Below are 121,896 nucleotides of genomic sequence, written 5' to 3' on the forward strand. Positions count from 1 at the left end.
AGATGGCTTAAGGGACAGGTCACTTGCACCCAGGTCCCCAGTCTTACCCCTTTCCATTCCCTCAGGCTCCTCACTGCTCTTTGCTGGCCTATGGCTGGGTCCAGGGGGCCTACTGTCGCCTGTCTGGTTCTCACAAGCCTGAAACATAAAAAATCTTGATGATCACCTTTCTCAGAACATCACGGAGGGTTAGGCAGGTATTCAGAGGTTTACATACCTCTCCCTTGGGCATAGTAAAATTTGCCTAACCTCCTAATTTGCCTGGCTTCCTCCAGGGCCGTTTTTAATTGGACAGCTATCTTTTTCTATCTGTGCTCCGACACCCTGGCTATAAGCTTCCTAGAGGACAGGGATTATATGGCTGCCTCTTGCCAGGATTCAGCACACTGCCTCGTACACAGCAGGTGGGTTCCTGAACACCTCAATAGCACAGAAGTACCTTTATGCACCAACCAAAAAATCTGACTTGAGTCAAGGGACTTGTTCTAGGCCTAGCCCTGCAGTTAACTTGCTGTGCGGCTTTGAGCAAGTCTGTTGCCTTTTCTGGGCCTCACTCTCCCCATCGGTGACGTAAATTGGACTTGTGATCACTAAAGTCTCCACTCTCTCTGTCTCAGGGAGAAATCCACAAAGCTCTCGTAGGGGAAATTGGATCAAAATCAAGATAAATTAAGGAAGAGAAAAAGTCATGAAATGGCAGCTACAGACTGTAATGTCACAACTGAAAAGGGCTCGGAGAATAGACAATGCAGTCTATGCAGATTAAATACCATCCAGGAGGTGAGCTCTGGAAAGCTGAGTACCTGCCCCACGCATAGTACCCCTGAGGAAGGTGTCCTGAGGAGTTCTCTCTGCATAAGGTTGTAGTGGATTATGATTAAAACCAATTCTGCTTGAACCAAGGATGGGATGACCTGATGTATGCCGGGCCCGAGTATGGAAACCAACTCGTACCACGGTGGCTGGGCTCAAAACTCTGCCTGATGGGTCGTTACATCGGTCAGAAGCAAACCAATACAACTGGACCCTCTGTCTCTCAGGAACCACCAACCACCAACACGAGGTGCTCATGGAGAGGGTGGGACCCTGGAGCTCAGGTTGTAATCTGAATAGCTCAGCACTGACTTGGAAGGTTAGGGATCCAGAGCATGTCCAGCTAGTAGCTGAGATTGTTTCCTAAAAATCTCCCCTCTCCCCGTGGAATCTCATGACGAAGTTCCGTCACTGAATTTTATTTACGTGGGCTTCTTCCTGCAGCCAATACACACAGACATACACACCTAAGAGAACCCCAGGGTGATCGCTAGGCTCCATCCCAACAATGAGAAACAGCCACCACACTTCCCTCCGATACCCTGTGCTCCAGCTACACTAAACTATACTCCCCCATGCCATGTGCACATGGTTTCCTCTGCCCTTCCCCCTCCATCCCCACCCCTAGAACCCTCCTTCTCATTCTCCTTATGTGGAACCTTCTCTGGCTCTAATTGTTGCTCACGGTACCACTCTCTAAACTTCATAGCACCTCTGGACACCTCAGTAAAAGGTCTCCCCAGTTGTGGACATCTTTTTAAAAGCCCTCACGTCTATGTGCCAATTATTTGTTTAGATCTGTGTCTCCTCCCTTTGAATTCCTCATAGCCTGGGGATTTTCTTGGGTCCCCAGTACTTAACACAGTATCTAACACAGGGGAAGTATTCAATAAACACTTTTCCAGCATTGAGTGAATGAATGAAAGAAACAATCTGAGGGCCGCCAGCCCTCATTTTTGTGTGAAGATGTTCAGAATCATGCCTTGCACTTGCTAGCATGTTTTTAAGACTCTCAAAGCACTTCTGACATTGTTTGTTACTTTGTTTCTCATCATACCCAAGAGGTAGGCAGGGAGAGGAATATGACTCCCTTTGGTAGACAAGGACTCCAAGATGCTGAGAGGTACAGTGACCTGCTCAAGGTCACAGGAGAGATGGCACAGAGTCATAGGAGAGTTCTGACCTCCTGACTCTGGAGCTGGGGCTCATTCCACTGCCACCACTGGCTTCCTCGTGTCCCACATGAAAAGGGGTGTCAGGAAAGGGAAGAGAGCTTGAGGCTAAGGATCCTTTGGTCCTTTGCGGGGAACCTTTCCTTCTTAGCAAAAGCCCAAATCCATAGCCCAAGGAAGAAGTCATCTGAAACTGTGGAAGCACTGGGCCCAGAGCCAGCAGAGCTGGGCTCCAGTCTTGGGGTTTCCACTTTCTAGCTATTGGATCTTGGGTATGTCATTTACTTTCTCTGAGCCTCAGTTCCTAAGAAGTGGCACGTGTCTTCTTCACAGGGCGATTATAGAATCTGTGGCCATCCAGGGCGTAAAAGAATTTATTCTCTGTTTCATACGCATATGAGGGGAAAGACGAAAGTGACATGGCAAATACAAGGCAAGGTGGACAAGGCCTCAAGTTCAGACCTGTGCCAGGACATGGCCTCGGAGCTCTATGTTTAAGCAGAAGTCACCGGCACAAGCTGCCCTCTGTCATATCATTCCTGCCTTTCCTGTCACTGCCCTATAGCCAGCTGGGGAAAGGGCAGGGTAAAGGGTTTCACTTCAATCTAAACCTGCAAAAAGGCATTTTCCTAAATTCCTTGACCTCGTAAAAATGATCTACTTACTGGTAGGTAACAGATTCACCAGATTCCGGCCAGCAGCCTCTTCCCAGATTACCCTTTGGCCATTTTGCTACTTATTTTCCCCTCTAAGAGGTGGGTGGGAGGTCTGTAACATACCAGTCCCGACGCTGCTGGTCTTCATTGGGGTAGGGGTTGGTAGGCACAGGGCCTTAGGGACAATTACTTTTATTAAGGCTCCAGAAAAGCCACCCTCACCTCTTCAGTTATTCAAATATTATAAGGCCTTGCAGAGCATAAAATGAAATGGCTGACTACCGCGACATTTTATACCCTCTCCCTGGAAATAGCCAGTTGCTACCTGCTATTTTTTTTTTTTTTTATGTTCCCATTATTAAGGTCATGAGTTCAGGCTTTGTTCCCACACAATTAACTTCACCTAGAGACAGGGAGATCTATTCCAAAGCTATAGACAGTGCCGTTCCTATTGTACTGTTTGGTAAATATTTACTTGCCTGTCCTATCCACAAAATAAACTCCTCAGAGGTGAGAAATCTGCTTTATTCAAGTATTTCCAGTAACTGGCACAGTGCCTAGCACATGGTAGACATTTAATAATTATAGCTACCGTTTATTGTATACTGTGCTAGGCACCTTCTTATGTATCATCTCACGTATTCCTTACAACAGCTCTACAAGGTAGAAATATTATCATTCCCATTTTACAGATGTGGAAACTGAGGCTCAGAAAGGCAAAGTAACTTGTCTAGGACAACACAGCTAGGAAATCGCAGAATCAGGATTGCATAGAGGATGACTAGCTTCAGAGTCTGTTTTCCTGCCATTTTTGTAGTTGGCTCAATGCCATCCACCTCCACTGCTGGAACCCTTTCCTGCATAGAGCCACTTCTCCAGCTGAGAGGCAGAGGCTGCCTCTGATCCTCTCTCCTGTATTCCTGACTCTCTCTGGGGCCCTTACCCTTGGCTTTCCCAGTTACCTTCAGTTCTCTCAAAGCAGAATGGGCCACTTACCCTTTTTCCTTTCCTTATACCTGATGTCTGCAATGGTGGGGCAAGGATTTCTTAATACAAGTGCATGGAGCCTGACTGAAAAGGAAAAATTCACACTGATTAAAATGATGAGGCAGTCAAGGGACACTTCAGGATCCTGTCGGTCCTCAGGGAAGCCTCACATCCTAATCTGGACCAAGTCACTGACTCCCTCCCCAGTGGGGCTGATGTGATTGTCTGTTCAAATGATGACAATAATGCTGACCCTTTTCATGGGAAGGAGGAGGAGAGGAAGTATGTGGGAAGAGTTAAAGCTCGGAAGAGAGAAGATCAGAGATGAAAAAACATGAGTTTCAGGCTGAATTTAGAGTATGACATCATTCTTTTTAGAAGTCGTGTCTCTTTTAATTCATGTTTATGAAACTGCTTTTTGGAGTTCCTTGAATTCCTCATTTTGCTAATTTTCTATCTCCTATAACAAGAGTCAAAAAAAGGGGCGGCTTGAGTCCAGCGGGTGCTTAGATTCAAGCCTTTGCAGGAGAAACTAAAGACTCACAAAGCCCTCTTACCCTCACCAAGGAATGAAAGATGGTGACAGCAGGAGGAACTGGTGACAGCTTGGAAGGTGGCTTTGGCTAGCTGCAGGTATAGGAGGATTTTCGGTGGGAGACAAACAGGTCTTAGGAGGGGGTCTCACTCTGAGCTAGGGAGGGGTCCTTCAACACCCGTGTATTCCCTCAGGCCCACGTGTGGGCCGCTAAAGCAGACACTGTCGTCTCAGGGCTTGTGGGCTCAGCACAGATGAAAATGGTATTTAACAGACGAGAGAAAAATGTATTCAACACCCAACCTAGTTATGATTTAGATGCAGCCCGTGGGCAGAATAGCAATGAGCGCTTATTTTAAGCAAGTGGTAGAGAGATGAAAGGAGATCAAGTGTGTTGAATCAACCCAGGTTTTTGCAATCAGTGAACTAGATTGGAGACCACACCCTTCTCAGAGAGAGAGAGAAGAGAGAAATATGAGGAGTCTTTCTTACAAATGAAGAGCTTCTCTTTTCAGAGAGGAGTGTTCATATTGCTGCAGAGTGACTTTCATCTAAATCATCCCTGGAGAAAATTTATACCCCATCTTGGTGCAGAACTCAGGAAGGGAAGGAGACTCCAGCCCCACTCCTTGGTCCTTCAGACCCAAGAGAGACCCTCCAAAAGTAAGAGAACCCTGGACTGAATGGACTCTCGTCATCTAGCAAATGCTATGACAGTGGTTCCCACGTATAGTTTTGGTGCCAGATCCTTTGTATATATTATTTCATTCCAACATCGTGATAAAGTAGGTACTTTTACTTGCATTGCTGTAAATGGACAAACTAAAGCTCAGGGTAAGTGTATAGCCCAAGGTCACACAATAAAAAGGACAGAGCCAAGATCTGAACTTAGGCCTGTCTGACCCCCTAAACCCACATTTTCTCTGCTACACCACAGAGATCTTTGCTCAATTGCCACTTCTCAGTGAGGCCTTCTCTGACCACCCAGAGTAAACCACACACTGCCTCCTTCCTGGGGCTCTCTATGCCCCATCCCTATTTTCTTTCTTTCTTTCAAGGTTTTTTTTGATGTGGACCTTTTTTTTTTTTAAGTCTTTATTGAACCTGTTACAATATTGCTTCTGCTTTATGTTTTCTTGGGTTTTTTGGCCACAAGGCATGTGGGATCTTAGCTCCCCGAGCAGGATTGAACCCGCACGCCCTGCATTGGGAGGTGAAGTCTTAACCACTGGACCACCAGGGAAGTCCCCCTATTTTCTTTCTCTTCTCAGCACTTAAAAGCATCTGGCCTACTGTATCTTTACTTGTTTATTTGCTTACTGTCTGTTTCCTTCCCGTACAACCTCCACTCTGGGAAGGCAAAGATCTTTATCCATATCCCTAGCGCCTTGGAACAGGGTCTGGAAAATGAGTGAATCATTCAGTGAATAAGTGAATGTTGAATAACCTCTTGCCTGACTTTCTGTTGGAAAGTGGGCAGAAATACATTCCACTTTTGATAAAAAGCAACCCAATGGTCCTTTAGAAAACCTGAAGGTTCTAGACTCCGACAGAATAAACAGACAGCGGGCCTGCTTTTTGGAAGAAGGGGCATTTATAGGAGAAATTGGCATCCAAGCTGTCAAAGTGGGTGAGATGCAGATACGAGGTGCTGGTTCACAAGCTAATTTGAGTGCACACAGGGATCTGTGTATAAGAAAATAAAACAGGTAACTAGAGATGCTGGGCGGACAACAGAGCTCAGTCTCTAGGAAGAACCAACAAAGCCATTCCACAGCTTTGGTATGGATCGTGTGTGTGCTTGTTGCCAATAACTTTTTCTTCATTTAGGAAGATAAGGGGGGGGTGGGGTGTGCAGATAAGACTTCCCTGCAGCACAGACACTGACTGTACCAGAGAAGAGATTTATGAAGTCACTTTTATTTATTTATTTTTTTGGCCATGCCACCAGGCTTGCGGGACCTTAGTTCCCCAACCAGGAATCCAACCCAGGCCCCAGCAGTGAAAGCGCCGAGTCCTAACCACCAGACTGTCAGGGAATTCCCACAAAGTCACTTTAAAGCAGTAGTTCTTTAACTTGCCCCAACTGATAACTTGGGGAAGTTTCTTAACCTCAGGGGGGATTAAATGAGATAATGTATGTAAAACCCTCACTACCAGGCCTGGAACCTGGGGACCACATGACATTCACTATTAAATTAATATCCTTTTCTGAAAATCCGATAAACACAACAAACTCTCCAGAAAAATGCACATTTGACCATACACTCAAAATTTTGCATACAATTTCGGAGGGGATCGGAGCCTTCCAGAGGGCCACTGAGCCAGGGGTTAAGGACAAGTGCCTTAAAGAAACAGATGGTTTCCCAGGCCAACAAGATTTGACTATAACTCGCTAGAATATATTCACACAACTAAAGAGACAATGTAGTGTATAGAACAGGGCTTAGTAAACCTTGGGAGCACAGAAGTGGAGAGTTACAGAGGCAAACATAGGATGTCCCCACTCGAGCACTACATACTAAGTGGTTTAGGGCTACTATAGAGACGTGTGTAGCAGGCCTTGGCCTGATATCTTGAACATTTTGATCATGTCACCTAATTCCCCTGGCTCTGACTGCACCCATATCACCAATCGATCTTCTGATTATAACATGGCTCTGCCAGTGGAGGGTCTACGGGGAGAGAAGGGAGAGTCTAGTCCCCTCCACTTACATTTCTCATTGTAAATTAGTACACGGGCATTCAGGGTTTGTAGAACAGTCTGTGAGTATGGCTGATCCCTCCTCCTCTGCTGACATACAGATCAGTTTTCCATGCCCATGAAGCTTCTTGGGTGATAGCCAGTAAACTCAATGTGCTGTGATTGAGAGCTCTTATTTCTACTCAATTTTCTTTTGAGTAATTTCTCTCTTAGGAATCTACCCTAAGGAAATAATTAGGAGTTGAGATGTACACATGTACATACAAAAGATGTCGACCACAGTGGATTTTCAAAAACTTTTTGAGTTAATTTTTAGATTAACATTCAGTTTTACAGAATAATATTGAGAGATTCCATATACCCTTCCCCAGTTTAACCCAGTGGTAACTGTCTTAGTCTGTTTGGGCCACTAGAACAAGAATACCACAGACTTGGTGGTTTAAAAAACAAACCCTTATTTCTCAGAGTTCTGGAGACTGGGAAGTCTAAGACCAAGGCACCAGCAGATTACATGTCTAATGAGAGCCCCTTTCCTGGTTCATAGATGGCTGTCTTCTCACTGTGTCCTCACATAGTAGAAGGGGAGGAGGAACTCTCTGGTGTCCTTTTTATAAGGGCACTAATCCCATTCATGAGGACTCTTCCCTCCTGAATATCCTCCTAATCATCTCCAGAAGGCCCCACCTCCAAACACCATCACAACGGGGATTAGGTTCAACATATGAATTCTGAGGAGACAAAAACATTCAGTCTACGGCAATAATATCTTGTATAATCATAATCAAGGAATTACCATTCAAACAATCGACAGATTTCACTATTTTGTGTGCACTCATTTGTGTTTATTTAGTTCTATGCAATTTTATCACATGTAGATTTGTGGGATCACCACCATAGTCAAGACATAGAATAGTTCCATCACAAGAAATGACGTTAATTTTTACAGTAAAAAAGTAAAAACAACTTCAGCATCCAGCATTAGGAGATTGCTTACATAAATTATAGTATAGTTACAGAGTAAAATATTATTCACTCATTTAAAATGGTGAATACATAAATATTATAAAATGTAAAGATTGTTTAGTATGGGAAAATGTTTATAAGACACAAAGTTTTATGTATAATATATATATTTTAAAGTAAGTGTTGGGACTTCCCTGGTGGTCTAGTGCAGGGGTCCCCAACCCCCAGGCCTCGGACTGGTACAGGTCCGAGGCCTGTTAGGAACCGGGCCGCACAGCAGGAGGTGAGCAGGGGTCAAGCTAGAGAAGCTTCATCTGCCGCTCCCCATCACTCCCCATCGCTCCCCATTGCTCCCCGTCGCTCCCCATCACTCCCCGTCACTCCCTATTGCTCGCATTACCGCCTGAACCACCCCACCCCACCATGCATCCATGGAAAAATTGTCTTCCACAGAACTGGTCCCTGGTGCCAAAAAGGTTGGGGACTGCTGGTCTAGTGAGTAAGAGTCTGCACTCCCAATACAGGGGGCCCAGTTTCGATCCCTAGTCAGGGAACTAGATCCCACATGCATGCCGCAATTAAGAAGTCCACATGCCACAGCTAAGAAGTCCACATGCCACAACTAAAAGATCTTGTGTGCCTCAACTAAAGATCCAGCATGCCACAACTAAGACCCAGCACAGCCAAAATAAATACATAAAATAAATTAAATAAATATTTTTTAAATATAAATTTATTTTTTATTTTATATATTTATTTTTGGTTGTGTTGGGTATTCATTGCTGCATGCGGGCGTTCTCTAGTTGCAGCGAGTGGGGGCTACTCTTCGTTGCGGTGCATGTGCTTCTCATTGCAGTGGCTTCTCATTGCGGAGCACAGGCTCTAGGTGCACGAGCTTCAGTAGTTGTGGCACGCAGGCTCAGTAGTTGTGGTGCACAGGCTTAGTTGCTCCGCAGCATGTGAGATCTTCCCAGACCAGGGCTCAAACCCATGTCCCCTGCATCAGCAGGCGGACTCTTAACCACTGCGCCACGAAGGAAGCCAATAAATAGTTTTAAAAAATAAAAAATAGGGCTTCCCTGGTGGCGCAGTGGTTGAGAGTCCGCCTGCCGATGCAAGGGACACGGGTTCGTGCCCCGGTCCAGGAAGATCCCACATGCCGCGGAGTGGCTGGGCCCATGAGCCATGGCCGCTGAGCCTGCGCATACGGAGCCTGTGCTCCACAACGGGAGAGGCCACAACAGTGAGAGGCCCGCATACCGCAAATAAATAAATAAATAAATAAAATAAAAAATAATGTAAGTGTTGAGGAATACTTGAAGGAAATATGCTAGAAGTTTCTAACACTATCTTTTGATGGTAGAGTATGTTGTGCCTTTCCTCTGTTTTATTTTTGTATATTTTTCAAAATTTTCTATAATAAGCATCTATTATGGACTGAGTGTTTGTATCTTCCCCCCAAATGTTGAAGCCCTAACTCCCAATGTGATAGTATTTGGAAGTGGTGCCTTTGGGAGGGTTATCAGGTATAGACAGGATCATGAGTGTGGAGTCCTCACGGTAGAATTAATGATTTTATAGGAAGAGAGAGAGAGATTGCTCTCTCTCTCTGCCATGTGAGGACACAGAGAGAAGGCAGCTGTCTGCAAGCCAGGAAGGGCCTCACCCAGAAGCAAATCAGCTGGCACCTTCATCTTGGACTTCCAGCCTCCACAACTGTGAGAAATAAATGTCTGTTATTTAAGCCTCTCACCCTACAGTACTTTGTTATGGCAGCCTGAACTGACTAAGACAGCATCTTTTAATCAAGAATGGGGTTGCTGGGCAGGGGGAGGTGTGGGAAAATACATGGGTGGGGGGGAAAGGGGAAATCAAAACAAAAAACATAACTAAATAAAAATAGCGATTCAAGGCTAAAACCCTAAAGTGAAGAGGGACTGCTCTCTGGGCAGGCAATTGTTCTGTTTACACCTGGGCTCCAGCCCCGGGATCCAGGGGCTGTGGCCTCTTTTCCCAGCCACCCAAAGAAGTTTAGAGGAAGTCTTACCGGCTCTGCAGCTCCCAAGCTTAAACTGGGTGCAGCAGGAAAGTGAGGGCATCCTCTGGGCCTCAGCTTTATTTATCAAAAACAAGGAGGCTAGAGAGACTGAGTGGCAGGGTCTGGGGCTGGGGGCTGGGAGTGGAAGCAGCCAGGTAGCTCACCCTTGCCTGTTCCACACTCACCTTCCAGATCTGCAACCCAGGAGGGAGAGGAAGGGGGTGTGGGGAGTGAGACAAAGGATGGGTGGAGCGTCTGCTCAGGCCAACTGCTCAGGCAGTGACCTGTGGGAGACAAATGAGGGCAGAGTCTGGGCCTGGAATCTGTCCTGCCCCGGCATAAGCCTAATCTGCCAGGAGACCGTGCCCTATCTGATAAGAGTATTGGCCTGAGAGTCAGGCATCTGAGTTTCAGTCTAACTGTGCTTCAAAGCAGGGCAGTGTGGCTAAGCCAACTGATATGGTGGACATTTTGACATGGGAGACATTTTGATAGAATTGAGTCAAAATATAAAATTACCATTTAAATACTATCAAGTCGTATCCAACCCTTACTTTCCATCTGATGCTCACCCTACCCCTGACTTTCATTCCATCATTAACCTTGACTCCATTCCTGACTTCTACCATGTCTCTGAGCCCCTCTCCGTCCTTGATTTCCAAAGGTGAGAGCTGGCATTGCCTGGGGCTCAGAGTGCAATTGAGGATGTCTGCTTAACATGTGTCACTTGACAGTAAAAAATATATACAAATTTAATGATTTGGTTTTTAGGGTAAATTTCCTCAGATGAATAGTGCTACTTCCATGCATCCATGGTTGAATGGCTGCTTTAAAATCTGCTAAAGGTATTGGAAGTACTTTCTAAACAAAGTGAGAGATCTTAGGGAGGATTCCCAAGTGAAAAAGCCAGAGGTCCCAGAAGAGAAAGAAACAACTCCATCTGGGAATGAAATACCCTAGAATCCCTATGAGGATATGGGTGTCCATCTGCCTGGAATTCTGCCCTTTGGGAGGTTGCCTGCCCTTTTGCCATCCCATGGTTCTGTGAACAGTCAGTCACAGTGCCATGCCTGCCCCAGGCATCAGAGGTGGGCCACGGCTCAGGCCTGGCCAATTTCAGTACCTAACTCCTGTCCACAGTGACTGGTCCAAGAGGAGGGTACAGAATCCAAGCAGAGTCAGCCTCCTTCCGTGGCGTCTAACAATATGGTCCCTGGAGAGAACATCTTCAGGATCTTCCTCCAGTATCATGGATCGTAAGGATGAAGGGAATCTGGGGCTGCTGGCAGCCATGTTGCCACCATGCAGTCAGCAACCCCACTTCAAACTTCCTAAGCCGATAAATTCTTTTTGCTTAAACTGGATCAAGTCTGTTTTCTGTCAGTTGCAACGAACAGACCCCTAACACATTATTCCACTCTTTATTTTGGCACTTACGGAGATCCCAAGACTGCCTAAAGAGAAGCCTCTTACTGACAGGCCCTGCCCGCTTGTCAGAGCCCACGGTCAGACCTCCCACTCAGGAAAGAGATCCTCTGTGAAAGGAAAACTTACATGCTTCAGAGGAAACCTAAACCGGCTATCTGTGTATACCAATCAACCAAGTCCTTTATTCATAAATGTCTTTCGATCAAAAAGAGATGCATAACTAGGCACATACTGGTGAAGTTTCTGACCTTTGAGGATAAAGGTCAGCCTCCAAAGTTTCTGGAAATAAAGGACCAAGACTTAGATTGGCATCAGACCTCTTACCTACAATACTGTATGCTGGAAGACAAAAAAGTGAGGTCTTCAAAGTTCTGAGGGAAACAATGAATTTGAACCTAGAATTCTTTCCCCAGCCAAATGAGCATACACAAGATTGAGGTCCTACAAGTTTCCCTCTCATGCTTCATTTCAAAAAAGTACACATAGTCTGGCAAAATGGAAAAGGAATCCCAGCACGAAATGGACCTGAATGGGAGACAGGAACGAGAGAAACTCACCTTAGAGACTTATGAAGGTGGCATTTCATAAACTGAAGAAGAATGAGAACAGCCTCCGTATTATTAAATCCAGGTGGTGGATTTAAAGGTGTTCCTTGTATTTTTATTTTAGCTTTTCTCTGTTTGAATTTTTTCATAATTTAAAGTTGGAAAAAATAGAAGCATAGAATCAGAGAGAAAAAAAATAACAACACGTATCTATTATGTCAACAGGAAAAAAGAGGCAGTTAAATGCTAAGGTGAATGAAAATATTGGCCATTTAATGTTTTGTTAATAACGTAGGTATTTCCTAATTTACTAGGTTCTACCATCTAGATATTTAAACATATGCACATTAAAAAACGTGATTTGGGGTTGCACAACAACCTGAATGTACTTAATACCACAAAACTGTACACTTAAAAATGGTTAAAATGGTAAATTTTATGTTATATCTATTTTACCACAATAAAACATTTAATGAAGTGTGATTTTTAAAAATTCAGTATTTTCATTATTTGTAAAAACTCTAGCTGGAGCTTTCTGGGAAGCAATAACTTTTGTTATGAAGAAACATTTATATGCTGCAAGAACCATTTTTGTATGTGTTTCCTTGTACACGGGTATGTGTGAGCAAGAATTTCTTTAGACATATACCACTTGCTGATTGGAGGATATGAGCATCTTCGACTCTATATTTCCAGGGTGGTTGTCCCACCAGAAGGGTAGGCGTGGTCCAATGCTCCACATTTTTGCCAGCACTCATGTTTTCAGACTTGCACGTTTTGGGTGTGAAATCTGAGTCTCGCTTTTGTGGAGCAGGGGTGAGCAGTATATGATTTGTCAGCCTGGCTTCAAGGGTCAGGACAGCACCCAGCACCTGGTCCAGCAGTGACACAAGCAAGTATGATGTTGGTTGCATTGCATTGGCCAGGGACGTTTGTCCCGTGGGAAGTGCTTTGTGTTAAGGGGGAACCAGAGTGCACCACGAGGACCTGGATAGGAGATACATACAAAGAAAAATAAAACTAACAAACCTGAGGAATAGATCCACAGCTGACAGCAGACAGGAGAGAGAAGATGCTGGGGCAGCTGGTATGAGGCTTACAGAGTAGGATTCTTAGAGGAGGAGAGTTAGCAGCAATGCTGGAAAGAGTAGAGGAAAAGAACTCGGTGAAGAGAAGGGGGTGACATTTAAGAGACTATAGCCTGAGGACTTCCTTGGAGGCACAGTGGTTACAAATCTGCCTGCCAAGCAGGCAACACGGGTTTGATCCCTGGTCTGGGAAGATCCCACATGCCAGGGAGCGACTAAGCCCGTGTGCCACAACTACTGAAGCCCGTGCGCCCTAGAGCCCACGTGCCGCAACTACCGAGCTGCGTGCTGCAACTACTGAAGCCCACGTGCCTAGAGCCTTGCTCCACAACAATGTGAAGCCTGCACGCCGCAACGAAGAGTAGCCTCCACTTGCCGCAACTAGAGCAACGAAGACCCAACGCAGCTTAAAGTAAATAAAATTTAAAAAAGAGAGAGAGAAAGAGAGAGAGAGAGAGAGACTATAGCCTGTTCCAAAGCTCAAAGGCAGGAGAAAATTCTTAGGCACTGAGGGAGAGAAGAGGGGTGTGTTTGGCAGAAAAGAATTCAAACTAGAGATTAATCAGAAAATAAATTGATTCATGCCTCAGTATCTTCATTCATAAAATCAGAATATTGATGTTACCTATCTCAAAAAATTGTTGGGAAAGTTACATGAGATAATATCTCTAAGGCACTTGGCATAATGCCTGGAAAAAGGAAACTCAGTAAGTACTAGCTCTTGTTAACGCAAGATCTCCTTAAACCAAGTTGTCCAAGACCACGTAGCTGATAAGTGGGTGTCTAGGATTTGAATAGTTTCTCTGATTCCAAAGCCCAAGCTCTAAATCCTAATACCTAATAACTACTGTGCTGTACCTAATAACTACCATTTGCTGAACACAGTGCTCCATTCTCTACATTCATTATCTCATTTAACCCTTGTAACATCCTCAAGCTGGGTATCGCCATTTTACAGAAAAGGAACTTGAGCATTGTTTTAACTCACTTGCCCAAGTTCACACAGTTGGGACTCACACTCCGGCCTGCCTGGCTCCAGTGCCCTCTCCCCAACACCACACTGGAAGTCAGGAGGCTCGGGTTCCAGTCCCAGATCTGCTACTGATCAACCTGTATCGCTGAGCCTCAGTTTCTTCACTTTTTAAAATAACAGGGGCTGGGATAGAGAATGGTCTCTCTGGTCCCTTTAAACTCTACTGTTCTGAGAAGGTGGGTTTGGTGAAGTCAGACAGCAGTCCAGGTAGGAGGGAGGGGTATGTCTGAATCAGACAGGATCCCCATCCCCATCTGACGGCACAACATCAACCAACAGAGATCCAGAAGGGCCGAGAGATGAGTCCGGGTCTCCAAAGCATTAGTCATCGTCTGCTCCCACTCCCCAGGGGATGAGCAGAGACGCTGCTCCAATTATACTGGGATGATGAGGGACCTCTAAGATGATGAAAGGGTGGGAGAGGAGGTGTCAGAGGATACAATGGGACATCTGACTCATTCAGCCTGGAGAAGAGAAGTCAAGAAGGGCCAGGCTTCAAGTCTCCAGTGAGTATGGGGGCTGGGTGGCAGGGTAGAAAGAACAAACAGTTAAGACTCAGGGTGTCTGGGACCTGGTCCCTAGTCCTAGCTCTGCCACTAAAAAGCAGTATGACCTTTGTTTGACAAGTTACTTTACCTCTCCAATCTTCAGATTCCACACCTAATAAGTTAGGGAAATAACTTTAAAAAAAAACACCCCACCAACTTCTACAAAGAAATGTATAATATTATAGCTAAAAACAACTAGAAATGGCTCAAATACCCTGGCAACGGAGAGAACTGCTAAGCAGACTCGGGGAGGGGGAGGGGAGGCGGGGGAGAGTTGATGCAACAGAGTGTTAAGACGCCATTTGGAATGCTGAATAATAACAAACATTTATTAAACACTAACTACATGCCAGGCACGAGGCAGAGGTCTTGACACACATGATCTCATTTAACATCCTCAAGTATCTTTTGAGGTAGGCGTTATCACCATCTTTCAGATGCGTTAACTGAAGCCTGGAGAGGCTAAGTCACCCAACAAGTGGATAAGTGATGTCCTCAGGACTCAAACCCAGAGGTCCATCCGACTCGGAGGGCCGTGCCCCTAACCTTTACACGCTACTGCCTCAGACTGTTGGATGTGAGGACCACGCAGAAATGCATATATGACACAATGTTAAGTGGGGAGAAAAAAAACCCCTCTAGAGTGCTTATGTTAATCTAAGAACATTGGCATCAACATTAGGTTTGGAAGTTTATAAATAACAGGCAATTTAGGATGCCGAGAACTTACTCGGGGCTGCTAAAGTTTAGATATTTCTGCTTACTTGTTGGTAGAGATGATGAAACGTACAATACCTGAGTGAGGGGGTGAGTACTGATGACAGGGCCTTTCTAGTTCTTTCTAGTTCTTTCTAGTTTCTTTTCCTAGGTGAGCAGAGGTTGCACTGCTTCTCAACCTTGGCTGCATATTGGAATCAAGTGAGAAACTTTAAAAACTGCTGGTGTCCAGGTCCACTCCCAGAGATTCTTATTTAATTGATACGGGTGCAGCTTTGGCATTGGAAGTTTTAAAATTTCCTCACGTGATTCCAATATGCAGAAACATTTGAAAACCACTGGTCTACCTGATAAAGGCCTAACTCCTTCACTTGGCATAGAAGGCCTTCTTTGATTTCTTCAGTAAGCGCCCCTATATCCCTATTTCTCACCTGTTTTCTCCAAGCCAATTACAATGTCCTGACCATGCTCTGCTCTAATGTTTACATTTCTGTGCCTTTACATGTTATTTCCTCTGCCTGGAAGGCCTTTCTTCTCCCTCATCTATCTGGAAAACTCCATTCGTCTTCAACAACAAGGCAGCCAGCCTCCAAGATGGCCCCCAATAATCCCCACCTGGTTGTATTCATGCCCTTGTGTGGTCCCCTCCCACACTGAATAGGCCTGACCTGTGTGGATATGATGGAGTATGACTTCCAAGGATAGGTCATAAAAGACATTGCAGCTTCCACCTTATCCTCTCTTGGATCACTTGCTCTGGGAGAAGCCAGCTGCCATGTCTTCGGCGGCCCTATGGAGAGCTTCACGTGGTAAGGAACTGAGGCCTCCTGCCAACAGCCATGTGAGTGAGCCAGCTTGGAAGTGGATCCTCCAATCCTAGTCAAGCCTTCAGACGACAGAAATCCCAGCTGACATCTTGACTGCAACCTCATGAGAGATCTTAAGCCAGAACCACTCAGCTAAGCCATTCTAGAATTCCTGAGCCATAAAGTGTGAGATAATGTTTGCTGTTCTAAGCTGCTAAATTTGGGGGTAATTTATTATACAGCAATAGATAACTAATACAAATGACAAGTTCAAGTATATGATACTCTGTGAAGACTTTTTAGCCTCTCCTCTGCTGAAGTTGAATCGAACACCGTGTGCCACTTCTGAGCCTGATACACTCCCTATTATAGCACTCATCACATGGGGCCCTCCTATGACTTGCCTTTCTTGCCCTCTAGATCCAGTTCCAGGAGGACAGGGCCAGCCATAATGCAGGCTTCAGTAAGCACTTATAGAATGAATGAACACATATGAGAACGGCCATTTGAGTCTAGTCCAGGCTCCTTCCCTACAAAAACTCCAAGGTTTGGTGGCTGGAAATCATGGATGCCATGGTGAATGGGTCCTGAGGATTTTCTTAATAATTCGACAAAACCCTGTTACCCATGGATGTATCTAAAGCACTAGACAGGAGTCAAAAGATCTGGATTTTAAAGTCTGGCAACTACCTGATGAATTTTTCTGAGATTTGGTTTCCTCTTGGACCAAAAGATGTAAGGGTTCTTCCAATTCTAAAATTTAATGATTCTATATTTCCAGCTAGCGATTACTCCTGATCCATAAATGAAGGTAAAATAGGCTAATAGTGTTCAACCATAGCAAGGGTTTTCAAAACCCTTGCGTATCAGAAATACCCCTGGAGTTTATCTCACACACACACACACACACACACACACACACACACACACCCCTGGTCCCCACATTATTCCTTCTGAATGAGCTTCTCTGAGTCTCTGGAGACATGGCCAGGGCATCTGTACTTTTATATAGTTCCAAAGTGATTCTGATGTGCATCTAGAGCTGAAAATCATGAATCTACAATATGTGGGTTAGAGACTTAAAATTTTTTTTCTGCCAGCTGTTGGCTCCATTGTTTATAGAGTACAGTACTAATAGATATGTTACCTGAACTGTTAACTTTATATGAGTAGATGGATGGATGGATGGAACCAGGCTACCTCTACTGCTAGAAAAGCAACTCAAGGTATACTGTTAGGACTCAGTCAGGTCTTCAACAGGAATGACTCTTTGCATGACCCAACTGCTTAGGACATTTACTGGAGATCAAACTGTGGGGTAATTTAGCTTCCATAGGGTAAAGAACTGCTTTCTTTTTGTTAGATAGGAATGAACAGGAATTAAGAGCACTGCTTTTGGAACCCAAAAGTTTAGGTTCCTGGCTCCAGCACTTACATACATGCCCAGTGACTATGGCTGGACTAGCAAATCTTTGCGAACCTCACTCTCCTGATCTGTTGTATGGGCAACATGCACTTCTTTCCAGGAATGTTGTTAGGGTTAAATGCCACAAGGTAGGTAAAACACTTAGCACAGTATCTGGCACAGAACAAGTGCTTATTAAGTAGTAGCACGCTATGGCAAAAACAAAATATGGCCCTTTTATTATGAACAGCAACATATACTTGTCTAGTGCTTTGTCAATTACAAAGCGCTCTTACATTTTATATTGAAACCCTTTCCCCCCAAAAAATCCCAAGGTGGGCAAGGCAGACCCTAGTGACCCCATTTTACAGAAAAAGAAAGAAAGGCTCAGAAGGGTTCACTGGCTCTAGATCAAATGGCAAAAGAAAGTGTCAGTGTCTGAATTCAGACCTGGGTGTGATTCCATGAAAATGAATAATTATACATGCACACTTGGCAGGCTGAGCATCTAGGGACCATCTGGTTTAGCAGGCTGAGGACTGTATTTCTGAGCAGCTTCTTTTTTTAGATGAAAGCAAGATGGGAAAAATAAGCTGGCAAACTACTTTCCTTCGTTCAACACTGGTGGGATTTGTGCTCAGTTTTGCCCTCTTTTTAACTCTCAAATGCTACATGTCCATGGATCTCAGTTTACTCCACCTGCCCTTGGCCGCTCTGTCACGGGCTCTGCCCTGGGCCCCACAGCTGGGATCTGGGAAAACCAAAAAAAAAAAAAGGAAGCAGGAGCAGCTGGAGACATCTGAGGGCTGGACGAACACCAGCTGCTCCCAAGTCTGGCTGGGGAACAAGAAGCCTGCTGATGGGGGCATGTGGGGAGGGGACAGCAATCTCTGCTCCCCATGTCAGTCAACAAGAGGATGCTTTTCCCATCCAACAGATGGGTCCTGCTCCTGGAATAATGTAATAAAGTGAAATACTAAATATGGCACAGAATCTATGTCTCTTGGGGAGCAGGAGGCCAAGAGATCAAATGTTAGCTGAATCCAATCAAGAAGGCTCTCGTAGATGAGGTGGAACTCGAAATGGGCCTAAACGAATCGTGGTGTTTGGATGCACAGAAACAAGGCTGGGAGGCCCCGCAAGCATAAAAACATCACGAGAAAGGGCATGCATGTTTGTTTGGGGGATGGGTGGGCATATTAAGGGGAAAAAGAAAAATGCATGGTAAAGAAGCAGAGGACAGGAGAGGTGAGGCGAGAACAGACAGCAAGGGGCACAGATGCAATTCTACAGAGGAAAGGGAATCTTGTAGATTCTTGACAACTCGGTGACGGAGACTCGACCACCACCCCATATCCCAGCTGGCAGATAGGGAAGCTGAAGTCATGAGACGAAAGCATACACACACGTCACAGAGTGAGGGACAGGGAGAGAGTCAAGACAAGAACCCGGGGTGCCAGACAACTAGTTTGGTCATCTTTCTGTTAGACCACACTTCCAGCCCGGTATTTTGTTATAAAAATGGTGTGTCGGGCTTCCCTGGTGGTGCAGTGGTTGAGAGTCCGCCTGCCGATGCAGGGGACGTGGGTTCGTGCCCTGGTCCGGGAAGATCCTACATGCCGCAGAGCGGCTGGGCCCGTGAGCCATGGCCGCTGAGCCTGCATGTCCGGAGCCTGTGCTCCGCAACGTGAGAGGGCACAACAGTGAGAGGCCCACGTACCGCAAAAAAAAAAAAAAAAAAAAAAATGGTGTGTCAAGCAGATCTGGCGGCGGAATGCAAGGGAAAAGAGAGGTTCGAGTCCAGGAGGCTGTAAAAATTATTCCAGGGTGAGTTGATGGAGGGACTAAACTCAAGTGAAATGGAAAGGATGGCTGGGCGTGAGCACCATGGCGAGGGAAGAAACAAGAGGACTTCACAGGAATCGGATATGGCAGCGAGGGAGAGAGCTGTGCAGAGGTCATTCACAGGCCATTCTCAGGCCTGGGAGTTTCTCCTGAGGAGGTCACGGGGCACTTTAACCCCCTGACCTCAGACTCAAAGGCAGCAGACAAAAGTTCATAAACTAGCCTCTACAACAAACTCCCTATCCCCAGGTCCTCGTCCCTTTGGCCAACTTCTACACAGACCTTCTCTGAGTCTCCCACTCAACATTTCAGGACCTTCGGTTTACATCTGGTGCTTAGGTGTGTGTGTTCGGATGATAGGGTGTGAAATTAAAACCCAAACCAGAACCTAGGAGTGTAGCCTCTCCCTGGTGGTGAAGAGAACTTGCACAGCTAGAACTGTGGTGTGGATTTTGATTTTTTGATGTGAGGAGCAGGGAGATCAGAGCGAAAAGAATGGAAAAACGGTCTCTCTCCATCTAGCTCCACCTTCCCACGACAGTAGTAGCTGAGTGGCAGTTAGCAAGCTTCATGTGAGGAAGCTCACTGAAACTGGAGAAGCTGGAATAGGAATTAGACCGAGACCATTTGGGGCCATTCAGCACAAGGGCAGATTATACCTAACCTTATGGGTATGTAAGGAGGACCAAATAAAACAATACTAGTGGGGCTTCCCTGGTGGCGCAGTGGTTGAGAGTCCGCCTGCCGATGCAGGGGACACGGGTTCGTGCCCCGGTCCGGGAAGATCCCACATGCCGTGGAGCAGCTGGGCCCGTGAGGAAAAAAAAAAAAAAAAAAAACAATACTAGTGATGGCTAATTATTAAGCCCTTAATATAGACACTGTGCTAAGCGCTTAACATGAATTATTTCATTCAATTATTACAACAACCCTAAGAGGTAAATACTACCAGAATTCCCATTTTACACATGAGGAAGTTGAAGCTCATAAAAATGAACAAATTAGCATAGAGTCACAGGGCTAATAGCGGTGGAGTTGTCTGATTTCTGACCATGTTCTTCATCCCTGAACTGTTTTCCTCATCTGGCAAATCAGCAGAGCACCTGGCCCACAGTCCTCGGCAAAGCTCAGTTCTCTCCCCCAAACCCACCTCTCAGTAGCACTAAGGATATTGCTGAATCTCAATACAAGTCATACAGAAATTGCTGGAGAGTTTGACCTTCTTGATTCAATCTCATGAAATTACACTCCTCAGAACTTAACAGTTTATTTTTTCTGTAAATTTATTTATTTATCTATATTTAATTTTGGTTGCATTGGGTCTTCGTTGCTGCATGCAGGCTTTCTCTAGTTGCGGCGAGCGGGGGCTACTCTTCGTTGTGGTGCGTGGACTTCTCATTGCGATGGCTTCTTTTGTTGCGGAACATGGGCTCTAGGTGTGCGGGCTTCAGTAGTGGTGGCATGCAGGCTCAGTAGTTGTGGCTTGCCGGCTCTAAAGTGCAGGCTCAGTAATTGTGGCACACGGGTTTAGTTGCTCCGCGGCATGTGGGATCTTCCCAGACCAGGGCTCCAACCCGTGTCCCTTGCATTGGCAGGCAGATTCTTAACCACTGCACCAACAGGGAAGTCCAGAACCTGACAGTTTAAAGAGATGGGGAAGGTGCAAAACCAAGTGTATCTATTAGGCCATATGGCCCAGTGATTAAGAGCTTGGATTTTGATGCCTAAATTCCAGTTTTGCCAAATTCCTTCTGGTGAGAGCTTGATCAAATCACTTCTCTATGGCTCTGTTTCCTCATACATAAAATGAGGCTAATACCACCTGACCTCATGGGCTTACTGTGAACAGCAAATGAGATGATGCATGTAAAGCTCTGAGCACAGTCTGGGACACACAGTAAGGGCCCAATAAATGTTGGCTATTACGATGATGATAACACCGTTTTCCATGCAGCTATGGCCAGGGACATTTCGCCTCTGCATCTGGCTGTGATGGGACAGAAGTGAGCTTCCTACTGACTTCCTACATCCCATGTACAGAGTATGGGCCTCTCCTGTCCCTCTGTCACTTTGCAGGCCCAGGGGTAAGTGGTGACCCAGAAGAAAAAGGGGGCAGACGAAGGTTCCCCACAAGGCCAAGACATAGAGTTGGAATCCATCAATTGACATTTCAAGAGCCCAGTAGTCTTCTTGAAGAAGGGCAAGCAGGGGAGCTGTATCAGGACACATGCTGGCAAGGGGCTTGGGGAGTGCTGAGAGCATAAGAAGAACCCAATCAGTCTTAGCCTGACACGTCCAGGAAGTGGGAGGGATGAGGAATTTCATCCCGTCCTGTATTTACTTACCATCCTTCCTAACTGACACACCACTCTGTGCACAGAAACTTCACAATATACCTATACAATTAGGATGCCTCCACAGGTACGGTCCTATAACAGGATGGGGAACAAGAAGATGCAAAAGAAACCCAAGACATCTTCTTTGCTTTCGGAAAGGATTCACTAGAATGCAATTTATCAGCACATGTCAATTAATATGCAGGATTACCTTGCTTATTTAAAAGGCCATTTAACTGGTGCCCTTTGATTCCCTGGAAGCTAACAAAAAACTGGACAAAAGACCAAAGGCCTGTGATACCCCCTCTGAGCAGTCAAAGGAAGGATTACAAAGTCTAAGCACTAAAGGCAGTGCATTCTAGTTGCAGGAACATCCCTAAAGCCCTCTCTCAGTGACTATTTAGTTTTACTTGAGACAGTTGTAAATAACATGGCTGATCAGAAGTATAAATTTGAAGTGAACAGGGAGAGCTGCTGGGGGGTGGCACAGTCAAGGCAGTGAAGAGTAATGGCTGGCAGGCTGACCACAAGGGAGACAACACAAACTATGAAAAGCAATGAGAAGAACTAAGAGGCCAGCAGCTGGGAGCCACGCAGCGTAGGTGCAAACAGCTCTCCATATCTTCACAGATCACAGGGCGCCACTGCGCTGGCATGAGACCTGGTCACAGGTGTTTTTGTTCTCTGGGGATGGTATGGAATGTTAGGTACGGCCAGATGATTAGCTCTGGCCAATGAAATGTGAATGGAAATAATGAGGGTCACTTCTGGGCAGGAGCTTTAAGGGCTAAGTGGGTGCTTCACCATGTTCTCTTCCCGTTCCACCATGACCAATGGCAACATTTCCAGATAATGGCAGCTCTGCCAGCCTGGTTCCCCAAGTGAGGATAAAAATGATGCAGAGGATGGGCTTCCCTGGTGGCGCGGTGGTTGAGAGTCCGCCTGCCTTTGCGGGGGACGCGGGTTCGTGCCCCAATCCAGGAGGATCCCACATGCCGCGGAGTGGCTGGGCCCGTGGGCCGTGGCCGCTGGGCCTGCGCGTCTGGAGCCTGTGCTCCGCAGCGGGTGAGGCCACAGCAGTGAGAGGCCCGCGTACCGCAAAAAAAAAAAAAAAAAATGATGCAGAGGAGAGTCTCGAGCTGACCCACAGAGGACAAGAAGCACAGGCAAGAAATAAACTTTTATTGCTTTTGGGGATTGTTTGTTACTACTGTATAATTGAACCTATCCTGATTGAAACAGTCTAAAAAGTTAAATGAGGTCAGATCACATTAAGAAGTGTGTGCATTATCTTTTTGGTAAATTACCCTTCAATATTATAGTCAATATAATATTGTGTGACTTAAAGGATAATTTTCAGTGAGGAAAATTCACCTACTCCAATGACATCAGATAAATGAGTCATTACCAGAACATGAACTGAATAGAGGAGATGGATCCAGTTTCCGAACAACTTCTTTCTCTAGGAAGGGTCCAGGTCTTCACAAAATATACCTGCATTATTTATGGGTCTAAGGTAGAAGTTGGGTCTCACGCTCTAATGCTGTCAGAACTGACTTCTCAGCGTCTGCAGAACCAGCCCCAGGCACAAGGGATGGCTTCTACTGGTTCTGTGATTGCTGAGGGGCTCTGGTCCCTGTCTAGGGGTTAAAAGGCCCTCCAATATATCTGTATGTGCTCTCATAGATGGAAATCCATAAGGTGTTCTTGAGTAAAAACAGCGAGGCAACAACTTGAGAATGTACAGCCTTATGAAGTATACATGGAACATTTACAAAATTGACCTCACACTGAGGCAACAAGCAAGTCTCAGGATGAAAACCACGTGGGTCATTTTCTCTGACCAAAAGCAGTTAAGCTAGAAAACAACAGCCATAGGGTAACTAGGAAGATCTCACATGTTTGGAAAGTAGGAATCATACTTTTAAATAATCCATGGGTTATACATCTTTTCACTTAATCCTCCTAACTATTCAGAATGCAGATCCTCATTTTAGAAATGCAGGAACTGAGACTAAAAAGAGAACATAATTTGCTCAAATTTACCCAGCTAGCAGTGGTGAAGCCTGGACTCAAAACCACGCCATAGAACTCTAGAGCCAGGGCTTTAACGATATTCTCCTTATGCTATGTCTCACTGGAACCCACAGATCCTCCCCAGGTAGGTCCACAGCCTCAATGGATCTGGTGTTTCACCTCTGAGAAAGAATAGCTGTTGAGAGACGGGAGACAGTCCCAGCTTGCTTTGGTGACACTGACCTTGGCCCTGTTGCATAGAGACACATTTCCTCTTGCTCTTGCTTCCTCTGGGGTGCCCTACTTGGGCCAAGGTGAGAGGTCTAGAGTAGTGGAGAGGGGTGTTTCAGGTTGATGTTCCCAGACAGCTTTGAACTAGATCACTAGGAAGACTTCCTTTCCTTTCGAAGTTTTTTTCCGCATGGGTACAAGTGGTAAGCAATCAAAGAAAGACAGAAGGAAAAGTTACTTCCAGATGGCTCCCCATCTTGCTGCAATGCAGTTTAAATACAGAAAATATTCTAGGCAAACATATCATTAGGCAAACATGAGTATTAATATCATTCATATTAAAAATGGAACAGAATGGAAACTCAACCTATATCTTGACTTAAATTTGAGACTAAGGCCTCAGAGCCAGAAGACAACTACAGCACCCTGATTCTGAGCAAGTTGGAGGCTCACGATACCTGAGGTAAGAGGCAAGACCAAAGTGTTCCTAAGACTTCTCTCTAGGGAAGGCTTCCTGAATTCGAACCGACCAAACTCCCTCACTTTTGTGGTGAAGGCCCGATCAAATGGCTACTTAACAACGTTATTCTCCCTTCTCCACCCCAACCTACGTCTGTTGTTTCCTGTCAAGCTACATTTTCAGCAAAACTCTAAGACATTCAGAGCTTCTGAGGTACCCGTTGTCCCTCAGCCTCTCTCCTTATGCTATCAGGACAATGCTGTCTGCCCCTTCCACGGGCTCACAAGTATAACTTCATCCTGACTAAATGCCTGAGACTATGTTTCATGCAGTGAGAAGGCTTGAAAATAAACAGAAAATCTGATGGTGGTCCATATCCTAGAAAGCTACCTAAAGTGTTTAGAACTCACCAAGCAACACTGGGGAGGGAGAAGGGGGAGGGGGAGGAAGAAATAGCAGCAGGTTGGGCTAGAGGTCCAGACAGTGGGAATTTTCCCTCCATCCTTTGGCTCCATTTCTTCCACTGCAGAAGCCACACTGGCCCAAGATGAGGGAGTCAGCTGGCTGGGTTAACAGCGTTCACAGTGCTCAGCCTGGGGCTTGGGTCCTCCCTTGCCCCGTCCCACTGCTTGTTCCCCACACCATCAGGGCTCAGTCCCCAGAAAGTCAGTTTGCCAATCAGTGAGTGACCCAAGTCCCAACATGAGTTTACGATCAACAAGTCCAAGATCCAAGTACCCAGTTATCCAATCAGCAGTGTGATTACATCCTCTCAATCTGTGCAGAAGGGTCATGATGACCACCTCCTGGTAGGAGGACACGGGTGTCCCTGGGCAGGCCCCCAATGGGAACTCAGCTCAGTGACCTTTCACAAATGACCCGTTGTGCCTACAGGCTGGACAGATGCTGTGGGGCCCCTGGGGTTAGTGATGGTCCAATGCCTTCAATGAGGTTGTTCCATTGGTCATAGTCCTCGTTCAGGTCTGAATGAGAAAAAATCCAGGTTAGGTAAACGGTTGTAAGGTTAGATCAAAGAGTAGCTAGCATGGGTTTAGTGGGTCATACTAGAGAGAGGAGCACCTGGGATACTAAAAGGACTGGTTACGGTGGCTGTGATGGTGGAAGAAATAATGACAACTACTATTCATACAGGTGCTTCATAAATGACTTGCTTAACCCATAATAACTCAGTAACGATAATAATAACAGAAGGTAGCATTTATTGAAGGATAACTCATTCCAGGAACTTTGCTAAACATGCATTGTTTCATTTAATTTTCATAATATCCCTATGTGTTAAGTACCATATTGGCCCTATTTCACAGTTGAGGAAACTGAGCCTCGGTGAAGCTACCTGATTTGTCCAAAGCCATTACAGATGGTGAGTGGTAGAGACAGAATTCAAACCCCGGTCAGAAAGGGTGAGAAAGTGGAAAGCCCACTTCCAAGCCCATGGATATTGCTGAGCAAGAACAGATCCTTCACGCGCCAACCAGTGAATGTGGAAGCGGGGCCATGTCAGTGAAGGGCATAGGACAGCAACATCATGAAGCAGCATAACACCGGGTACAATTCAAGAGAGGGCCCTGGGACCACGGGCAGATGGATCTAATGACTTGGCGAGAACAGTCAGAAAGGGTCCAAGGCCGCAGGCTGAGGGAGTAGGACACAGCTGAGCAGGCAAATGGTGTTTTTGTTCAAAACAAACAAAAAACCTGGGACAGAAGGCAGCGACCACTCTCCTTCAGCTTCAGATCCCCAGGGCCCTGCCAAGAACCTGGCATGGAACAGGTCCTCGGCAAACAGAGCGACATATTCATTAATACAAAAATTACCGAGCACACCACTATGTGCCACGGTTTGTTCTTGGTGCCAAAAATACAGCCACAGACAAATAGAAACGCTCATCCTCTCAGAGCTCACAGTCTAGGAGGCAGAGATAACAACAAACAAAACAACCTACACAGGATATGAAAAGGTGAGCTGCGCTGTGGCAAAAATGAGAGCCAGACAGAAGCAGTGCTGGTGGCTGGGAGATGGGGCTGACAGGAGGAAGGGACAGTACAATGGTTTTTTGGGTTGTTTTTTGTGTTTTTTAATAAATTTATTTATTTATTTATTTTTGGCTGTGTTGGGTCTTCATTGCTGCGCGTGGGCTTTCTCTAGTTGCGGCGAGCGGGGGCTACTCTTCATTGTGGTGTGTGGGCTTCTCATTGAAGTGGCTTCTCTTGTTGCAGAGCATGGGCTCTAGGTGTGTGGGCTTCAGTAGTTGCGGCACGTGGGCTCAGTGGTTGTGGCACACGGGTTTGGTTGCTCCGCGGCATGTGGGATCTTCCCGGACCAGGGCTCAAACCCGTGTCCCTTTCATTGGCAGGCAGATTCTTAACCACTGTGCCACCAGGGAAGTCCCAGTACAATATTTTAAAGAGGGATGTCAACATGAGTCTCACTAGGAAGGTGAGATTTGAGCAAAAATGGGGAGGTGGGAGTGAGCCATGAGACTACACGGGAAGAACATTTGAGGCAGCAGGAACAGCAGTGCAAAGGTGTGAAGCGGGAGTGTGCCTGGGGTGTGGAGGCTTGTGCAGCGACAGTGAAGTAGGCCCGGGGAGCAGCCGCAGGAGGGACGCTGGGTGTTGGCTTTGTCTCTCAGAGAAATGGGAGCCACTGGAGGATCCTGAACAGCGGAGTGACAAGATGTGGCTTCCTTTCTGAAATGATCACTCTGGCTGCTTCATTGAGAAAGGACTGTGTAGGGTGGCGGTAGGGAGATCAGTTAGGAAACTCTTAGAGTGATTTAAGTGAGAGAAGAGTTGGACAGGATGGTAATTGGGGTGGTGACCAGTGATTACTTTCTTTTTTTAAAATAAATTTATTTATTCATTTTTGGCTGCATTGGGTCTTCATTGCTGCGCGTGGGCTTTCTCTAGCTGTGGCGAGTGGGGGCTACTCTTCATTGTGGTGCGCGGGCTTCTCATTGCGGTGGCTTCTCTTGTTGCGGAGCACGGGCTCTAGGCACGCAGGCTTCAGTAGTTGTGGCACGTGGGCTCAGTAGTTGTGGCTCGCGGGTGCTAGAGCACAGGCTCAGTAGTTGTGGCTCACAGGCTCTAGATCACAGGTTCAGTAGTTGCGGCGTGCAGGCTTAGTTGCTCTGCGGCATGTGGGATCTTCCCGGACCGGGGCTCAAACCCGTGTCCCCTGCATTGACAGGCAGATTCTTAACCACTGCGCCACCAGGGAAGTCCCAAGTGATTACTTTCCGTTTGTATTTTGAAGGTAGAGCCAATAGGATTCTCTGAGGGATTAGATGGGAGGTGTAAGAGAAAAGAATGGGGACTTTGGTTTGAGTAACTAGAAGGATGGAGTTACTATTAACTGAGGAGGGAAAGACTGCAGTTGAAAGCTGTTCTTGTGTGTGATGTCCCTAAGAAGTCGAGATGTTGAGTAGTGGGTTATATAAATCTGATGTTCATGGGCGAGATCAAACTGGAGACATAAACTGGAGAGTTGTCAGCACAGACATGGCATTTAAAGCCATGAGACTAGATGACATGAGGAGATACAGAGAAGCGGTCCAAGCCCTGAGTCCTAGAAGCAGCAAAGCAGATGGAGGAGGAGCAGACACTGAGAGGGGAGGAAATCACAGGGGGACGTCTTGGAAGTAAAGACAGGGCTTCACAGAGGAGGGCGTCACCAACTCTGTCAGCAGCTGCTGAGGTTCCAGTGAGGTGAGGAATGAGAAGTGACCGCTGGATTTAGTGCTGTGAAGGTCACCGGTGACCTTGACAAAGGCAGTTTTCATGGAGGACTGGGAATGCAAAAGGCTGACTGGAGTAGGTTCGAGAGAGAATGGGGGGCTTCCCTGGTGGTGCAGTGGTTGGGAATCTGCCTGCTAATGCAGGGGACACAGGTTCGAGCCCTGGTCTGGGAAGATTCCACATGCCGCAGAGCAATTAGGCCCATAAGCCACAACCACTGAGCCTGCGCGTCTGGAGCCTGTGCTCCGCAACAAGAGAGGCTGCGACAGTGAGAGGCCCGCGCACCGCGATGAAGAGTGGCCCCCGCTTGCCACAACTAGAGAAAGCCCTCGTGCAGAAACGAAGACCCAACACAGCAAAAATAAATTAATTAATTAATAAACTCCTACCCCAAACATCTTCTTAAAAAAAAAAGTCTCCAAGCCAAAATTTATTTTAAAAAAAGGGAACGGGAGGAGAAGAATCAGAGAAAGTGAAGACATTCTTGTGAGGAGTTTGCTTTCATGAGGAACAGGGAAACAGAGTGGTAACTGGGGGGCAAAGTGTGGGTCAAGACAGATTCTTTTCAAGAGAAATTTCAGCATGAAATAAACCAGCAGAGGCGAAAAATTGATGATCTAAGGTAAAGAGGAAAAAATTGCTGGCACAATCATCCTGAGCAGACCAAAGAGGGTGGCATCCACCGTGCAGGTGGAGGGGGTGGCCCAGTTAGACAACTTGAGTAGGAACCTCTAGGAACCAGACGGAAAGCTGAGTATGTGCAAGAAGAAGGTAGGTAGATGCAGCGTTGGGATTTGAGGAGGTACTGACTGCCTCCATTTTCTTAGTGAAGTGGGAGCCAAAGTTAAGCAGCTGAGAGACGGGATGGGGGGAGAAGGTGTTAGAGCTTTGAAGAGAAAGAAGAAGGTGTGAAATGGTCTTCCAGGAGAGTGGGAGGGAGGATGAGTAGCTGGAGACAGGAGCTGCATGTAGTTCATATGAAAGAAACACCAATCTTCTTAACAGAAGGTAACAATCCCTGTGTCAGCGGAACATGTGCTCTCAGAGGTATTTTTTAGAAGTGGTGAGAAGTTCACCTGAGCCACCTACAATCTATTTTAGTTTCCCACGTGACAATGTACTCTGGGAAATGGTCACCAAAAAGCTTTTCTCTCTTTGCAAAACTAATTACCCCAAGCTGAGAGCCTTTGCCTTTTTTCACTGTCTTATCTCTTAATCACTTGGATACTGCAAGAGCCTCCTAGCTGGGCTCTTTGCTGGGCAGCTCTCAACCTGCCCCATTTCACCCATCCTCCATGATGCACCCGGACTACAAACACAAGTCTAATCATGACAATCCCTTGCTTATAACCCACCAAGGACACTCACAGCCCAATTCAAACTTAGGGGACTTCCCTGGTGGTGCAGTGGTTAAGAATCCGCCTGCCAATGTAGGGGACATGGGTTCGATCCCTGGTCCGGGAAGATCCCACATGCCATGGAGCAACTAAGCCTGTGCACCACAACTACTGAGCCTGCACTCTAGAGCCCGCGAGCCACAACTATTGAAGCCCATGCACCTAGAGCCCGTGCTCCACAACAAGAAAAGCCACTGCAATGAGAAGCACGTGCACCGCAACGAAGAGTAGCTCCCCCTCGTCACAACTAGAGGAAGCCCGCACGCAACAACGAAGACCCAATGCAGCCAAAAATAAATAAAAAATAAATTAAATAAATTTTTTAAAAATTCAAACTTATTTCAGCAAATACATGGGCTTCTAGATCTGGTTTCTGCCCACTTCCCTACCTTTATCTTCCAACAATTCACTATCCTGAACTCCAGATACACTAAACACAGCTTCTCAAAACTGACCAAGCCCACACCAGTCTTTGTGCCTCTGTCTAGAAGAGCCTTGGCCCCTCCCTGCCTAGTGAGCGTTACTCATCTCTAACATTAAAGACAAGCATCGTTTTGTCTAGGGAGCCTCCTTTCCTAGCTGTCCTTTCCCTTCCATCTGAGTTAGGGCCTGTCCTCTGTGTCTCCCGAAGACTCAGTGCATCCCTGGGTCAGCAGAGCCACTGCCAGAACAGTGCAGCAATGAAGCACCTGGGCTTTCGAATCAGACAGCCTAGGGGGCATTCGGGTTTTGCCACTTACTCAGCAGATAACCTTGGATGAATTACTTAAATTTTCTAAGCTTTAGTATCCTCGTCTGTAGAATGGAGTTAATAATAAAAGCACCCATCAGGAAGGGCCATCTGCAGGATTATACATGCTAACGTAACCAAAGTACTTAGCAGAAGGCCTGGCATAAAGCACGTCCTCAACAATCTTCCTACAATCTAAGACTCTCCTAATCTTCTGTTGGTCTCCAATAGTGAGTACCTTAGCTCGATGGACATTGCTACTCAAGGGAGAGCAATCATGCCATGGTGGGCTCCCCTGTCATCTTTAGCTCTTCCCTAATGATATGATGCCTAAGAGGAAACAGGGAAAGTGGGCTGAGCACCGTGTAATCAGGACCCGTTAAAGTCTTGAGACATGGATCCATTCCTCTCCTACCAAGTGCTAAGAATGATGCTCTAGGGCTTCCCTGGTGGCGCAGTGGTTGAGAGTCCGCCTGCCGGTGCAGGGGACACGGGTTCGTGCCCCGGTCCAGGAATATCCCACATGCTGCGGAGCGGCTGGGCCCGTGAGCCATGGCCGCTGAGCCTGCACGTCCGGAGCCTGTGCTCCGCAACGGGAGAGACCACAACAGTGAGAGGCCCACGTACCGCAAAAAAAAAAAAAAAAAAAAAGAATGATGCTCTAAGGTCTCTATTAACCCTAAAGGCTCTAAACCCATGCTGGCACAATGGCTCATGATGAGCAAGATGAAATGAACAGGCATAAATATTAAAATGTAAATTTAGGTTCAAAAAGTCAATATATTCGAAATAGGACAGATACATTTTAAAAGCAAAGTCAATCCAAATCAGATTTGTTGGCACTTGGTGGAAAGGTTAATATACTCAGGCCATCCAACGAGAAGTCTAGGGTCCAGAGCTCAGAGGTGACAGTCCTGCTGTACCAGGCACTGGCCACACCACATCTGGCATGTCGTGTTCAAGTCAGGGCAGCACATGTTAAAAGGCACACCAACAAACAGCACATCCAAAGGGGGAAATAAATGGCCCCATGGGAAACTGCACAGGGAACAGGTAGAGGTACCAGGCACATTTAGCTTAATGAACAGAAAACTCAGAGAGGACACCACAGGTGACTTCAAATATCTAAAGAGCTGCCATGTACAGGGGTCTGAGGCTTCTCGGGGTAGCTCTTGAGGGCATACCCAGGGCAAGTGGGGAGGAGTTACAAAGACTCAGATCTTGGTCTTAGGTTAGAGTTAGGTCAAACCTAACTTCCCTTCTGAAGGAAGCTGCCTTACCGCCCAGCACCTGCTGAGGGATCAGCCTTGCACAGATAATGGTAGCCTACTCCATTCTGACTGGATCAGAAAGGGACCTCTGATCAAGAGAGCTCTGGGCCCGTGTTGGGCAGTGGCCTACAATGTGTTTTGGCCCGTAAAGATGAGCTGGTACCACCCAGTTGTTTCTCTTGGCAATCTGGTCTAAGAAATCCCAGAAGTATGGCGGTGAACAGAGGGAGCGGAAGACGAGAGGATGCCACGAGGGGAGAGGACAAGCCACAAGGGGTTCAAGCCAACCGAAGTGATAAGGAAGCAGAAACAGTGAATATGCGGATGCTCTCAGCAAGAGTAAAAGTACAGAGCAGAAAGAGGAAAAATGCAGACCGGAGCAAAGAGAAACGAGATGTCAGGAGAGGAAGAGACAGAGAGACTGAGCCCAAGAGAGAGACAGAGAGGAGTCAGTCCTACAAGCTACCTCGGTTCCTGTTAACTTTTCCCTTCCCTGCCTGGCCAGGTGTACTCTCATAAACAAACTCTCCTTCCTTCTTGAGGTAAATTAGTGGATCTCTAGTCCTTGTAACCAAAAAAAGCCTAACTAGAATATCAATTCTTAAAACTACTGAAGTTTCCTGTGACGGAGAGGGCTGACCCTCAGAGCAGCGCACTCCCCATGCTGCGTGACCTCACAGCAGGGAAGAGATGAGAGGATGTCTTCTCTGGGTGGGAGGCTGGACCAAAGACCTCTACAGGTCTGGCCATTTGCTGGCCTGTACCTTATGACATTAGTCATCATCCTTCTATGCTTTTTCTTTTTTTAAATAGCACTTCCACAATTTAGCCCATCTTCTATCGTCATAACCTCCTCCATAACACAGATAAGGTGAGTGCTAATGAGTTAGAACAGAGGTAGTGGAGTAGAGAGAGGTGAATGTTCCATTTACAATGAGGAAACCAAGGCTCAGAAAAGTTAAATGACTAGGCCAAGGTCATTCAGGTGGTAGAGACAGAATCAGGATCTCCAAACTTTCAGCTATGTGTTCTTTCTAGAATTCTATGTAACTCTCTCCTTCATTCACATTTTGCCATAAATCTCACTGATCCAAGACATGTCAGTATAGACCACTGTGCAGGGAAATCTAAGAGACCCCCCCCCCACCAGCTGCCCCATGAGCCCCAGTTCTCTCCTTACCAAGGTGCTTCTGCAGGAAGGCCAACATGGCCTGCACCACCGTCTCCTGACATTTATAGGGGTCCAAGCTCCCATGGGTTTGAGTGGAGAAGAATTTAGCAATCCAGTTACCAGCCATAAAAGCAAAGTCAGTTTGACTCCAATGAACAGAACCACTAAAAGAAAAGAAAAACAAGTATCTGGTAGGGCTCTGGAGGCTAGGGCACATAAATATTTAAGCACCTACAATGTGCAAGGTGCTTTACATGCATTATCTCACTTAATTTTCACAACAATCTTGCAAGGGAAGTATTTTCCTCTTTGACAGACCAGAGGAGAGAAATGATCTGCCCAAGTTCACACAGCTAGTAAGGGATGGAGCTAGGATTTGAAAGGAGGTATACCTGGCTTCAAAGCTGCTTCAACTCCTAGACCATAAGGCCGGACTATGCAGGGAAAAGGCAGAGTCAGCTGGACAGCGGATGGGGCATTGAGGCGAGGTCTGCAGCACCTGCCATTCCCACGTTATTATAAACTGTCACCCCATGGTTTTTACCCAGTGACTTCTGAACATTCACAAAACTTATCAGCTCCATCTTTAGCTCAGAACTGTACACAAAGTAAACAGGAAAAAGAAATAACTTGCCTTTAAGTAATCAGAAAAGTTAGGGCAAGTGCTTGTAAAAGAGTGTTTCTGGATCAGAATTTAAGTCCTTTGACATCAAATGCACTTAATTTGAAGGTGAAATTCTCACTAGGTTCATTTCTAGCTAAATTACTCATAACTAAATTTACTAGTCAATTCAATGAGGGAAGGAAGATTTAAATGTTAAACTCTATTTGATACCATGCAGAAAAACTGACTTTAAAAGGGATTATCTAAGGTACATGAGAAAGTATAAAGAAAAATATAATGGATACTTGCGTATCCAGCACTCAGTTTAAGAAATAATATATCGTCATGAGTTAAATCCAGGGACTTCCCTGGTGGCGCAGTGGTTAAGAATCCACCTGCCAATGCGGGGGACATGGGTTCGATCCCTGGTCTCGGAAGATCCCACATGCCACGGAGCAACTAAGCCCATGAGCCACAACTACTGACCCTGCGCTACAGAGCCTGTGAGCCATAACTACTGAGCCCACGTGCCACAACTACTGAAGTCCGCATGCCTAGAGCCTGTACTCCACAACAAGAGAAGCCACCGCAACGTGAAGCACGTGCACTGCAGCGAAGAATAGTCCCCACTCTCCACAACTAGAGAAAGCCTGTGTGCAGCAACAAAGACCCAATGCAGCCAAAAATAAATAAATAAAATAAATTTATTAAAATTAAAAAAACAGAGCTAAATCCGCAGTTTTTGTGTACCCCTTCCCAAATGCTCTCCCTCCTCTCCAGAGGTCACAGTTATCCTGGATCTGAATGGCTTAGGGAAACTGTCAAGCAGTCCTCTGCTGCCAAGAAATCAAAATGAAAGGAGAGGGGCTGGCCCCAAGGAAGACAGCCTGGGCCAAGATGGGCAAGGGAAGAAGCCATGGCCTACTGAGCAGACCCCTAGCGGTCCGGGCTTTGGATCTGGCATTTCAACCACCTGAATGAGTCCATAGGGCCATGACATGTAGTTACTTGTCATTTCGCTGAAATAGGACCTGGGATCCTTGAATCATGTGGGCTATTTGGCTCAAGTACAGGGCAGGACCAAGTCAGAGACTTGTCAGTGAGACTTTAGTCCTGCACCTGTAGCTCTAAGCCACTTCCTATGTAAAGTTCATTCTTTCTTTAAATAAATTTATTTATTTTATTTTATTTATTTTATTTTTGGCTGTATTGGGTCTTCGTTGCTGCATGTGGGCTTTTCTCTGGTTGTGGCGAACAGGGGCTACTCTTTGTTGCAGTGTGCAGGCTTCTCACTGCGGTGGCTTCTTTTGTTGTGGAGCACGGGCTCTAGGCGTGTGGGCTTCAGTAGTTGTGGCACATGGGCTCAGTAGTTGTGGCCCACAGGCTCTAGGTGCAGGCTCAGTAGGTGTGGTGCACGGGCTTAGTCGCTCCACGGCATGTGGGATCTTCCTGGACCAGGGCTTGAACCCGTGTCCCCTGCATTGGCAGGTGGATTCTTAACCACTGCACCACCAGCGAAGCCCTAAAGTTCATTTCTTAAAGTCACTCAAAATCTTCTCTCTGTGAAAAATGCCTCCTAAAATCAAACCATCTGACAGTGTTGATGATGGAAGTGAAGAGAATATGGTTTCTCTCAGGCAGAGAATAGATGGTTCATGGAAGATACCTGAATTTAGGTATTCATGAAGGTCTCTAAAAATCCATCCTGTGAGTGTCAAAGGTCTACTATATCCATACTCTTCAAAAGACTCAGTAAAATTCCCAAATGAGATTAGAGATTCCTGGAGTCCACCCAGACCCACAACTCTTCCTCTCTAACACATAATCCCATAACACCCTGTCATAAAGTCATATAAGCTAGTGAATAAATCACTGTAGGTAGAGCTAAGTGTTAAATTAAAGAAGGACAGATATGAAATTCCAAAGGAATTAAGATTTTGAAATTCAGGAGGTATTTATGTATTCTATCCATGGGTAGAACTTCTGGATAATTTAGAGGAAATTACGGGAGCCACAGCTGAGCAGAAAATGGAGAGGCCACTGGGGATCGTGATCTTGGAGTTTACTCACAGGACAGTTATGATCCTGGATTGATCATGCTGGGCACAAATCTTCTTCATCAGGTTGACACTCTCCATTGTCTGGAATTTCTCAGCATTGATGAAAAATATAGGGCCTCGGGCCGTGGGGTAAAAGTCACGTTCCAGAGGAAACATCCAAGCATCCAGAGCCACAGCACACCTGCAATAGGACCAGACACGTGGAACTGCACGTAGAAACTCAAGCAAGAACAATCAGGGTAGTTCTCCCTTTGGTGGGGTAAAAAGCTCAGAAAGCCAGGAAGGGGAACCAGGGCCCATACCCTTCAGTTAGGATTTTGGATAGAGATCACTTTTACCTGTCACCAAAAATCCTTCTAGATTTTTAAACTCTCTGAAAACAAGGATCAGACCTCCTCCTTCTCTTGGATCTACTCTCAGGCAGCTGACCTGAGTCACACAGAATGGCACTTCATTCATTTACTCACTCATTCATTCACCTCATCAAGTACCTACTATGCGCTTAGCCTTGGGCTGTGGATCTAGAGATAAATGACACAGTTGTTGCTCTCCTGGAGCTCCCAGAATAGCAGTGGAGATAGAACCACACAAGGTAGCAAAATACAATTTAGTGTCCTGATTGCACAAGCTGCTAAGTAAGCCCAGAGCATACGTGGCAGGAACGTCAGGGAAAGCCTCCTTGTTGCCACAACTCAAAGTCATGGCCAGTTTGTCCAGCAGAAATCTCTGTCACCAAGGGCAAAACTAAGGCCCTAAGATTAGCATCCTACTATCCCCCACCCCCAATGCTCCTCCAGTCTCCTCCATCTCAATAAAGGACAATCATCTTCCACTCAAATGATGCGCACACAGATGAAAAACCTTGATTCCTCTCTTTCCTTCACCTAAGTCCTGAAAATTCTAAAACCCATCCTGACTCCCTTCACTTCTCTCCATCCCACTACCTCCATCCTAAAGCAAATCCCTCATCTCTCACCTTGACTCTGAAATAGCCTCCTTCTACTTAGCCTCCTTGTTTCCAGTCTTATCCTGCTACAACCCACTCTTTTTAAATGTAAATAAGATTTTTCTATACTTAAAATCTTTCAGTGGTTTCCTGTCATACTCAGAATAAAATCTAACTTCCTTACTCTGGCCAGAAGGCCCCATGAGCGGGCCGCTGTTTATCTCCCTGATTACACCTTGAATCGCTTCCCCCTCGCTCACTATGGTCCTCCCACACTGAAACAGCAAGCTTCTTTCCACCTCAGGGCCTTTAGCTGTTCCCTCTGCCTAGAATGATCTTCTCCTAGACCTTTATGTGGTTGGCTTCTTTGCCTTTGAGTCTAGCTTATGTCACTTTCTCCAGGAAGCGTCCACATACGCCAGCTTATTAGCCTATTTTACTTTCTTTGTTGCACTTGGGTGCCAGGGATTTGATTACTTGTTTGCTAGTCTCCTCCCACAGCAACATAATTCCATGAAATCAGAGACCTTGCTTTCTTCTTCACCACTGAATCCCCACCTCCCAAAACAGTACCTAGCACAAAATACATGCTGAATGAATGCATGGTGTGTGGAGCTAACAGCAGCATCACTGGGAAACTCACCGAAATCGGGTCTCCTTGGCCAAAGCCAGAATAGCTGTGGCCCCTCCAAATGAATGTCCCATTACAGCCACGCGGCTCACGTCAATGCTGCCCTGAGAAAGGTCAGAAACACAGGGGTGCATTTTTAGGAACTCTTCAAGGGCAAGAGGAAGAAACAGTGAGACAATGATGCAGAAACACAATACAGTGGGCGAGACCTCCAAAACCACGGTATTAAGCGTCTCTTGCCCACTGGAGAGCAACGGGTCAGGCCATCCCTGGACTGAACAGCCTTCTGTAGGCACGAATTCTGAAAACCACATTTCTCATCTTTATTTTAATAATCTTGCCACCTATAATATCTGGACGAGGTAGATATTCAAATATCTATGAATAAACAGAAATTATATGACCTATCAGTATAAGAGCACGTTAAGAATAAGAACTCTCAGGAATTCCCTGGAGGTTCAGTGATCAGGACTCAGCGCTTTCACTGTGGTGGCCAGGGCTTGATTCCTGGTCAGGAAACTAAAATCCCGCAAGCCGCATGGTGCGGCCAAAAAAAAAAAAGAATAAGAATTCACTTTATTTAGATCCTTGCCTTATAACCAATCCAACCAGAGGGATGGATGACACGTGCTCCAAGTCAAGTACAGAATGGGGGCGCTCCTACTGCCCCTCCACTTTGCTCTGAAGCAAGGACTGCTTGTACCAAAACCAATTCAGGTTCTACTTCCTCTGACATCTGTCCTGACTTTTATCTAGCAAAGTGAGCCTGCTCGCTCTAACGTGCTCTGCAAGCATCTATTTCTGGTTGTCCCCAGAAGCCTTCAGGACATGGTTATATAAAAAACCACTGCAGCTGCCTCCTAAGGGGCTCAAAAAATCTCTCCAGGATTTGCTGCCCAGCCTCTGCCCTGAACCCATGTTGTCCTTTGCTCTTCCCAACTTCTATCCCAAGTTTTTGTATCTAAATTCTCCCCTCTTTGCTCAGTACCTTTGGATTGGTCAAGGTTTCTTCAGCTTTTTTAATAAGTTAATATACCTACATAACTCTAAAATCAGGAGTATATAGAGAAGTCTCCTACCTACCCTATTCCCTGTCCACACAGGTGCCCACTCCCTACCCAGACAGGTAAGTTGCTTGCGTCTTTGCAGAGCTTACTTATGCCTACACAGGTAAACATGAATATATACTTCCCCCCTTTTACACGAGTGATATTGTAACTTACTTTTTTTACATAATAATATTAGTACATAAAGAGCTTCCTTATTCTTTTTTACAGCTACATTTGATTTCACCACGGTACAGACAGCTAGTGATCACCAAAACTGTTCTTCTTCCTGGACACACAGCTAGACTCTATTTCCCAGCAGTTAGATGTGGCCTTGTGACTTGATGTGAGCGATAGTGGTCTTGTGATAGAATATGAAAGTGATTATCTCCATTTACAGGCATGGTCTATAAAAACTCTTCCATGCAAACCTCCATGCTCTTTCCCACTCCTGGCTTAACGTACATGGTGAAGTTGGGTTTCACAGGTGGAAGAGGGTGGAGCGATTAGAAGAAGGGAGCCTGGATCATATGGGAGAGAAATAAATTTCTCTTTGTTAAGCCACTGAGATTTGGGGCTTACGTGTTATAGCAATTAGTATTATCCAAAATAATACATCCATTGTTCCATAATCTATTAAACCAGCTGTGGTCACTTATGGGTGAACATTTAGGATACTATCAATCTTTCGTTATTACAAACAACACTGGGACGAATAACCTTGTACATACATCATGTTACATGTGTGCAGGGATGTGTAAAATAAATTCCCAGAATTGGACATTGCCGGGTCAAACACTAAGTGCATTCGTGCTGTTGAGAGCTATTGCCAAACTGCCCTGCATGGGGCAACCTGCACTCACACGGGCAACGGAGCAGAGGCTACTTCCCCACAGCTTTGCCGACAGGGTGAGTAATCAATTTCTGGATCTTGCTCAATCTGATAGATGAAAATTCACTTAGCTGTTTTCATTCTGTGTTTCTCCAAAAGGCTGCCTCTTAACTAATCCAACTACACATAGCCCGCCATCCCCCGATGTCTGTCTCAGGCCCACAGGACCACAGGCCTGAACTGTGGTGCCTGGCCCTGTTTATCCGGTGGGGACCGATGACATACACCATATAGCGGGCAAAGCTCTCTAGATTTCAGGTCCTGCCTTACCTCTTGGCCATTCAGGCTGATGCTTCTTCCTGGAAGACTTTTCCAGAGCCTTTAAAAGATATTTTCTAAAGAGGCTTTGGGGCACACTGCATAGGCAAAAAGCCCCAAATTAAAGTTTCACTCTACCACTTGCTTAGCTGTGTAACCTTGGGCAGATACTTACCCTCTTAGATCCTTGGTTTCTTTCTATGTAAAGAGATAACAATGCATATGTTTGTGAAAAGAGCTCTTATCATAGGAAGTCCTCATAAAGGAGTAATTATTATATATTTATATATATATGTATATACCATTCTCACTCATACAATGGAATAGTACATGGCTATTAAAAATCATGCCATAGGGGCTTCCCTGGTGGCACAGTGGTTGAGAATCTGCCTGCTAATGCAGGGGACACGGGTTCGAGCCCTGGTCTGGGAGGATCCCACATGCCGCAGAGCAACTAGGCCCATGAGCCACAACTACTGAGCCTGCGCGTCTGGAGCCTGTGCTCCACAACAAGAGAGGCCGCGATAGTGAGAGGTCCGCGCACCACGATGAAGAGTGGCCCCCGCTTGCCACAACTAGAGAAAGCCCTCGCACAGAAACGAAGACCCAACACAGCAAAAATTAATTAATTAATAAACTCCTAAAAAAAAAATCATGCCATAGAAAAATATTAACTGGAATAAGAAGACATGTGACATTCATACTGGTTTTTGTTTGTTTGTTTTGTTTTTGTTTATTTGGCTGCGTCAGGTCTTAGTTGTGTCGTGCAGGCTTAGTTGCTCTGCGGCATGTGGGATCCTAAGTTCCCTGACCAGGGCTCGAACCCACGTGCCCTGCATTGGAAGGCGGATTGCCAACCACTGGACCACCAGGGAAGGCCCCCATACTGTTTTGCTAAATGAAGAATAGGGCCACAAAACAGCTTGTATTAAATAGTAACATTATTGTTCTTTTGCTTTTTTTGCGGTACGCGGGCCTCTCACTGTTGTGGCCTCTCCCGTTGCGGAGCACAGGCTCCGGACGCGCAGGCTCAGCGGCCATGGCTCACGGGCCCAGCCGCTCCGCGGCATGTGGGATCTTCCCAGACTGGGGCACGAACCCGTGTCCCCTGCATCGGCAGGTGGACTCTCAACCACTGCGCCACCAGGGAAGCCCAACATTATTGTTTTTTAAAAAATGCATCTTAAAAGAACTGGAAGTACAAACATCAAAATATCCAAAAATTCCGTTTCTTTTTCCTTCATGCTTTTGTGTGATTTCTTGGTCCTCTAAATAAAGCCTGAGCTACTTTTGAAATTACAGAGGAAAGGACTGGATAGGGGAGGAAAATGTGCCTTCATAGGCACCAAATTCCATGTGGGGGACAGTTTCTCTCCTCCTGGGGGATTCTTGGGATTCCTTTAAAGGCAGGAATGAGCCTGCAGTAGACAACACACGTTGTATGCGGCTCCATAGCTCTTCCTTTGCGGAACAAACCATCACTCCCTCACCCATGCGGCCCCATGGGGCTGTCAGTCCTGGTGCTCAAGTTCCCCTGACCCGGAAGTGGGTGTATAACGTAGGCAGGCCAACCAGAATACCCTATCCCTCTGGCACAGTGACTGGCCCAGAAGGGGCATGTGACCCAAGCAGGCCATGGCCTTTCCAGATTGCTGAAAGCTACCAGAGTTTCTTTTCCTTTTAGGTCTGGAGCTGAGTTGAGATGCAGGCTTGGAATATGCCAGCAACCACCTTTCTTGCCTAATGGAGAGAGTCTGGTGAGAATGAAGCCCATATACACAGAGTGCAGTTGAGCCAGGAGAAGGGAGAGAATGCCAGAACTTTGATGACAATGTTTGAGACCCTGGATCTAGCCATACTGGCCTGAAGCCAATCTGCTTTTGGTCTTCCTACTTAGTTGGGCCAATAAATTCTCTTTTGGTTTAAGCTAGTGAGTTAGGCTTCTGTTATTTGCAAGCAAGAAAGTCTTGATGAATAAAATGTGCTCCAGGTCATACCAACTGCTGCCATACCTTCAAGGTCATCAGATCCAACCCGCCAGGCACGGTGTTGAGGACAGTCTGCCCAGCAGCGGCCTCTTGCAGGACAGTTAACACCCTCAGGCACTCGCTTACCCTCTGATGCACCTGCAAGAGACAGTGCCAGTGGGAGCTGGAATACTGCACAACCATCCAGCGGGGATCTCGCTCCCCTACAGTGCCGAGGAAGAACGCAGAGATGACGTGCCCACGCACATCTCATCCAGCACTGTGGTCCCCACACCCTGAGAAAGGCTTAGCTCCCTCACAGCCACACATGTAAGCACCACCTAAGAGCACAACGAAGTCAGCCCTGCTGTTCAGACTCTACCTACCTACCCGTGGTACACAGGGCTATAATATGGGTATACAGTGTGCCAGATGAAAGCACTCTGACAACAAAAGGACACAAAAGCGTTCCTATCATCAACCCAGTACTGGATTCCACTTGCCCACTTATAGCACATGTCTATTGTTTTTGTCTGCCTAGCACTCACCTGCCCTTACTTCTCCTGTTAACCCTGACTTTTGAGGATTGCCCCTCTCCCCAAAAATTTAGCAATGTATTTCGGATGGGAACTTTGCATTTTGGTACTTCTCCCCAGCCTCGGAGTCTCTATCCAGGATTTTTCATCTTGCACCTTGGGGTAGAAGCTGGGGACACCCCCAAAACAGCCCTATTCCCTCAGATGGTGAGGGCAAACATGTGCAACCTCATAAGGTAAGCCAGTTAGCAGATGAGACCAACCAGCAGAGGGACAGAGATAAGAGTGAAAAACAAGTCCCAATGGCATTTGGGACTAGCAGTCTTGCCCTTCCCTTGTCTGCTTATATAAGCCAACCAATTCTCTTTTTTGCCTAACAAGCTTAAGTTGGGTTTCTGTCACTTGCAATTGTAAGAGTCTTGATTAATACCTCATTTCTCTGATGTGACAAGCTCAGAACCACTATGACCAAGATTTCAAGAGAGGTTAGTTCAAAGTCTTCTTAGTGAGTGTTTTATAGGGAGGACAGGCTTAGTTACTCTCCCTCCCCACTGGCATAAGCCTACCTGGCAATTCCGAACATGGAATTCCTTCTCCCCTTCCTCAATTTGACGGTGGGGGATCCATTCCTCCTCCAGTGACTCGCTGTTGGGCTGGTTCGCCTCTGGGGGCTGCTTGCAGAAACAGGTTGCTGCAGCTGACCCATCCCTGCAATACATGTGCCACCAGAGAGAAACCAGAAGACACTTGGACTTATTTCTCCCCTTTACCAAATCCTCCTTTTCAGCCAAGACATTCTAGTTTATCCTTTAGCTAATAGGGAAAAAGATCGGGGGCACACATAGGAGTAGAAAAAAATGTGGACTTTGGAGACTGACCTGGGTTTGAACCCCAATTCAGCTATGTCACTTTCAGCAAGTTATTCAACATCTTTGAACCTTGGTTTCCTCACCTTTAAAATGAATATAACCCCTACCTTGCATAGTGTTGTGAGGACTAGAAATAATATATCTATAGGGAACTAGCCTGTACCCTAGCCCACTGCAGGCACCCAACCCATGATGGTTCACTGTGACTGTCATCCCTCACCTGTGCTCTGGTACAGCAACCACAAAGCCATGGGAGGCCAGCTCCATGCAGAAGGCTGAATACAGTGTCCTAAAGATCCAGGAAGGAACCGAGAGAAGTGATCAAAAGAATGGCCTACCCTTAGCCCCTAGTCCAACCATGCTCTGCTAGTAGCCATCTCAACAAATGGAATGGAGGAAGTTTCATTTGCAGCAGCCCTGGCCCAGCAGCTTTTTCCAGCCAGCATACCCCTGCTCTCACCAAGGCTCCAGTGTCCTCCTCCAGGGAGCATGTGCAAGTCAATCCACCGTGGTTTTCAACCCCATACACTGACGCATCTCCTCCACCCCCAAGCCCAATAGTTTGGCTACTTCAAACAATTGCATTCTTATTGTCTATATATTGTATGTCTCCCAACTTAGTTGGTAAGCTCCTTGAGGACAGGGACTCTGGCTATTTCTTTAATATGCAAATATGCATCTGAGATTTAACATGTGGGTTTTTTTGGTCTGTCCTCCAACTTTCCAGAAAAAATATGGCAGACACTGCTAATTGCCTACTCCAAACACCTATTTTTCCCTTCCTCCTTAATAATAGAATCTAATTTTCAGCTGAAGACATTGTCATGCAAAAAAATATGACATTTCCCAGCCTCTCTGCAGCCAGGTTTGTCTGTGTGATTAAGTTCTAGCCCAGTAATAGAAATATAATGCTATCCTCCCAAGTAATTTAAAACTTTCTAGTAGATATATTTTAAAAAGTAAAAAGAAAGAGGTAGAATTAATTTTAATAATATATATTATTTAACCCAATATAGCCAAAACATCATTTGAACATATAATCAAAATTTTTAAATTAATGAAATATTTTATTACATTCTCTTTTTTTTTTCATATGAAGTCTTTGCAATCCAATGTGTGTTTTATACTTATAGCACATCTCAGTTTGGACCAGCCATATTTCAAATGTTCAATATACACATGTGGTTAGAAGCTACCAATAACGGACAGAGCAGCTCTAGTCAATGGGATGTAAGCAGTTGTGTTACATAGAACTTTCAGAAGAGTTCTCCCTTCCTATTGAATAGACTGCGGATGTAATGGTTAGACCTAAAGCAGCCTGGGTCATGAGATACCCTTAGAAATAGAAGCTACACGTCTAGTTTTCTGACAGCTTTGTAGAACTATCATATCAGCTCTGTCTACCTCTAGCTTTCTTTTTATCTCAGCAAAAAATAAATTTTATGTTATTTAGGTCACTACTGCTTGGGGTTTTTCTGTGAAATACAACTTACTCAGATCCTACCTGATGCGGAAAGTCAGTGTCTTAAGTTTCTTTTCACCTTCTCACTTCTCTCAGGGAGGCAAAGAACTGGACTTGAGAGCCAGAGATTTCTGATCCCTTCCCAGTTTAAACTGTAACTTTGGACAAGTCTGCCTTTCAGAGCCTATTTGCTCATCTGTAATATGCATCCCCCTCCCCACGTACCTCACAGGACTGTGTGGGAACCAAAGGAGACAGAGGCACATTAAAAATGGCGAGGTAGTGTTTAAATATATATACTCCTCCCTGGGATGGGAAGCCAGAGGTCTGTGACTCACGCGAAGGATTTCAGATCCTGAATTAACCACAGATGCAACAAGAGGAAACCATGTCCCTTTACCTCCCTGCCCCTTTTCTTGGAATTTCCCTATGGTTAATGAAGAGTATTTATAACTGATTCACCCCAGTTTATTGAGATCTGAGGCCTCAATACAGACTCTTAGTCCAAAAAGACCACTCTAAAGTCATGTGTTCACCTGCTCTCTCTATAAAATACCTGTCAGCTTAGGAAATAATATTTCTTAGCTTCTTTTCCCCACTAGACTACAATCTGAAAGCAGGGTCTCTATTTTGTTCACTCCTGCATACCCAACCCCAGCATAGCACATAGCAGGTACTAAATTTACTGAATAAGAAAACTTCTTGGACTTCCCTGGTGGTGCAGTCGTTAAGAATCTGCCTGCCAAGGCAGGGGTCATGGGTTCAAGCCCTGGTCTGGGAAGATCCCACATGCCGCGTAGCAACTAAGTCCATGTGCCACAACTACTGAGCCTGCGCTCTAGAGCCTGCAAGCCACAACTGCTGAGCCCATGTGCCACAACTACTGAAGCCCATGCACCTAGAGCCCGTGCTCCGCAACAAGAGAAGCCACCGCAATGAGAAGCCCGCTCGCCGCGATTAGAAAAAGCCCACGTGCAGCCATGAAGACCCAACGCAGCCAAAAATAAAAAGTAATTAATAAAAAAATGAAAACCATCTTGCTGCCTTTCTAGCCTCATCTCCACACCTGCTCTCCACTTCCTGCCATGTGCTACAGTTATGTGAATCCATATTCAGTCTCCTCTAGTGGATGCAAATTCCTTGATTTGTTTATCTTTATATGTCCCACCTTCTTTTCATGCCAAGGAGCTGGCACAGAGCAGGTGCTCAACAGATACCTGCTGAATGTACGGAACCTAGCAAAACATAAATATTCATTGGGAAACTACTATTTTCCAGGTAATGCCCTAGGCACTGGGAAAGATAGAAGACAGACATTGTCTCTGCCTTTGTGGAGCTTACAATCTAGTTAAAAAGACAAACATTAAAGAATAATCACATAAGTAATTAATTCATTACAAGTATGTTAAGTATTGAGAGGTACTTATGAAAGCACACCACGGGAAAACTTAACCTAATATAATATAGGGGTCAGGACAGGTGTCCCTAAGAAAGTGACACCCAAACTAAGACGCTGAAGGTAATTTGGAATTAGCCAGGCAAAAGATGAAGAGGAGGAAGAGGAAGAGAGGAGAACAGCAAGTATTCCAGGCAAAGGGAACAGCCACAAAGCACAGCACAAATGAAATCCCTGAGGCAGAAAGTAACATAGTGCCTTTAGGGCTGTTTGTCTGGAGAGCTGGAGTAGGGCAAGTAGCAAGCAACAAGGCTGGAAGCTTTGTCCTGGACCTGCATTCAGGTAAGCCAATGACAACAGCTGAATTAAGTTCAAAGGGCCATTAAAAAGATCTAGATAGGGTCTTCCCTGGTGACGCAGTGGTTGAGAGTCCGCCTTCCGATGCAGGGGACACTGGTTCATGCCCCGGTCCAGGAAGATCCCACATGCTGCAGAGCGGCTGGGCCCGTGAGCCATGGCTGCTGAGCCTGCACGTCCGGAGCCTGTGCTCCACAACGGGAGAGGCCAGAACAGTGAGAGGTCCGTGTAATGCAAAACAAACAAACAAAAAAATCTAGATAGCGGACTTCCCTGGTGGCAGAAGTGGTTAAGAATCTGCCTGCCAATGCAGGGGACACGGGTTCAAGCCCTGGTCCGGGAAGATCCCACATGCCGCGGAGCAACTAAGCCCGTGCGCCACAACTACAGAGCCTGTGCTCTAGAGCCTGCGAGCCACAACTATTGAGCCTGCGTGCCACAACTACTGAAGCCCGTGTGCCTAGAGCCCGTGCTGTGCAACAAGAGAAGCCACTGCAACGAGAAGCCCATGCACCACAACGAAGAGTAGCCCCCGCTCACCACAACTAGAGAAAGCCCGCGCGCAGCAACGAAGACCCAATGCAGCCAAAAATAAATAAATTTATTTTTTTAAAAAAAAAAAAGATCTAGATAGGGAAGTGACATTCATTCATTCATTCAACAAATATTTATCGCGCATCTACAATATGCCAGGCACTGTTCTAGGTGCTGGAATGACAAGATCATATCTGGTTTTAAAATAGATCTGCCTGGCTACAGTGTGGACAATGGTTTGGGTGGGGGTGGGAGGTGTGAAAAGGCAAAAATAGATGCCTTTGTGTAACACTCTGGGACATAAACTAGACTCATACGTTGATGAATGAACATACAGAGAGAATATTCACAAGCTTAAATAAGAACGCATGTACCACAGTTATTAAGCTATGTATATAACACACCAAGGTGTAAAAACCAGAATTCATGGGGAGAATTCTGAATGGATACTGACTTGTAAAACTTGGATCAGTGTTTCCCGAAATCTGGAGAAAGAGATCTTACAGTTCATCACCCCACGATCCTCCACGTAGAGAGACAGAGAGGAAAACTGGCAGGCGTGTGCACCTACTAGGTGCCTGTCTGAGTCCTCATAACCCACACTGTGGGAGCAGCATTCCATTTGACAGATGAGGAAATGTAGGCTCAGAGAGTTCTACCACAGCCCCGAGCTCACAGAGTGCAGTGGTATGGCTGAGATTTACAGCTGAGGCTGCAAGCTCCACGGGAGCGGGAACGAGTCTGTCTTCCTCGTCACTATGCCAGTGCCCCAGGCTGAGGTGCCCTCAGTGTAGGAATAAATGACTCTCTGACCACAAAGCTCAAGCCCCTTCTAGTACTTCTCGGCTGTTATAGAGGAAGAAAGCTAAAAGCAAGTATTTATATAAATGCTGGAACATGAGAAGCCAAGGATATAAAAGGCTCCACCGGGTGAAAGGGGCCTGGGGGAAGGCCTTCTAGAGAAGGGGGACCCAGTGCCTTGAGATGAAGCACATGGTAGATAAGAAAACTGACAAATGGAAACACGCGTTTCCCTGCCCTTTGAGAATAAGCTGAGACTCAGCAGCTGCAACCAGGCAAGGAATATGACAAGGTCTGGGGCAGAGCAGCTCTTACCTGAAGGCTCCCAGGCCATGGGAGAAGATGATCAAGGGGTATCCAGAGTCCTTTGTCTTAAAGGGGCCATTCCAGCTAACAGGCAGGCGACAAGATCCTAGCAGAGACAAGGGCTATAGAATCTCCGGCTGAATGCGAAGGGCAGCCTGGGCACAGGTGTGATGAGGACATGTGGCCCTCCTCTCAGGAGAACCACCTTTTGCCCAAGCAGCCCAGGACAATCAATCACCTACTCTTTCCCCTTTTCTCCCCTAGGGAGCATAAACACAACAGAAAATGGGCAGATAAATCCAAAGGGGAGGTACTGAACAACTTACAGACTAAGTCCCTGAGATGCCAAGGCAGTGGGTAGAGTTCCTAACAGTGGGGCCTTTGGGGAAAGGGGATGATTCAATGTCATCTGACCCAGAAGAGGGAGGAGCTAGAGAGGCAACTGCAGGAGACAGTATGCTCCTTGGCAGTTAAGAATGTTTCTTTGATCTACACTATAGCTGGCACAGAGTGAAATTAATACGTGCTGGATAAATGAGTAATAGCCACCATCCATGGAACACATTCTATATCCCAAGCACTGCACTAGAGTACATGTTTTACATACGTCCCACACTATAACCCTGCAAAAGTATCAGATATTCAGACACAATTTAAGTAACTTGCCCAAGCCCCACAGTAAATGATAAAGTCTGGATTCGAATCCAAGACAGTCTAATTCTATAACCAAAGCTCTTATGTACATAATTCTCTCCACCTCTCCATACCACACTGGCTAATGGATGCCCCATTACAAAGGGGCTGGATAATGCAAACTGTAATGTACTGTGTCTGCCTTGGGATCTCCTAGGAACATAATCAAGCAGCTGGGAGAGGATCTTACCCACAACCATGTTGAACAGCAAACCTCCCCAGCGCTTATTAAACTTCAGGTAATCAGCCAGGCCAGTGCAGTACTCATAGCGGGGAATCCACAGGGGCTGCTCTGTGGTCTCTTCTGCCTCTTGGCAGGGGTAGAAGAGTCGAAAGAAGCTCCCCTGGAAGGAAGGAAAGAGAGCAGCAGCTCAGAGCAAGAAGCCCAAGCATGGCTAGATGTCCCAACAGACACATTTAGCAGGTGTTTGGGGCACCAGCAAAGCACCAAAACAGGGAAACTTTACCTTCAATTCATACACCTGAATTTTGTATTCAGAAAATCCAGAAAGAAGCGATTTTATGTTTAGCATACATGTAAGGCTTATGTCATTTCAAACAGCCAACTGTATTTTGAATTACATCTGAGGGGTACTACAATATTCCCAATGCTTGAGATATCAAAAGATTTAAATCTGGCCCTGAGCCCAGGCCTGGAGGAGTCCCAGGAGCGAGGGATTAGCCCTCATGCTGAATGGGGTGGCATTGGTGTGTCACCCAGGACAATCCTCCAGGCTGACCCCTGGGAAGCAACAGCAGCACACTCATTTTACATGGGAGTAGGTGAGAGGTTACCAGGAAGTATGTGCCTCTCACAAGGGAGGGGGGAGTTCAAGGGCCAGCAGAGAATAACCTAGGAACCGATGGAGGGAAAGTCCCGAACCAAAGTACCAGAGGGAAATAGACGAAGGCAGGTGAGGAGAAAAAGGAGACTATCTTCCTACCCGGGTCAGGGAGTCAAAGGTCAATGGCACATGGTCCACTGCTCTTCCTCTCATACACTCAGATTAAGATGAGATCCAAAACCTTTCCAGGATCAGGCATCTGCTCTCAAGACATCTGAGAGCTACCTTTGAAGCTAGAGGCCCCATTTCCTCTGAGCCAGAAAAAGAACCCATTATCTCTTGTCTATTGAGATGCTTCTAATTGGAAAGAGGAAGAAAAAGGTCAGGGAAAAGAGACCTAGGGGCTCTACACCCAAATCCAGACCAGCTCTAACTCAGCTTCCCCCCACCTGGAATTGCAGCATCAGACTCACTATCGATAAGTCCCGTGCAGACAGAAGCAGCGGAGACGTGCTGGAGACACTTACCTGGAGACTCTGACCCTCCATCACATCCCCACAGCCTACGAGGTGGGATCCCGTGACAGGTGGAAAGCCCACGGATTGGTTGACCCCCATTTCACCACCAGTTGAACTGAACAACGACTTGGGCCGTGGCTGAACTTGATGGCTGGAGGGTGGAACACAGAACAGCCTCTTGCTGGTTTCCTCTCAGCTTCCTGTTGCTTATTCATGTCATCTGCCACCCCTATCCACCCCTCCTTCCTGCCGGTGACTCAGTCCATCTTCCACATCATCCACTTTGCTACACTGCCTTTACTAAGGTTTAGGGGCTGCTTTTTCTGTTGTTGGTGGTAGAGAGGTAAGGAGATGGTCATGAAAAGGAAAGAGAACCTCCATACTCTTCAAAACCCACTAACAAGTGTTTATCTGATTATGTGCCCAGCACAGCAGTTACTGCTGCATGGACTATAACACAGACCTTGTCCTCATGAAGCTAAGAATAACAATTACTACCATCAATTATTTACTCTGTGTCAGCACTGAACTAAGCTTTTTACATACATTGCGTCATTTCATTCTCTCAATAACTGAGGGTTAGACCCTGTTTTACAGATGAGGAAACTAAGGCATGAAGAGGTTGAATAACTTCCCCAAGTCACACTGCTTCTAGGTGGCAAACTCGGGTCTGTCTAATCCAGACCTGAGCTCCTAACCCTCACTGATCCTGTTCATGGGGAGACTCAGTTACATATATACAAAATCACTGACCGAAACTATTAACTATAAAAGCACTTATGCTGGGCCTTGAAATATAAGGAAGATTTTAGAGGCAGGGGAGAAGGAAAGCATTTCTAGAAAGGACATAATGTAAGAGCAGAAAGGGGTAGAGATACAGAAGAGTATAATGTGGGCAGAAAATCAAACAGGAGCCTTCAACATGGCAGGTGTGCATGCTCTGACTAGAAAACATTCCTGTAACTTGGCTGCTTCTTAAATTGGGGTTAATGCCACTGCTCTCCGTCCCTCTTCAATCACATCATCACAGCAGCATCACGCTTACTCTGTGCCAGGAACTACACCAAGTGCTTTACATACATATATTATTTAATTAAATCCTTACAACAATCCTCTGGGATATGTATTGTTATCCCATCTTACAGATAAGGAAACTGATGCTTAATAAAGTTAGGTAATTTACCCAAGAACATATAGCTAGCAAAGCCAGAATTTGATCACGGGCAGTGTGGCTGTGACAGTGGAGAATGCGATCAAACTTCCTGATATCCACTCTACCCTGCCCTCCTACACAGAAGCCTACACAGAAGTGATTTGGGTGGGGCTGATACCTCACTAACTTCTAGAGTTGGGCCAATCATCCCTTGGCATCCCCATCAGTATCCGGATGAAGAGTGGGCTCATGACATAAGTTGGTCCAACCAGAGTAAAGCCCAGGACTTTGGTTTGATGGTTGAGGGTGGAAAAGTTCTTTCTTGTTTTGAGCTAGAGTGATGTGTGGATATGAAGCCTTGAACTGTTGCAGCCACTCTGCTACCTTGTGGATGAAGCTACTTGTGGAGGATGGCAGAGCTGAGAGAATCATAAAGAAATACAGTCATATTTGTGAAGACTGTAAGAATCTCTGGATTAGATTGTACCTGAAACCTGACCCAGTCCTAGACCTTCTAGTTACAAGAGCCAATAAATCCCCTTTTTTATTTAAACCAACTGGGTTTAGATTCTATTGCTTGAACCAAAAGCACCTAAACAGATACACTGAGTCCTGAGCCACATGTTCAGTCATTACATTATTCTGCTTTCTTTAAGATGCTCTGGGATGGATCAGAAAGTTCAGGTCAAAGCATGCCTGGGCAAGAAGAGAACTTAGAGATCATTTCTCCTCACAGTCATCCTCTGCACCACCACCCCCTCAGCCCAGTATATAAATGAGCTTTACTGATGAAGAAATCAAGGTTAAGAGGTTAAGCGAGCTGCTCAAGGTCACCAGAACTATTATAACACATAGATCTCCTCACTGCCAACTTCCAATTGTCTGATCTAATGGAAAACCCCTGACAAGCAATAATACTAATGTCATTCTATTTAACTTTGGAAGATAATAAGTGATATTCTTTCTACTACAGACTTCTTCATTTTGTTTCTCTGAAGCAAATTTAAAAATAAACCTAATTCATTTTAAAAAGAAGCTAAGCCCCTGAGGCAGTCAGTGGACTATCCAGCCAAAAGGAAGCTGAACGTGTGCTGCTTAGTCTCAGACCCTGACCTTTTCCCCTTGAAGGCAAATGTACAGAGGACCCACGGCGGGTTGGGAGGGGGCACAGGACACGACACCCACGTGACAATGAAGCAGCGGCAAGTTCTCACTGCCATAAAAGTGGGTCAGACAAAATACTGTGGGAGTTCCAAGAAGAAAGAGAGCTCCTTTAGCTTGGAAGTGGAGGGCAGGGGAAGATGGGAAGATTGACTTTCGAGTAGAAGAATGTGTGAGCAAAGGCACAGAGGTGAGAAAGCACACTTGAGAAACCTCGAGAAGTCTGTGATGGATGCAAGGTGAGAAAGGACGATGTGACCAGATTTGGAGGGTAGCAGTCCCTCAAGTGCTAGGCTAAGGAGTTGGAATCTACTCTGGAAATGAGGTCGTGGACATGGGAGATATAAAGTCTGAAAGACCCAAGTTTGAGGCCCAGCTCCTTCGCTGCCTAGCATTCTTACCTTGGGCAAGTTACCTGATCACTCTAAGCCTGATTCCCCATCTGTACAATGGGGATGCTACCCATCCTCATAAGGTTGCTATGGAGATAAAATGAAATAATGCATTTAAAGCACCTAGTGTAGTACCTGGCTCTTAGGAAGTATCCAGGAAATATTTGTTGATTGTGTGAAAAGTAGAAACAATAGGATCTGGCAACTAAGTGGATCTGGGGAGTTATGGGAGAGGGAAGAGCCAAAGATGAGTCAGGTTTCAACACTGCGTGACCAGAATGATAGTAGCTTCTTACAGGAAGAGATGTTGGTCTTAATCAGAACAGAGAACACTACGTGAGATAGGAATCAGGATGAGAGCACTTGAGAACAACCAAACAGAAGGGAAGCACAACTCTCTGGCAGTCCTGGAAAGTTTCTGGGAAGGTCATCAACTAAATTAAAGTTGGAAATAAATAAAAACTAAAGAAGCTAATTGGCCAGAGTGAGGCTAACATGAAAATGAATCTGCATTCCCTGGGCTCATACTGACTGATGCACAAGTAGAATGGGAAGATGGGAAAATCCAATCTGACTTGCAAATTTTGCCTAAGAAACATCCACACCGAGCATCCAGAGTTATTTCTAATAAATGCCATGGAATTCTCCAAGGAAATCAGCCCAGGTGTCTCTACCTTCTTTGGCTCACCTTATCTAAACAATTTGCGGTGGTGCCTGCCTAAAGGCCTCTCTACCCATCCAAACCTGTCCCAACCATCAAAGCCCAGTGAAATCTCTGGTCCTCTGTGAAGCTTTCCAAGTCCTTCCAACCTTCCCTCCTCTCAACTCTGAGTACTGTCTGCCTCCCTCACCTGATAACCGATCACAGGCTGCCTCAGGACAGCTCTTGAATTAGTACGTATTCTAGCAGTTTTCAATCAGTAACTTGCCTCCAATAAGTGGTCCACATAGAATCTAGATCAGAAGTTCCTGAAACTATTATCACAATCAACTGGAAAACTTTTCAAAACTATAGGTTTTAGGGCCCCCATTGCCAGAGGTCAATTAGTTTATAAAGCTTCCCAAGCTTTCTGATCCCCAAGGGTCAAGTACCTCTGGTCCAGATGGTACCCAGGATTTTTCTTTTATTCAGACGTGTGCATGCAGCAAGTATTTACTGAGTGTATATGGTATTCCAGCCCACCATTTTCATATTAATGAAATGATAATGACTGTGATACCACTTGGTTTAACCCCCATGGCCACCTAGAAGCATGTTCCTGCCAGTTACTAGGCTTAATGCAGTGCCCTCCATATAACTGGTCTCAACAGTCAGTTTATCCAATGAATGCTACTTAATTTTTTACACATGTATGCCTTATCTCTTCAGATATACTACAGAGGTAGACTGTGTTTTACATTTCTTTGGAGTCCAAACCATCTATCCTCATGCTTTCTCCACATAGTAGGGACCCCAAAAATGCTTGCTTTATTTGGCTTTGATTTAAACCCTCTCAATTCTTTAATCTCTGTCTTTTTGATCTAAAAATTAGGCTATATGGTATAGTGGGGGAAAAAAAGGCTTTGGTGACAGTCTGAACTCCACCTCCATCACTTAACTGGCTGTGTGACCTTGAGCAAGGGCCTTCAATTCTAAGCCTCTGATAACTTCTCCACATGGTAGAAATAATAAATCACTCATGAAGCTGCTGATGAGGATTGAATGAATGTATGTAAAGCACCTGACATATAGAAGGTACTATAACCATAACAAACTACATGACCTCTCTCAGCCTAAGTTCCCTATAAGTAAAATGAGGACATTTCATAAGTGAAAATTAATAAGAAAAGTGATATTGCCTAGGGCCTGGTACATTTTAAGTGCTCATAAAATGCTAGGAGTTAATTAACAATGCTATGTCTCTCTCTCCTCATACCCAGGTAAGCTTTTTTTTTTTCCGGGATTTTTGTGGTTTTCTGGATTAAACCCTTTGACAAAATGGTTTCTTTCCTCCTGGCCTTTTCGAGTCTGAGACATCCCTCCCAAAACCAGCGTCTACTAAACAGGCCCAGAAGAGCCCAGAGGGAACGGATAGGGCTTACACTGCAGCTGTCCATCTCCTGCTGGGGCCCCGTTTCCAGTGTTCAGGGACCACCCTTCGGCCAGCTGTGTGGACTTTTCATCACTGGCTATTTCAGGACAGAGTCCAAGACAAGCACTTCTCTGGGGCTTCCTTCCAGACAAAGCTCTCTGGAGTCTTAGAGCTCATTAGTCTGTGGTCTCTGGGGAAGTGAGGAACTAACACCCTGCTCTCAGAGAATGGAGACACCAAGTGCTCAGGGGCAGGTTTGAGCAACAAGGGGACAGAGCTATAAAAGGAGCCAAGATAAGAGTTTTTCAGAGCATTAATAATTATAGTAAAAATAATCTCTCGCTTGTGGAGGCTTTACAGTTTATAAAACACTTTCACACGTATTAGCTTATTGGCTCCACAACACTGCCTCAAGCTAAGACGGAGAGAGCAACTGTCATCTCCATTTCGTATTATGGGTTGACTTCCAGTCCTGGGCACTTGCGTGGATTGTGAAAGAAGGAATGGCGACCCTTCTTTCACTAGTATGAAAACCAGGAAACTGAGGGTAAGAGTGAAGCACATAAAAAGTGTGGAGCACAAAGAAGGCCACGTTTCAGAGAGGTGATGCCGTGGGCTCGAGGTGGGGCTGTGGGCTCCGAACGAGAGAGCTCACCGTGGGATTCCAGGGGCGCCGGGAGTGAAAGAGCAAGATGATAGTGGGAGAATAAAGGGTGAGGGCGGATATTGGAGGTGTTTCAGTAGGAAACTGAAAAGATAAAGGACTAATGTGGATTAGTCTGGGATTAAGACGAGAAAGCCCCCCAAACCGACCTGGAATATGAGCAAGTCTTTAAACCCCTCAGTCCAGAATAGAACCTTTCTCCAATCAAACTTACCCAGTCAAGTTGACCTCTCAGAAGCAACCCAAACGGTCAACTCGACGGAAACGAGAAACTGCCCAGGAGCCAGTGGCCCTTTGGTAGTTGTAGTTTCTAGACTCGAAATTAGCGCTTAAAACCATTTCCCGCCTCTCTGTCCGGAACTATAACTTCCGAGGTGCACCGCGCAAGGTTGCACATTACGACCCGCCCCCCAGGACTACGATTCCCAGAGGTCTACACGGCCCCTCGTCTTGGTGTGAAACCGCCCAAGGGCCGGAATGCGGTGTGATTCCTCCCCCTGGTGGTCGAGGAGCCGCCACCACGATTACAAAGCCCGAGCGGAGGGTTACTGCTTATAGTCCCGGTTAGTAACCCTCCGCCTCACCGTTCCTCAAATAATTCCTGGGCGTGCCTGGAGATAACCTGGGCTTTGCTTTATTCTCAGGGCCGTGAGGAGGAGGTCTGGGCTTGTTTGGGTTTTTTTTTTGTTTGGGGTTTTTTTTTTTTTTTTTTTTTTTGCGGTACGCGGGCTTCTCACTGTTGTGGCCTCTCCCGTTGCGGAGCAGAGGCTCCGGCCGCGCAGGCTCAGCGGCCATGGCTCACGGGCCCAGCCGTTCCGCAGCATGTGGGATCTTCCCGGACCAGGGCACGAACCCGTGTCCCCTGTATCAGCAGGCGGACTCTCAACCACTGCGCCAGCAGGAAAGCCCGTGAGCTTGTTTTGTGTTCTCCACATTGTGCTTCCAGTGAGAGTATAAGACTGATCATTCAAATTAAGGGCGCATTTCCCACCAACCTTACTATCTGTTCACACTTGTGGTATTCCATTGTCCTTCTTCAGAAACTCATGGCCAAGAACTGAGAGGAACCTGAGAGATTCCTCCCCGCCCCTCCGGCCCCAGCCGCTCCATCCATCCTCACTTTGCTGACACTATGCTGATTCTTAGGGACACACTGGTGAACAAGTTACTGTCGCTAACCTTGAAAGAATTCACAGTCCAGCGGAGGATTCCGACAAATGAAGAATTACACGGTGATACGAGCTCTAATGGGGAAGACGCGAGGGGTTATAGGAACCTTCTTGAAAGGCAGCACCTGCCCAGGCTTGGGAGAAATGGGATGGTGTCTTCAAGGTTTCTTGGAGATCTTAGAGAAATGTTAAAATTGAGAACTGAAGGAATAGGACTTAGCCAAGAGTACGGGGAGTATGAAGAATGTTTTACACTCTGGCTGGAGCACAGAGTGTGAGGGATGGGATAGAGAGGCACACCTGAGGAGGGAGGCAGGACCACATCCTCAGGAGTCTTGTAAACTTCCATAAGAAAACTGGATCATCCTGGCAGCTCAAAAACTTTCAAAAGGGCTTCCCTGGTGGCGCAGTGGTTGAGAGTCCACCTGCCGATGCAGGGGACACGGGTTCGTGTCCCTGTCTGGGAAGATCCCACATGCCGCGCAGAGGCTGGGCCCGTGAGCCATGGCCGCTGAGCCTGCGCGTCCGGAGCCTGTGCTCCGCAACGGGAGAGGCCACAACAGTGAGAGGCCCGCGTACCACAAAAAAAAAAAAAAAAACTTTCAAAGGCTTCCTACTACCTGCTGAATAAGGTCCCAACTTCTCAGCTTGGCATTCAAGATCCTCCCCAAACTGCACCCCCCCACCCATCACCACGATGTGCTCTGAAGTGTCGCTCCTGGCGTCCTCTGACAGGAATCGCCTTTCTTCGGCCCTGCCCCGCCCCCAGCTACGGTCACCTCCTCACCAGTCTCAAGATGTAGCAGGTTCTCATTGTTACCTCCACACTTCTTTTTTTTTTTTTTTTGCAGTACACAGGCCTCTCACTGTTGTGGCCTCTCCCGTTGCGGAGCACAGGCTCCGGATGCGCAGGCTCAGCGGCCATGGCTCACGGGCCCAGCCGCTCCGCGGCATGTGGGATCCTCCCGGACCGGGGCACAAATCCGTATCCCCTGCATCGGCAGGCGGACTCTCAACCACTGCGCCACCAGGGAAGCCCATGCTTCAGGCTTCTTTAGACTCTCCTCTCCTCCTGACACTGTCACCACCACCATCCTTCCAGGAACCAAGATAAAGTCATCAGGAGATAGTGATGGCAGCACCGCGTGTGGTAATCAAGCCCCAAATTTAATTAAAGCTGTGGTTGGTGGTGGTGACGGCAGAACAGATTAGAGATGGTTAGTGCAGATCAGAGATGGTTCTCTGGCTTATTAATCAGTGCTCTGCAGCTGGCCCAGATTACCCAGGACTAACTAGAGTCCCTGGTCCTGAGAGGGACAGCTGGAGTTTGTTTCTCTGTCTCCTACTCCCAGACTAGGCCATACTGGGGATGTTTGCTGGCCAGCTAAGTTTTAAACTTCCCAGGGACAGGGATGTCACAGCCTCCTTTACCTCCTTTGTCACTGTTAGGAAGATCTACCTTGGGCCCAGACTCCTGTTGCAAAATAAAATACTTGAGTTCAATTGCATTCCATTCCAATCTAGTCTTTTGGGGGATAAACAACCCAAACGCTTTAAGTTTTCAGCAAGTGGTTGATTTTCCAGGCTTTCATTATAGATCCCATCCTCCAACAGTTCAAGGATCTCTTCTGGTTGGCTACCATCCCACTCCAGCATTTACCTTGTTGCTAAGTTACTTTAAGTTGGCATATGAGTGACCAGCTTTGGATTTCCTTTTCTCCCCACTACATGCTGAAGTTGCTGGACGACACTTTTTAAAATCAGACTATAATATGCATACAACAAAGTGTGTGAAGTGCACTAATACTAACTGTCCAGCTCAACCTTTTAAAAAAAAAAACATTTGATATAGCCATCACCTAGTTTGAAATGTAGAACATTTCCAATGCTCCCAAAAGTTTGTCTCATGCCTCTTCTCTGTTTTCAATCACTCACCCCCCCAGAGGGAGCCACTGTTTTTTGTTTCCTGTCATCTCATTGGGACCCAGTTGGAGTCTGGGTGAATCCTCTTTTAACATCCTGTTAGCAGGTAGAGTGTATATGCTTAATAAAGATCAAGAACAATAACTGTCCTACTCTAGTATTGTTACTATAATAACAGTAATAAGCACTAGAAATCAAGCAGTGAATAGAGAGATTAATTCCCTACCCACATGGTGCTTTCATTCTGTTGAGGGGAGACGGATAATAAGCGAGCATATAACCAAGATAATTGCATACCATTAAGTGCTCTAAAGGAAATAAGATGCTTTGATGGAGAATAAAAGGAGTGAGCTACTCTCAGTAGGATGGCCAGGGAAGGATTCTCTGAGGAGCTGGCATCTGAGCTGAGCCCAACCTACCACTGGGCTCAGCTGCCCTAATACCTCCCATTTCTTGATTATCTACTATGTGTCAGACATGTCATTAGCAACTTCCAAATCCTTTACCTCATTTAGTCCTCCTGGGAAGTACGTCATATTCTTTCTATTTTTCAGACAAGAAAACAGAGGCTCAAAGAGGTAGTAGCAGACAATGTGGATACCAGCCTCATAGCCCTCATCCCTTCTCTGAGCCCCCGTGTGTGGTGGTTTCCAGCAGCTGAGAGCCTCTGCACTCAAAGTCCCACTTGTGTCTGCTTCCTTGCCCGAGGGCTGTCTTAGGCATCTATGAACCAGGAAGGGAGAGGCATGTGCTACCCACCCCAAGGGCAACCTTCGGCCATGATGGAAGCTGATGACTCCCCATCCTTAGATAGGATGATTCTGAGGTGCATTTCACACTGTCTCTTGAGTTTCCATGGGGAGCTGAGCCCAGCGGCTCACAGCACTAAGCTGCACATTAGTGCTCCCCTGCCTGTGTCTTCTCCATGCTCTAACTTCTGCTTCTTGAAATCACCTCCCAAATAGACTACGAGCACCCAAGTCTCAGGGTCTGCTTTTGGGGGAACTCAAGCCACCCCCTTGCTCCAAGCACAGAAAAGTGCTTGGGGACATAACATTCTCGAACTGTGCCACGCCCTGTCACCCTCTATGCCTTTGCAAGTGCTGTCTCCTCTGCCGAAACATGTGTTGAATCCGTTGTGGTCCATCCAATGTCCATGACACTCCATCCCTGCCACCCTCCACCTGAAGAACTCCAGCTGCTAGTGTCCAGCACTGGTAAGAATCATGTTTGTGCCAAGTGCTTGGCAAACCCTATCTCGTTCAGTTGACACAGAGATTCTGAGACATCGGTAGTACCATTCCCGATTTGCAGGTCAGGAAACAGATTCACAGAGGCCAGGAGACCTACCCAGGTTTTATAGTTAAAGACTGGCAAAGCCAGGACAAAGGGAATTCCATGGAGGTCAAGTGGTTAGGACTCCGTGCTTCCACTGCAGGGGGCACAGGTTCGATCCCTGGCTGGGGAGCTAGGATCCCACAAGCCACGCAGCATGGCCGAAAAATTAATAAACAAAAATTTAAACCAGGACCAAAATGCAGATCTACATATTCTACTGCCTTAGCCCTTGGCTGGAGAGAAAGGATAGGAATCAGGGTCTCTAGAGTTGTTCCAGCATTTCCCCTCTCAGAGAGGGGCCTAAATAAATAGCTGAGGGATGCCACCCCACCCCGACCCCGAGGTAGTCACCAGAGCCTCAGCTGGGAGGAGCAGAGACTATGGAGCCCAGAGGAAGGAGGCCAGGTTGAGGGGGCTTCCTACAAACAAAGAGGCTAGACATTCTGCCCACCCACCCCTGGGAGGGGAAAACTGGTGAAGGCATTACCCTTTCTATTTTCTGGCTCCTTCCATGGCTTTGGGAGTTTACTTGGCCTTGGCAATGGCCTGCTTCTCAGAATCTCTCATCAAAAATGATTCTCGGAGGCTAGGCCAGTTCTGGGACACCAAGAAGCCAAGGGAGGCCTGAATTCCCACTCTTAATCTTCTCTTCCAGGCCCTCAGTCTTGTTATCAACAAGCCCATCAAATGCCTGGTAAAGGCCCACCAGCCTGCAGAACACAAGCTGGCTAGGTGGGTACCAAGTTCTCAAGGGAGGTTGGGGAAAATGGGGGTGTGGTGGGGTGGAACGCTTATCAACAATGCCATGTCATTCCCTGCTTAAAATCCTCCTCGGACTGCTGTCAGGCTCCATAACAAAAGCTGCAGTCCTTCCAGAAGTGCAGAAGACCTTCAAGGTCTGGACCAACTTCCTTCAGCCTGTCAGATTCACTCCTCCTTCTCATCCAAAGTGACAAGCTCGTCCCTAGACAGCCATGCACTCAGCCACCTCCATGCATTTGTTTGTGCTTTTTCCATTTTGCTTGTGCTGCGTCTTCCTGGTCTGCTCTCTGTCTAATCTTTCAAACCCAGCAGAGATGTCACTTTCTTTGGGAAATCCTTCCTGGCTGAATCCCCCTGTGCTTCCCTAACACTCACTGGCGTCCCCGTAACAGCACACATAACAATGCAGTGAAGTGACCTGTGTGCCTGTCCCCTCTGAACAGGACCATGGCTCCTTGAGGGCATGGATGCCATCTTATTCATCACTGTGGGCCTAGCACAGCATCTGCCACAGTGGGTGTTGGTTAAAAGAATGAGCGAATAAGAGGCACCCAGAGCGGAGGCTGCAAACATGAATGCCTTCAGGGTCCAAGCAAGTCAGGTAAATTGGTGTAAGACAGTAGGGAGCAGGAGGGACTGTGGCAAACTTGACAGTGATTGGCTTGCCCAAAGGAATTCAAATTTGATTAAAGAACACAGGTGGGTAAAACCTGGCCTCTATTCAAAACAATAGTAATAATAATAGTTATTGTAAACTTACTCTGCAGCAGGAGATAAGGTGCAGTGGTTCAGAGTATAGGCTCTGAAAATGGGCTGCTGGATCTGAATCCCAGCTCTCCTGCCTGTTAGCTGTGAGACTTTGGTCATGTCCCTGAACTCTCTGAGCCTCAGTTTCCTCACTTGCAAAATGGAAATAATAATAATACCTACCTTATAGGGTTGTTGTGAGGATTCAAAGAGTGAATACATGAAAAGGACATAAAATGGTGCCTGGCACATAGAAAACACCCAAGAAGTGCTAGCTATCACTCTTCCCTGATGGTGAGTGCTCAGAGGAGGCCTCCCTGAGGAGGTGACATGTAAACTGAGCCCTGCATGTCAATAAGGAGCCACCCATGATGAGCTCTGAGAGAAGAATGATCCAGGCAGAGGGGACAGCCAGGTGAAAGGTCCTAAGGGGGAAATGGCTTTGCTGGGTCTGGAGCACAGTGTCTGGGGAGGGGGGCAGGAGACAGTGTCTTGAGGGCAGGCAGGGCCCAGATCTTGGAGGGCCTTCTAAGCTGTGGAAAGAAGCCTGGATTTTGTTCTTGTGTGATGGAAGCCACTGGGGGAGTTTGTTTCAAAATATAGGTTTTATTATTATTTAGGTACAGTGAGGCCAACAGACCAGGAGACAACTGCCATTGGAAAGACAGTTCATTATACTCACAGAACCCAAGAGGAGGAGGCACACCATGCCACTGGGGCAGGGCGGGGCGGGGGGGGGCACATGGGGAAGCACCGGGGTTGGTCAGGAGGCAGAGGGAGGGAGGGGAAAACACAGGCAAGGGTCTTGATTGTGGTTTCCACGGGAGGAGTGCGTGAGGCCACAAGCAGTCTTAGAATTGGCTGGATTAATAATTTCAGTGGGCTCTGGGCATGAGGCTGTCTCCAGTTGCCTGGTACCTGACCCTGTGATGCATAAATCAGGAGAGTAGTGGCCCTGAGTGTGAGAACCCAGTAGAGGAGGTGATGGGGTATAGGCTCTGGACTGGGTAGTTTGCATTTGAAAGGCAAGCTCAAGGGTGAGTTTTTACTATCTATAGGAATTGGCTACCCTGGGAGGGACAGTCCCTCCAGGGTCAGCAAGGCCCTGGTGCGAAACATCAAAACACAGAAACTAAAAAGACATGGCTAATACAGAGTTACAGCCAAGGGGAGATGGGGTTTACATTTTAACAGGTCCTCTGGCTGCTGTGAGGAGACAGTGTTTTAGTGAGACAAGAGGAAAGCAGAGACCAGAGGCCGATGCAATGACCCAGGTGCAAAAGGATGGTGGCCTGGACTTTGGAGGGTGCAGGGGAGTGGGAGCCCGCTAACATCAGGGTCTGTATGGAGGCGGGGCTGCAGGACCTGATAGACAACCAATGAGGATGCCTTTAGGTTACAAGAGGCAATCGTAGCCCATCCTGATTTTATTTCTGGGGTTCACGCCTGTGTTTCCTTCCCCACTTATGAACTGTACTATCTCACTCTTTTGATGTTAATGGCACAGTAAAGGGATTCTAGGAGATACTTCTGGATTAGAGATTGAAACAAAGTGTCCAACATAGTGCCTGGCACATAGTAAGTTCTCAACAAATTGATAGCCTTTTCTTCCTTGAGGGAAAGCAGAAAGCCCAGCAGATCTGATGTCAAACAGACTGCAGTTTGGTCCCAGCTCTATCACTCACTAGCTGGGTGGCCCTAGACAACTGATTTCACCTCTGCATCCCCCTTGCCTAGTCTGGAAGCAGAGATAAGAGTCCCTTGATCTTCTGGTGCTTGTAAGAATTAAATGAGGCGATGTATGTCAGGGGCTCCATCAATTACAGCAATAATTATCACATATTATGGAATGCCAGTCTAAGCCAGACTCCCGAGGTGGGGCCCAGACTCCAGAAAAATGGGTCTGAGGCCCCTTCAACGCCTCCTCGGGGCCCACCTCTGGGCCTGATCCCTGCCCCCAGCTCCCACCCCTCTGCTGAGCATCGCCTCAAAGAGCCAGCTGAAAGCTGTTTACTCCGCCAAGCAGCATCCCTGGGGAGGAAGGAGAGGACAAATAAATCTTCCTGCCTTGGCTTTGGAAAGCAGGCTGTCAATTACCTGGGGTTCCAAGCAGCCTGCCTGCTAGGTAAACATTTGCCAAGCTGGCCCCAATGATTAACCACTTGGCACCCAGGGCTGAGGTGGACGTGTCCAGGTATGGGCAGCTCTGGGAGGCTCCAGAAACTAGGGGAGACTGGGCATGGCTTCTGGAGCCTTCAGAGAGGGTCTAATTCAGGTGAAATATTCAGAAGGATGGCACAGAATGACTTCAGAACTAGGGTTAGAAATCGACTTTACTTGGCCTGTCCAAATCTGCTGTCCCCTAGCCCCTACCCTGAACCCTTGGCCCAGGAATACAGGCCCCAAAGGAACAGCCAGAGCTCAGAGCTCAGCCTGTGGTTTCCAGCAGGTGTCCTGTTTGTGAGGGGCTGGACCAGAGATGCCTGCTCACCTCAGTCTCCTCTGACTTTCTCCGGATAACAGAAACCCACCCTGCGGGGAGGAGAGGCCTGCTTCCCAGGGGAGGGGAGACCAGACCCTGGGCCAGGTCTAGGTGTGGCTGGTTAGAAGATAGCCTAGGGGTGGCTATAATTATTCACATGTGTGCATACCTGTAGAGTTTGCCAAGCACTTTCCCACCTGTTGTCTCATTCAAGGAGCTCCACAATAAACCTGTGAAGCAGGAAACAGCGTGCCCCTCCAACCTGTGATGCATTGGTTCAAATCCAGGTTCTGTTACTCCCTGGCTGTGAAGGCTTGGAGCAATCACTTCACCTCTCTGAACCTCATTAACCTCACAGGGGGTGAATAGCTGCCCTGGCAGTTTTGCTGTGAGGCTTAAATGAAATCATGGATATAAAGAGCTCAACAGGGACTTCCCTGGTGGCACAGTGGTTAAGAATCCACCTGCCAACGCAGGGGACACGGGTTCGATCCCTGGTCCGGGAAGATCTCACATGCCTCAGAGCAACTAAACCCGTGCACCACAACTACTGAGCCCATGCACCACAACTACTGATCCCATGCACCACAACTACTGAAGCTCGCGCACCTAGAGCCCATGCTCTGCAACAAGAGAAGCTACTGCAATGAGAAGCCTGCGCACCACAAGGAAGAGTAGCCCCCGTTCGCCACAACTACAGAAAGCCCCCCGGCGCAGCAACAAAGACCCAACGCAGCCAAAAATAAATAAATAAAGAGCTCAACAGTGCCTGGCACGTGGTCAGCAAATCTGTAAGCCGCTCCCTCGAATTCCTCATTTTACAGAAGAGGAAAATGAGGCCCAGTGAGCTGTCAACTCTTAGTCTTCTAAATATTAAAAAAAAAAAAAAAAATTATTCTACAAATGCGTAGTGAGCACCTGTCAAAGTTGTACTTCACTCATTCATGAGGAGACTCTCAGGATGACAAAGCTGGTTCAGAGGACTCATTGATAATAGTCAGCAAAGCACAGAGAAGGCTGAAATAAGACTGCTAGTCAGATTCCCAACTGGCAAATGCCCTATAGTGCATGCCTGTAATCTTCAGGGTGATCTCTACTGGTCAGAAATCATTTGTATCACTACTGGACAAAAATCCTTTGTATCTTATCTGTTTTCTACAAGTTAGCATCTTAGTTCTCAGGCTTATAAAATACCTGGATCCTAATACATAGGGAGTCACATGACCCCCGGGGGCTTGCTAGAAGATGCCCCAATGGACAGACGAAGGTCAAGCAGTTGCCCCATTGCCTCACTTCCAAGTTCGTATACTTTTCCTTAACAAAGTCAAGTCTTGACAGGATGGGAAAGGGAAGGATTGACCTGCAACCTATATCAGGATTACTTCTGAGTAAGAATTCCAGACCTTTTTGCTCTGGAAAGCCTAGTCCTGCTACCATGTTAGGTTGAGAGTGAGAAATGGAAGGCCCAGAAAAAAGGATGTGACTTGTCCAAGGTCACAAGCTGTGCCTGGGGGAGAAGCAGAGGCCAGACCTGCTTTCCCCAACTCCCCTCCCCGGGTCCCCTGGGCTGCTCCTCTGGCCCTCCCCAAGCTGGGGTCCAGGTGTGAGTTGGCGCTATGGGCAGACAACTGCATCCTGCATCTGTCCGCTCTGCATGCTGGTGGTGCCTAGAGGGGCAGACTCACTTTAGCTGGAGCTGGACCGATATTGCAGGGCCCTGTGGGGATTCACCACAGTTTGGGGTTATCTGTGCTCCAGCAAGTGAGAGCTGAAACCCCAGAGTCTCCCGCAGCCTCCAGCCCCCGCTCTTGCTAATTCTGTAGTGAGACACCCAGATGGCTCAGAGAGGGAGGAAAAAACAGCAGCAGATAAGACGAAGCAGATGGGTTTCCACGGTGATTGCGTCCTGGAGCTCCGAGTGTGTTCTTTCTTCCAGAACAGAGATGGGGATGCAGCAGGAAGAACACAGGCACAGCAAGGAAAACCCAAGTCCTGGTCCCAATCTACCCAGATGGACAGCTTGATGCCCCTTGTGCAAGTCATCTCACTGCCCTGGGGCCTGAGGGGGGAGAAAGGACATCATTTGTTAGGTGTCTGAGGGTCAGGCATGGTGTTTTTTGTTTGTTAGTGTGTTTTTTAATTTATCTTATTTATTTTTGGCTGCACTGGGTCTTCGTTGCTGTGCACAGGCTTTCTCTAGTTGCAGCGTGCGGGGGCTACTCTTCGTTGAGGTGCACAGGCTTCTCATTGCGGTGGCTTCTCTTGTTGCAGAGCACGGGCTCTAGGCACGCGGGCTTCAGTAGTTGTGGCTCGCGGGCTCTAGGCACGCCGGCTCAGTAGCTGTGACAAAGGGGCTTAGTTGCTCCGCAGCATGTGGGATCTTCCCGAACCAGGGCTCGAACCCATGTCCCCTGCATTGGCAGGTGGATTCTCAACCACTGCGCCACCAGGGAAGTCACCCAGGCATGGTGTTTTGAATGCCAAACGTTCACCATCTCACGTAATCCTCTTCCCAGCGAGCCTTTGAGGAAGGAGCTATTACCACCATTTACAGATGAAGAAGCAGAAGCACAGAGAGGTAAAGTCGCTTGCACGGGAACACAAGCTTGCTAAGTGCTCTTAACCACAGCACTATACAGGGCTCCAGGCCCCTTCCTCCTGGGAGACTAGATATAGTCCTTCTGGAGATTTCAGGCCAAACCCAGAGGAGGAAGGCCAGGAGGGAGGCAGACTCAGGGTGCAAAGAGGGAACACTTCAGATCAAACAGTGATGCTAGCGCCCATTTTCTACCTGGGCACCTTGGCCTGCATGACACCTGGCACTTCAGGCAGGAAGAAACCCCACGCTCAGGCAGCCCCGAGGCAGCGTGATGCCACCATAGCAATGAAACAAACACCGTAGTGCTCAGAGCTCCGGGATGCCGTCCAGAGCACCTCCTTATCCTCAAATCCACATAAAGGCCTTCTTCAACCTTGCCCTGCAGGAAGCAAGGCTTCTGCCTCATCCCAGAAGCCTCTGAACCAGGCGCCAGGCCTTCTCTTCCTCCTCCTCCTATTCACGGCTGTCCTCTCCTTCCTGCCCTTCCCGCTCCCCTCTCCCCAAAGTGTTGGCTTCTGTCCCATTGATCAGAGCCCAAGTATGGGACGGGAACTCCTGGAGGCTTTGATGAGCCCTAAAGAGCCCGATGGAGGCCCTGGAGCCCTTGGCAGAGCCCAGAGATGTACTTTTAGGATGACCCCAGTGCAGTCCTGCCTGCCAGGATGCCCTGCCTCTTATTCCTCCATCCAAGGCCCAGGGCAACTCTGTGACTCACTTTTGGACAAGCCTAGGCCCCGGCTGGCCCCCTGCAGACATGAAAGTAGGAGAGGTCTTGTGTAGAGATGCAAGTGTGGGTGTGCGCACGAGCCAGCCAGAGTGTTCAGGGCCAGCGGTGGGAGAGCTGGAACAGTATCAGGGTCCCCGCAAGCCCCTCACCAGCTGGCCTTGGCCTCCTACCCTCCCAACTTTGTCCATCATCCATTTATTCACTCATTCAACAAGCATTTCTTGGCCATTTATTATATGAATGCTGGAATTAAAAGTATGAATGGGGGCTTCCCTGGTGGCACAGTGGTTAAGAATACGCCTGCCAATGCAGGGGACACGGGTTCAAGCCCTGGTCCGCGAAGATCCCACATGCCGTGGAGCAACTAAGCCCGTGCGCCACAACAACTGAGCCCGCGCTCTAGAGCCCGTGAGCCACATCTACTGAAGCCCGCGTGCCTAGAGCCTGTGCTCCGCAACAAGAAGCCACCACAGTGAGAAGGCGCGCACCGCAGCAGAGTAACCCCTGCTCGCCGCAACTGGAGAAAGCCCGTGTGCAGCAACGAAGACCCAATGCAGCCAAAAATTAATTAATTAATTAATTAATTAATTTTAAAAAAGGAAAAGATGAATGGAACACAACTCCTAGCCTAGAACCGAAGTCCTGACCTTCCTCCCCAAATTGGCTCCCCGCTCAGTTCATCTCAGTTGACGGGAGCTCCATCTTGCCTGTGGCTCACGCCCAACCTCACATCCAACCCGTCAGCAAATCTGTTGTTTTTCCCTGGCTCAAAATATATGCAGAAAATAATTATTTCTCACCCCTTTCACCCATGGTCCAAACCACCATCAGGGCTCACCTGCATGACTCACCTGGTCCAATGGGGCTCTCTGCTTCCGTCTCTGCTGCTGTATCAGCCTCTCAGCTGGAGTCCGAGCGGTGCTATGGAAACAAGGTTAGATCAGGCTTTGCGCAGGGCAGGCAGACTCCCCACCCAGAGCCTGTGCCCTGGCGGAATGACCTTCCCCTAGAAACATCCTCCGCTCACTCCCTCACCTCAAAGGTCAACTTTTCAGGGAGGCCTGCCTCTAACAGTTAACATTGCATTTAACATTGCAGGCCCTCCCCTCCTCCAGAGCATCATTGCCAAATATCAAGTGAGATATTTTACTTATCTGTTACGTTCATTGCTGATTTTCTCTCTCAGGAAAGGAAGCGCCACCAGATCACTCCCTGAGGACCCGGCTGGCCCACAGCAGTGGCACATTAAGTAGCTGTGGAATGAGTGAAAGAGTGACTTGTGGGGTGACCCATAGGAAAAGCTGACCCTGCCTCCACTTCTGCCATTTCCTGTCTGTCCCCACACAGGCAGCTGCAGTGATGTCATTGCCTCAGACGCCTTTTATGGCCCCCTGGGTTAGCCAGCCCCTCTGAGCACTCCCACAGTCCCCCTTCCCTCGTCCTGTAATTGCTTGGTTACTGGTCTCTCTTTCCCTGGGACAGTGAGCCTGGGAGGGTGGGACTGTGCTTCTAGCTCAGGAGGTGGAATGGTGCAGAAGTTAAAGGAACGGATGGCCTGGGTCTAAATCCAGGCTGAGGTGTGGGGGGAATGAATCAAGTTACCTAAGCTCCCTGGGCCTCCATTTCCTCATCTGGAAAATGGGGATAATAATAGTATCTCCCTCAAAGCCCTCACAAGAGAGGATTGAATAAGCTAATGCACTGGCACTCAGAGCCATGCGTGGCACATACTAAGTATAACATGAATGTTAGCTATTATTGTTCTTCAATACTGCATCCACAGTGCCTGGCACACAACCTGGCCCATATTTAGTGCTCATTAAGTATTTGCTGGATAAATGAATGCAGGAGTACAGGCCCAGAGGATGAAGAAATGGCATGAGAACCTAGAGAAGCTCCGTAACGCAGCCGGAGGATAGCTACGGAAACTTCCTACAGGAAGGGAGCCCTGGCTGATCCCCGTAGGGTGAGGAGGAGTTAGCAGAGGAAGGTGAAAGGCAGGAGCAGCACATGCAACGGCCCCTCTTCACGGGAGAGAACCCGATGTGCGCAGGAAAGTCGGCCCCTCACCTAGTGACTGACCCTGTAGAGCAAGGAGGTCAGATTCCCCCTCTGTTGGCCATTCTGAGGACTTTCTTGGGTGTGTGAACTGTGCCCCACCCCAGACTGGCTGCCCACTGAGAGGATAACATTCCCATGGTAGCTCCCTCATCAGACCAGCGGCCCTCTGAGATCAGAGGAAGGCAAGAAGGCAGGAGGCTGCCACTTGTTGAGGGACACCCACAGGGTAGGCCTAGCTTTGACCAGGCTACTGTCTCATGGCAGATATTATTATTGCCTTCCTAGAGAAGAGGGGGCAGAGGCCCAACATCATCCAGCCAGTAAGAGGTGGAAGCAGAGTCCACTCCAGGTCTGCCGGGCTCGCTGTGGCTGCCTTCGTCAGACTGGGGCTTCCGGCAGGCAGAGTCTCTCTCTCTCATCATTTCAGCGATTCCTCAGTGGGTGACATCACCCATTCCTGACTTCCCTCATAGAGCACAGACCCAAGAACTGAGCAGGGGGGGAAACCCTCAGTGGGGTGTGGACTAATGGAGAGTCCGTTCGCCCTCAGAAGGAACTCCCCATATGAACTGGAGTAAGCATCCGGTCCTACAGACCCTTCCCACAGAGCTCCAGGCAAGGGCTGACCTGTGCGCCTGAGTGTAAGGTGCCACGAACGGGCCTGAAAAAGCTGGAGCTGGAGCTGGATAGGACTGGTGGAGGGTGAGGGCGGGGCAGCTGAAGGAAGAGGGACCAATCCTGGGAATAGCTGGGAGCACCTTGCCCAGTACCAGCCCCCCAGCCCCTTGACACCTCACTTATCTCATCTGTTGATGGAAGGGGTTAAGTGGAGAGCCTGCCTACCAGCCAGGAGCGAATCCCGCATCTGTGGTGACCAGTGGCAAGCTCTAAGGACTCAGGTCAGGAGCTCCGGGTTCAAATCCCCACCCTGCCACTCCTTAGCTGGGTCACCTTATGAGATACCATCCCCTCTCTGAGCTTCACTTTCCTCATCCATAGGAAACACAACAGTGATAAACTTTGGCCTTGGAAGGTTGATGTGAGAATTCAGAGACAGAGGTTGTGAGAGCTCAAGGCCAACTGTGAGGTGTGGGCCCTGGGGGTTATTATTAATAGCAATCCAGAAAACGGGTTTGGAAGGGGTTAAGTGGAGACCTTGCCTCCCAGCCAGGAGCGAATCAGGGCTGGCAGGGGAGGAGCCAGGCTGCCGCTAGGAAAGAGATCTAGACTGGCCAGATGCTGCCCTGAGAGGGGACGCAAGACACCAGCGGGGCTTGGGGACCATGGGGCAGGGGCTTGGCACGGGGTCCCTGGCCTCTGCACCCTGATAGCTCCAAGCCAGAGGGTGCAGGACCAGCTACTAGCGTTGGAGGGAGGAGGGGCCGAGCCGCCTGAGCCAGGACAGTGGGAGGGTGGGAGAGGACCAGGACCCAGAGCCCTCCCAGTCCCCCAGGTAGGGGCCACTGGCTGCACTCAGGCCTTGACCTCAGCTGACTCTGAGAGCCCACATGGGATGCAGGGTCTAATTTAAGCACCAGCTGCAGGGCCTACAGCCCAGGAGTGCCTGCCAGTGGGCACAGGTGTGGCCAGGCTGCTCTGGGGCTGCTCAGGCAGGGGGAGGATAGGGGACACCAGCCCTGCTTCCACCCAGCCCTGCACCCCGGCCAAGCCGCCTCCTGTGGGAACCCTCATGGGTCCCCCATGGCCTGGCAGACGGCCCTCCTCTCCGTTGAGGCCAAGGTCAGGGGGTGCAGCCAGGAGGGCAGAAGGACACTGCCTTGCAGTCTGGACAGGGGTTGCATCAGCCTGAGCAGCGCCAGGGGAAGGGGGCCCCGCTGGGAGGGCAAAGGCTGGCTTGGTTGTCCAAAGGCCGAGGAAGCAGAGTCCTGACCGCAGGAAGGCAGGGCCAGAGAGCTGGGTCCTACCTGGCCTCCCGGTGCCTGGCCTGTGACTTGCTGTTTGATCTTACACAGGCAGCCTGCCCTCGATGGGCCTCAGTCTTCCCATCTGTATGATGAGGGTGCTGACCTAGAAGGTGGATCCCAGTCCCAGAGGCCTACACTCAGGCCCCCGCTCCTCCTGCTTCCTGCAGCCCTGGCTGTGGGTGGCCACATGCAGTCGTGGAGACGGAAGTCCCTCTGGCTGGCACTGTTGGCCTCCTGGATCCTCGTCCTGCTGGGACTCTTCCCCCTTCTCCGCCTGGCAGTGCCCACCAGCCCCCGGGCAGGAGCCCCCCGAGGCTGGCCCCGCTGGCTGGACGCAGAGCTCCTGCAGAGTTTCGCCAAGCCTGGGGAGCTCCTGGAAGATGGCCCTCGACCTCCTCAAGCCCTCCGTGGCGGCAGCTGCAACTGGGGAGCTTGCTTTGACACCTCGAAATGCAGAGGCGGTGGCCTCAAGGTATTCGTGTACCCAGCGGCTGGACCCGTCTCTGAGACTCGCCGCAGGATCCTGGCTTCCGTCGAGGGCTCCCGCTACCACACGCTCAGCGCTGCTGAGGCCTGCCTCCTCCTCCTCCTCAGCCCGGACACCTCCACTGGAGAGTGCGACCCGGTGCCCCCGCAGTGGGATGGGGGCAGGAACCACCTGGTCCTCAGTCTCCACCCAGCCCCTTGCCCCCGGACCTTCCAGCTGGGACAGGCGATGGTGGCCGAGGCCAGTCCCACAGTGGACACCTTTCGGCCCGGCTTTGACGTGGCCCTCCCGCTTCTCCCTGAAGCCCACCCGTTGCGAGGTGGAGCACCTGGCCAGCTGCGGCAACACAGCCCCCGGCCCGGGGTGGCCCTGCTAGCCCTGGCAGAGGACGGGGGCAGGTGGCACGTGGCAGGCACCGACTTCTCTGCCTGCCCCTGGGATGGGCGCTGTGAACAGGACCGTGGACCCAAGCAGTAAGTGGAGCTTCGCCCCTTGGGGGCTGGATGGGAAGGGTATGTGATGGGAGCGAGCCCAGGGGCCAGGGTAGAGGGCAGGATTGAGATGGGCCAACTTAGGGCTCAGCTGCAGCAGGAGGGAATCAGGCTAGAGAGCAGAGAACACGACCACCGAGATGGTGATTTGCTGCATGAGGTGTCCAAGGAAGGTTGTGGAATTCTTCCTTGGGGATCTTTAAAAGCATAAAACATGACTCACTCCTATTCTTCTTCTTTTATTCCAATCCTTCCTTCCCTAATATTTTATTTAACATACAACTCTATAGTGTTTACTATGTGCTAAGCACTTTTTATAAATGATTATAATAAAATAATACTAATCTTTATCTTTGAAGCGTTGGTGTACCAGACACTAAAGCTCAGAGAGGTTGAGTAACTTGTCTGAGGCCACCCAGCCAGAAAGAGCACAGCCAGTATTTTAATCCAGGATTGGCTGGCTCCAAAGCCTTCAGCCTCAGAATTCTGGGGTTTAAGCAAGAGTTTATGATCAGTCCTGTCAAATGCCTCAGAGCCATGGTCACAGATGGAAGCTGCTCCTATGTCTAGTTTCCGGGATTAACCTCTCAAGGTAACAGGCTTTGGTTACAGCAAATATGAATTAAGTCAGACCTACAGAAGAATTCCTACCAGTGAGAGTGCCTGAATATATACAAGAGGCATGGGGACCCATGGGGACATGGAGAGCTCACTTAGAAACTTCTCTCTGCCTGGGCTAGTGGTGGTGACACATCTCAGGTGGTAAAGCAGTTAACGCCTAAGCACCCCAACCCCTGTGCAGCCCCCAGGAGGCCAGCAGTATCCAAAGTCTGGCTGGGCAGACTGGAGGTGGAACCTGTCACTCTAGAATCCTTCCCTTGTCCCCTGTCTCACGTATCTCCCTATTCTTTGCTAGAACAACATGGCTTATTCTGAGCTCCACTTCCCTCCCAGGAATTCTTCACGTGGCCAAGCTCCGTTTTTGCCTCTGTTTGGGGGCTTCTGGGGCTTTTCTCAGCCACAGGGCTCTTGTGGGAATGGAATCTCTCTACCTCCTGAAGGCACATGGCCTCCAGGGAGCCCCGCAGCCAGGGGTAAGAGCAGAAAGGCCCCTCAGTCCCCATGGCCCTTCTGCTAGGACCCATCCCTAGCAGGCATCCTCGACAATCACCCAAAAAGCTGCGGATCCCGTCAGGTACCTCAAACTCCAAACTCAGACAGAGCTCACCTTTGGTGACAGGGTTCTCCGCTCACCTTGCCTGGCCTTACTTCTGACTAGGCACTTAGCCATTCTTGGTTTCAGGAAGTTCTTCTTTCAGCTGACTTTAGTTACAGCTAAATGCAGTCGGTTACTGCTGAATATGAAAGTTATTTCAGTCTGAACTTCTCTGAGAAACTGAAACTTGGGGAGTGCACACAATAGGCAGGCGCTCACTAAATGTTTACTGATTGAATCCAAATTGGCCAGAAGTGGCCAACGTTTTCTAATAGGCGTGGGCCACCCTCTGAGTAGCAGTTTTGATAAGTGTATTTCCAAGGTGTGATGCCTGACAGCCTCTAACCGTCCTCTGAATGTCTAGCTTTTCTGTCTTTGGCCTCAACCCACCTGCAGGCGACAGGACTTGTAATCTCTGGAGTAGCTGGAGCCTCAGTTTCCCTGACGTGCCAGGCAGCTGCCTGAGCAGCTAGTCAAGTATAGGGACAGAGACAGCGGGAGGCCCACAGCCACAGGCCAGCGCCCGCAAGGTGGCCTGAATAAACAAGTGTCGGCCAGAGAAAGAGGCGATTCAGGTCGCTGCCACCGTCCCACATTCACTCCGCTGGGGGAAGGGAGGAGGGGAGAAAGTGGGCATCTGGGGAGACCCTGCTCCGCCGCTTTACATACTTCATGGCTAATCCTCTCGAGCACCCTTCAAGGGAAGTGTTATGATCCCCATTTCAGGGAACAGGAAACTGAGGCTCAGAGACGTGGAGGCAGCCAGCCAAGGGCCTTGGTGACGAGCTCCGCGGTTCACCACAGCCTCCCTCACTGCTCCGATCAGGCGCTCAGAAGCAGCAGAGCTGGGATTAAACCCCGCTTCTGGCTCCAAAGCCCGTATTTTTCCACCTTCACTGAACAGTCTCATATTGCTTTAGAATAAGCCTCCACCCGTTTAAATTGTTATTTATTTATTTTTATGAATAGGGAATTCATTCACATGGTACAAAATTCCAAAGGCACAGAAGAGTATACAGTAAAAACTCCCTCCCACCCCTGTCTCCAGCCACCCAGTTTTCCCTCCTGGAGCCAAATACCCTTTCTAGTTTCTCTTGTGTCTTTTCTGAAGTACTCTGGGTGTATATAAACAGGTGTATATGCTCTCCCCTGCTTTGGGGTTTTTTTTTACATAAACTTAATGCATGTTTTAAGGTCCCCTGGCCTGTCGCCACTGGGCACACGAGGTGCAGTGCCTAGGGCCCATGATACTTCAGGGGCCCATGAAAATGTTCTCATTTCTTTGAAAATCAGAAGAAAAAAGTGAACTTCTAAATAGAAGAAAATGCTTTCATATATAATATTAGTATGTTCATTCTTACACCAACACAGTTATCGAATATAATTTTTATATTTTTATGGCTGAGGGACTGCAAAGGCCAAAGTATGCAGGGCACTGGAAGTCGCAATGCAGCCCTGCCTGTGGCCATGGGTGGAGTCACCTTGATAGCAGCCTTGGACACTGAGGCCCCAAGTCCATGCCAAGCACTTTACAGGGTCACAAATCATCAGCAATCACAACGAGATCCATCCCTTCTACCACACACACTCACACACACACACACACGTGGAGGTGCTCGTCTAGCCTCTGATGGGGAACTCACCACCTCCCAAGGCCACCCACTGGCTATTCTCAGCCAGCTCCATTACTAGAATTTGTGCCGAAACTGACCTTTCAAACATTTAGTCCATTGGTCCTGGGTCTCTCCTCTGTTGCACACTGAGCATTCATTTACTTAGCCCCCACTGAGTGCCCATACTCCGCCAGGTGCCCTGCTACGCCCTGGGGATACTGGATGAGGGAGGCACAGCCCCAGCCCTCAAGTAGCTTAGTCTTATTAGAGAGACAGACAAGTCACTGGTGTGACACACATTGTTAAACAGAGAGAGGGTGGGCAAGCTGCCTGCCCGGCTCCTCTACTTCAGAGCTGTGTGACCACTTTAGGCCTCAGTTTCCTCATCTGTAAAATGGAATATTAACAGCACATACCTCCCATCTCATAGGGTTGCTGTGAGAATGAAGTGAGTCAATGCATGTAAAGCACCTAGAACAAAGGACATGCTCAGTAAAGGTTAGCCTGGCTCGTTACTACTGCAGTGCACATAAGGGCTGTGGGAGCAGAGAGGAGGGAGCCATCTCTGGAGAGACCAAGGAAAGCTTCCCAGAGGAGGCGATATTTGAACTTTATACATTAAGATCGAGTAGGAGGAATTCTTCGGGCTGCAAGGCAGGAAGGGGTGCTCCAGGCTGAGAGAGAAGGAGGTACAAAGACACAGAGGGAACAGTAGACGTTAACGAGGACTGACTGATACAGTGTATTCAGCAGGCTCTCTGGCTCTGGGTTCTCTGAAGCCTTAAACTTAAGGGTTTTCAGTCCCTTAGGGCTTTACTGGGGGAGGAGGAGAGGGCTGTGGCTGGCTGGTGCCGTGGCTCTCAATGAGGTGGAGGGTGTCCTGTTTTTAACTTGTAGCTTTTTCCAGAAGAAGCCTGGAGGGACACCTGAGCATCGGGCAAACGAGGCTGGGTCCTCGGGGAAACCCCTGGGCAGCAGGTCTGGGGTGGTTCAGATAACCTGGGGCCAGGAGTTAGCACACGTTGGTTCCAGTTCCAGCTCTGCCCCAGCCCTTTCTGAGAACCTGAGCCAGTCCTCGGGTCTCTCTGAGACTCAGTCTCCCCATCTGTGCAATGAGGGTTGGTCCAGAGGCTAAGTACTCCTAGGATTGCTTCTTGAAGGTTCAGACTCAGGACCAGATAGACTGTAGCTGAGGAGGGTCCTGGAACCCTCTAGGCCCTATTCAACAGTCCCACTCTGAGCAGGCCTGTGAGCCCTGGAGTCCTGCACACACACACACACACACCCCGTAGCCAGGTCATGGGCACTCCTTCCCTGACTGGGCAGCTCCCGGGTGGTGGCTCTGAGGAGGCTGTGACTCCTACCCCTCCCCCCAACAGGCACACACAGCCTGAGTGTGGCCCTGGGGCTGGTGGGGGGAGGTGGGAGGAACAGAGGAGGCCTGTCCTCTGGGCGAGGGGGCCTCTGGGCAGCGGCTTCCTGTGTGGTTCCAGGCTGGGGGCCCAGCCCACCTCCTGACAGAAGAGCTTTTCACGGGCCTGGGCTCTGAGGACGGGGAGAGGGCAGGGCATGGAGGCCACTCAGGTGAGGGCCGCCCAGAAGTCTGCATGAGGCCAAGAGGTGGGAGGGCAAACGCGTGCTTGCCCAAGTCAGACCAGCCTTGGAAACGTCAGCTCCCACCACCTCCCATTTTGCAAACGAGGGAACCAAGGTCCTAAGAAGAGAAGGGAGGTGTCTAATACCACCAAGGGCAGCAGCAGAGCTAGAGCTGCTACCCCAGCTGTGGGCGAGGGGCAGTGTATGGCTGGGCGTGTGCAAGAGTGTCTGTTAACATATGAGAACATGGTGGTGGGTTTGTACATTGTGAATTTGGGATTGTTAGTGTGGAGGGCTGGGGGGCCATCAGGGGAGTCAGGGGGGTGAGGGGCAGCTGTCTCAGGTCTCCTGGGTGCAGGGCCCCCTCCTGTGCTCCTTAGGACCCACCCTGGGGCAACGCTACCTAACGCCACCTTCTGCCTCATCCCTGGCCGCAGTCCTGATGTCTTACACTTCCTTCAAGCCCTGCAGGTACAACCCCGACTTGGGCATCCCCCATCCCTGTCCCCCTACACTCCTGAGCTGGAAGGGCAGTCTGGGCCCAGGCCAATGGGAAGGGCCGGTGAGCTGCCCACTCCTTTACTCTGGGACTCAGATGTGCCTACAGCCATATTCACTGCACCCTCTGCAGAACACCCCCCCAAAACCCCCCAATTTTCTCTCCTCTGTATCCCTTGCCCCCAATGCAGAAGTTGCTGACTTGGAAAAGGGAGGAGGGGTGAGTGTGTGCAGGGTGGGACTGGGCTCCCCAGTGACCTCCCTACCCCCCAGGCTGGCTGCATCCCTGTGCTTCTCAGCCCTCGCTGGGAGCTGCCCTTCTCTGAGGTCATCGATTGGACCAAGGCGGCCATTGTAGCTGACGAGAGGCTCCCACTTCAGGTAGCTCAGGGTCCTACCAATGGGGTGGGGACTAGACCCGGGACATGGGAGGACCCCGGGATCCCGGCCCCCAGGCTGGTCTCGGTCCTCATTCTTATCCCCCACCTGTGTATATTGATGATTTTGCGCCCAGCCCCAAGCCTCTGGGGTTCTGAGAGCAAGAACTCAGCCTCTTTCAGCCTCAGTTTCCCCATCTGTACAATGGGATAAGTTAGACCAGATGATCTCCATGGGCTCAACCCCACTGGTCCATGACTGATTAAATACCTAGTTTAAAGGAAAGCCACAAAAAATCCAAAATCTGAGTGCCTACGTGGAGCTTGGGGTGGGGAAGCAAAATGCAGAGTGACTTTTCCATCTGATGAAACTCATTTTGCCCAGCTCTGAAAAACATATGCATGAGCCTTGAATCCCCTGAGAGGTGAGAATGGTTTAAGAAGTTAACAGGAATAGCCCCCACTCACTGAGCCTCTACGATGTGCTAAGCCCTTAATATGTATCATCTAATCTAATCCTCACAGCCACCCTACGAGGCAAGTACCATTATTGTTCCCACTTTACAGATGAGGAAACAGACTCAGACGGATTAAGTGGCTCATCCACAGTCACACGGTTACTAAGTGGCATTTAAACTCAGCTCTGTGTGACCCTTGAGCTCTTAACTGCTAAGTTACCTAGGATTTTGCCAAGGCTGGCAGCTGCCAACCCACTTGGAGAAATGTGGGGAGCGGGCTTCTGCTTCCCAGACCTCCAACCTAGGTTGTCCCCACCCCAGGGTGAGTCAGGGCCTTCCAGGGCCCCATGCCTTCTCCTTTGCTCCCTCTGTGCCCCAGGTCCTGACTGCCCTCCAGGAGATGCCCCTCACACGGGTCCTTGCCCTGCGTCAGCAGACCCAGTTTCTATGGGATGCCTACTTCTCCTCGGTGGAGAAGGTCGTCCATACCACTCTGGAGGTGAGGGGGATACACCTGATGGGGGCTCTGGGGTTCGGGTCTGCCTCATCCCTGCCCCTCTCCATGCCCCTCTCTTCTGACACCTCCTCTGCCCTGGTGTTTGGGCTTCCCCCTTGAAGATGCTTCTGGGATGAATCAGAGACCTGGCTCGGAGCTCTTGGATGAGTTCCTTCTCCAGTCTTGGCCTCAGTTTCCCCATCTGTAGCAGACAGATTTCAAAGCATGTGCCAACTCCAGCTGATGGGCATTGGTTGCCTGGGGCATATGTTGGGAGGGATTCTGGGTCCGGAAAAAATGTCATGACCTGTTAGTGGTATCTGCCATGAGTGAAGACAGCATCACTGAGTGACCCCCTACCCTGGACTTCTGAACCTTTCTGTCCCCAGCCATCTGGTGTTGCAGATGCTACCCTCCCCAGATTCCTGAAGGGCGAGGTGTGGGGCGGCACCAGGTCCTCACTTCCTCAGACCCCGCCCATGGCCACACTGGCCGCTCCCTCTGCACAGCCTTCTCTCATTTCACAGATTATTCAGGACCGGATCTTTGGACCCTCTGCTCACCCCTCGCTACTATGGAACAGGCCCCCAGGGGCAATCCTGGCCCTGCCCACTTTCTCCCCAAGCCCCTCGGACTTCCCCTTCTACCACCTACAACAGGGTATGCCCTAGAGATGGGACAACTTGAAGTCCCCTCATCAACTCTCCCCAAGTCTCTGCCCCAGCCTCAACCATAGAGCCCCAGCAAGCCCCTCCCCAAATCTCCCACATCTTTTCTGGCTCCCCAAGTCCCCAACTCAGGTCATTCTCGGGGGGTTCTGTCCCCTCCCGCCCTAATAGCCTGTGTCTCATTCCTCCAGGCTCTCGTCCTCTGGGCAGGTTCAGCGCCCTGATTTGGGGGGGGGCTCCAGGCCAGCCCCCCCTGAAGCTCATCCAGGCTGTGGCAGGCTCCCAGCACTGTGCCCAGGTCTGCCCCCTTGCCAGCTGGGGTGCCGGGATCCAGGATGGGGGCGAGACAGGGCAGAGCCCTTGAAGACATCTGGATGCCAAGGATAACCACACATTTTGGGGGGAGGCACGGGAAGGATTTTCAAGTACCGTTGCTGCCTTCCTCTTTCAGTCCCAAGTTTCTAGTTCCTTTCCCCCACCTCTGTCCCCTCTTCCCTCATGGAAACTGACAAAGCCACCTGAAAAACAGGTGCCTCTTGTGGAGGTTGAACATACATGCATTGTTTTTATTCATCCAGCCTTTTCCGAGCACCCTGGGCTTGACGCTGAGGATGCAGAGAAAAAGTAGGAAAGGATTCTGCCCCAGATTCATATCCAGTTAGCACTTCCCAGCACACAGACTGTCAAATATCATTTCCAGAGAAGCCAGATAGGCTCTTGAGAGTACTTGGAAAGCAGACAAGCAGTTAGCTCAGCCAGGGTGCAGACGGATCAGCTTCAAAGATGGGACATTTGAACTGGGCTGGGAATGACAAAGGAGCAGGAGGAAGAGAATGAAAACCTTTGAGAGAAGACGGGGATGGAGCATGGGGTCAGGGGCCAGGCTAGGTGCGACTTGAGTTCTAATGCTACAGGTAGCTACCTTCGTGTCACTGGAATTCATGCCTTCTGGAAGCTCAGAGGCAAAAACAGGGCAGTCATGAAAGGACCTTGGCTCTAACTAAACTCCTCCCAAACTCACATATACAGCTGCTCTCCCAAACTGCTTCCACCCTGAGAAAGATTACTCCTGGGACACCCCACACACACACCCTGGCCTTCTGACCCAGACTTCAGGAACATCCCCCTTTCCTTCCAGATCTTGGTTCTCTGGAGCAGTGAGAAGCCACCCCCAACCAGGTGGCCCAAGACAGCAGTGCCCTTGACAGTCATTGATGGGCACAGGAAGGTGAGAGATGGGGAGGGATGTGGAAGGGTGGGCTCACCCCCAGAAACCTGAGATCTGGGGAGGACATACACGGTGTGATTTACTTGGGCCTGAGCCAAAGCTGGACTTCAAGTTGGGCCTGGAGAAATCAGACCATGGGTTTCAGCTGCAGGCCTAATAGAGATGATTCTCTTCCATCCCTGGCCCTTGTGAATTGTGCTTCCAGAGAACTGGGGTTTTGTGTGATGAGGGAAGGCAGAGAGAGTACATTGCTGTCTCAGGTAAGGGATAGAGGGGAAACCTGGGCAGGTGGCAGCATTTTGGGCGGGAGGGAAGGGGTGGCTTCCAAGAACCTGGGTTGGTGTGACACACCTGCCTTCCTGTGCCGTTCTGGGAAAGTCCCTTCATCTCTCCGGACCTGTTTCTTTCAAACGAAGGATGTTCACCAGGGTCGAGGTGAACATCTAATGTGACAATAGAGGAATCCTGAAATGTCAAAACTGGAAGGGCCCTAGATACCAATTTGCCCATTTTACCAAAGGGCAAATTGAAGTCCAGAGAGGGAAAATGAGGTCCTCAGGTCCGAGTTCCGGGCAGACTTGCTGTTTTCACTGCTCTTCCTTCTACACCATGTCTGCAGGGGCTCCTGCTTAGCAGATATGCAGATACTCATCATGGGAGCCTGGGGAGGGGGTCCTACGGCTGAGTTGCCCTCCGCTCCCTCCCCTTGCAGGTCAGTGACCGCTTCTTCCCATACAGTGCCATCAGCACCGATGCCATCCTCAGCCTGGATGCCCATAGCAGTCTTTCCACAAGTGAGGTGAGGACTCCCAAGAGGAGCCCTGGCAGCCCTCAGACCCCGGGAGCTGGGATGACCAGAGATCAAGAAGTCGAGCCTCCTGCTTTAGGACTTTTCAGCTCCTAGCTGCAAAAGCACTGTTTCTAGCTCCCAGTGGGGAAAGTTCCCCTAAGCATCCCCTGGAAATTTTCTAGCTCCCTTCTCCTCTCCCCTGAGTCCCCTCAGCCAGGCTGGCCTTGCCTCCACGTCTCGGGAGGCTCCTGACTGGGCAGGACGTCCTTCCTCACACCTTACTTAAATGTCTCCCCAGGTGGACTTCGCTTTTGTGGTGTGGCAGAGCTTCCCAGAGAGGATGGTCGGCTTTCTGACGTGGAGCCACTTCTGGGATGAAGCCCGTGGTGGCTGGGGCTACACTGCCAAGAGGACCAACGAATTCTCCATGGTTCTCACCTCGGCTGCCTTCTACCATAGGTACAGACGCCAGCCCCGGCGCTGGGCTCAGAGGGCCAGAGAACCCTCCTTTGAACCAAGAGCAGGGTGGCGTGGGAGCGGACACAGCAGTCAGCCGAGAGCTCAGAGACCCAGGTTCAAGGCCACTTCCCGGTGCTGTGATGGGCAAGTCTCCTCACCTCTCTTGAGGTTCAGTTTCCTTGTCTGTAAAGTGTATTCACCTCACAGGGCTGGTATGATCATCAAATAACAAAAATACATGAAGGGCTTCCCTGGTGGCGCAGTGGTTGAGAGTCTGCCTGCTGATGCTAGGGCACGCGGGTTCATGCCCCGGTCCGGGAAGATCCCACATGCCGTGGAGCGACTGGGCCCGTGAGCCATGGCCGCTGAGCCTGCGCGTCCGGAGCCTGTGCTCCGCAACGGGAAAGGCTACAACAGTGAGAGGCCCGCGTACCGCAAAAAACAATAAACCAAAATACATGAAGTCCTTGGCACACAGATAATCAACAAATGGCAGCTTGTTGTTTTGTTTTTGTTTTTGTTTTTTGCGGCATGTGGGCCCCTCACCGTCGTGGCCTCTCCCGCCGCAGAGCACAGGCTCCGGACGCGCAGGCCCAACGTCCACGGCCCACGGGCCCAGCCGCTCCGCGGCACGCTGGATCCTCCCGGACCGGGGCACAAACCCGCATCCCCCGTCTCAGCAGGCGGACCCCCAACCACTGCGCCACCAGGGAAGCCCAGCAGCTAGTTGTATTTTAAGTAGAGCCATGCAGAGGATATGGACAGTGTTTGGATTTGGGGGTGGGTGAATCCACAGCCTTCCTGAAGCTGGTCTTTGGCCTGCCATGTTTGATGGCCTTGGAACTAGCTGATCCTCCCCTCATTCTGGCTCTGAGTTCAGACTTCAGAGCCCAGGGAAGGGGGCCCCAAGGAGGAGTGAGGGAGGTGGCAGGGAGTTCACCGTTGGCTGCAGACAAGCCATAGAGCACAGAGTAGTGGAGAGTGGTGCATACTTGGGGTGGGAGCTCTCTGAGGCAGCCAGAGCTCAGTTGAAAAGGGAGCAGGACTTTGACAAGAAGCTTAGGAATTGGGGTCAAAGGGAGAGTAAGGTCAGGAGGGAGAAGAATGGGGCCTGGGGGGGGCGTTGAATTCGGCTACAGCCTCTCCCGCTCTTCCCTCCTTACCCAGGTATTACCACACCCTCTTCACCCACTCCCTGCCCAAGGCTCTGAGGACCCTGGCAAATGAGGCACCCACCTGTGTGGATGTCCTGATGAACTTCCTAGTAGCATCCGTCACCAAGTTGCCCCCTATCAAGGTGCCCTACGGGATGTGGCATCAGGAGGCCAGACCGCCTCCACTGGTGAGGATCTAGGGGGGTGGTCGGCACTGGGAGGGCCCCGGCTGGGGAAGGGATTCCCGTTCTAACCCTAACCCTTTTTGCTGCACGAGGCGGGGGTAGGGTGGGGTTCCGAGGACAGAGAAGCCCTCCAACGCATTTCTCCCCGCCCCGCTTAGGAGCCTGGGGGTCCGGGGCTCAGGCAGGAGCCGCAGCCCGCAGCCCAGAACTGCATCAACCAGATGGCGGCAGGGTTCGGCCACATGCCCCTGGTATCTTCTCGCCTCCGTCTGGACCCCGTGCTCTTCAAGGACCCGGTGTCCGTGCTGCGTAAGAAGTATCGCAGCCTGGAGAAGCCCTAGGCGGGACTAACTGAGACCCCGGCCCGGCTCCCAGCGGTCGCTGCAAACTGCCTCAGGGGAGGGGGGAGGCTCCGCCTCCTCCCTTGCGGTATCTGGAGACCCAATCAAGGCTGCCATTTAGCCAGCACGGCAGTACCCGATTGGCCAACCACCGCTTCGCCCCCCACCCCCCAGCCTAGGCGCTAGTGGCAGTTCCCACGTCGCTGTCTCTGGGGCCCTTCCTCTGCCTTCGCAGACCCCTTGCCTGGAATGCCTTTCTTGGCTTCTCTGCCGAGCTGACATCTACTTCTCTTTCAGATCCTCGCCTCCTCCACGAAGCTGCCTGACCCCCACCCCCGCCCTGGATCCTCTGCGCTTTCACAGCCGGGTGTGTCCCTTAGTCCCGACGCTATTCATGCTGCCTCGCAAGGTACATCGTCAGGCCCCAGGACTGACCCGGGAGTCCCGGGAGGGCAGGGCCGTGTCCTCGTCTCTCTGGCCTGGCAGGCCACAATATTTGACGAACAAATATTTGCGCCACAAATATTTGACGAACAGGTAGACGGAAGTGACATCAACTACATGCCTGGCTCTGTGGCGACAGTGGCGGGGGTGTGGACAGGGTGTGCGGAGTGAGACACAAAACTGCACCTCCCACCCCAGACCCCCGGGTTTTTAGTCCGGCCGGAAAGCAGCTTCTCGCAGAATCCTGGGCGCAGCCCTCGCGCCCCAATAATAGAGCAGAGAAGTGCCAGGGAGCCGGTTTCGGGGCTCCCTTCCCTACCTGGCGGAGCACAGTTGGGGGACGTATGGGAACGCCGGTGGCCCTGCCGGCCCGGGCTCGGGCCCCTCGGCTCAGGCACTGCCGTCGTTCTGCATTACCAGCCTGGACCACTAGTGGTCAGCACCGCGCCGCGCTCCCTCCCCCCGGAAAGGGAAGGAAGCTCGAAACGCCCATCGGGTGGGATTAGGGGGAGTGGGGACGTCGGGATTGGTGGTGCGCAGCTTGAAGTCGGAAAACTGGTTGGCCCACACACTTAGGACTAAGAAGGGGCCATTTCTAGGTGGGCTGTGTGGGAGCAAGGGAGGTCCCGAGCGACCAGGTGGTGAGAGTGGAGAGGGGGAGGGGACGCTGGGTTCTCCTGGGTTCACCCACCTGGAACTGGAATGATCACTTCCGAAATAAAGCGCGTGTCTTTGCCCCTTTGCTCAGGCTATAAATACCTCTACAGCAGCTGCGCGGGGGGAGGGGGACTCAGGTCTTGCCTGGGAGCTGGGGCCACTCTAGAGGAATGGGGATGTGGGTCCAAACCAGCTCCAGGGTATCCGGTTTTTCTGCTTTGATGGCCTCGCAGCTTTGGAAACTCCCGTGACTAGTGATTAGCTCTCTGGCCAGAACATGGTGTCCCCAAGGCCTCCCACGTCCATCCTCCTGTTTGACCTCTGGCCCCTGGATGACTCAGGTCATCCCCAGAGCCAGTCACAGCGTGGGATGCAGAGAAGGCTCTTTGGGGAGGCGTGGGGCTGCTATATTCTTGAGATGGAGGGGGGACTGGGAGTTTAAGGAGAGGGAAGACAGTCTGGCACTGAGTCAAGGACAGTTGTTGAGGAAGCACACAGCTGCAACCCAGGCAGCCTTCCCAGAGTGGGGAGGACTCCAAGTGCCAGGCCCAACTGAGGGAAAGAGACACCTTTTCCCTCCCCACTCACAGTTGCAGCACCCAGAATACTGAACTACCTTGGCATGGCCTTGCCTGTGGGCTGCCAGGCCCAAGGTCTCATACTGTACCAATATGCAGCCCAGAGCAGGTCCGCAGCCCCTGCTGTAGGGGGAGGCCTAGGGCTGTGGGACTTTGGGCAAGTGACTCAACCTCTCTGAGCCTCAGTTTTCTCATCTGTAAAAATGGAGGACAGCAATGACTGTCTCTTGAGAGGTGTGTAAGGACTTGGAATATAGCAAAGCCCAGGATCCAGGTTCCTGCGGCCTGCCATGGCTGGGGGGAGGGAGGAATTTGATTCCTAAGATTGGGGTGGAGTGGCGCTTCACCAGCAGTCACACACGCACACACACACACACACACACACACACTTCCAAGCCAGCACAACTTCCCACAGACTTGAAGGGGCCGAAGAACCCTCAAACCTAGATCACAGCCAACCCTGGATGACAGTACTGGAAAGGCACAAACAGGTCGTTTCACAGATGGGAAGAGAGAGGCTCAGAGTGACCAACCCCTCCTCCTCCTGCTGTGGGTCAGGACAGAGTCAAGACAAACCCAGTGCTGCCCCCCGAGGCTGGGAAGCCCACCAGGCCCCTCAGGCCATCCTTCCAGAATGATGATAAAAGCACCCACTCTCCCACAACCACCATATGCTCAGCTGACTTTAGTTCCAGTCCTCACAACAACCCTGTGAGGTAGGTGTCAACATTCTTTGTCCGCAGACGAGAGGGGCGCTGACCTGCCTAAGGGCAGAGACAGACCACTAGATCAGAGCCACCTGATGACTGGGCATGCTGCCTCCTCTGTGAGACTGGGGACAGGTCCCCCGGCTTCATCTTGGAAATACAAGCCACCTCCTAATTCAGGAATCTTCACACACACCTCAGGAAGCCAGGGGTTCCTGTTCAGGTTGTACCCTCTGTGTCCTCCATCCCCAAGTTTTGAGCAGGCCAGGCCATACCGACAACAGAGCTGGCCCAACCATACCCAGTGTCAGGCTCCCCGACCCCGGGACACAATCAGGGCAAGAGGAGTGGCCCGGGGCCTGTGGGGCTGTTTGCGGGGGACCCAAGCTGAAACCTGTGCCCACCTCCACCTCTCCCGCCAGCACACCTTTGTGTTGGCACAGCTTCCTGGGCGTTGGCGAGGTGGGGGGAATAAAGAAAGAGGAAACCAGCAGGTCCTTACCTAGTCAGAAGCCCCCTACCTCCACGAAAAGGAAACATTTGGCTCTCAGTGAAATGACTCAGGCACAGATCAGCCTCAGGTGCCCCCTGGCTCCCCATCTCAGGGGAGACCCGTATGAGTGTGCAGAGTCCTCACAATTCCCCAACTCCCCATGGCCTCCTTGTAGCATATTGTTAGAGGCAGAGGAAGGGGGCTCTGTCCCAGGGCTTCTTTATGGATTCATAAGGCAAAGGCCAGACAGACTGAAAATGGGAAATGAGGCAGGCAGGTGAGGGGACAATGAGTCTCCCCTCTGTCACCCCTCACTATGCCCCACTGCCTTTCCAGAGGCTAGTGGTAGGGCGGCATTAGCTGAGGATGAGGCCCAAACCCTGCCCCACCGGGAACTGGAAGAGTGGGGTCACACCAGCTTTACACCTGCAGAGTTCCCATCCCGGGGCTGGCGGGAGTCAGATGGGGGAGACGGGGAAGAGCCCGTTCCTGGAGTGGGACGAGCCTCCTCCACACTGAACATGGAGCAGCAGTCAGGAGAGTGACCTGGTTTATAACCCACCTGGGGTAGGCAGAGTCCTGGCTGGGCCTGGGGGACACTCAGTCCAGCCGTCGGCAGGCCTGTCCATGCCCCAGTTGGTGCCTGGCCAGGCAGTCAGTCCGAGGGACCCTGGCATGACTGACAGTCCTTCATGTCCTCAGAATAGTCCTCTATCTGGATGGTCACGGTGTGGAAGTGGAACCTACCCTGCAGGCAGGTCCTGGCTGCCTTCAGCACAGCCTGGGCGTCTGCATTCCCAGCTGGGGGCAGAGAGGACACATGAGGGGAGGCACCAGAGAGCCGATGATGCACTCCTGGGCCCTTAGGAATGATGAGGAGCCTCAGTCTCATATCCTACCCCCAGCAGAACAAGATAGGGGACGATGAACATCAAGAAACCCCCAGACTCACTCCTGTACCAGGCAACCCTCTGGTTCCCATACCTGGCACAACCCTGAAAGAGCAGGAAAAGCACTGGCTTTAAGGCTAGGAATCTTTCCTCTGCCACTGATTAGTTGTAAGAGCCTGGGCGAGTGACCTTATAACCCCCCACCCCCCAACCTCAGTTTCTTCATCTATAAATGGGACTGTGATGACCAAATGAAATAATGTATGTCAAGTACTCAGCATGGGGTCAGGTCCAATGCATGGGCACTGCAAGCATCTGGGGTCATCTGGACCCATCAGGGATGGCCCCGGGCCTCCCGCTGCCTCTCTCTCACCCACCCCAAGTGTTCCCACTACTCACCGATGGCGACATGGACAGACAGGATAGGCTGGGCCACAGTCAGCGCCCAGATATGCAGGCTGTGCAGGGCTTCCACCCCCTCCACCGACAGCAGCAGATCCCGCACAGCCATGAAGTCCATGCCCCTGGGGGTCCCTGAGGATGGCAGGGACGGGGGCTGAAGGAAAGGGCGCCCTCCCACCCACGCTTGTTCCTGCTCTTCAAATGTCCCCTCACTCACACCTCCTTGGCCTGACGTTGCCCCCACCTCCCAAATGACCCCCATCATCTCACCCTATTGTATTTTCCTCTTCACACTTAACACTGTCAGAAATGATCTTATTTGTTAGTTTCTTGCTGTCTCTCCCTCTGAAGTGGAAACTATGCGAGCAGGACAATTGTTTGGTTTACCACCCTATCCTCAGTGCCTAGAACAGTGCCTAGTCCCACAGTATATGCTCTATTAAAAAAATTTTTTTTTGTCTTCAGCAAGTGGTGCTGGGAAAGTTGGACAGCTGCATGTAAGTCAATGAAGTTAGAACACACCCTTACACCATGCACAAAAATAAACTCAAAATGGCTTAAAGACTTAAACATAAGACGTTGACACCATAAAACTAATAGAAGACAGCATAGGCAAGACATATTCTGACATAAATCGTACCAATGTTTTCTCAGGTCAGTCTCCCAAGGCAACAGAAATAAAAACAAAAATAAACAAATGAGGGCTTCCCTGTGGCACAGTGGTTGAGAATCCGCCTGCCAGTGCAGAGGACACAGGTTCGAGCCCTGGTCTGGGAAGATCCCACATGCCACGGAGCAACTAAGCCCGTGCGCCACAACTACTGAGCCTGCACTCCAGAGCCCACGAGCCACAACTACTGAGCCCACGTGCCACAACTACTGAAGCCCGCGCGCCTAGAGCCCGTGCTCCACAACAAGAGAAGCCACCGCAATGAGAAGCTCACACACTGCAAGGAAGAGTAGCCCCCGCTCGCCACAACTAGAGAAAGCCCGCGTGCAGCAACAAAGACCCAGCGCAGCCAAAAATAAATTAATTAAAACACAGAACAAAACAAAAAAAACCTACTTTAAAATAAATAAATAAATAAAATAAAATATGGCACAAATGAACCTATCTACAAAACAGAAACAGACTCACAGACATAGAGATCAGACTTGTGGTTGCCAAGGTGGCAGGGAGGGAGAGGAATGGACTGGGAGTTTGGGGTTGGTAGGTGCAAACTATCACATGTAGAATGGATAAACAAGGTCCTACTGTATAGCACGGGGAACTATATCTAATCTCCTGGGATAAACCATAATGGAAAAGAATATTAAAAAAGAATGTATGCATGTGTATAACTGAGTCACTTTGCTGTACAGCAGAGACTGGCACAACACTGTAAATCAACTATACTGCAAATAAAAAACTTTTTTTTTTTAAAGAAGGGAACCTGGGGATCCCTGCACCCACATAGGGAATCCTGATCATCACTTTCATCTGGGTCAGTCACATTCTTGGAGAAAAAGCTCTGACCTGCAGCCAAGCACTCCTGTTGACCCCAAATCAGGATCTAGACCAACCCTGACCACACAGAGACCTATGACCCAAGATCCTGAGCACAAGCAAGCTGGGTGAATGCGTGCGGTACCTCAGGGCAGACCATCTGCCACCAATCAAAGCCCTGCCACGTCCTCTGGAGGTGGGGTCCTCAGAAAGGAAGGCCTGAGCTGCAGTGGATTCCGCAGTCTTGTCCAACACCAACTGTCTTTTTCTGATCCTCAGTCTGCCCCGCCCCGACCCCACTGTGCAATGAGAAACACAAACCTCACCCCCCAAGGGAAGGCAAGTGGAGACTCAGGAAACATGAGGAAGGACTGGAGGGCCAGGTGCTACAGACCAGCCGGAAGCCCCCTGCCTAGGCAGGGAGGACACATCCCAGCAGGGAGGAGGCACCCTTGGGGGTAAGAGGAAGGAAAGGACGATCCAGAGAACATTTCCAGAAACAAGCACACCTGAGGGCCCTGCTCAATGCCAAGATCAGCCCGGGGCCCCAGGAGGTTCTCCAACCTATGCCAGGCTCCAGACCATGGCCCCCCGCCAATGTGCTGGGATGCACCCTACACCCAACACACACACACACACACACACACACACACACACACACACACACACACACACACACACACACACACACACACCCCTGAACTTATATTAGAGCTGGAGAGCCAAGAGCAAAAAGGGAGCCCCAAGCCCAGGTTACCTTCCATCAGCACCAGGATCACATCTCTCAGGATGGTCAAGGTTGTCCCCAGGACGAGGATGGAGAAGAGGAAGGTGCAGATGGGGTCTATAAACTTGTACTCTGGCTACAGGAAAAGGGCAAGGCAGAGCTGGGGCTCACCACCCAACACCTTAGCCTCCCTTCTCTGCTCCCACCCAGCATTAAGTCACGGAGAGGGGCTCTCTCTGCAGGGTGGGCATGAACCTCACCCTGACCCTGCCTCCCAGTTCTCTACCTTTTATTCTGTGTCCAAAAGGACAGGCAGGACAGACCACAGTTTAGGATAAGGCACTGCACCTTCCCACCCCTCCTTGCCCAAGGGGCTGAGACACGGACGGAGCTAAATGGAATCTTAGGCACCATCTGGTCCAACATCCCCATTTTATAGATGGGGAAACAGAGGCTCAATTAGAGCAAGGGACCCACTCCACATCATGCGGCTGGCAAGGGCTGAACCAGGCTTCAAACCCAACCCTTGGCTCTTTCCACTACACCACACTGCCTCTATATGATGGGCAATGCCCAGGCAGCACACAGTCCTGGGTTTTAATCTGGCTTCACAACTTACCAGCTGGGTGACGCTGTGCAAGTCCCTGAGCCTTTCTGAGCTGCAGAAAACACCACCACCTCCCCTTCAGGGTTGTTATCAAGATCAGAAGTGCTAACACTTACTGGGTGTTGGATAAGTGTTCCTTCCCTCTCCTACCCTTTTGCCCAGAGCTGGGAGGGAGCTAGAATCTGGAAATGATTCTAGCTCCAGATGATCTAGCCTCCCTTCCCCACCCGGCCCACTTCCCTGTGTCCCCAGCTCTAACCTTGAAGTATAAAATAAAGGCTGCCACTAAAACGCCCAAGCTCTGCAGAAAGTCTCCAACCACATGGATAAAGGCAGCTCGGACACTGGGGTTCTCCTGCTGCTGGCTGGTGTCGTGGCTGTGCTCATGGCCATGGCTGTGTCCGTGGCCAGACTGGTGAAGAATCAATCCCATTCTACAGAAGTGGAGACAAGGCCAAGGGGCTCATTGAGGTAGCAGATAGAGGCTTCAAATCAGCCAGGTAGAGGCCCCCATCAGGACTGGCCTCCCCAGACTGCATGATCCCTTTGGCCACGTGAGGAGCCCAACCCACGTGGCCTTGGTTCAGAGTACCAACAGGAGAAGGGGCTCACTCCATCCAATGCCAGGCTGAATCTGGGCACAAAGATGCCCCAGTGCCAAGTCTCAGAGCAGGAAAGCCCCATAGAGGGGCCTTCACCATGTCACAGATGGTGAAGCTGAGGCCCAGAGAAGGAAGTGGCTTGCCCAAGGCCACTGAGCAAAGGTGAGAGAACCCAAAAGAGACCTCGGTGCCCTACACACCCTGCCTCTCACTGAGACCAATTTCAGGCACATCACCTTGAAAAAGGACTTGGATTCTGCCCCTAGGGACACCTGCTCCTGCAAGAACTAAACTCACCCCTCCCCATGACAGGTAAGAAGCCTCTCTGGTTATTCACTGACTTGTATGGGGTGGGAACTTGATGCTGCCCCAGGTTTACAGCTCCCGATGGCCTTGCCCTAGGCCTCAGGCAGGACCCAGGTGTTCCAGGTGCCAGAGCTCAGACCACTAGGGAAATTCTGATCCTGCGACCTATCCTGGAGTGCAGCACCTCCTCCTTCTAGCGAGGGCAGGCATGTAGGTATGCATGTGAGAAGTGGGAGGGGGAAAGACTCACAGGGAACCCAGGCCACACTCACATGATGTTCACGACCACAGCACAGCCCGACGTGATCAGCATGGTCTCCTTCTCGAGCTCATAGTCCCCAGAGATCAGCCGTTCCACCGCCAGGTACACCAGTACCCCGGTCACGACCCAGATGGACAGCACAGAGATCAGGGCGCCCAGGATCTCTGAGGAAGAACCCGGCCCCCAATACCAATCTTAGCGTGGGGCCCTAAGGCTAAGGAGCCCCCTCCTCGTCCCCACAAAGTCTGGGCCTGGGTCCGACTGGGCTCTGCTGGAGCTATGGCTGGTGTGGTTGCACCTTACCCCACCACTCATACATCTGGGAACATCTGAGCTAGAAGAAACTCAAGAAATCATCTGGGTCAACCCTTACTGTTGAAGCTGACTCATTAAAATATATACCCATTGCTCAGCTGGCAAACTAAGGCTTCTGAGGAACAGAGGCTGGGCCATCTGCCACCAAGAGGAAAATGACAATGCAGCGCAGAGATGAACTTCAAAAGGCTTTGCTGAACTTCCCCTCCCCCTAGAGCTGATCCATGGAGTTATGTGCAGAGTTAATGCACAGTCATTTATTCTTGAAGTCTGGCCACTTCATTTCTTAGGAAGGTGGACTCTCCTCCCCTGCAGGGTGGGAATTCCCAGAGGAACAGGAGACCAGGGCTAGCCCATCAGACTGGGAGCTCCCAAAGGACAGAAGCCAAGGTTAACATCCTCTTCCCCCACCCAAATCACCCTCCTGGCCTTACTCAGGGACCCAGTGCACCCACCTAAGAACCTGATCTTGACCTACCCCCTCTCCCAACTCCAACCCCATCCCAACCAGGGCCCTTACCAGCTCGATGCCAGCCGAAGTTCATGGTCTTGGTGGCTGGCCGGGAAGACATCCACAGGGAGAAGAGGCTGATGAGCATGCTGGCGAAGTCAGTGAGCAGGTGGGCTGCGTCTGTCATGATCGCCAAACTATGTGCCAGGTACCCACCTGCAGGGGCAGGGCCAAGAGGGTGGAGGGTTCTTATCAGTTCCCCAAGGAGCCAACTTCCCACAGTGTGTGTGCAGCAGGAAAACCATGAGCTCTGGAGAAAGACAATGGATTCCAGACCTCTGCACCATTAGCTGTGTCACCATGGGCAAGTGACTTACTTTCTCTGAGCCTCAACTTCTACCATCTGTGAAATGGGATTAGCAAAATCTACGTAGAGGGTGAACGTGAAAATTGAGTTCAAATTGGGCCTGTAGGGGAATTCCCTGGCGGTGCAGTAGTTAGGACTCCCCGCTTTCACTGCGTCCTCGGAATGGATTCAATCCCTGGTCGGGGAACTAAGATCCCACAAGCCGCATGGCATGGCCAAAAACAAAAAACAAAAACAAAAAACAAAAATGGGCCTGGAAAGCATAGCAGGCACTCAGTAAATGCTCCTTCCTTCTAGGCACTCAGGTCTTCCCTGACCTACTAGTTGTGTGTGATCTTGGGCAAGCTCCTAAACCTTATGGTGCCTCAGTTTCATCATCTGTAAAATAAGGAGACTAACAGCACCCATATGCCAGTGCAAGGTTGTTGTGAGGATTACATGAGACAGTGTGCATATAAAATATGGAGCTCTTAGTATTAATACTACAGGAACATCCAGGAGAAAAGCCTTTTGGATCATCCAAACTACCCATGTGCCAATTTCATTTAATTAGCAAAAAAGTCCTTACCAACGACTTCCCCAATCATGAACAACAGGCAGAAGGCACAGGCCACACAGAGCTGGCGCCACGCCCTCTTCTTCTTGAGGTCGCAGTCACTGCCAGGACCCGTCTGGGCATGACAGTAATGGTTGCTCTTGGTAGCCAGCTCAACGGTCTGCAAGTCCAGGCCAGGTGAAGACAGAGGAATCCTGCCAGCCCCATCCTGCCACAGAGATCTGTAAGACCTGTCCAAGGAGGAAGGGTGAGGGGAGGCTCAGCTCTGAGATGGGAGCAAAGAAGGCTGACTCCAGTCTTACCTCTCTGCGGGGCCTGGTTGTTCCCATGTGCCCATTTGGAAGAAGAGCTTAAGGATACTCCAAGCTCGACAGATTCTGCGGAGTGACCAGAAGCCCCTCTTTGCAGGGGGTGCTGGGGAACAACCAGTTCAGGAGTCTTGGCTCGGCGTGTTCCCTCCTCCCCCATCCCTCCCAGGGCCTGGAGGAGGCAAAGACCTTGGGAACTGGCCAAAGGGCTGGGCCGGTCCAGCCGAGCGCGGAGAAGGAGGAGAGTTTACACTCAGGGAGAAGAGCAGATCTCCCCTTCTCACGGTCTGGGGACACCGGGCCTCCCAGGGCGGGGCTGCCCCCGGGCAAAGTGCTGGCCCCGGGGCAAGGCTCCAGGCACGCACTCCCCACTAACCCGTCAGGATCTGTGCTCAGCCACAAGAGGGGAGGGATGATCCCCGTGCCCAGGCTCCATTTCCCCTTTCCTTCCTTCACCTCATCCCACCCCTCCCGTGTGGTCCCAGTTCAAGCCGCCGTCCAAACCAACCACTGGCAGGATAGCAAATGAGGAGGTGGGTCTGATGCCACTCAAATTCCCGCCCCTCCCCAGGCTCTCGCCTTACCCGGCTCCAAGCCTGGCGTCTAACAGATGCTTCCTCTCGGTGGCCTCCATGCGGTCTCGCGCGCCCTGCCGTGTACTCCCTGGAAGTTGCGCGCGGGACGCTCCGCGGCGCGCACTCACCTGCCGGGAGGGCACTGCGCGCCTTTCCCGCCGCCCCGGCGCGTGAGCCCCTCGCCCGCCCGCTCTGCCGCGAGTTCGCTCCCGCCTGGCCGTGCCGAGACTGCCGAGGGGTCGTCCCGCTGTTGCTACCGCTGCTGCCCCCACTACGTCAGCCGTGGCGCCCCGCTCCCGCTGGCTTTACCCGGTCCCCGCTACCCCGTGTGAAGCGCGCGCGTCGTGTGCAAAAGCCCGCAGGGAAGGGGGAGGGGGCAGCTGGCGGCAAAGGGCCCCGGCATTGACCCCTAGAACCCCGTCCCCTGCGCCCCCGGGGCCCAAGGAACCCACCTGGCCTGCGACACAAAGCCTAACCGCTCCCCTCCGCCCCCGCTCTGCTGCTTGGTGTTTCCGAGTTGGGACTAGTCTGCGCCGCCTTCCCCGGCTCGGCGCGGGGTGTGTCCCACCGAGAAGTTCTCGGGCCCCGCCTTGTAGAAATCCGCTGTGGGTCCCCTGAGAGCAGAAGTGTGGCTCCTAAACTCAGAATAAGGGCTCCGAGGCTGGGGTTGTGGCTTGCCCTCAGGAAACCACTGATCGGTTTCCACTCTCAGGCTGCAGACGCCCGAGACCCCCATGTTCTTCCGCTCAGGCCAGGGGGCTCCTGCGGGCGGGGTATGCCTTTCCTCAGGCTGGGGCGGCAGCCCTCCTTAAGACTGGTTGGCACTGACTAATGCATCCTCGCCACTGAAGCAGCGCCGGTTCCTCCCGTCTTGCGCGCTCGGATTAGATCTGGGGTGGCCGTCTTTATCTCCACCGCTGCACAGAGCAGGGTCGCGCTTCAGCAGCAGTCGCCATCTAGACAGAGCTGACACCACTACCCACACCATCCTTTCTCCACTGCCCCGCAGCAGTTCCCAGGAGCCCCAGGACGGTGCCAGGCGTAGTGTTCCGCCGGTGGAAGCCGGCCGGCCCTTCCTGCCGGCTTGATGCCCCCATCCAGTTGAAGCTTCGCCGTCCCCCGGCGGTTGGGTGGGAGGAGGGGCAGGGGCCTCTGATAGGCCCTCTACCTAAAAAGAGCTTTGGGCTGGGGACCTCCCTGGCCAGTCACCCCATCATCAAGGGCCCTGGGGACCTTAGCTTGGCTATGGCCCTTCACAGAGACAAGAGACTAGGGTGTGAGCCCCTATCCCACACCCCTGGGGACAAGGAGGGGCTCCTTCAGTGTCTCCCCGACAGGAGTCATCTTGTTAGGAAACTAAGTGCAAGGAGCGAGGATGGCAGCGGCATGCCTGCCTAGATTGGGTCCCCACTGAGTACCTTTCCACCTGCTCTGGACTGAGTGTGGACAACTTTTACCGCAGGCTTCCTGGTTTTCCTGTATACTCTTAGAACCAGCAAGCTCAGCGTTACCTGGAGAAGGTGTTAGAATGCAGGTTCCAGGTCCCCGCATCAGACCAACTGAATCAGAATCTCTGGATGTAGACCCTAGGAATCGACATATTTACAAATTCTCAGGGGATTTTCCGCACAGTAAAGTCTGAGGACCTCTACATAAGCTTTTATCATCTCAGACATATACTCACCTGATCTCCCCACTAGATTTTAAGCTCTTTGAGAGCTGGGATGTATTTTATACTTCTATTACAATTTAGTTTAGCTCTGAGCACCTACTGAGCACTTAGTTAAAAGCCTGTGAATTGGATTGAAATAAAGAAGTACATAAATATAGAGCTGGTCACTTAGTCAGGTGAGAGTAAGTGAGGCAGGTGCAGCTCGCAGGGGTTTCTTGCTGGGCCATCTCAGTCGTGTTGTAGTTTCCAGCTGCCCTGTGCTCAGATTAATCTTATAATTTATTTGAGGGCAAAACATTTATGCTTTAAAAAAGTGTGTCATCTATGTCCCTCTCGTTCCCTTTAATGCAAAGCACATTGTAAATTCTCAATATGTGGCGATTTACAAATTGGATCCAGACACATATATTCATTTTATAAAAATTTTATGCCAAATTTCCCTTAAATTAATACTTTTCTAGGATGCATTTTAATTGATTTGCAAGAGTTTGACTAATTAGTTAAGACTTTGATATACTGAAAAACTGCTCCACTTGTATTCTATTCGCAGATCCCCAGAAGGTCCTCTGCTCATGACCTAGCAAGTTGCAGACCTCAACAATTTTATTCTAAAGATGTAGATTCCCCTATAAAGAAAAAAAATGTTTCCTGCCATTCCAGTTCTACAAGGATCAAGCCATTAGCTACTACAGTCGGCCACTGAGGAGAATTCAGGATGGAGAAAAAATAAGAAGTATTCTGGGCTTTGGATATACTGGCCCCTAGGTAGTTAAGATGCACATGTAATGAAAATTTTTAATGATGCCGGATTCTTGCATCTTCCCTTACATAGGAAAGCACTAAAATCATTAACTTGAGATGTCTGTTTTTTGTGATTAGCAGACTACATATTTTTCTCAGCAAAAAAAAATTCATATATATCCTGGTTCCTCCCTTACCTCTTCGGAGCAGCTGCTTAGTAAGGACCCCAAATAAAACATAACTCACAACTTTTGTGTTGTGCATTTTTATCTTGGTCAACACCTACATTCTACAATGAATCTGATTCTGTAGGTCTGGGGAGGGGGTCTGGGAACCTATATTGTTTAAACTTCTGAGTTGAATGCTATTGTGAAATTATTGTTCATTTTTTATGGTATAAATGCTTATGATTTTGAAAAGAACCTTTATCTAAAGTATTGAAGGATAAAAGGGCATGATATCTGGGATTTGCCTTAAAATAATCCCAGTGTGGGGAGGGAGTAATGACGGAGAAGAAACAAGTGTCTGTAACTGTTGAAACTGAGTGATGAGTATGGAGGGTATGTTCTAATATTCCCTCTACTTTTCCATAAGTTTGAAATTTCCCAGAATTAAAGGTTTAAGGGAAAATAACCCTCTGGTGATTCTAAAGCAGCAGCCTATGGAACCATATTCAAGGTTCATGGACTAACCCTCTGCAACCAGTTTCCTTACAGCATGATCTTAAAAGAAACTTGTTGATCAAGAACCCTTCATACCACCCGTAAGTGTTCTGGTTTGTGTGGCAAAGTAGAGATTCCCTTATCTGCAAAGAACGGGTATCTCCCTGGAATTCAAATTTCTGACTACAGAGCCTTGACTGCCCTCCCTCCTCCCTCTGATAAGTGACAAGATAGTGGATGGACATGCCTATCTCACATGTGATCAGTAACCCGGAGAAGAAATCTGGAGCCAGAATGTGGACAGGTTGTAATCCTGATTCTTGTGATTTCAAGGTGATGAAAGCTTCTAACTTTCCGGCCTCAAATTCCTTCAGTCTTCTATAGGAGGATAATTTAGGACTATGAAGAAAAGCAAGTGTGCGATTGTTAAAAAAAGGATAGTGGTGGGACTTCCCTGGTGGTCCAGTAGAAAAACAAAAAAAAGGACAGTGGCTACCTCCAAGCAGGAGGAGGGAGACACGTGATGCGTTTCTTGGGTTTGATAAAGTTCTTTTCCTTTTCCTTTTTCTTTTTTGGCTGCACTGTGCAGCATGAGGGATATTAGTTCCCCAACCAGGGATCAAACCCGTGTCCCCTGCAGTGGAAGCTCGGAGTCTTAACCACTGGACTGCCAGGGAAGTCCCTATTATTATTTTTTTTTTTTAGTTGAAGTATAATTGGTTTACAGTGTTTAGGATGTACAGCAAAGTGATTCAGTTAAACATATAATGTTCCTTTTCTTGACCTGCTAAGTAACAGCACAGGATTTCACTATACAGTAGTTTATTTAACTCTAAAATTAGTTCTGTGCACTTGTGTGTATGTAATATGTTACACAATTTTTTTAAAAAAATTTAAGCTTCAGAATTTAAGGACTAGAAATGAAAACAAAATCTGATTACCTGAAATTCAAAGTTAAGGACTGAGTTAGCCTTGGAAAAACTCCCAGAAGTGAAAATGGACAGAGGTGTGAGGGTTTAAAACATTTTTGTAAAGTGAATTCCATAGAATGCTAGTTCTGGAGGATTTCATGTAAATGAATAAGTTGGGAAATGCTGGGTTATATAGTCAATCCACCAAGAAATATTAAGAGCTTTAAAGATCAGATGGTATTCCAAATACCGTGAACTCGATGGACCAGTAATTTGGCTAAAGTTAAACAGCTTTCATTATGGCAGGACTGCTCAGAGCCCTTAAGTTGCTACTGAGTTCTGAATGTCGAAAAGTTGGGACAGACTCTGCAGTGTTCCTCAGATTTCTAAATCCGAGGTGTCTCAGACCCAATTAACGCACCACCTCAGATTCGCTCAGCTGCACCTCTCTCCTAGCCCCTTGGCCCCTTGTTCATGGAGAGCCTGGATGCTACTTCAGCCGCGGTCATCGCCTCATCCGCTAGCACGGGTGGCTGTCTTGGCCTTCCCTGGAGTAAATCTGGGCTCCAGCAGAGCCTCCATGGTGACCACTGCGGCGGGGGCAGCAGTAGCTCTAGCACCCCTGCCGTTAGCCCTGACAGGTTTTTGTTTTGGTTTTTTTTCTTTTTTGTAATGTGAGTGTCCGACTTGAGCTTTGACTGCCATCCATTTCAAAAGAGGCAACCACTTCAGGGCTATCTCTAATAAACACCTCGCCAGCCACAGCACTAGAGAGAGAGCCAGGCCGTATCTCCCCACTGAGGCTCCTTTGTTTTGGAGATCTTAGTTGATTTTGCTAACTGACCATTTGAGCCATTCGCTTTTTTTCCACTTCCCACGCTTTAAATTCCCTCTCTTATGTTCTAAATTCACCAATAAAGAGTGAGCTTTTGAAACCCTAGGCCCCCACCCTAGACCCCAATAAAAGCAGAACCCAGGCTCTTGCTTTCTCCCTCCCTCTCTCCACCCGTGAACTCACTGCATGGCCCCAGGGATGCTATGTAATTTGCAGATCTTGTAAGTAATAAACCTTTATTTTTTCAGAATTTCCTGATGGTTAGTACTTAAGGGCATCTTGAAATCATAATAAGAACTACAAGGGCCAGTCTAACCACAACATTGGTTGCTGATAGGCTGAGACTGACACAAAACACACACCCAACCCCACTGCCCCCCCCCCCCAGGCTCTGCTCCACCCACCACCTGCAGGGTCAGCTGACAGGTGCCTTCTAGCTTCCCCGGCAGCTGCCCAAAGGGCCAAGTGATGCAGTGGAAGAGCAAGGGCATTAACTCTCCGGGAGGCAAACTCCAGTCCTGGGAGATGGGAGGTGGAAGAAGCCAGCAGACAGGTCTCTCCCTTCTTCCCTCTCATGAACTGTTTGAGGCGGGTTGTTCTTTGTAACCTGCTAGAAGCATCTCGCTTGGCTGAGCAAGCAGCCAGGGGTCTCCTGGTGGAGCTGTGGCCAGCTGGGTAACGCGATACTTTGTATTTGCTTCCCTCCTTTCCTGACTTGCTTCCACTTCCCTTCACTGTGGCTGCCCTAGGAATGTAGCTGAACTCAAGTGTTTACTCTTTGCCTCAGGCTCTGTTTTCTTGAGAGCCAGGAAATAAGGCATTGAACCCTTTTCTGGAGGGTCCTCTCAGGGCCAGTTTTCCACACAGTTCTCATTGGGAAATGCGGGTTTAAAGGACAACTTCTTCGGTGGGATAGAAACCTTGGCTTGCCGTCACTGCCTTCTTCCTGCTGCACTCTTCCTATCAGGCCTTCTGTCCGTCTACCCTGAACTGTCCTCTGGAAAAAAGGCTGAATGAAACCCCAGCTCTTTTGGTAATAAAGGGAAGAAAGCGCTGTGCATTTATTGAAACAACATGGAACACGAACTCAGTCGCTGTCCCTTATGTCAGGAATAGACACTGAAATACAGCACCTTATCCTTTCCTAGGTCTGTGAGTGCTACGGAGCCCCTCCCACCAAGGAGAGGAAGTGGGTGGCTGTATCAACCTGGCTTCTTTCGCTTCTTTACAATAATCGTCCATCACACGATGACCAGGCATTATCATACAAAAGTTCCTTTACAAAAAGCACCAAATTGGCATACGTATACAAGTATATACAAAAATCACATTTTAAAAATGTACAAAATATTCCATTTTGCACCAACGTAGAAAAGTATCCAGTGTGGTTGTTTCAAGCACGTTTCCAACTCTGGTTCATGACGCTGGACACAGCGGTGAGGTCCTGCTCCTGGTTCCTGCTCTCTGAGCAGAGAGAAGACACACCTCCCCATTGCCCTTCCGGGGGCCCTGACCCCTCCCACCCTGGGCCTGTCACCAAGGTAGCTGGGCCCATCCCCACCCTCCCCAGTCTCTCTGCATCTAGACGGTCTCTCCCTCATCCATCTCCTTACTGGTGTCCTGAAAAAAAAGACGAAGAAACACAAGATGGGATAGGGCCTCAGGAGGATCCAGGGCTTACCAGGATGCAGTGACAAAATTATCAGACTCCAATTCCTGCCTGGCCTCTTCCGTTTAAAATTGCAATAGAATTTAGCTGCCTAAATGCTATGGATTTCAGATCCAATGCAAAAGACTCTAGAAGGCTACTCTGTGTTTTTTAGCTGGATTGGAATTTAGTTCCAATAATAACTTGAATTGAAAAATAATAACATTAGCAAACATGACGTTTCTATGTGCCAGACACTGTGTTAAATGATTACCTAATTTAGTCCTGATTACAGTCTAATCTTTTGAGGTCAGTACTGGTATACCGCCTTGCAAAGATGAGTACGTCAAGATTCAGAAAAGTCGTGAACTGCCCAAGAACACACCGCTAGTCCATGGTAAAGCTGTGATTCAGAACCCAGGCCCTTAACTGTACTCTGTCAGGTTGGGAAACTCAGATACCTATGGGGCCAGGTGACATGAATGGGTCAAGCAGGCAGGCTGACAGTGGTGGGGCTGGGCAAACTAGCAAATGGATGTCCCATCCAAAGGAGGCAACTGCTTCCCAGAGCCAGCTCTCTGAGACTAGGGAGAAGGGCAAGCCCAGCGTTGTTAGCTCTTTCCAAATTTTGACAGGGTGAAAATCCAAAGTCTTAGTTGAACTCTTCTTTTAAAAGAAAACAAAAACAAAACATCCTTTTAAAAAAATCTACTAATTTAAAAAATGTTGACAACTAATTTTTAAAATTTTGAACATTGGGCCAAGCCTGCCTTGTGGGTGCTCTCTTTTGCCTCTGTTACGCTGTGTCACTTTGTGTTTAGGAAGGTCATTTAGATGTAAAATGGGAGCTTTTTATTATGAATAGTTTGGGGGAGTTCTCTAAGAGTAAAGGGAACACGACTTTACCTTAACAGGTTTAAAAGCCCTACAGGGAACAAGAAACATCACCCCACCGTCAAGCACAGCACTTTGCACTCAGTAGGGATCTCATGTTGTCACTGAATGAACGAACGAATGAAAGGAGGGAGACGGATTTCTCACCTTCTTCCCTCCCCTCTGTGGACTCTTCCTCTTCCTGATTTTCTTCTTCAATAAACTCCTCCTCTTCCTCACCTGTGTGTGACAAAGAACAATTGCATTAGGTTGGGGCTGGTGTCTCAGAGGAGAGGCTCAAAGGAGATCCAGGCTGGAGACAGCACCCGTTCCATAACCAGTCGGGGTCCAGCGGCCACGCGGTGACATCACTGGCCGAGGAGGTGATGGGCTTGTGTCCTCCTTCCCCAACCTCCTCCTCTCTTCCCACACCCTTCCAAGCGAGGGAGGCTCAAGACCTCCTTTTTCCAGTCGCAGCAGCAGCAGCAGCATCTGTCACTTGACCTGCCTGCGACTGGAGGGACCTTTGGGGAAGCACACTGTGTACCGCTGCGCATTTCTCAGACAGGTCAACTTTACCTGGGGAAAATGGGACAAAAACGCCTTGATTCTCAGGGAGCAGAATCCTTATTCTGAAGGAGTCTGCTCAGCCTTTGAAATCTGCTTGCCTAGCGCTCCTTCTTCAGTTTTCCGCATTCCTTAGCCTACAGAGGCGTGGAAGTGAGGCGTGAAGCCCTTCTGGGGCCACCTGCTCCTTAGGTGTCCGAAACTGAGCCTCAGACAGTGACTGTGCCGCAACCTTTGTGCTCACTCTCCCATCCTGGGGTATCGCCTTCAAGCTCTACTCACAGGGAACGTGTCCCTTCCCCACCCCCTCTCTCAAGCCACTTCCTTAAGCCTTTGGGGGCCCTGAGGGGTCACTACAGACTCAGAGCATTTGTCAAGAGTATCTGGGGAGAGGCTTGAAAGAGTTAATTCCTCCAAACTGACAATTGGGATCTGTGCATAACCCAGGGAACGGTTTTGTGGTGGTTTAACCATTATCACAACTTACTACTCATAGCAGCATTTGCTGAGAACTTACTATGTGCCAAGTGCTTCCTTGTGCTAAGGACTGTACACGCACTGCCTCATAAAATCCCCAGAAGGCCCTCGGTGGAATCTGCGCGGGGTTACTTACTGGTATGTGGCCTCTGCAAGTCTCTCACCTTTCCTTGGTTTTATTGCCTCAGTTACAAAATGGAGATGACAAGAGAACTACCTCTTAAAGTTGTTGTATTAAACAACAAAATTCACGTCCAGGGCTCAGTGCCCCAGATATAGAAAGTTCTCGATAAATGGTAGCTGTGGGTACTCTCCCCATTTATCCATGAGGGCACGGAGGCTCAGGGAGATTACTGAAGGCAGTGCAGATAGTCACAATGTCGGACTGTTCACATAGTATGATCCACTCTTGAATATCTTCGCTTAGGGAGGGTGACGGTGGAGCAGATGCTCTACAGCAGTGGATACACCCGAGTCCGTTGACATCTCAGCTTTGGGATGCATTTTGTCCTTACCCAAGAATAGAGTATATTTGGGCTTCTGGGAACAGATTTAACACATCAGAGTCTGAAAGCTTGCAGGAGAGCAGATGCAGGAGGTGCCAAGAAGCTTTTCTCTTTCTCTTGCCAGCCCACTCACAGTTCTTCCCTGTTCCTGAACAACCTCTACCCCTCTTTCTTTCTCTCAGCAGATCATTGGAGCATCACCTCTCAGACAAATGCAACATTCAGCAGAACTGGATCCGCCCTCCCTTTCTTCATCGCTAACTAGCTATCTTTCAACTGTGTAACCTTGAGCAAACTATCAAAATCTTTGTTCTCCATCTGGTTGCCTCATTTTCTCTTATAATTTTTCCTTTATTATTGTTATGGTTATATTGTTACAATTATTATATGCACGTTATGGAAGAGTAATCACAAACAGAAGCAAGGACAGAATATAGATAAATTAAGGTACCTGAGCGTCCGCGATTATAGCAAGAAGCTAAAGCCAAGACTAGCTTTAGGCAATAACTAGTGTATGTCCAGCATCTTACAAAGGCTTCTGAAGCAATATCTTATTTCTTGCAACAGCATCATTCGGTGGTCATTGTCAGGAGGCCCATTTGTTACCTAAGTTTTTTTTTTTTTAACATCTTTATTGGGGTATAATTGCTTTACAATGGTGTGTTAGTTTCTGCTTTATAACAAAGTGAATCAGTCATACATAAACATATGTTCCCATACGTCTTCCCTCTTGCGTCTCCCTCCCTCCCACCCTCCCTATCCCTGTTACCTAAGTTTAAAGTTAGGAAATGAAGCTCCTAACTTCAGAGGCGGAGGGAGCCTCCAAAAGGCCACACGGATGAGAAGTGGTAGAATCGGATTTGACCTTAGGTCTGCCTGACTCCAGTTGCCAAGCTCTTTCTATTGCCCCAGGTTCCTCCCTAACGCAGAGCCATACATAATTAATTGAGCAACAATTATGTACCAGGCACTGTGGTGGGCTCTGGGCTCATCCAGAAGTTGGCTGTATGAATTTAACTGATATCTGGGCGTCTTTGCTAGTGTATCTGCCTCTATGTGGGGCTCAGTGGGAGGGAAGCTGATTTTGGGGGAAAATAGTCCCTTACCTGTCTCAAAGTCGATGGCCCTCAGGGTGTCTGCTATGTGCTCTAAGTCCAAAGTAAAGTAGTCCATGTTTTCAAAGCCCTGCTCTATCTTCCCCAGTTGGCAACCCTTGGACGCTTCCACAATGCTGTAGGGGAGAGAGAAAAAGGGGTGGGGTGGGAGCACAGTGAGATCTCTGGCCTCAGAGAAGGAAGGAGTTGTTTTAGCCCTAACTTATACCAGCGTGCCTGCTTGTGCCCACACGACTCCCCCTGGAGGATGGAGTATTTCCTCTCCAGTCACAAGCAGAACGGATGGTCCAAGAAAGCAGGGGTGCAAAGGCCAGGAAAGCTATCCTGGGGTGAGACCCTCCCAGCAGACCTAATGCAAAGGACGAGGCCCTCTGGACAGAAGTCAGAGGCCCTGAAGGGAGCTGGGGCCTTGGATCATAGCCCCGGAGAGACACTGACCTTCTGATGAGTTGCTTGGCACTCTGTGGGGGAAAAGAAAGAGCAAAGGGTTAGGACTGCGGAAAGGGTAGCCCCAGGAAATTAGCAAAACCAGTGACTGGGCTCTGCAGATGGGCACTTGGTGCCGTTCCCTAGCCCAGCTGTGACCCGCTCCTGAGTTTCAGCAGAACACAACTTGGATTTTCCCTCTGTCCATCGTCTGCACACATCTTGCTCATCATCCTAGAACCCTCCCATTGTCCTGGCAGGAAGCTTGGATTCTAGGAGTATCAGTCTAAACCCTCTTAAACTCTGAAATCTTCAAGATGAGAATGATACCTAATCACCTTTTTATACCCAATGGATAGCACAAAGCCTGGCCCACAGTACGTGCTTAGGAAATTTGTATTGAACTTTACTCTTCCTTCACAAAATCTTATAGCTGATCTTTGTATGTCTCCCCCAAGAAGCTCTTCTAGGGTAGGGCTGTGTCTCGTTCATCTGTGTCTCCACCTCAGTGGCTGGCCTCTGGCAGGTGCTCAATTAATCGTCTCTTCGTGGACACTGTATTTTGCCGCTTGCAAAGCCATTTCACAAACATCCTTTTATATGATCCTCATAAAATCAGTTAAGAGGAAAGAAGGTAGGAACTGTTACATGCTCATTTACAGATGAGAGACTGAGGCTTGGAGAGCATTAAATGACTTGCCCAAGGGCACATTCTTTGGTGATCAGGGATGAAGCACGACTTGACCCTCAGACAGGGCTGTGGAGCTGAAGTGCCCACACCCTCCCGGTCCTGCTCACCGAGAGGAAGATGGCCCCGCCAGGCTCGTCCAGGGACTGGATGGCTGTCTCCACCAGCTTGCTGGACTTCTCCAGTTGCTGCCGGTATTGCTGGATGAGGGCCTCGTGGAAGCTGAGCTTCTCCTCCTGCTCTCGCGTGACCCGCTGCAGCAGCTCACTCTTCTTCTCGTCCAGGATGGCGTACAGCACGTCGAACTTCCGGCTCAGCTCTTCCTTCACCTGGTGACTGTTCTCCTGGGGACAGAAATCTTGGAGTCACATCCTGCGGGCCCTCCATCCTATCCCCAATGCTTCTTTCTTGGGATGGATGTGCTGGGAATAAAAAGTCTGAAGCTGGGGGAGATTGACTGCACCCCCATTTCACAGAACACGAAATGAAGCCTTAGCAAGAAGAAAGCTTTTGCTAAGGTTCCCCAGCCACTTAGCACACCAGTAGCATTTGGAGGCTGGGGTCATGGAGAAAGCTACACCTTTCGTCAAAAGTAGAGACTCTGGGCTTCCCTGGTGGCGCAGTGGTTGAGAGTCCGCCTGCCGATGCAGGGGACGCGAGTTCGTGCCCCGGTCCGGGAAGATCCCACATGCCGCGGAGCGGCTGGGCCCGTGAGCCATGGCCGCTGAGCCTGCGCGTCCGGAGCCTGTGCTCCACAACGGGAGAGGCCACAACAGTGAGAGGCCCGCGTACCGCAAAAAAAAAAAAAAAAAAAAAAAGTAGAGACTCTAAGGTCAGATGGGATGATGTATGTGGGCCTCCCCAAGTCACAATCTTCCTCCCATTTTAGGACCAAGACCAGATTTGGGAAGCTCTGCATCATTTGGTCATCTGAGAGGTGGAGAAGCTGCTCCTCCCCTAGTGGCCTCCACATTGAGGCTTCCTTCTGTCCAACACTGATGCTAATCTTCGTTTCCTTACCTATAAAGAAGGTATAATAATAGCATCTCATCAGACTGGGGGCTCTACTATCCTCTGTCAGACCGGGAGCCCCTCCCAGTTATTACGTTGTTACGTTATTATGTTGTTACGGGTAATAACAACATCCCTCTTCCTTCCTTTAAACCTATCCTTCACACAACTCTTTTGTCCACCAGAAACGTAATGATCCCTTTCCCCCATCTCATTTCCAGGTCCCCACAAGGGGAGATGGAAAATCATGGGTGCTTTTGCAGGGATAGAAAAGTTGCCTTCTGCCTCTACAGCCTTGCTACTCAAAGTGTAGTCCATGGACTAGCAACTTGGGCAAATCCTGGGAGCTTGTTAGAAAAGCAGAATCTCATGCCTCATTCTAGACCTACTGAATCAGAACTTGAATTTGAACAAGATCCCAGGGTGGTTTGCGCGCACATTCGAGTCTGAGAAGCTTTAGGCTACAGCACGCTGGAGAACAATGTTCTAAAAGCTACTAGTGCTGAACAAATGCTGGGAATTATTGGTGGGACACTGCCTGAAGTCAGGGACCTGGTCTGTCTTGCTCACCGCCACATCCTCAGCACCTCTGGCTGAGCCTGACACACAGCTGTCCTCGGGAAGCGTTTGTTGAATGGGTGGATGAATTGATTAGTCAGTCCCTCCCCCACCATCCCTGCTTGAACACCCCAGAGACGAAGCTGCACTGGGAGGCTTCGAACCCCTCACCTTGGTCTTCCCCTCACCTTGGTCACTCGACAGGAGTCCTCCAGCTGAGTGATGATGGTCTGAACACGGTCATTCCCTGCTACCAGCATGGAGATACAGTTATTCAGCTCAGTCTAGACGGGAGGAAGGGGTGGGGGATCAGGAGAAGAGAGACAAAAATAGTCTCAGGGCCTGCCCTCTGGGGCGTGGCAGCAAAACGGCACCCTCACTCCCCTCTCTGCTAGAAAGAGCCTCTTTCTGAGGTACAGCTCAGCTCCAGAGCAGAAAATATCAGAGAGATACTGCATCCCTCATTTTACAGATGAGGCCCAGAGAGGGGAAATGAGCTGCCCAAAATACACAGCAATGTGCTGGCAGAGGAGGGGCTTGTTTCTAGGAATGGAGGGATCCATAAAAGAAAGAGGTTGGAGAGTTCTAGAAGAGAGACATCAAGAGAAGAGTAGGAGGGGGGGAGGAAAGAGTATAGAAAGGGCAGCCATTGCTTACTGCATGTACAGCATGGCGGGGCTCCCACAGGCCCAGAGGCCCGGGGAGAGGACTCTCAGCTGCCTCCTGCTGCAGAGGGATCCAGGGAGAGGTGACCAGCACAGGAAGGGGTATCTGGGACCCAAACCACACTGGGTGGTAGAAGTCGTGGCCAGAGAGGGCCCTGGTGGCCTGGCCCTGGAACCTGCCCTCTCTCTTGGGGCCACACCCAGATGCTCTCAAGTGGCTCTAAGTATAACTCATGAGTTCAGCCACCTCCCCAGGGAAGGCAAGGGCTGCTGGCCCTGTGGGCAGGAAGTCCCTCCAGGGTGACTATTCCCGAAAGGCCAGCTCAGCAGATCTATAGGGATCAAATCCACATCCTGAATCATATGTCCAGCAGGCTCGGGCTGGGGGTGGAAGTAGCTCAGGTCAGCACCTTTTGTCCCTGGAAGACACTCTGCAGTGGGGCCACCTCGCAGGCCTTGTGGACCCCAAACACCTTGCACATGGAGCACGTGGGCACCTCACACGTGAGGCAGTAGATGTTGATTTTCTCATCTTCGTGCTCCTTGCACATGGGGTGGTTGCCTTTCTGCAGGGGCCGACTGAAGTGGAGAAGAGTCATAAGTCACGAGGTGGGAGTCTCGAGTCCCTGTCTCCTCCCCCAGCCCCAGGAGGCCACCCCAGATCCATGACCCAAGCTCTCAGTGGTGGGCTGTCCCAAACCCTTTTCTTTCCATCCTCTGAGGACCCAGGACCAGGGAAGCCAATGACACCAAGACTAGGATTCAAAGTCCAGTGATGGAGTTGGCCCTAGGCCTTGCCAGTACAGGACATGGGAAGGATTGCAGAATCCCAGAGTCATTTTGAGACATTTTCAAGAAGAGGAAACTGGGTCCCAGAAAGGTGAATTGACTTGCCCAAGGTCACCCAGCAAGTCAGGGCATGGGAGGCTAGAGTTCATTTGCTCTAATTATAGTCCCCATGCTCTTGGGTACAGCAGGCTGGGCTCTGAGCAAAGCAATTTATATTCATGGCCTCATTGAATTCTATATTTAATCCACCAGACTGTAGTCTCCATCAAAGCCGGGAAACTTGCCTAGTCCCTTCACCCCCTGAATCTGCAGTGTACAGTGCCTGGCATGGAGAAGGTGGTAATTAAATACAGGTAGAAAGAATAAATCCTTAAGCATGCCATGAAGGCGCCCCAAGGCTCTGAGACAGAGGCATTATGTGTGCCCCAAGTCACACAACTAGAACCTGGGCAACGCAGGGCCATCCAATGGCCCAGCACAAGCCTTGATTTCCAGTCCGAGATTCTTTCCAGGATCCAGAATCGCTTCTTTCTGTTTCCCCCCAAACACACACTCTTAGGATGACTTTCTCCCTTTGTCTCTCTCTCTCCTTTTAGGGCCTCTGGCATGTTTTCTGTGTTTCTCTCAGGGTCACTTCCTCCCCGAGATTCCATTTTTTGGGTCTAGGTCTTACTGCCCCAGCTAACTATACACTCATTTAGAGCCAAGAGCACATCTACACACCTCTGCTTTCCCAGCCCCTAACACAGCAGGCAGCTCAGAATGACTGTCCCCCATCATGTCGGTGCCTCCCCTCCAAAGAACCTTGCATGGCCGATCACACCCTTGGCATTTTTGTCCCCTCAGGGTCTTAAATAGGCCCCTTTCCAGACTTACCTTTTTGCATCTTTTAGCCCAGGGTCCCCCCATGCTGGCAGGGCTCTCCGTTTGCCACCTGTCTCTATCCCCTGGGAAGGGAGCTCTGGGGTGGCAGTAGGTGCAGAGGTGAGGCAAGATCCTGAGGGTCTGGTACTTGTGTCCTCTGTCATCCCAGTTGCCTATCCTCCCAGCCCCAGGCGCCAACATCGGGGTTCAAATCCAGATTGTTCTGCCACTTACTCATTGTGACCTTGGACAAATGATTTCACCTCTCTGAGCCTTGGTTTCATCCCAGAGCTACTGGGATCATGGCAGGAATTGTCTGTACTGAATGTGCAGTGCCTGGCACAGAGCAGACCCTCAATAACTATCGTCATCATTCAACTCTGTGGAAAGGCCTTGACAACATGCTCTTCCTAGGTCGACACTGGGTGGGCTACTATTCTGGTGCAATATTGATTTTATTATTATTATTATCATGATCAACGATATCATTGCATTTTTGTAGTGTTGAACTCTAGCTACATAAGAGGCAGTAGCGGTTAAGAATGTTCACTGGGCAGTCAGTCAGACAGGCTCCCTCTCAGCTTCACCACTTGCTAGCTGAGTGGCCTAGGACAAACCTCTGATCCTTTCAGAGCCTCCATTTCCTCGTCAGAAAATGAGGGTAAGAATGGTTTACAGGATTACTGTGAGAATTAAACAGGGATAATGCGCGGAAAATACTTAGTGCAGTGCCTGCACACAGTAGCTGCTCAATAAATATTTGATCTCTTTAACATTTCCCATCAAAATCCTACATGACAGTCACACTAACAAATCTTACTGTCCCTTTCTGGACACAGGGGAAAAGGAGGCCCAAAGGCTTACCCAGTATCCTACACTGCATGAGTAACAGAGTCAGAGTAGCAAACACGGTTCTCAGGTCAGAGCTTTCTCAGGCGAGGACTGGTCTGCCACCTTTTTGGGGGGCCAGACATTGCCTGTAGGCAGGCACTTGGTGAAGGTTTGGGACCACAAGGGCCATGAGGTCAGCAGCCTGGAAGTTTTGTCAGGATGTCCTGATTTGTAGAGATCTCCCTGGTGGCTGTGTCTCTCCCCAGTTTGAGGCCCAACACTGTACAACTTCGACCACGCACAAATTCTGCCTGAGAATGAGTGGCTATTTCACAAATAGGGAGACTTGGAGCTAGATGGACTGGGCCCAGTCCCAGCAATTCTACTTGGGTAATTGACTTCACCTCTTTGAGCCTCAGCTTCCTCATCCATGAAACAGGGATGATGAAAGCCATGCTGACCCATAGGATTGTCACGAAGCAGCAGCAGGAAGCATTCTCGCGCTGGTGTTATCACTATAGAGAAACTGGCTATGTTCTCACTGGGTGACGTCTCTGCTTATCAGGGCCACTTAGCTGGCTCCAGTGCCTCTCTCTCCCTCTTACATCTCATCTTTCCCCTGGTTTCTGTCTCAGTATCTTCCAGGAGGACAGCCTAACGTCTGCATCCCCTCCCATTCACTGGGTGACACCAAAAGCCAGGGCTGCGGGATACGGTGAGCCTCCGTTCCTGCCTGGGGAAGAGGGAGATGGCTCTCTGGATTGGCTCGCATAGCTCTTCCAGCTAGGGGACCGGATCCTGAGCAGATGAAGGAGGATGGGGCCTTGGAGAGCTGGGCTCAGAGGATGAGCTGGGGAGAGGGGATGGCCTCCCAGCTGCAGGGTGAACTGACCTGCAGCACTCCTGCTTGTAGATATCAATGATGTTCTCCACCAGCAGATTCCTCTGCAGGCCGTACACTCCATGACGGTCCATGATCACTTCATGGCGGCAGGAGGGGCATCGGAAACGGCTTCCAGACATGGACACTGAGCCACCCCGGTTGGCCCAGTAGGGATTTGCAGCCTGCCGGTGACAAAGGCAGAGGTGAGGCCTGGGCTCCCTCCTCAACTCCTTCCCTTTCTGACCTCCGACTATCCTTCCCCCTGCTCACCCCAAGATGACTTAAAGCCCCCTATCCTGAAATGAGAGAACCAGCCTCCTTACACAGGGAGCACCTGAGAAGTAACCAAGCAATCAACAGGTTTGGAGGTCAGCAGACCTAGGCTCAAGTCACAGTAATTCTCTGAATGACTTCAGGCGAGCAACTTTTTCTCTCCAAGCCTCAGTTTGCCCATTTATGAAATGGGCATATAATTAGAGCCAGCTCCTAGGGCTGCTAGTTTAAAGAAAAAACAGTGAGAGATCATTCTGTAAAGTGCTTCTGGGGAACTTTGAGGCCTGCCTCCCAACCAGGATGCACATCGCTCCCATTCTTTCCTTAGAGAGAGGAAGTCCCTCCTGCACCACATTATAGAGGGGACAGCGTCAAAGGGGAAGATGCCTCTATGGCTCAGTGCCTCTCGGCCACCCTCCTCCTAAAACTCTGGGCACCCTGCCACATTGGAGCTGGCTCCAGCCCCCAGGGTCTGGTTTCTCTCCCCTCTCCGCCTGTCTCTCCCACTTATCACTTGAGGCTTTTGGAATCCTGATTGGAGAGTCAACTGCGGTGCTCAGGACAGGGGTGGAGTAGCTACAGGCAGGGTGGGGAGGGGAAATGTACGTCATGGAGAAGGAATGGGGCAGCCAGAGCTGCTTCCCTACCCGCCTCGGCCCCTTCCAGAGGCCTCTGCAGGGGTTCACTTCAGAGGGGGGTAAAACAGCCCCAGTTTGGAAGGGTCCTGGGCTAAGAGAGAAGTTTTCTTTTAGTTTTCACTGCAGGAAAACTGAGTAGCTGAGGCCCCAGTTCTAGGCCATGCCCAGCACTGACCTGGAAGATGTCACAGGCACACTTCCGGCAGAGGTTGTGTTGACATGGCAAGATGACCACTGGCTTGGTAAACATCTCCAGGCAGATGGGGCAGATCAGCTGCTTCTCCAGGTTCTCCATGGGGTTCCCATCCTGGATCAGGCTTGACTTATAATCCATACTGTCAGGAGACGTGGGGACCCACCTGGCTCTCTCCTTCACCTGCCTCGCTCTAAGCAGATCTGGGGTCTTGCCTTTGTCACAGAATACCCGCCTGGAGCCTCTTTGCCTTCTTCTCCTGGAGCCCAAATTCTGCCTTGGTCTGTGGCCCCTCTGATATTTATAGCTGGACCCTGGTCACATGAGCCCCAGGAAGGGACCAGCTGAGAATTCCAACGCCAAGCGGCTGGCGAGGCTTGAGTTTCCTCCAGGCCCGAAAGACCAGCCTCTCAAATCACATGTAAGGATGAGCAATCGCTGTTCCCTTGGGACGGGGGTCGTAAACAAGAACAGCTTGTTCGTGGACAGGCTTGGGGCAGGACTGGGTACCCAGAGTTTCCTCCAAAAATTAGTCTCCTCCCACGGTAGGCTGGTAAGGAGGGAGTGGGCCACTGGGATTTGTGGGGTTAATAGCCGGTGCCCTCTCACTGACCTAAATCAGGTCTGTCCCCAGATGAGGCCCATCCCCAGCACAGCATGTTGCTAAAGACCTTGGTCCCGCCCCATCCCCGCCCCCCACCCCCACCCCCAACCCCACACACTCAGGCTAGCCCATCCCTCCACCCTTCCACCACTAATTCCACTTTTTTCTTTTTGGCCATACCGCATGCGAGATCTTAGTTCCCAAACCAGGGATTGAACCCGTACCCCCTGCAGTGGAAGCATGAAGTCTTAACCACTGGACCGCCAGGAAAGTCCCTAATTCCACTTTAATACTGAAAGGGCTCCCTTGAGACAGAGCCTAGTTCCCTCATTTTATAGATTTTGACACTGAGGTCTAAGAAAGAAAGGACCTTATTCAAAGTCATTTGGAAAGTAAGTGGCAAAGCCAGGAATCTTATTCATTCATCAGACATTTTCTGAGTACTAACTATACATCAGGTACCAAGGTGATAGATAAATGAGTAATCCTTTTCCCTGCCCTGAGATACTCACAGCCTAGGGAGGGAGACAGACAGAAATAAATATCACGTAGTGCCACGAAGCCCTACCTAACCACTTAGACATTATCCAGATGTTCCTGTCTGCTCTCTGCACAAATTTAAATTTTTCTCCACGTCCTTCTTGACCGTCGTCCATGTCAGCAGGTAGAAGTCATTAGAGCAGTTCCAACGGCTGTCTTTAAGGTAGAATGTCATGCAAAGGGACATTGGTATAAGGTGCTGGGGCAAGAGTGGGAGCAGTAACATCAGGCCTCAGGATGAGCCTAACAGGCTGTAGAACCTACAGGAGGAGTGTCCATGATCTCACGAAAGAGGGGCAGCAGGAGAGTGGGTTTGATGGCCTCAGCCTGGAGAGGAGTTGACGGTTGGAGCCCTGAGACGAGAGCTAGTGAGTAGTGAAGGCGTAAGAGCCAAACTTAGGAAGGGGAACGGGGAGGAGAAGAAGAAGGGCAATCAGTCACAGAAAGAGGAGGGGGCCTAGAGGACAAGGAGTGGGCAATTTCAAGGAGAGGGTAGTCCTCGCAAAATGTCAATGGCTGGTCTTAGCTGAGCACCTACTATATGCTGGGCACTGGGCTAAGCAATTCATACACATTATTTCATTTCATCATCTCAATAGCCAGCAACGTAAGTAAAATAACTTGTATGAAGTCACGCAGGTTGTAAGAAGGGGCCCTAGGACAAAACCCAGATATGCTTGACTCAGGAGTCCAAGCTCTTCAAGTCTCTACTGAACTGTAGGTCAACACTGCCAGGCCAGCCAGGGGCTGGAGGAGGATGAGAGTTGAAAAGAGGCCATCTTTTCCTCCTTGCTCAGTTTTGTTCAGGCGTAAGGTAGCACCGTTCTCCAGGAAGGAGGACCTTTTCACTGCCACAGGAGACGAAGGCTTCAGCCTATCGTGGAATCCCATTCTCTTTTGCCTAAGTGGCATAGTTATGGTCAAGGAGATCCAAGGGCTAGTGTAGGTGGGCTAAAGATAAAGGATTTCCTCCCTGATAAAAAGTAAAGTGCAAGAAGAAAGCTTCGTTCTTGCCTTTGAATGAGGTTATGAGGGGGTGAGGCAGCGATCTTGCAATCAAGAAGGGGCAAGTCTGAAAAGGAAATCAACTCCCTAGAATGGCAAAGACGAACTACAGAAAGCACTGGGGTCATTGATGCCGTCATTGTGCTGCCAGTCTACCCACCCCCAGAAGTGCCCTCTAAAATGTGAGATAACAAATGTCAGGACAGTGTCATTAAATCTGTTACTTGCAGCAGAGAGCACTCTATATCCATTCATGATTCCAACTCTTCTATGCCAACGATTCTCAAATCTCTAATTCCAGTTCAGACCCCTCTCTTCCTTAAGCTGAAGACGTGTTGGAGATCTCCACTGGGATGTCCCCATAGCACCTCAAACTCATCATACCCCAAACAGAACACACCATCTCCTCCCCGCCTCCCCCCCAACCAAGCTCCTGCTTCCGTTTTCCTTGTCTCATGTCTCGGTGGACAGCACTCCCATCCAGCCATTTGCACAGACCAGAAAGCTGAGAGCCATCCTGGGGCTCCTCCTTCCTCCTTCCTGCACATCCAGTCAATCTCTGCATCAAACTTGGGTCCACCTTTACATCTCACTTGTCATCTTGCCAGCTGTGAGTCTGGCTCTCCCTCTGGGCTTAGAAGACTGAGGGCAAAGACCGTCTCTATTTGTCTCTGTACCTCCAGCACCTGGCACGTAGTAGGCACAAAGAAATGTTTCTTAAATGGGTGGATGAGTGAATGAGCAAATTAAACATAGAAGCAGCAGGGTTACTGTCAGACTTGGGGGAGATTGAGGTAGTTGAGCGAGTTTTTTTCTTAGCTGAGATGGTACAGACAGTGCAGCTGGGTGTTGGGGTTGATGGCATAAATCCTAAAGCCTTGGGAAGGAGAGGGACACTCCTACCTTTGAGTTGGGAGGATGAGAGAGAGGAAAGGATGGAGGTTAGAATTAGCGGTGTTGGGAGATGGAGAGAAATGTGCTCATGTTGATAACCTCCGTCAGTCAAGAGAGAGTTGAGGTCACCTTCTGAGGCTGAGGCTGGGAGAAGAGGAGCCTGAGTGTGTGAAGCATAGGAGGAAGTGCCCTAGAGAGGGGTGGAAGAACTGTCTGTGGGCAGAAGAGCCTCACTGATGTCTGTCAACACGGATTTGCCATTTCAGAGGAGCCATTCACGTGGCTCTGTTGACTTTCTCTAGCCACACTTGGCAGTTCAGGTGCAAAAGCCACGCAAATAGACAGTGGGATCGACTCCAGCCTGGGAGCTGGCAAGGCCAGCACTGTTGAAAGTCAAGGGGTGAGAAAAGGAAATTCTCACATAGGCCATGCTGGGCAGCAAAACATGTCTTGTCATTTAATCTTCACAACAGCCCTGCAAGAGAGATATTTTGATCTTTGTTTTTCCCAGGAAGAAATGAGATTCAGAGAGTTAATTGGCTTGGCCAGAGTCACACAGCCGCAAGTAGGAGAGCTGAGCTGGGGTTCACATCCAAGGTAGCCTGACTCCTAAACCTGTGCTCCTCACACTGAAACATTTATTTAGTGCTTATTGCACGCCAGGCACTGTACTAAGCCCTTTCCATCCATCCCGCTCTCTTTTTTTTTTTTTTTTTACTTTTTGGCCAGGCCGTTCGGCATGCAGGGATCTTAGTTCCCCGACCAGGGATCGAACCCGTGCCCCCTGCAGTGAAAGTGTCCAGTCTTAACTGCTGGACTGCCAGGGAAGTCCTTCCATCCTTCCCTCTTGTTCAGTCTTCAAAATAACTCAGTGAGGCAGGGATCATGATTTTCCCTGTTTTGCAGCTGAGTTATAGAGGCTCAGAGCAGTTAAGTCACTTGGCCAAAGTCCCCCAGCCAGTGAGTGGCAGAGCCAGCATCAGAAGCAGGAAGTTATAAAACGGTATCCTTACCAGTTCTTAGAACATGCTGTGAAGCTATGGACTGACAGACGAAGACAAACATGGAATATCAGTGGCGCATCTGAGCCCAGAGCGCTTAACTACCACATTTTACTGCTTCGCTCTTTGCAAGTCCCCACGCATCTTCATTTTTACTGTTTATTAATGAGAATCCCAAACATAGAAAAGTAGAGAGAATGCTATAATGAACTCATGGGACCAAACCCAGATTCAATTCTTTTCAACATGTCCCCAGTCTTACTTCATCTATACCCCAACAAACTTCTATTTTCTAGAATATTTTAAAGCCAATCTTAGTCATCGAGTCATGTCATCCATAAGTACTTTGGTAAGCATTTCTAACTGATAAGGATTTTTTTTACATAATCACATGCCATTATCATAGCAAAAATAACAAAACTGTCTTAATATTATCTAAATCCCAGACCACTCTCAGAGGCTGCTGATTGTCTCGAATGTCTTTTTTTAAAATAAATTTTATTTATTTTTGGCTGCATTGGGTCTTCGCTGCTGCACGCGGGCTTTCTCTAGTTGCAGCGAGCGGAGGCTACTCTTCGTTGCAGTGTGTGGGCTTCTCATGGCAGTGTCTTGTTGCGGAGCACGGGCTCTAGGCTCACAGGCTTCAGCAGTTGTAGTACGCGGGCTCAGTAGTTGTGGCTCACAGTCTCTAGAGAGCAGGCCCAATAGTTGTGGCGCACGGGCTTAATCGCTCCGCAGCATTTGGGATCTTCCCGGACGCGGCATTTGGGATCTTCCCTCAAACCTGTGTCCCCTGCACTGGCAGGCAGATTCTTAACCACTGCGCCACGAGGGAAGCCCTCAAGTGTCTTTTTAGTTAATTTGTCAAATCAGATCCAAATAAGGTCTTACACGTAGCATTTTGCTGGTTTTTTTTCTCATTAATCTCTTTTAATCTATAACAATCCCCTTCCCTACCATTCTTTATGCCACTGATTTGTCCGAGAATGATCATGGCTATTATGATTCTCTTTTTGACATATCAGGAACTGAAGTTCAGAGAGGTTAAGTGATTTATGGAAAGTCACCCAGCTAAGAGACAGACTTCTCATTTGGGACTGCCCCCAAAGTCTGTTACTAGTAGGAGGAGATTTAGTGCCAGAGGGGGGTCCCAGCTGAGTAGCCATCAGGCAAAGCAGCAGGGAGAATGGTTTGGGCCTGACAAGGAGAAGGTAAAGATGGAAGGTGATAGCAATTCTAACACTATTTTTGACTGATTCAGTTCTCCCAAGGGGCTGGGCATCTACTCAGAGCTCCATGGCACTATTTCATTCAGTCCTAGTCACAACCACGAGTAGGTCATACTTATCGCCATTTTACAGATGAGGAAACTGAGGCACAGCTTGGCATATGGAGTTGCCCCAAGTCCCACAGCTAGTGTTGGCAGATCTGGAATAGGCCAATTTAACCCCAAAGTCTGTGCTCTTTTTGATTGTCACTGGAGAGGGGACTTTTCAGAAACCTGAGATTTTGAGGCCTCTTGGTTGGGGCAGAGAACCCTGGCCTGGGGCCCAGACACCTGGGCTCCATGTCCAGCTTTGTCAGAGACAAGCAATGTGATGCCCAGTAAGCCACACCCACCTCCAGTGTCTTCATCTGCCAAGTGGAGCGAGCATAAGAGATGATCCCTGAAGGTCTTTGCCCCTCCCCAGTGGCAGGGTTCTCAGAGGAACTCTTCCCAGGATGGAAGGCCCGGGGGCAGTGATGCTGGGAAGGAACCACCCTCCACCTCCCCTTTCATGTCCACATAGCTCCGGCTTGCTTAGATGTTTTCTTGGTGCGTCATAGAGCAGATCCTTTCCACGGGTGTGGTGTGTGCTGTTCTCCCTGCAGCCCCCATGACCTTCCCTGGAGGGCTGGGCCTGCCCCGCCTGTTCCTCTGGATTTCCCCTTGAGCCTCCTTCGTTCCTGGAGTACCCTCAGAAAGGGTGTGGGATGGGCACTGTTTTTCTTATGGTTTGAGATCCCTGTCACATGCTTTGATGTCATCCTCACTGAAGAATCATCCCAAATCACAGGATCAAACAGATAGGTCACTGGATACAAAGACTAAAGCCAGAGCAGTTGCCAGAGGCAGGTCCATGGGGTCTAGCTCATGATGCAGTGCCCCGGGTGCCAGGGCAAAGCCCACTGGGCCTGGAAGGGCAGCAGAGCATCTCAGGATCTCACCACTCAGGGCTGGAAGCCCTATAGGCCTCTTCCCCCTATGCCCAGATCCAGATGACCACTGGGGGCAGCTACAAGGGCTCTGGGGAGTGGATGGCGTTTAGAGAAAGGGACTGCCCCAGCGACAGGGAACATGCGTTGCGAATAAGGTCTGGAGGGGGCGCTACATAAATGATCCTGAACTAAAGTATCAAAAGTGCTTTATAAACAATGAGATGCAATAAACCCTTACTATAAGGCCCCGAGAGTGCAGAGCAACAAGGAAGAGGCTGCCAGGCACTAATGGATCTGGGTTCAAGTTTAGGCTCCTCTACGTTTCAGTTCTGTTACTTTGAGCGGATTATTTAACTCTGTGCCTCAGTTTTCTCATCTGTAAAATGAGAGCTAGGTAGAGTAAAGATATCTCTGGGTCTTTCCAGCCTGGAAAGTCTAGGGTTCTGGGTGACTGCTGCCAACACTCTACCCCTTGCTGAAAATTCATGGTGCAGAGGAGAGACTCAATTTGCCCAGGCACATGGCACATATCTGGCAAGTGACAGACGCTCAGCAAACGTTGTTGCCAATATTTTCTGTCAGGAGACTGATACTGATTGGCACTCACTGAACAGTTACTACAGATGACCCCATGCATGGTCTGTGTGTTACCTGTTGCTGCACAACTTATTTTCACAAAACTTAGCAACTTAAAACAATAATAAACATTTATTATCTCACACAGTTTCTGTGGGTCAGGAATTCCAGAGCAGCTCTTTATTAACTTCTGAGGTCAGTACTATCGTCATGTGGTTCCAGCTCATTGTCTCTAATGAGGTTGTAGTGAAGATGTTGGCTGGGGGTACAGTTCAGTTTATCTTAAGGCTTGACTGGAGCTGGAGGATCCACTTCCAAGATGGCTTATTCACATGGTTGGCAAGTTTGTGGGAGGTGTCAGTTCCCCAGCAATTGTATCTCTCCCCAGGGCTGCTTGAGCATCCTCGTAGCATGGTGTCTGGCTTCCCCCGCAGAGAGATTGACCTAAAAGAGCAAGACAGAAGTTGCCCCCAGCAAAGCCCATTAACAATTCCCAGGAAATACAAATTGAATCTGGGTAATAAAATAGTGTCTAACCTTTTTCTTCCCCCTTTGTGTTTAGTCTAGTTTCACTTGCTCATACGGTACCGCACGCAGACGCCTTGCACCTGGCACTTCAGACCAAAGCTCCTAGTGCAAAATGGCTGCGCTCAACACTTCAGCTCGATGGGCTCGAAGCGCTGCACACGACACTGCAATTCAAGATGGTAGTGGTGGGCCATGTGCAGGGGTGCTGCGCCCAGCACTGTGATCTGGACCTGTGAGCAGCACAGCTGCGCCTCTTCCACAAGAGCTCTGCCCCTACTCCCTGCGGACAAGAACCCTGTAAAGCAGCCCTGCTAATGGCCTTTTGAGGAGAGCGTGTGCTCTAGAACATGAGCTCACACCTCTCTATTCCTCAATTAAAGAATAAAGCTTTCATTTGCTTCTGAACCAAACTCGTTCTATTGGCTTGAACTACATTGGGGCTGAACGAACCTTGTTAGGGACCAACTTGGGATGGTCAGTAACAAAATTTTGGCATCCAGGATGGGGCACTCCGTGCCCTTTTAACCTGCACCTATCCACAAGGCTCTGAATTTGCCCTGGCTCCAGCAAGAGGATGGCGGAGGCTTTGGGAGGTTCACCTGAGAATGATTGACTCTGATCTTTGAGTTCACTCTGACAGGGTAGAACTGCAGCAGGCTTCAGTCAAATTCGGTGTAACTCTGCCCAGCACACTGATACCGGGTGTGGTGCATACACAGCACAGCACTGAGTCATCTGGACTGCGCCCCCTTGAGGGGATCACACTGTGGCATCACTGGGGATTGGAGACTGAAACTCGTGCATGTCTGCCCACTGCCTCTGACTGGTTTTTTCTCCGTACCAGACACCCGGGGAATGTCGGGGACCTGTGGACCAGGGGGAGCTACAGCAGTCTTCCCACTGTCTCGCCAGTAGTGCTCCTCTTGGCCCCTGTACAAGGCAGTGTGGCCACACCAGGGCTTTTTGTTCTCCTCGTCGGCCTCCAGGGGTCAACAGTAGCATTCTCCATAGTCATTTCAGTTTGGTAAAGGAAAGTGGCCAGCCCTGTGAGCCAAGAGGTGAGACTGGGAAAAGGCCCAGGTAATGAGGATGCCTGACAAAATGGAACAAGGACACTCAATCCAAGTTCAGGAAAAGGCTCCAGGGACACCTGAGTGCAAAAGGATCCCAAAGTAGGTACGTGAGCGGTAACTTGGCCTCTTATGGTCAGTGCTATTTTCTCTGAAGTGGGCTGGGGAGCCCTATGAACCACTCGCCAAAGATAGCAGAGCTATAGAGGAAGACAAGTCAGAGGATAAAAAGGCCCAGAGTCAAGCCCACCTACTGGTTATTACCCTCCAATGTCAACTGGTCAGTACAGGAATCTGGACTAACTGCCCACAGAGACTCTCAACTCCAGTAAGTGACCCCTGGCCCCTACCAAGGGGGCTATCTCAAGCCAAGGAAACTAGGACCCAATCAGCGCGCCATATGTAAAAAAGAGGGACCCTGGAAGAGAGAATGTCCTTGCCACCCCTGATAGGGGGCAGAAATGGCAGATTCTGGCCACTACCCTCAAAGGCAGATGGTCCAAATAGATGAAGAAAGACAGGCCAGGGGGCTCCTAAGCTGGCGTTCCAATTGACCCCCGAGGAGCCCCGCTGACACTGCACATAGCAGGGAAAGCCTACTGAAGTCTTAGTTGACACTTACTCGGTTCTGAACCCCAGATCAGGCAAAACTGGTCACAAGACTTGTAAAATGATGGGGGTAAAATGTAAAATGGTTCAGGGAAGCCCCAAGAATGGGCATTCATAAAGCCATTAGAATGTAAATTGGACGAACACATGCTCACCCACCATTCTTTCCCGTATGTCCCCAAATGCCCTATACCCTTGCTAGGAAGAGACATTTTACACAAATCATGGGCTACTATCCACCTAATGGGAGGCAAATTGGAGACTGGTATTCCCTTAGACAAAGGGCACAAGATGATAATGTTAATGGCTGAGGACAAACGTCCCTGGACAAAACAATAACGGTCCAGCATTCGCGCCTCAAGTGATGAAGGGGATAATGGGTGACTTGGGCATAAAATGGACCTTGCACTCAGCCTGGAGGCCCTAATCACTAGGGAAAGTAGAGAGATCAATCAAAGCTTGAAATGGGCCCTAGTCAAGCTATGTCAGGAAACCTAAGAAAATTGGGTTAAGTTGCTATTGATCGCCCTGCTCTGCATTCAGTTTGCCCCAAGAGATAAGTTTAAAGTTAAGTGCATTTGAATTCATGTCTGGTAGACCCATTCCCAAGCCCGAGAGAAGGGACACCTTAGCCCCCATGAAATGGAACAACTCAAGTATGCCCTCCAGGTAGGAGAAACCATGAAAGTTGTCAACAAATAAGGTAACCAGGTGCTTCCTGCATCCACTGACCTGGCCCTACACTCCTTCCAGCCAGGAGACTGGGTGAACCTAAAAACCTGGAAAAGCGGCAGCACACAAGATACCCTGGTGATTGCTGCCATCGTGCTGAGTCTTCTTTGCCCCTCCCTCCGCAGACACACTTACCCCAGTGCTTGCAAAATGAGGGCCCTATACTTCCAATTTATACTTCCCATTTTGGGAATTAAAATGTCCTCCCCACTGTCGCTCCATGGCAAAAAACTTCCTTCTGTAACATGATCAGAGATACTCAGGAAGGATGGAACTTCACTGATTGTTGGATCTGTCACGCCCAACCTGAAACAGGAAAGGACCGTCAGACATATTTAAGAGGAACCCCAATAACCAAGGAGGAGGAAGCATTAAATAGCACCCTCTTCCCAGCAGGCGGTAAACTGTTAACAAGTTGAAGTCGCAGCTGGTCCCGGCTGTGACACTTAGGGGTCAATAGCACCAACAATTACGTGATTCAGGCAGTCCAACGAGGGAACGTGTCGAGTTTGGTACCTGGGTGCCCTAATAGGACCCTGGATATACTGACATGGATGAAAAACCAGAGCACTGACCCTTCAAAGATCCAAACCGATGACACAGGGCTGGTGCACTTACGAAGAGGATACATGTTCTTGGGCAAGCCCCCCAACTCAACGTGGGGCTGGGCATCTCAATGCTTAGAGGGGGTATGTCAACCTAAGAACTGTGGGACCAGATCCAAACTTTAATTAAGTTTACAGTCGGGGGACTTCCCTGGCGGTCTGGTGGTTAAGACTTTGCATTCCAATGCGGGGGGTGGGGGGTTCAATCCCTGGTCGGGGAGCTAAGATCCCACATGCCTCGTGGCCAAAAAAACAAAACATAAAAAAACAGAAGCAGGGTTTCCCTGGTGGCGCAGTGGTTGAGAGTCTACCTGCTGATGCAGGAGACACGGGTTCATGTCCCGGTCCGGGAAAATCCCACGTGCCGCGGAGCAGCTGGGCCCGTGAGTCATGGACGCTGAGGCTGTGCGTCCGGAGCCTGTGCTCTG

General features: G+C 49.4%; 4 protein-coding genes across 8 annotated transcripts; 1 reads left to right on the forward strand and 3 right to left on the reverse strand.

Moving 5' to 3' along the window:
- Positions 1-22,780: 22,780 nt before the first annotated feature.
- On the reverse strand, positions 22,781-67,571 carry PAFAH2 (platelet activating factor acetylhydrolase 2). Of its 3 annotated transcripts, none has more exons than XM_079920930.1 (11): positions 67,355-67,571; positions 49,324-49,465; positions 48,202-48,355; positions 47,328-47,424; positions 42,683-42,751; positions 42,160-42,301; positions 41,103-41,216; positions 36,907-36,998; positions 35,328-35,498; positions 32,663-32,817; positions 22,781-25,309 (listed from the first exon to the last, which is right to left on the reverse strand). In XM_079920930.1, exons 2-11 carry the CDS (start codon positions 49,411-49,413, stop codon positions 25,215-25,217), a joined length of 1,179 nt encoding a protein of 392 aa, XP_079777056.1. In that variant the 5' UTR covers positions 49,414-49,465; positions 67,355-67,571; the 3' UTR covers positions 22,781-25,214. The 3 variants fall into 3 exon arrangements, with proteins under 3 accessions (XP_079777056.1, XP_079777057.1, XP_079777055.1); XM_079920931.1 differs by lacking the exon at positions 67,355-67,571 and adding an exon at positions 54,971-55,102; XM_079920929.1 differs by lacking the exon at positions 67,355-67,571 and adding an exon at positions 54,906-54,938.
- Positions 67,572-67,617: 46 nt separating this feature from the next.
- Positions 67,618-93,665, reverse strand: SLC30A2 (solute carrier family 30 member 2). Of its 3 annotated transcripts, XM_079920946.1 has the most exons (9): positions 93,289-93,305; positions 92,699-92,810; positions 92,409-92,626; positions 91,543-91,689; positions 90,718-90,871; positions 89,797-89,971; positions 88,961-89,066; positions 86,715-86,849; positions 84,889-86,226 (listed from the first exon to the last, which is right to left on the reverse strand). In XM_079920946.1, exons 2-9 carry the CDS (start codon positions 92,731-92,733, stop codon positions 86,081-86,083), a joined length of 1,116 nt encoding a protein of 371 aa, XP_079777072.1. In that variant the 5' UTR covers positions 92,734-92,810; positions 93,289-93,305; the 3' UTR covers positions 84,889-86,080. The 3 variants fall into 3 exon arrangements, with proteins under 3 accessions (XP_079777073.1, XP_079777072.1, XP_079777071.1); XM_079920947.1 differs by lacking the exons at positions 84,889-86,226; positions 92,699-92,810 and adding an exon at positions 67,618-67,756 and having other exon boundaries at positions 93,289-93,665; XM_079920945.1 differs by lacking the exon at positions 92,699-92,810 and having other exon boundaries at positions 93,289-93,662.
- On the forward strand, positions 69,703-82,654 carry EXTL1 (exostosin like glycosyltransferase 1). Its single transcript, XM_079920981.1, has 12 exons — positions 69,703-70,017; positions 70,538-71,449; positions 76,273-76,363; positions 76,664-76,771; positions 77,605-77,724; positions 78,249-78,381; positions 78,581-78,687; positions 79,528-79,617; positions 80,330-80,416; positions 80,706-80,866; positions 82,034-82,208; positions 82,364-82,654. Exons 2-12 carry the CDS (start codon positions 70,677-70,679, stop codon positions 82,544-82,546), a joined length of 2,028 nt encoding a protein of 675 aa, XP_079777107.1. The 5' UTR covers positions 69,703-70,017; positions 70,538-70,676; the 3' UTR covers positions 82,547-82,654.
- A 6,008-nt stretch (positions 93,666-99,673) lies between the features above and the next one.
- TRIM63 (tripartite motif containing 63) lies at positions 99,674-111,246 on the reverse strand (the record flags this gene model as incomplete). Its single annotated transcript, XM_079926231.1, has 9 exons — positions 99,674-99,720; positions 100,790-100,861; positions 103,278-103,402; positions 103,725-103,747; positions 104,511-104,744; positions 106,158-106,253; positions 107,045-107,213; positions 110,011-110,183; positions 111,088-111,246. The coding sequence occupies 9 exons, from the start codon at positions 111,244-111,246 to the stop codon at positions 99,710-99,712; spliced, it is 1,062 nt and encodes a 353-aa protein (XP_079782357.1). The 3' UTR covers positions 99,674-99,709.
- Positions 111,247-121,896: the final 10,650 nt, after the last annotated feature.

This window comes from Stenella coeruleoalba, assembly GCF_951394435.1.
Source record: "Stenella coeruleoalba genome assembly, chromosome: 1".
NCBI classification, from domain to species: domain Eukaryota; kingdom Metazoa; phylum Chordata; class Mammalia; order Artiodactyla; family Delphinidae; genus Stenella; species Stenella coeruleoalba.

What these genes read in the sequence shown, in the direction of transcription:
- PAFAH2 (XM_079920930.1), bottom strand. Translation starts at nt 49,413, where the DNA reads ATGGGGGTCAACCAATCCGTGGGCTTTCCACCTGTCACGGGATCCCAC. An exon ending in GTTGCTGTACCAGAGCACAG is followed by an intron (nt 42,302 to 42,682) that starts GTGAGGGATGAC and finishes CATGTATTGCAG; the next exon opens with GGATGGGTCAGCTGCAGCAA. An exon ending in TGGATCTGATGACCTTGAAG is followed by an intron (nt 36,999 to 41,102) that starts GTATGGCAGCAG and finishes GACCTTTCTCAG; the next exon opens with GGCAGCATTGACGTGAGCCG.
- EXTL1 (XM_079920981.1), top strand. Translation starts at nt 70,677, where the DNA reads ATGCAGTCGTGGAGACGGAAGTCCCTCTGGCTGGCACTGTTGGCCTCC. An exon ending in ACTTCCTTCAAGCCCTGCAG is followed by an intron (nt 76,364 to 76,663) that starts GTACAACCCCGA and finishes CCTACCCCCCAG; the next exon opens with GCTGGCTGCATCCCTGTGCT. An exon ending in ACGAGAGGCTCCCACTTCAG is followed by an intron (nt 76,772 to 77,604) that starts GTAGCTCAGGGT and finishes TCTGTGCCCCAG; the next exon opens with GTCCTGACTGCCCTCCAGGA.
- SLC30A2 (XM_079920945.1), bottom strand. Translation starts at nt 93,338, where the DNA reads ATGGAGGCCACCGAGAGGAAGCATCTGTTAGACGCCAGGCTTGGAGCC. An exon ending in GACGCCAGGCTTGGAGCCGG is followed by an intron (nt 92,627 to 93,288) that starts GTAAGGCGAGAG and finishes CTCCTTGGACAG; the next exon opens with GTCTTACAGATCTCTGTGGC. An exon ending in CCTTTATTTTATACTTCAAG is followed by an intron (nt 89,067 to 89,796) that starts GTTAGAGCTGGG and finishes CTTTTCCTGTAG; the next exon opens with CCAGAGTACAAGTTTATAGA.